The following is a 121,896-nucleotide window of genomic DNA, read 5'->3' on the forward strand; positions in this document are numbered from 1 at the left end:
AGAGTCGACGTATAAACATAATTTCATTGCCTATGTTTGCGTTTTAAGGGTCAGCGAATGCAACTAGATATTGGCAATATTTGGATCATTTACTAACACATTACACGTTTCAGGGAACAACAAGGAAATAATGTCTAATTTGCATAAATTAAAAATGGCTGCCCGTTAAGCAATATTTCACCTATATCTCTGTTTAGTGTTGAATAAGCGCGAACCTCCTAGGACATATTGACCAAGATAGGGAAAGAAATAAAAAAATTAAAAAACGTGCTAAATTCTCGAAATTTTGCAGACCGGGTCTCATACAGAAAACTGAGAAATGCTGGTAACGATGTGATACGAAAGGCAAAAAAGCAGTATATTTCCGAGATCATCTTGAACAAGAAGTTAATTTTGTCCTGCTATGCGGAAGTCTTTACGATGTACGCTTCCTCATAAAAATCACACGAAGTTAATTTAAGGACATTGTCACACGTGCACGCTTAAATGACCAGTTTGTTGACCTGGCAGCTAAACGCAAAGAAAGCTTTACCTTTGACGACAATATGGATCCATACTTAAACAAGTTATCAACCACTTTTAGTTTTAAGCCGATTTCAAGCCGAGATGTTAAAAACAAATCAATGAAATTGCAAGTAATAAAGCCACATGCCTGGATCAAATACCACCATGTGTACGGTATTGACTACATCGTTATGCTATTGACACGTGATGCCAAAAATTCTTCTTGATTACGGTTACGTTATTGGTAAGGTTACCAACTTACGCTGACCTGGCAAAGGCATTTGATTTGATCTCATCTGAATTACTATTAAAGACGTTATCTTACTTTGGATTGACCCAGATGCATTAAAATGGTTCCGCGATTATTTATATGATAGGCAGCAATTAACGGTTGTCAGTGGTAACGTGTCAGGTTTTCGTATTGTAGAAAACGTAGTGCCTAAGGGGAGTAGACTAGGCCCCCTCCTTTTCATATTTGCATAAATTCAAATGGCCGCCATTCGGCCACCATTTGGCATTGCTTTGAGTGTATTTACGAGTCGATGTATAAACATAATTTCATTGCCTATGTTTACGTTTTAAGGGTCAGCGAATGCAACTATATATTGGCAATATTTGGATCATTTACTAACACATTACACGTTTCAGGGAATAACAAGGAATTAAATAATGTCTAATTTGCATAAATTAAAAATGGCTGCCCTTTAAACAATATTTCACCTATATCTCTGTTCAGTGTTGAATAAGGACGCTCCTCTTAGGGAAAAAAAGAGTGCGACATAAAGAAACTCAATGGTTAAAAAGTGACATATTGACCAAGATAGGGAAAGAAAGAAAATTTAAAAAAAAACGTGCTAAATTTTCGAAATTTTACAGACTGGATATCATACAGAAAACTGAGAAATACTGTTAACGATGTGATACGAAAGGCAAAAAAGCAGTATATTTCAGAGATCATCTTGAAAAACAAGTTAATTTTGTTCTGCTATGGCTCGTTCATATAACTATTTTGTTTAAAATAAGCTAAACTTTGAAATGTCATTACTTTCTTATTTTACATCCGATTTTGATGAAATTTTCAGCATTGTGCTTGTCTGATTTTTCTCTATTGATTCAAATGAAAATTTTTCTGAGGTGGATTTGATCTTAAATATCTTGACGTAATAGACATGACAGTTCCTAACCTGGAGCCACAAATTGACAGTCAAGTACGGAAAAAAAGTTTTACAGAGTGCATTTAATTCTTTAATACGCATTCGATATTATACACCAAAAAGCACAGTTTTTATGTTGTATAAGGCTTTGATCAAATCGATATTCGACTATTGTTATACAATCTGGAGAAATGGCAATGAAAGCCAGCTAAATCGTCTCCAAGTTCTACAAAACAGGGCACTGAAATCTGTTTTAGAAGCAAACAGTCGATTTAGCATGTCCAGCCACTGTCATATGCCATTTTGAAGGTTGCTAAACTCAACAAAAGATGGGATAATCAGTCAATAATTACAATTTTTTAAATTAGTCAATAATCTACTGCAAAAACTTCGGTGTTGATTTAACACCAGCCCGGAATTTATAGATGTCCACACCAGAGAAGTGTTAAACAACAGCAGTTTCGTTTGGTCTAACACCGGATAGGTGTTTGTACAATACCAATTAGTATTAAAACAGCATCGGTTTGATTCCAAACTGGTGTTGTTTTCAATTCTTCTCTGGTGTGGACATTTATGAATTCCGGGCTGGTGTTAAATCAACACCGGATTTTTTGCAGTGACTTTGTATTCGAATCACACTAAATTCACGAGAATATCTGCTAGGAAACAGACCAACAAATTCGACTACCAAATCCTAACTCTGATTATCTACAAAAAAGGCCCTGTTTTGCACGTCTAATATCAGTTTATTAAACCAATTACCCCCCACCCACCCACCCTTAGATACGTATTATATTGATTAACTTACCCTCATTTTTGTTTTTATTCATTTTGAATTTGATATGACTTTGTATATTAATTCGTCTCTTTACTTCAATTTTACTTCTGCTAATTGTATTATTTTTATGTTTGTTTTGTTGTATTATGTTTTCGTTGTTATTCTTTTTCGTAAACTCGTTTTCATTGTTGTATTATTTAATTTCAGTTGTTCACAGCCGAGCTGAAAGCAAGTTTTTTAACCGTGATTAAATGAATAAATAAAACAATACAATTCTGGTCATGTTTACAAAATGTGCAAAAAAATTCCAGTTTGATAGTCGGAAAATAAAAAATTTTCAGCTCGCGCTTGCATCAATTGTTTAGATACATTTAGGTCATGGATACAAAAAGATGGATTATAGAAAATTTAAAAAATAGCTCGCGCGTTCAGCTCACATAAATTGTTTAGTTGGATACCTATCCTCTTTATGGTTACGAAAAAAAATTATTTTCAGTTTTCTATTCGCAAATTATAATAATCTAGCTCGCAATATCCTCTTCATGGGTCACTGCAAACCGGCATTATCGGGTCCCTTTTTATATCATTATAAACATTTCAGCTCGCATTATTTGTTTAGGCTGTGCGATATACATGGTGTGTGTTTTTTTTTTGCAGAATAAAACTAATATTTTCAGAAACTTCGGTCTGAAGGATTACCCTCAAAATGAATTTGTCTTGGTGTCCCATACAGTGTTTCCCTTGAAAAACAAATATTGGCCCCGCCGCTGATAAGGAGTCGAGTGCCTTCGGAATTTCATCATTTTCAAGAGATTATCAATAATATTCTTGAAGAATATTATAAAAGGTCTAGTGAATAAAATACAACTCCCGCTCATATTATTTTAGAAGGGCCTACGTCCTCTTCGCTTGCGCTTCGCGCTCGTTACATTATATTTATGGATATTCTTTTCATGAATACATCATAAAAAAGTGGTCTTCAATTGCCTTTTTTCATGTAATATGAAATAAGATGATTCCACATGGCATCTGTGTTGTGTTGCAGGGGAGACAAGGCGCCATCTTTCGAAAAGTACACAGGGGAACTAAAATCATGTCGCCCCCCCCCCCCCCTCCCCTGCGGGGGCAAAATCCTGCATGCCGCTCCTGATTGACTTCATAAAGCAAAATGAGTTAAGCATTAAGATCCAGCATAGTGGCGAAACAAAACTAAAAAAACCAAAACGATTCTTACCTGTTTGGAATGGTTACTTAAAAAAAGGAATGTCGGCTCCAATGTATGTACTGTGGCCCCGCTGAGTAGGCAGTAGCATATGTGTAGGAATCCAATGCGAGGACAAGCTTAAGAAACTCGATCTCTACATGATAAATCTCACTTTACAGATCCTGATCGTTGCCCGAGTAAATTCCAATCATTTTGTTCTACTATTGCAGTCAGAGAATAATATGAGGATTTAACACTGCAGATGTTTTACTGTCTTGTGTACCCACAGTTAACTCATCGCCAGAATTAAGGCATACATATGTTGGTGCCAGATTCTGGTCAGGTCAGGTGCATTTGCCTACCACTACCAGTGGTCAGATCCCAAGATCAGTCACTGAGAAACGTAAGAAATTGTTTAACAGCAATAAGGAAACATTTGAATAGTTTCACCCATAGTCCACAGCTTCGAGAATGGACTGGATAAGGATCGGAGATGTGAACCAGTGAAAGACTAGTTTGACGCTGACACACCCGGTCATCCAGCCTTCCGAAATTCAAAAGAAATTCCCAGATTTTGGATCTGAATTAAGAGGCTTAAGCCTGCATTCTGAAGCATCCATGCATAAATAAGTTTCCATGTAAGTAAGAAAAATTAAAAGACAGTCCAACGTGATCGAGAGTTCGGATCGCTTCTTGAACAATGATTCATTCGAAATTATACCAACGGGCCAGCGAGTCCTCTGGTCAAGTGCTTCCATTGAATGAAGAGTTCACAAACATGAAGGAAATACCCGGGGGGGGGGGGCCACTTACATTGACGAGTGGATACCATGCGCGACCAAAAAAACACGTAAAAAGGATGTCTTTTTCACGACAGGGCACGTTACGTACGTAACGTGAAAAGGGTATCAAAAACACAAAAATAATGAAAAAAAGGGTATCTAATTCGCTAGGAAGATTACGTGTTTAGGGTCGAATTTGCGGGGATGATAAAACAAAATTAAAATGTTTTATAAAGGATGTCCTTTTTGCCCCAAGACTTCGTGTTTAGAGTCCGATTTGCGCGAGGTGTAGAAGGTGGGGTCGTACTAAACCAAATAAGGTAAAGCAGACGAGCGAAGGACCCATAACAATAAAACATTCCTGTACTTGTTTAGGGGTTCATTTCAGGGAATATTTGCCAAGAGTATCGTTTTGTTTCCAATACTTGTTAAGGGTAGGGTTTCACACGGCAATACTTGTTAAGGGGTGCATTTTCAGAATATGGAAATTACGTGTTTAGGGTGCTTTTCGAGACCCCATGGTCGCGCATGGTTTCCACTCGTGAATGGAAGTGCCCCCCCCCCCGGGAGGAAATATCTGTAAATTTCGTGAAACTTCTTTCGTTACGGAGTATATATATATATATATATATACACCCCCTAGAAAAACAGAACTGTGTAATGATGATTTCATATGTCAGGACTGTCTATGATGGGTGGGGGAGGGGGTATCTGAGCTTATACTGCAAGTTCATGCAACTTAACTTTTTTATATCTCTCTATTTTTGTCATAAGTCGTCATAATAATTGTAATGTTAATTTGAATTATTCTTTTCCAGGGACCTCGGGGAAGAACAGATGGGCTATATTAATAGCACATTTGTAATGGGTCATCCCTATGATATGTATAAGTTTTATATGTTGTATTATACTCATTATTTATATTTATGTTTTTTATACTGCTATAATAATTTGATTTTACAATGTATATTTTGTGTATATTTTATATATTTTTATCGTGAATAAACCAAACCCTTCCCCCACACACAAACACACACACACATAATTAATTTACTTCACGTTAATACTTGATATAATAAGGGTGCCTGCATCGCTCGACCGAATCCCATTTATCTTTTTAAACTGACCAGTGATCCATAAACTCCTGGTCGGAACAAATCTTTCATACAATAGGCAACGGAATGAATGCTTAGGTTCTTGCAGCGCCGTTGCAGCGGGTTGGGTTTGTCTGAAAAGCCGGTTTTGGTATGCCGGTCACATGAATGTATCTTTGTAAAGCCTTGTCTCTCTGATATCAGATACACGGACGCTTCTTGAGCGTTTTGTCTGGGTGAACTTTCCCTTTAAAGGGTTTTTCTGCTTCATTCTAAATATTCATATTTCCGGTCATGCTTTACATCCGTTACACATTTATGTCATAAATTGAAGAAATGTATATTATTTGGAATGTCATTAGGTTTGTGTGATATTATTCATTGGTTTGTTTATATCCGGAGGTTCTAATCGCGTCCCGGGGGGAAGGATTGGCAATTATCTCTTGCATCACATGAATACTATTTGAACATGAAGTGTAATATGATAACAAAGATTTTTTATTATGGCTTCATGCACGGCCCCAGCATACAATGTCATCTGTTTCTGTTTTGATTTTTCCTTGTAAACATTAAATTGATTTATCTCTTTTAACTAAAGTCTTTTATTCGCGTATTTTCTCCACATGCTTTTCTCTTCTCCGTTAGTAGTTAGTATTGCACTTTCCTACTTACCTCAATCCAAACGTAACAGTTTGAATTTGACTACAATTAATTCACTGTATTAGAGAGTAGTATAAGAATAACATATCGCTCTTTGTTTTGCATCATTATTTTTCTTGTATGTCGTTTGATTATTGAATTGTATGGTTCAACGTAGACAGGAATAACCGTCGTTTCTGGGGATTTATTCAACAATTTCTGACATTTTACTGTAATCCCCATTTACTGTAATCCCCATTTATGTATGGTGAGTGGAGCCAACGCAGTTCAGCGGAACAACCAAAATACAGAGACTGAAGCTTTTGGTCTAGGTTCAACGATGAAAAAGGAATGACAGCAAATAAATATCTAAATCTAAACCTAGTGCATGATACGTCAGCTTTGTATGTGTTAATTTATTCACTTTAATTGCTGATTGACCGCATTCTTCGATTGCTTATGAATGAATGATTGAATGAATGAATGAATGATGAATGAATGAATGAATAAATGAATGAATGTGTGGGTGAATGAATGAATGAATGAGTGAATGAATGGGTGGATGGACAGATGAATGAATGAATAGATGAATGAATGGATGGATGAATGGATAGATGAATGAATAAATTAATGAATGAATGAAACGAATTAGTAAATAGAGTAATGAATAAATAAATGAATGTATGAAACTCGTGACCCATCCCACGTATAAGGTTTTCCCATTTATATGATCATTGCGCACCTTACAACAATGATGGACGCCGGAGCCAATTTCAGAAAATAACATACCTGCGTTTTATACATTTTTCAATGATAGACATACTGTGTAGAAGGGTCTTATTTAAGATTCAGAAGAGTTGATACAATGCTAAAAACGTATAACTACATTAAGCCCCTTTCACAATTGGTTTAAGACCACTTGGGTCCTAAACTTGGTCGTACGACAGACTTCAACAGGCACCAATCGCTATCCATTAGATCGCAGAAAGTCTTTCACAAATAAAACAGCTGTCGTACAACCAAAGCGATCCAGGATTTATCAGGGGGCATTTTTGTAGAGAAAAAAATAGCAAGCATCCCCCACCACCACCACCATCACCACAAAGAAAGGTCTTCACTCACAATTAATAATGATTTAAGTCATTAAAAATTTGACAAGCGAAAAAATTACTGCAAAATTGATTTTTTTTTTTCAGGAAAATTTTACAAAACACAAAAAAGGTGCTCACTTAAAAGCAAATTCTCCTACTAATTTGTATGCCCCTAAAAGGAGGAGGGGGCAAGGGCCGGATGCGCCCCTACCTGGATCGGCCACTGAGTCGGATTTACTCGCACAGTTCTTGTGCGAGTGGCAATTGGTGGTGCAACTGCTTACAACAGTTGCAATTCTGTGCTACATATATCATGTATATTGTGACCAAATGATCGCAAACGATCGCACGAGTATTGTGAAAGCCCCTTTACGAACGCCACAATAAACCTTTCGTAACTGCATGATCGGGAAAATATTTGAACCATTCCAAAATTTCTGCGATCGATAAGGTTGCCATGACTGATCTGACATGATATGATACGATCTGATAAGATCACTACGAATACTTCACGATTAAGTCCACCGTTTTAATCGCGATAGTGGAAACTAGGTATAAATGTTCATGTGTCGAAATATAACTTATGAACCAGTGTCCTATGTTTTAATGTCCTTATCGAATAACGTTTTAGGCAAATAATCATGTGACCTTCGGAAGTAGGCCTATATCAAACAGTCTACTGAAATAGAAACTAAATAAAGGTAGGCTGTGTGGGATTTAAATCTATCATATTCCCCTAGCTACATATGGAAAATATCTATTTCATATTCTTTGCTTGGACGAATTTCCTGTACCTGTGCTTGTTTTCATGTTTGTGTTCACCTAGTATCTGTTTCGAGAACTATGTATGGATCCATAACACCTAGTTTCCACTGCCGTGGGATCCTTTGCGAACACCACGATAAACCTTTCGTTACTGCATGATCGAGAAAATCTTTGAAACATTCCGAAAAATTGTGCGATCAATAGGGTTGCCAAGACTAATCTGAAATGACCTGATACGATCTGATACGATGACTACGATTAATCCACGAGTATGTCCTCCGTTTTAATTGTAATGCAAATCTTGACGGTCGGAACTTCGGTATAAAGGTTTAAGTGAGGAATCAGAAATCTGCATGGAAACAGTGTCCTATTAGTTTCCACTGTCATGATTTGCGCCACGATTGAAAGAGCGTTCTTAATCGTGGAGAAAACGTAGTGATCTTACCAGATCGTATCAGGTCATATCAGATCAGTCGTGGCAATCGTATTGATCGAATAAGAATTTTGAATAGTTCAAAAACGTTCGCGACCAGTTTATACGAAGAGGGATCGAGGCTTTCGTAAAAAAGATCGTACGACAGTGTGAACGAGGTATTATCGAATAACGTTTTAGACAAATAATTATTTCAAGGTGTGCTGTGGTCTTCATAAGTAGGCATAGTCTGCTGAAATGGAAACTATATAAATGTATGCTGTATGGGATTTAAATGTATCTTATTCCCCCAGCTACATCTGGATGATATTTATTTCATATTCTTTGCTTAGACGAATTTACTGTACCTGTGCTTGTTTTTATGTTTGTGTTCACTTAGTATCTGTTTCGAGAACTTTGTATGGATGTATAACACCTCGTTTCCACTGCCATGGGAACCTTTGCGAACACCACGATAAACCTTTCGTTACTGCATGATCGAGAAAATCTTTGAAGCATAAAAAAAATGTGTGATCAATACGGTTGCCAAGACTAATCTGAAATGATCTGATACGATATGATACGATTACTGCGATTAATCCACGAGTATGTCCTCCGTTTTAATTGTAATTTTTTTTTTTTTTTTTTTTTTTTTAAACAAGTACACACCTAGTTACAAATAATGCGTGAAGCATTTCCATTTATTTTGAATGCAGGATAAAAGAGCACAGGTGTCGTAGCCGGGGATCGAACCCCGGACTTTCCATGTATAGCCAGGCGCCTTAGACCACTCGGCCACGGGGGTCTGTTATAATGCAAATATAATGCAAATCTTGACGGTCGGAACTACGGTATAAAGGTTTAAGTGAGGAATCAGACCTCTGCAGTGTCCTATTAGTTTCTACTGACATGATTTGCGCCACGATTCAATGAGCTTTTTAATCGTGGAGAAAACGTAGTAATCTTATCAGATCGTATCAGATCTTATCAGATCGTATCAGGTCATATCAGATCAGTCGTGGCAATCGTATTGATCGAATGAGGATTTTTTGAATAGTTCAAAAACTTTCGCGATCAGTTTATACGAAAGGCCAATCGTGGCTTTCGTAAAAAAAGATCGTACGACAGTGTGAACAAGGTATTATCGAATAACATTTTAGACAAATAATTATTTTAAGGTGTGCTATGGCCTTCATTAGTAGGTCTGTTAAGAAATAGTCTGCTGAAATAGAAACTAAATAAATGTATGCTTTGGGGGATTTAAAGGGATCATATTCCCCTTGTTGTATATGGTTAAGGAGTAATATTTAGGCCTATTTCATCGTTTTAGCTTGGACAAATTTACTATACCTGTGTTTGCTTTCATAATTGTGTGTTCGCCTGGTATCTGTTTCGAGAACTTTATGTACACATGGACATGCTGGATATGTATTTAGTATTAAACGAACACAACACAATGAATGTAATAATAATAATAATAATAATAGGCATTTATATAGCGCCATCTATCTAGAAATATTCTATTCCGAGGCGCGTTTTTTTTTATTGTTATTACCCCGGCTTTAGCTCGAGCTGCCTCTCAGCGCTCATGCATTCAAGGAATTAATCCTACCGGGTACCCATTCACCTCACCTGGGTCGAGTGCAGCACAGTGTGGATAAATTTCTTGCTGAAGGAAATTACGCCGTGGCTGGGATTCGAACCCACGACCCTCTGTTTCAAAGTCAGAAGACTTATCCACTGGGCCACAGACGTGAGGGCGTCTACGAAGTAAATGCATGCTACGCTCCATCGTTTATACTTATCCATCATGTTTATACATTTATTTGGTCTACAAGAAGTTGGCTTACGTCTTATACCACCTGGGGTCCGCCTTACAAAGAGTTGCGATTGATCGGATCAATCGCTTCTATGGAAAGCCAGCAAAGTCAACATATAAAATACATGTTTGTTCAAAATATTTTCTAGATATGAATGTATATCCATAAATTCATTGATTTCTTGACAATTTGGTGTGTTCTCTTTTGTTTACAGAGGACATTTTCCAAATTTCCTGTAGAAAATAAAATTACACCGATGGATTTGCATAGAGTTACAATTGATTGGATCAATCGTAACTCTTTGTAAGACGGGGCCCCAGAAGTGTTTGTGTGCTTTAAAATCATGCTAAAGGACGCGCGTCCAGTCTTACAAAGAGTTACGATTGATCCAATCAATCCATCCATACCATTTTTTTTCTATAGGAGATTTGCTCAATTTTACTGAATTACACTGAATCTTCAAGAGAATGATGAATGCATAAGTACATTAGACATCATATCTAAAAAATATTTTGAACAAATATGCATGTTAGATGTTGACGTTGCTGGCCGTCCATATAGTTGTGGTTGATTGGATCAATCGCAACTCTTTTAAGACGGGGTCCTGATATTGCCCTTCAAATAATCATGAACACTAATATAACCATTCGTTAAACACTCCCTGGAGCCTGTTGCATAAAATCAACTATTATAATAACTTTGGAATCCAGTGGTAACTTCCAAGGTTACAGTTCTCTCAATAGTCAATCAAAATCAAGAAGGGGTTGAAAAGGGTGGGTTTGTACAGCCCCAGAATCTTAATGGGATGATCCGAGCTGAAAATATTTATATCTTAATACATAGAATTGAATTCACTGAGCAAAATGTCGAAAATTTCATTATTATCGGATAACAAATAATAAAGTTATTGAAGTTAAAAGTTAAGCAATGTTTTGTTAAAACAGTCGTCATGAATATTCACTAGGTGGGCTGATGATGCCATATCTCCATTTTCCGTTTTCTTATGTTACTAGCTAAAATCATATTTTTTTTATCATTTCATACTTGTGTGAATAATATGTCTCCCTTATAATGAAACAAGTTGCAGCAATAAGTATCTGATGCACTAAATCAGTTATCAATTTAATTTTTCTAGTTCTTGGAGGAAAAAAATTGAATAAACCTAATTTCATATAATAAAATACAAAAGAACAAGTGGAGATATGACATCATAAGCCCACCTAATGAATATTCATAACGAATGTTTTCACAAAATATTGCTAAACTTCAAAATTCAATAACTTTGTCATTTGTTATCTGATTTTGATGACATTTTCGGCATTTTGCTCAGTGAATTCTACTCTATGTAATACAACCTAAATATTTTCAGCCCGGACCATCCCTTTAAATCATACTGTTAACATGGGTAACGTGGATAGAGCTTGTTGAGAAGTTGCTATGAAATGAGGGGCTTGCGAACTGAAATGAGAGGCTTCGGAGCGGGAAGGGGGGGTTGTTCAATATTATACGGGAGCCACCACCCCCGGGGGCGGTTGTTTAGACACTTAGAACTGCTGAAATTATTATGGTGAATTTTGCTGAGGAACAACAGTCTTTACCAAACACACACGATCATGTCACAATAACAAATTTCAGGTACCCCTCAAACCTATTTGACAAGTACATTTTATTCACAAAGATAAAATGTCAAGTAGGCGGCCATGACTACATACAAAAACAAAATCCAAACAAACTTTTGTCATTACTATTGTACAATTTTTTTTGGAAATAAGTTATTTGTAGTTGACTTGCAATTATATTTGATTTGTATTTGTTTATGTATATGATGGAAATGGAAAAAAAAGTTCAACTTGAACAAAAAAAAGGTTTGTGTTTATTCCAGTTGTATACAGTAAAATCCATGGTGTCATGAAAGTACCATTGAATATCAGGAAAAGATGAGGCACTAGTGGCGACCAGTCTGCTGCCCTCTTGTGTCGTGGGATTTGTCTGTTAATAACATAAATCCTTTTATAAATCTTGACAGCTTTGCATACCAGTGTTACACAAATAGTTATTTTTAACGAATTTTTACATTTATTGATAAATCAAAATACAAATCAACAATAATGATAAAAACATACAAAAACCGAGATCAAATTACAACGGTGAAATTTAGATAATGATTGTATACAGTGAAATCTATGGCGTCACGAAAGTAGGCACTGGAGGGTCGACCAGTCTGCTGCCCTCTTGTGCTGTGGGATTTGTCTGTTTAAAAAAACAGTTTAATCAGTAAGACCTTCATTCTTAATTCTTGACAATCAAATTTGCATACCAGTGTTACACAAATAGTTATTTCCACATTTTTGTTTCCCCATTTTTAATCTATCAATAAATTCACAATAATGATAAAAATATACAATAAACCGTGGTCAAATTACAACGGTGACATTTAGATACCATAATACATTTATGATGATAAACCTAATAAACAAGTTCAGATAATTATAATACAGGGCAAGCAGCTGTCGATTTGTATTTAATGTTAAAGCTTGGGATTCGTTTTCTTAAATCTCAATGAACATCTCAAAATTAAAGATCAAGTCCACCTCAGAAAAATGTTGATTTGAATCAATAGAAAAAAATCAGACAAGTAAAATTTCATCAAAATCGGATGTAAAATAAGAAGTTTTTGACATTTCAAAGTTTCGCTTATTTTGAACAAAATAGTTATATGAACGAGCCAGTTACATCCAAATGAGAGAGTCAATGATGCCACTCACTCACTATTTCTTTTGTTTTTTACTGTTTGAATTATACAATATTTCAATTTTTACGAATTTGACGATTATGACCTCCTTGCTTGAACCACAAAAAATGTTAAAATAATGGAATTTAATGTGTTCAGAGAGGAATGAAAATTTATTTCACATGACAATGACGAGAAAATAAAAATATTTCATATTTCATATAATAAAATACAAAAGAAATAGTGAGTGATTTCATCTGTTCCATCATTTGCATACCGACCGAGATGTGAATATAACTGTTTGTGAAATGAAGCGAAACTCTAAAATGTCATAACATGAATTTTTCAGTGTTATATGCTTGTTTAATTTTTCTCTTTTTATTTAAATCAAGTTTTTGTTGGGGTGGACTCGTCCTTTAATTTTGGGCGACGTATCGTTGGTATTCATCACTGTAGTAATCACTGTGTAATCTTAGATCTATTTGTGTAAAATTACAGAAAATTGGTGTTTGGTGTATGTAATATTACATATTTATTGTAATAAAGCTGCTTTCCTCCTTCTTGAAACACACCTGTTCTGTAGAATTGTAAAAAAAAAATTGTAAACAATCTTTCCTGTTATAACAATTTACAAAATGATTTTACTAGTTCTTTTTGTAAAATCGTATTTTTTTTTCTTCTTCTGTAAGATCTTCTGTTTTTTTTATAACAGTGCACTGGATGCCCATTAACCATGGATGTTTACAGCCATCCTTACAAAAATCATTATTATCACGATTGCCAATAGTTCATGTGTAAAGGGGAAAAAACAAAAGTTCTTTACTTGACTAATGGAGGTGTTGGAAGAATACATCCAATTACAAACTGAGTAGGTCTACACTCTTTTTTAAATATACATGAATCATCTTTTTTTCTTGTATTTTTTTTTAGGAATTGGTCAAACTTGTCCCGTATTTGAAAAAAAGGTTTCAATACAGGTTCTTTACGTGCTCAAGGACCGTAAATGGTTCTATATTGAACCTAAAATGTTTTTTTTTTCAAAAATGGCTATTTACAGCCCCTCAGGAAACTTTTAAAGGTTCCAAATACGGGACAAGTATAGAACCATCTAAGAAAAATGGTCGTTTACGAAGAGTGTGGGCAATATATAAATGCGAATATTACAAAGAACGTTGTTTTTTAATTGAACACAAATCATCTGCAAATTTGCGTTTAAACAAAAGTACTCGTATTTGATATAGAACGTGAGCGTATTAAGATTTGTAAAATGCACTATGCGCAGATCAGCAAGGCGTTGTACTTAGGACTGCTCCTCAACCTGCGACAGTTACAGCCTTTCTAAAGCGATGATAATTGCTATGAAGTATACCGGATAATCGTCAAATTGTCAATTTTTCCAAAAAACGGACTAGCAATTCAACCATTTGGTTTTACTATCGATTCTTTGTAAATATGGCAGAATAATATATTTGAAGATATCCAGTGACTTTTCTTCGTAAAGATTATTATCTTTATTTTTAGAAAATCCTTTTAACGCTTTTACCTACAAATTTGGTGGCTACAAATTACAGAGTTAAAGGGACAAATATTATATCTCCCAAAATCATTCAACTTTGTCCATGCTTGAAAATCTCGATTTCATTTGTTTTTATTTCAAATAAAAATTAATGCATATTATGCCTATATACACTACAAGTTCGGACTGGGGTAAGTTGAGCCAAATAGCATGGGGCAAGTACGTCACTGAGAACAGCATGCGTGTCTAGAGCAACTGCGGAGTAAAACCCCTATTTACTCAATTTACGTACAAGCTATGAGCTACAAATTCGACCAGAAACGTGCTAGTAATACAAACAAGCAATATCAACTTCGACCGAGGAGCAAGAAGTCTGTAATTGCCCCGAAAACTGTAACCAAAATGGCGTCAGTCTCAACGCCAACACAGAACCAGAAGCTGGATGTACACCACGCCGGAACCACCCCGTCCGTGAAGGTAAAGCATGCCGCTATCAGAACTGAACCAGGAAGTGCCACGCCCGCGAATTCCGACATAGCAGCTCAGGGGGCTATACCGCGCTCGAATGCACGCATGAGCCAGCACGGAGAAGCGGTTTCGGCCAGTATGCTTACTGCGATATCGCAAGCAGTTAAAAGTGCTGTAGCGGAATCAAATTGTGAGATTAACCAGAAATTAGATAAAGTTCTACGGGATATTGCTTATTTTAGATCAGAGTTGGATGCTACTAATAAAGCGGTAGCTGAGCTACAGGTTTCCGTCAATGATACATCGGAAAGGATCTCTGTCGTCGAAACTACCACCATTCCAGATGCCATCGCTGCAAGCAGACAAATGGTTGCAGATCTCGAACAAAAGTTGCTTCAACAGGAAATTCACCTAAGGAAAATGAACCTCCTGTTTTATGGTGTAAGTCAGAAAAAAGATGAAGACGTCTATGTAGAATCTACTAAAGCAATCGCCGACCTACTAAACATATCATATGATGATGCCGAGAAAATTCCAATTTCTAACGCACACCGCCTTCCGACTGCTCGCACTCCTAGAAGCGCCTCTAATTCTCCAGATCCTATAATCATCAGATTTTCCAGGATGGCTGATCGAGATGAAATCCTGAAGGCATTCGAGCACCCTGATTACGCTCGTCGTCGACAACGAGTAAGCGACCAGGAAAGTGCTGGAGCTCGACGACTTATCACCGTACGGTCAGATCTTCCACCATCGATGAAGCGCGAAAGAGGTCGACTGTCCTCCATTGCTTACACTCTCAGGAAAGAGAAGAAACTAATGACAGAAATTAAAGTCGTTAACACATCGGTCACTCTTCAAGTTAAACGAAACAGAGAGGACGCCTGGACATCCTGGGTCGAATAGGTAAATATTTTTGTCAGATTTGATACATAAACCCAATTCATGATTCATTCACTTACATGACCAAGTCATGTAGTTTACCATCATTAATCTCAACTTCGCACAATATGTTAATCACTTGAACTCACCTGATATGTAGCAACCGTTTCCTCATCTGGATAATATATCTTGCTGTGATGCAGTATAGACTTATCAAATCGATATTCTAATATATATACTGGATATTGTTCGCAAAGATGAGCCTGTCGCGAATGGATGCAGGCTATTAACCACAACCATGACAACCATGAGGCAATTTAACTTCTCCATCTTGTACAGTTATGCTTTAGTTTGTTAACAATCCCCTCGTAGTATACTGCGGATTGATAACATCCAAGATCTTCCTGATATATTTAGCAATTACCAAGGCCTTATTGTGATGCAGAACATATCATCCACAAGATTTTATTGAAATATATACTTGATATAATCGTAGATTTCACATTCTGGACCTTGTGGTGAAATAGTATTCACTGCTCGCAAGATCTAGTTAGAATTCCTTTTTACATTGTTAACAGCATATATCTACCTCTTATGCAGTATATATATTGTTCATAAGATTCGAAGTATATACTGTAAATTGTTAACCAATATCATATGTGAAGCTGCATATACGATCACATGATCTGTCTGGAATATTAGGAATACCTTTAAATCGTTGACATCCCAGCCCATAACCTATCGTGATGCAGTATTGTTCACAAAATCTGACAGGAAAAACATGTAAATTACAAACGACCAATAACTTAAAAAATTGTAATTTGCAAATAACCAATAACTTTCTGTGATCACGACGATGCATATATATTGTCCACAAGATCCGGCTGGAACACACTGAAAATTAATAACAACAAATACCTTTTCAGATGCAGTATATAGCTCACAAGATCCTCATGATGATACAGTATATAATGTTACCAAAGTCTGATTAGAATGCACTGCAAATTGTGAACAACCAATATCTTTACTCTGATGCATATATATTATGCACATAATCTATTCCGAATTCTAAATTATCAACAATCAATATCTTAATTTTAGGCAGCATGTATTGCTCACAAAATCTGATTGGAATAAATTGTTATCGCTAACAACCAATAACCTATTGCGATCATGATATTACAGCGTATATTGTTCGCTAGATCTGGTTGGAAAACATTGGAAACTGTTAGCAATCAAAATCATATATGATGCTGTATATTTTGCTCACAAGATCTGATTGGAATAAATTGTAAATTGCCAACATCCAATAACTCATTGAGAACATGATAATGGATTGAACCTTGTTTCACAAGATCTTATTGTAATAGGCTGCCAATTGTCAAAAACCAATACCTTGTTATGATCACAAGATTTGATAGGAATATGTAATTGTAGATTGATCACAATCTGTACCTCATGGTGATATAGTATTTATTGTTCACTTGATTCGAGTGGAATACATTGCTAATGGAATATATATTGTTCACAACATTTGTAAAATATACTGTAGATTGCAAACGACCTGCAGCTTATTGTGATGCAGTATATTTGTTCACATGATGTGATTAGAATATCTTCAACCTGTTGACAACCTAACCTATATCGTATTGTGATACAGTATTTATTGTTCACAAGATCTGATTGGAATAAGTTACAAATTGCAAACAACCAATAACGTATTGTGATTACGAAGATGCAGACCACCTTGTACACATGATCCGAATAGAATCATAAATTGTGAAGAACAAATATCTTATTGTTAGGCAGTATAATGTTGACATGATTTGGTTGAGGCACATAGAAAATTATCAACAACCAATATCTTTTTGTGATGCAGTATACATTGCTCACAAGATCTGTCTGTTAACAATAAAATATTCTATAGTGATCATGATTTTATAGTACATAACGCCAGAAAAAAAAATCTGATTAGAATACACTGCCAATTGTGAACAATAAATATCCTATTGTCATGATTGTGATGCAGTATATATTGCTAACAAGATCTCATTGGATACAAAAATTACAAACAACCAATAACTTATTGTGATCACAATAATGTAGTACACTTTGTTCACAGGATCTGAATGGAATTGTAAATTATCTTTCTGGGCAGTATATGCTGTTGTTCACAGGATCTAGTTGAGATATAATAAAAACATATTAACAACCAATTTCTTTTGTGATACAGTATATATTGCTCACAAGATATGTTTGTTGACAACAAATATTCTATTGTGATCCTGACCATGATACAGTATATAATGTTCTCAAAATCTGACTGGAATGCACTGCAAATTGAGAACAACCTATATATTTTGTGTTGCATTGTATATTTCTCACAAGATTTGTTTGGATTAAATTGTAAACTGTTAACAAGCAATATTTTATTGTGATGCGGTATATATTGTTTACAAGATTTAATAGGAATATAGGGTTAATTATTAAAAGCAAATATCCTATTATGATAACGATGATGTTGAATACGCTGTTGACAAAATCTGATTGGAAATTGATAACAACCAATATTTTATTGCGATACAATATATATTGTTCACACGATGTAACTGTAATATTCTTTAAACTATGACTAGCCTACGTCTTTGTAATGCAAATTATACTCACCATACCAATATCTGGTTAAAATACTTTGCGGATTGATCTCATCTGTAATGTCATGAAACAGACCATTGTAGATTGATCCCAACCAGCTTCCTGTTGTGATGAGATATGCTTTGCTCACAACTAAGATCTTATTGTAAAATAACTATAGATTAATCATTATCAAAATTTCTTGAAAATGCAGTATGATCGATCAAAACTGACACTGCAAATGTGCTACATGTTGTTCGCAACGAGATTCTCGCTGCGAGCATCATGCAGTACATCGTTAATAACAGTATACTAATCACAACCAAGATATGATCAAGATGTAGCTTAAATTATCCATTACCAAGATCTTATTATTAGACTGTTCACAACCAGAATCTTGTTGTGCAGTAATGCTCACAACCAACAATCTAAATCAAATATGCTTCACATTTTTGACAACCAATATCTTGTTTTGATGTATAATTTTGCTCAACAGATCTGATTGGAATATATTGCAAATTAATTGCAACCAAAGTTGTAATGGAGTTTACATCCAAGATCTCACTGAAATACCATCTCGATAGATCACAAAACTAGATGATGCATTGTCGTCTGACCACAAACAAATTATATGGTAATTGTATTCACTAGCAAGAGATTATCAATGAACATTCTTTAATCACAAATATGATCCTATTTCTTTTGCATTGTCAATTAGTCAAAACTAAGACTGTATTGCAAGATTTTGCAAATTGATTAAATTCTAACCTAACTATATTTTATTAAATCATAAACCAGATATTGCCAAACCAATTCGTACTATGATGAATCAAATCACATTCTGTAAAATTTTAGTTTAAATTGCATGTAAAGATATGCTGGGCCAAGTAGGTCCATACACTTGCTTTAGCTATTTTTTTTCTTAAGAAGCAACTTGCTCTCTCTCCCATGGGGTATCCGCAGTTTATATTATTTCAGTTTTACACTTTCTCGTTCTCTGTTGCATTTGTTGCCTTCTTTGTTGACTCATCTTTTTTTCTTGGTTTGTTTTGTTTTGTTTTTTAGTGTGCATTAGTCTGTCTACATCATCATTCTTTTATCTTATTCTTTTACATTCTAAGACCACCCCTGTTCCTCCTCCCCCTCCCCCCCCCCCCCTCTCTCTCTTTCTCTCTCTTGGCTTTGATTTGTTAAGTGTTGCGAGCATCATCTTGTCTTTCAATTTCTTGTGTGACCGTCATTCACCACCGTTGTTTCTGTTTCCACTACATATTTCTTTCCTCTGTCGTCTTCACCGTTCACTACTCCTCTATCAACGAGAGTACGAACAATGTCTCATTTGATTTCAATACTGGCAATTATTCTTTTCTACAGGTTTTAATTCCTAGCACTCAATGGCCAGTGTGGATAACAATTTCGCTTTTAACTCTTTAACAGATGACGAACTATTTGAATTGTTTAGATCTCCTCCCACTATTGTAACCCCCACATATTCTTCAGGTACATATGATAATTTCATTGCTGATGCCATCAGTTCATCGGCTGAAGAGCTGCAATTTGACTTTGATCACAATGACCCGGCACATACTTCCCTTTGTAAATACGTAACCGTTTCCCAATTTAATGATATTGTTAAGAATTTTTATACCAATACATTCTCCCTACTTCATTTAAATATAAGAAGCTTGAGCAAGCACTTCGATGACTTACAATTGATACTGAATAACCCATCACCACAACCTATGTCTATAATAGGTCTTACAGAGACGTGGCTATCCCAGGACACTAACCTTCCATTTTCCTTAAACAACTATAGCTTCATTAACAAAAACAGACAGGGTAGGACAGGTGGAGGCGTTGCTCTGTACGTTCATCATAGTTTTCGCTACTCTATCCATGAAAATATTTCAATTGTCAATGACTTTATTGAATCTCTTTTTATAGAAATTGAAATCACCGGCGCCAGGAATGTAATTGCAGGTGTCGTTTATCGACCTCCAAATTCTAATGCAAATGACTTTACCTCGTATTTATCTGACCTGTTAAATTGTCCCACTTTTACCAACAAGGATTGTTTTATTATGGGGGACTTCAATATAAATATACTGAAATTTACAAACAATAACATTGCACACGAGCTTGTTGAAACTTTCTTAGCGGCCTCTTTCCTACCACTTGTGTCCAAACCAACTCGTGTCGCAAACTTATCTGCTACGCTAATTGACAACATCTTCTCTAATATTATACCTCATCCTGATTCATGCATAATTTTGTCCGATATTACAGATCACTATCCAATTATGACTTCTTACAAATTAGCACAACCGTCCTTTCGACAAGGTGCTTGTTCCTCAAGACGTAGCGTCAATTTAGGCAATTTAAACAGATTAAGTACAAGTCTTGAAAATATGGATTGGTCTTGTATTTATGACATAGAAGAGGTTAACTCTTGTTACGATAAATTTTGCGATTTGCTTTTAGGTCAATTTGACATTCACCTTCCTAAAAGGAGAAATGACAAGATGAATTATAAAAAGTCCCCTAGACTACCTTGGATCTCAAAATCCATACTTCGCTCAATTAATCGAAAAAATAATCTTTATTATAAATATAAAGCAAAAGGAACAGAAAATGCCAAATTGAAATACACATCTTATAAAAACACTTTGACTAAAATCATTCGTGTTGAAAAGAAAAGATACTTCGAAAATAAATTACAACTACATAAACATGATATGCAAAACACTTGGAAAATTCTCAAGCAAGCTATGAATGTCTCAGAAAATAAAGATGTTATTTCAGAAGTTAAATCAAACAACGAGATTATTCAACAGCCCCTCAACATCGCTAATATATTTAATGACCATTTTTCATCGATCGGAAACCGCCTTGCTATGGATATAGCGCCCTCATACAAACAATTTACCGAATTTCTTGGTACACCCAATCCAAATTCAATATTTTTGACCCCGACATCCCCTTATGAAATTATGGATATTGTCTCTAATCTTGATAATAAAAGAAGCTCCGGTTATGATGATATCAATAACGTTATACTTAAAACTATAATTCCATATATTGTTGATCCTCTTGCTTACATTTTCAATTTGTCTTTACTTCATGGACAAGTTCCTGACTCCATGAAAATTGCAAAAGTCATTCCCATTTATAAGAAAGGAGATAGACTGAATATTAACAATTATCGACCTATCTCCCTACTACCATGTCTTTCTAAAATTCTGGAGAAACTCATATATACTCGAACGATTAAATTTTTGAATGATAACAACGTTTTTTCAAATTTCCAGTTTGGTTTTAGAGAAAAGCACAGTACAATTCACGCCTTATTATCCTTTGTTGAAAAAGTTGCTCATGCTGTCGATAAATCTTCACACATGGTCGGTATTTTCCTGGATTTCTCCAAGGCCTTCGACACTATTAATCATGACATCCTACTTCATAAATTATGGCATTATGGCATACGTGGGAAGGCCTTGGAGTGGTTCAGGAATTACCTCTCTAACAGAAAACAATTTGTTTTTCTTAATGACCATTCCTCCAATTTGTGTAATATTAATTGTGGTGTGCCACAAGGAAGTATTCTGGGACCCCTCTTGTTCATTTTATATATAAATGATTTTTGCAGAGCATCTGACATTTTATCTTTCATTATCTTTGCTGATGACACAAATCTATTCTTCTCTCACAGTGATCCGCTTACACTTGTTAACATAATAAACTCCGAATTAACTAATATTTTGAATTGGATCAGAGCTAACAAATTATCAATTAACCTTCAAAAAACTAAATATATTTTATTCAGTAATACCATAGATTCCTTACCTTTTGACATTTTTATTGAAGATTTCCGATTGGAAAGTGTTACCTCAATTAAATTTTTGGGAGTTCATGTAGATAACAAACTCTCCTGGAAATGCCATATTGATAAAATTTGCAAAACAATATCCCGAAATATAGGCATCATAAATAGGTTGAAAACGTTTATTCCTGTTACTTCTCTACTTACATTATATTCTTCTCTTATACTACCATACATCAACTATGGGATCCTTGTTTGGGGCAATACCCATCAAAGTTTACTTAACAAAATATTATTATTACAAAAAAAAGCCCTTCGTATTATTTCATTCTCGCACCCCCGTTCTCACACTGATCCGCTTTTCCTTGATTACAAAATTTTAAAGGTTCAAGACTTATACCAATTTCAGCTTGGGCAGTTTATGTTTATGTATAAAAATAGTATGGTTCCTTTAGCATTTAATCATTTGTTTTCTCAAAATAACAATTTTCATAGGTATCCTACCAGGCAAGCCGATAACTTTCATCTGCCTATCTTAAGAACTCGTTTTGCGCAAAATACTTTTATTTTCACCGCCCCCAAATTTTGGAATTCACTCCATAAAGATGTTCAACAGGCCCCCTCTATCCACTCCTTTAAGAGAAAACTAAAAATAATTCTTTTACTGTCTTACCAAAGTAATTAATTAGTTTGTATATTTTTAGTACTATCTAAGCATTGCTATTTTTGATTTTTTGATTTTATTGTTTACTTCTGCAATTACATCATTCTGCAATTACATCTATTGAGTCACACTCTCGTTGATCCACGTTTGTACTCTCGGTCTTGCCCCCCCCCCTTTATCTCTCTCTTTTTCTGACCCTCTCTCTCCATATTATCTGTGTCTGTCTGTCTGTGTGTGTGTGTGTGTGCATCCATCTCTCTCCCTCCCCCTCCCTACTTATCTTTGCCCTTTCTCTCTCCCTCTCGCTCCCCTTTCAGTACTTTATTCCTTCTCTCTTCCCTCTATTCTTTATCATGTCTGTTTTCTTTTTAGTTTTTAGTATCGTCCTGTATCTCTGTCATCTTTTTATCATTTCTCGCTATCACTCACCATCTTGTTATTATTTCCAATATTCTATTTTAACTTATTGTATTTACTCCTGCGAATGAGCCCCATTTCTCAAATGTTTGATATACTTTCTTAGGGGATCCACGCTCTACAAGCAATGCTTTTTAGTGGATCCCCTCATTTCCATATCAGATTCTGTTAAAACTGTTTTACAAATATTTTGTAACTTGTAATTGATTTGTAATCATTGTTATCACATTTCATTTGTTTCTGTCTATATTTATAATGTATGTTTGATTTGTATTTGCTTGTAATGTTGATAATGGAAATGGAAATAAACTTGAAACTTGTTAGAAAATTTATCTTTAAAATAAAAGAAGTTCCTGCAGTAGAGTATCGAGAACACCTGTAATCTTACCAGATTGCGTAATCTTACATTATCATGTAAAATTACAGGAAATTGGTATTTGGTGTATGGAACCTTACGAATTTCCTTAAATAAAACACCCTTTTCCCCCTTTTTAAACAGACCTGTTCTGTTAAATTGCAGAAAAATTCCTGTTTTATGAATTTACAGAATGATTCTGTTATTGCTTTCTGCAAAATGTTCTTTTTTCTGTAAAATTGTCTTTTTTAACAGTGTACATTTTCCACTTATCAAAACCACAAAGTTCATATCATATTTTCCACACCATAGAAGCTCTAGGACAAATTGTAGTATAGTATTTATTTTCCGTATAAAAAAACACACAAAAATGAAAACGGATGGATAGCCCATATTCAGTTAAGTCGATATAACTATACTGTTCTTCCATGGGGTCCACATACAATAAAAAGTAAACACGTATGAAAGAAGCATACACTGTTAAAAAATTTATCCTTAAACTAAAAGAAGTTCCTGCAGCAGAGTCTCGAGAACACCTGTAATCTTACCAGATTGCGTAATCTTACAGGAAATTGGTATTTGGTGTGTGTAATCTTACAAATTTCCTTAAATAAAACATTCTTTTCCCCTTTTTCTAACAGACCTGTTCTGTTAAATTGCAGAAAAATTCCTGTTTCATGAATTTAAAGAATGATTCTGGTATTGCTCTCTGCAAAATCTTTTATTTTTCTGTAAAATCAGGGTTTTTTAACAGTGTAACATATACGGCAAATCAAACAAACTAACAAAAGTGATATAATATATCATGACACTAATAAGAAAATATCATAAAATCAAATAGTTTGGCAAGAATTTGCACTAAATATTTCATAAAATGAATGAATTGAATGAATTAGGCTGCTATCATATTATTGAAAAAATGAATATGCAATGATTGTAAACTGTCATGTAACACAAGTTTCTGGTCCACATAAATAATTTTAAGAGAACAACAATAAGAGCGTAAAAATTCTGGTGATGAACACAAAGATTTACTAGCATTTACGGGATAATTTACTAAATCTAACGGACTAATGATAGGTCGTATGCCTAATATTTTGAAATAAGGCATTTACCTGTTTAAGCAGACATTATTGCTCAAGCTAATCATCATCGCTATCAGTACCATTCGTGTAATTTTCTGTGCAGATACTTAGAAAAGTGAACACGAAATTTCCTATTATACAACAAAGGGTTACTAAAGCAGCTTTGCGTTCAACGGATAGCGCAATCAGCTTCCAGGGTTCGGCATTTTCCGACCGGGGGATACTGGACAGCCCTGAGGGACTCCTCAGCTCTGTGAGTTCACTTTGTTCTGGGCATTCGTGGTTGCCTTCCGCATGAACGAACGGTTGAGATACACGTCGTAAGTGTTCTCCATTCTCATCAGATCTAACGTCTCGGCGGTGACCGTTTCTCAAAAAGCACATCATCCATTTAGGAATAGGTCTTGTGTTGGCGTAGCTGTGCATTCGCAAAACAAGCGCCTCCGCTACCAGGGACACACCTGCGACTACTACCATGGTACATATGTAATTGGCTGAAAAAGATCCAAAATAGGAGATTTTTTAAATAAATTATAAAAGTCCTAAAATATTTCATTATATATATTTTTAAAGGCAAGGTAATAATACCAAAATAATTGGATAACCACTCAGCTTACTTATATCTTACTTATCTCATATATTTCTCAGTAGAATATTCATAACATTGCGCATTTTATTTAATACATATTTAATATGTTGCGCACGACAGTTCGTTATCTCAAAGGTTTGTTCCGCCTCCCGTGTGACTTTAGGGTTTGGACAGATGTTCGGATCGAAAACTTCCCATTGGGAGAACATGGACTTGCGTTCCAACCAACTGAGCCTACACGCAGGGTAAATTTGGGTATTGGGGTTATAGAGTAAATGAGGATGATTATCAAAAGATTTACCGAACATTGGAGAGCCAGTCGGTGGCATGGCAGATCGGACAGTTTCCTGGAAGAGGACCATCGCTAGGAGATTGGTGATACCAAAAGAGATCTTCTCTCCAGACTCTGGAGGCAGTAGAAATGTTATCATGGTTGATATAGAGAGTAGGACGGAAGGGATGACGATGCCGATGACGTATACCCTTGATTTCCTCCTGAACGTGATGCGATAGTGAATCTCCACAAAGGGTTCGTTGGCAGTACTGTAATTTGCTAGCTTCTTGTCTGCAGTGTCGTCCAGGATCTCCCACACGCCGTTGTCGCAGTACCGGTCTTTCGTGGTCTCGTTACGTTCAAAGAAGTAGTCCACGTCCTCGACGTTCGCCGGACTGGACCAGGGACCGAAGACAAAGTAACAGGTCTGGACGTCGAAAGGAAAGAGTTTGACGTCTAAGAGGCATGAACTGGTAATAATGGCTGGAGAAAGCCATATAACCGTGCCACTGGAAAATACATCGACGCGACGGTGGTTCAATGTCAAGAACTCCTTGCTGTTACTGTATTGTAAATAAAAAATAAGACACATTGGAAGAACATGGTATAGAATCGGTTAGAACACGGTAAATCTTTTGCGAGCACTGCTAGCTGGCTTTTTAGCTGCCCGTCATGAATCCCTCACGCGTTACAGGTCATTGGATGTAAGTTCGACAATGTTTGGAACTTTCTCTTTTCTTCAATACTGTAAAAACACCTTGGAGAACTTTTAAAGTCCACGAGTAGAGATGGACGCCTCAGTAACCAGAATGTTCAATCGAGTGAATACATTCGAAAGGGGGTATGATTGCTCTAGGGGCTGACTTCAATATTTTCCGTCCGACAAGCAATCAGATTGGAAGCATTCTTCCATATTGATTGGCTGAGAAGAACAGTTGTCCGACTGTTACTATGGTAACCTTCGATTGAGACAGACTTTTCGGACAAAAAACATCTGACAAGTAGGCCTATAGATCCTTTCATAAAAGAGGTTAACCTTGCAACCTATATACTTTCATCAGTGTAGATTTCCTCTTCATTGAGCAGTTTTTTACACTTAGTTAATCAGACCTTTTCATTGCCTGTCGGGCCATCGTGCCAACTATCTTATGAATAAACTCTATATTCTCTCAATCAAAGAATGAGCTAAACATTTTCTGCGCCAGGTATATAAAAGGCATCAGCCCATTGGTTAAATCATGCTAAGTGTACGCGCACTACTGGGTATTAACCAATGAGATTGCGCGTTATATACCATGTGCGTGTCAACATTTTTATAAGCAAGACTCCAACTCTCCAAGGCACACCTAACTCTTTGTGAAAAACCGCCAGGGGCCGTTTCATAAAGCTGTTCGTAAGTTAAGGCGGTTTTCCAAGAGGGCGCGGACAAGACCAGGAAGGGTTGCGGAGCTACTTTTGTCATTTCGGCATGCTGTCCGCAACCAAATTCCGTAAAAGATAATGCAAATGATCTTTTCCTAGGACACAACCAGGAGGCCGTTTCATAAAGCTGTTCGTAAGATAAGAGCGACTTTAAGAACGACTGGTGAACCTTACGCGCTAAACCATCGCCAATTCAATATACCACTTACCGCAAGAAGGGATCACCAGTCGTTCTTTAAGTCGCTCTTAATACCCCTTTTCCATTAGGGCCAGGACAGCGTCAGGACAAGGCGCGGAATGTAATAATTACAATCCGCGACCCTTCCGCAACCTGTCCGGACATTCCTGGGAGTGTCCGCACGCTGTCCTAAACCCTTCCTGGTGTTCGGGAAATCAAAATTTGTCCGCATCCAAATTTTGGTCGAGACCAAAATTTGGACGCGGATATTGAATACCTGACACCTTCGGGACCCTGTCCTGACGATGTCCTGATGATGTCTTGCCCTTCCTAAACCCTTCCGCGTCTTCCGGAAACCATCCGCAATCAGGTCAGCTTCAAGAAGGAAAGAAGAAGCCATGCGGAATGTTTCAGGAACATGCAGATTGGAATAAGAAGGCAAGCGGACAGTTTCAGGAACGTGCGGACAGGATTAAGAAGGCAAGCGGACTCTTTCAGGAACGTTCGGACTGGAAAAGGAGGGCAAGCGGAGTGATTCGGGAATGTGTGGATCCAATACCAATATGTATGGAACGAGTACACAAGTAGCAAAAGCCATTTGTAGTCAGTGCACTAGATGGGGGTAATACAACGGGATAATACAAGACAAGAAAATTACAAAAAGTAAAGAAGTATGGGGTCAAGGGGCCTAATTAGTATATCACTAAACAAACCTGAGAACCTAATATTTCAAGCAGTGTTTTAAACATATTACGCGAGCGCGAAGCCCGAGTTGATTTTTTTTAGGGGGGGGGGGGTTAAAGAAGACATGAAGGAGGAATATTTCAAGCATTTTCTACTGATCTGAGAGGTGGACTTTTCAAATACGTCTTGCAATAGTTAAGCTGGCAATGATGCAAGCAAATTATTTTGTTCTGTACTGAACATAAAAAGATGTTTCATGCAACGTTTGATTATGAACTATATTATTTTAATGTACTCGACTGAAAAAAGGACTTATAGGCAGCGCTTGACTTTACAAATAGGACGAATATCATAACAAAATTCATAATACAGGTGTAGATTTCAAAGTGAAACGCAACTTTATATTCCTATTACACTTTAAGCACTTTGTTTGATCATGAATGAGGTGTCATTAATAAGAAATGATAATAATAAATGAGAGCAAGTTTATTAATATCGCTTTTCTCAGAACGGCTCAAAACGATTTACAGCAGGGGCAAAACGATTTACCCCAGGATTCATTTCAATTCCGCATGAAAAGTGCACAATTTCCACACCCTGGGAAGCATTCCTTGCATTCATGCCAGCCTCAAAATGGCGCTGGCAAATTCAAGCATACAATAACTTTCGTTTCCAACCGGGTACCCATTTAGCACCTGGGTGGAGAGAGGCAAGGTATGCAATACGTCTTGCCAAAGGACGGTTTACACCGCGATGAGAATCGAACACACGACTCTCCGTTTACAGGGCGGGAGTCAGAACCACTACACCACAACTCTTTACAAAAAAATAGGTCTTCCTGGAAAAAGTCGTGCACAGTGCATGTTTCTCATCAACATAGAATATGAGCGCGAAGCGCGAACTTACTTCTTTCAAATATCAATGACGAAAAAGAAAAGACGAAAAGGCCTAAGTATTTTTCGTAAAAAAATGAACAGCGTGCACAATCTTCTTATGATTAAACTATTGAAAGTATGAAGCGCGAAATGGACCATTATTTTTTTACAAATTGATCTAGCTGAAACGCTGATATTCTTCCCGTCTGCAGGTCTGTCAATTTCTTCACTCTTCTTCATTTTCCCCCTCTTCTTTGGTTACTCCATTTTTCCTATTTTTACGCAGTCAATAGGGCGTTGCGATCGCATTCGGCCTCCTGGAATTGCCCATTTACATTTTATTTCTTAGTCTAATTCAATTGGTACAAGAGGAGGCAAAGGCGATTAGACATTGGATTCACATTTTCGTCCAAAAATTAAAACTGATATATTTAATCTTATACATTCATAATCTCGACCGATTATTTTCTGTTCATTATCGCGATTTGTTCCCTCCTTGATTCTTTTTTTTTTTTTTCTTTTAAAATAATTTTATTAATAAAAAATCACATGTAATAGTTACATAAAATGTAAACAATGTCATACAAAGCATGAAATATTTTCTTCAACAATACTGTTTTCAAAAATACACAAATGTTTACTTTTACAACGCTTCTCTATTTCTAAACGATTACAAATCAACCTTTTGAATAAACAAAGTATTCCAAAATCATGAATTCGACAATTCCGACTTTCTGTTCGAATAAAAATTGAATAAATAGCATACCTTGCATACATGATTAGAAGATTCAAAACTCTATGCTTTTTGTTTCGTAACTCATATCCTTTTATCAGAGTAGCAACATTAAAATCAAAATTAATGCCTACAACTTTATACACAATGCCACTAAATTGTTTCCAGAATAATTGTGTTTTTTTACAAGTCACAAATAAATGTACGCTGTCTTGAATTTCATTGTCATGTGAACATAAAGGATTATCTATTAACTTCCATTTATACAAATTATATCTATGGGGTAAAATATTGTGTAATAACTTAAAATTAAACTCTGTTATTCTATTTTCGTTGACAGTTTGTAAATTAAATAACCATACAGATTTCCAATCAATCTCTTCTTGTAAAATATTTTCCCATCTTTCTTCAGCTTTAGGTTTAATACTTATCTTATTCAAAATCATGGTGTAAAATAACTTTGAACCTCTTTTCCTGTTTACATTCATCAAAACATTCTGTGTAATATCTTCACTCTTAGGTTGCAGAGTCTCAAAATATAACTCAAACTTATTCCTTTTCCAAACATTGATTCTATTTCACCTTATTTCATTCATTTCCTTTGTTTATTCCTATTTCTTTTGTGTTGTTTGTATATCTCTTTAATATTGGGAGGGGTAAGCCAGCAGCAGGGAGAGGAGGGCAGTATCGGCACCGCATCCCCTTTTTCTTTTCCACCATATCATTTTTTAAGTTTCCCTTTCCATTTCACTTATTTTTCTTTTGTTTGTACTTTTTTAAAGGTGGAGCAAGACCACCTCACCCCTTGATCTGCATATGCCCGTTGAATGCAATTTGCATCCTAACTTCCTGTTTTCTTCCTCTTTTGTAATATATGTATTAATTTGTAGAAAAATTAAGAAAGTATGTTATAAAGAGAGCCCCGACATTGTTATGAACATATGCAGTCTTTTTAAAGTTACCTTAGTTGAAAAAAATCAAGATCCGAGATAAGTTATTGCTATGTATAAAAATGCACAAAATCTGCTTTCAAAAAGTGAATACTACATTACACCGCTAACACACTTTCCTTTATCCTACGTATTTCAACTATCAAATAATGCGAGCGCGAAGCGCGAGCTGAACATTCTTTTACATTCCGACCTTTAAAATTGGGCATTCTAAGCACCTTTTAAAATCATGAACAGGAAAGGGGTATGACTATACACTTGATGTGAGCGCGAGCCGAAATGAAATTCGACATCTCACATTTGTAAATCAGGAAAAGGGTGGATAATTGGATAGATGGATAATATTCCTACATTAATAATAATATTTGGTAATCTGATCTGAAAATGGCACAAGATTCGTATCGGAATAAACATGCGTGCGTGTGTTTAGATCCAGACCTAGAATCTGGACATTCTAATTACATTCTTTATTATAATATCAATAATAAGAGCGCGATGAGCGAGCTAAAGATATTTGATTTTCCGATCTAAAAAAAAGAAATTTAAGCACAGTTACGAATTGGATATGGATCGCGCTTAATAAATGATGCGAGTGCGAAGCTCAAGTTGATATTTTTATCATTACATATATTTTGAGTTGCGACCGGGACATTTTAAGGACATTTTTTGTCTTCATATGACTATGATGACTATCTTCCTAAGCCAGAGATGAAACTTGTCGATATTCCATTCTGAAAAAAATGACAATTATTATTAAACAATCATGAAAATATTATTATATTACTTATTAACCTAATAAGCCCAATGAGGGCGCGAATGAGGGCGTGATATTAAGGTCAGATAACTGGACATTTTTTAATCAAGAATAGGAAGCATGAGTTGATATATTTTTAACAAAAATAATTCGAGCGCAAATTGCGAGCCGAAAATTATGATAAACTGTCATGAAAGAGGAATTTAAAATAATTTGTTACAATTGATACAGGTATACATAACTCCCCAATCAAAATGCAAGTGAGCAGCTTTAGCTGATACTATTCAATCAGACCATCCTAAATAGGGATATTTTTCAAAAAATTATGGAATACACGAAGAGAATAATTATTTGACAAATAATGCTAGCGCGCAGCGCGAGAGGAAAATGTTCATATTTAGACCACAAAATATAGATATTTTACAGAAAACTATAAAATCTATTTGTAAATGAAATAACTTGAAATACAAAAATGTTTTGTAGATTTACTTCAAAACTTAATATTTTAAGCTCAATATATTGAGCAAGTTATGTATCTCATAGATTAGGCAATGCGAGCACAAAGCGTGAGCGAAAATTTAACATAGTGACATGAAATCCCCCCCCCCCTCATCTTATTTAATTCACTCGTCTTTCTCCTCTTGTTTTTCTTCTTCATTTTCTCTTCTCTTTTCCCTTCTGGTTCTTTTCCCTCTCTTTCCATTTTTTCTTCTTTTTGCTCGTTCCAGATATTAAGGAGGGGGGGGGGCATTTGATATCAAATGCCCCCTCCCTTTCCAAAAAGTGAGGGAACGCGTCGCTCCTGTCCCCCTGGGATGTCCACCAATGTATGCAATTTGATTTGAAATAAAAGAAAATCCTATATAGTCTTTGTAGTCGCAGAAAACCCTAATAACACCCCTAAATTTATTTTTAAAAATATATGAACGATAATTTTCATGGAGTATTCGCAAGTTGTCCGATTGTCCTAGTCCTTGAATTTACCACTCGTGACGTTGTCCTAAATGTCTCTGGTTCTGTCCTAATACGATCTGCATGCTGTCCGCAGGCGAACGCCGACAAATTTATTAAGATAATCTTGTCCTAGGACAGTCCCGGGAACGTCCTAAAACAATTCGCAGACAGTCCTGGTCGTGTCCTAGGACAAGATCATTTCCATAATCTTTTACGGAATTTGGTTGCGGACAGGGTGCCTCTTGTCCGCGCCCTAGTGGAAAACCGCATTAACTTACGAGCAGCTTTATGAAACACCCACCAGCAGGGGCGTAGATAGCGGGGGGGATGGGGGGGATGCATCCCCCCCCCCAGAATGTTAGGTGGGGGGATGGTGTGTACAATCATCCCCCCCAGGTTTCTGTGGGGGAAGAAGCAAAACTATACAGTAATAAAGCAATGAATGCTAGTTAAAATCAATCAATAATAATAGCAGTAATAATCATAACGTACAGCAATGACAAACATGATAAAAATTTGACTTTTATTCAGAGTCAATCATCTTATATGCATTTACAACTTGCAAGTTTTAAGTAATAACAACTGTCTTGCGTCGTCATATACATTTAAGGATCGTTATTCAGAGTTTCACCAAGTACATTTCCTTATAATAATTATGTATTTGCAAAGGAGATAAGTTCAAAATATTTCATTACAGATTTAAGAAAGTGTCGCTTAATCACTCCCTTTCAGAGCAATTGCTTTCATAACACATTAACACTGTTCAAACGAATTAATAAGAAATTACCTATACACATATATACACTGACCCTTTTCCCTGCTGGCCATGTCCTCAACCCCTACTTTGCAAAGGAAAGGTGAAAATTTTCAGTCTCTAAGGAGTGAATTAGTAAATGAATGATTTTGGAATGAAAGTGCAAATTTTGGATGGCCTCAGTGATATCCGAGGTTTTTTTCACTCAATATTCACTCTTTCATATATTCACTCCTTAAAGAGTGAACTATTTCACTAATTTTTTCAGAGTACTTTGCGCTTTTCAAAGAAGGTAGAATCATCCAATATATAGACATGCCTTAATTCACGAAGGCAGATTGAATCAATCCATGGATAAGATTAATTTATGGTCTAAGATCACAGAACAAGCCTAACTCGACCCTCAGCGTGTTCATTGTCGGACCTTTGACAAAAAACATAATCATCTCGCGCATTTACGCGATAAAAATTATCTATACAGTTTACTTCCGACAACCCGGTGAGGTTTATTTCATTTCCATACTTAATTCAATCAAGCCTTTGTAATCATGGTAATTTTAAACAGAGTGTGCTTATCATTTTAGTGTCCGCATATCTGCACGTGGATAAGAAATATAATGTTGAGCTTTTTTATTTTACCCCTATTACTATAATTGTAATTGATATTTTTTTAGTTATTTGGCTGTTTATTTGTTTATTCCTTTAGTTGTTGATTCATTCGTTTGATCATTAACAATATCGCTACTTTTAAAAGAGTATACTACTATACTAGTAAAATAAGGAATACTAGTTATTCTAGATCACGTTTAGCAGGACTGTCATGACCAAGATGATAACTAGACATCCTTTCTCTTATGATCATCTTTACTCATTGTCATTAATCAAACAAAAGATTACTGCCATGAAAATTGTGCAAGGAAGTTTGTTTATTACTGGATGCCCTGTTTATTGCTGAAAGCAAAGTGATTAAAAGACACACGAGATAATCCATGAGGCAGATCGTGTTATTTTGTTATCTTTAACTCGTCTGCTTTGGCCCATTTTGTTTTTATCGAGTACGTTATCTCCTTCATTCTTTATATTTATATATTAATTATATATATATATATATATATATGTATGTATATATAAATATATATAATATATATATATAATATATATATATATATATATATATATATATATATATATATATATATATATATATATATATATATATATATATATATATATATATATGACCCAGCTAGGGATCATCCCCCAGGTCTAAGGACCTGTCTACGCCACTGCCCACCAGGACTGTCTGCGTATTGTCGTAGGACACTCCTGGGACTGTCCTAGGTCAAGATTATCCAAATAAATTTGTCGGCGTTCGGTGCGGACAGCATGCAGATCGTATTAGGACAGAACCGGAGACATTTAGGACAACGTCACGAGTGGTAAATTCAAGGACTAGGACAATCGGACAACTTGCGAATACTCCATGAAAATTATCATTCGTATATTTTTTTTGATGAATATAGGGTGTTATTTGGGTTTTCTTCGACTACAAAGACTATATAGGACTTTTTTTTTATTTCTCATCAAAATGCATACATTGGTGGACATCCCAGGGGGACAGGGGCGACGCGTCCCCTCACTTTTTGGAAGGGGGCATTTGATATCAAATGCCCCCCTCCCCAATATTTGGAACGAGCAAAAAAGAAAAAAATGGAAAGAGAGGGAAAAGAACCAGAAGGGAAAAGAGAAGAGAAAACGAAGAGGAAAAACAAGAGGAGAAAGATGAGTGAATTAAATAAGATGAGGGGGTGGGGGAGTTTCATGTCACTATTTATATTTTTTTCTCACGCTTTGTGCTCGCGTTGCCTAATCTATGAGATGTATAACTTGCTCAATAGACTTATATTGAGCTTAAAATATCAAGTTTCGAAGTAAATATACAAAACATTTCTCGGACATTAAGTTTTCAATTTGTTTGATTTACAAATAGATTTTATAGTTTTCTGTAAAATGACTATATTTTATGGTCTAAATATGAACATTTTGCGCTGCGCGCTAGCATTATTTGATTTGTCAAACAACTATTCTCTTCGTGTATTCCATAATTTTTTTTTAAATATCCCTTTTTAGGATGGTCTGATTGTGAATAGTATCAGCTAAAGCTGCTCGCTTGCATTTTGATTGGGGAGTTATGTATACCTGTATCAATTGTAACAAATTATTTTAAATTCCTCTTTTATGACAGTTTATCAAAATTTTCGGCTCACAGTTTGCGCTCGCATTATTTTTGTTAAAAATATATCAACCCATGCATCCTATTCATGATTATAAAATGTCCAGTTATCTGACCTTAATATCAATTTCGCGCCCTCATTTGATTAATAAGTAATGTAACAATATTTTCATGATTTCCTAATAATCATTGTCCGTTTTTTTCAGAATGGAATATCGACAAGTTTCATCTCTCGCTTAGGAAGATAGTCATCATAGTCATATGAAGACAAAAAATGTCCTTAAAATGTCCCGGTCGCAACTCAAAATATATGTAATGATAAAAATATAAACTTGAGCTTCGCACTCGCATCAATTATTAAGCGAGATCAATATCCAATTCGTAACTGTACTTAAATTCTTTTTTTTTAGATCTGAAAATCAAATATCTTTAGCTCGCTCATCGCGCTCTTATTATTGATATTATAATAAAGAATGTAATTGGAAGTTCCTGATTCTAGGTCCGGATCTAAACACACGCACGCATGTTTATTTAGATACGAATCTTGTGCCAGTTTCAGATCAGATTACCAAATATTATTATTAATGTAGGAATATTATCCATCTATCCAATTATCCATCCTTTTCCTGATTTACAAAACATCAAGTGTATAGTCATACTCCTTTCCTGTTCATGCTTTTAAAAGGTGCTTAGAATGCCCAGTATTTAGGTAGGAATGTAAAAATAAATGTTCAGCTCGCGCTTCGCGCTCGCATTATTTGATAGTTGAAATATGTAGGATAAAGGAAAGTGTGTTAGCGGTGTAATGTAGTATTCACTTTTTGAATACATAACAATAAATTATCTCGGATCTTTATTTTTTTCAACTAAGGTAACTTTAAAAAGACTGCATATGTTCATAGCAAAGTCGCGGCTCTCTTTATAACATTACTTTCTTATATTTTTTCTACAATTTAATACATAATCATATATTACAACAGAGGAAGAAAACAGAAAGTTAGGATACCGATTGCATTCGACAGGCACATGTGGATCAAGGGGTGAGGTGGTCTTGCTCCCCCTTTCAAAAAATACAAACAGAAGAAAAATAAGTGAAATGGAAAGGGAAACTTAAAAAATGATATTGTGGAAAAGAAAAAGGGGGTGCCTTGCTGATGCAGCCCTCCTCTCCCTGCTGCTGGCTTACCCCTCCCAGTATTAAAGAGATATACAAACAGCACAAAAGATATAGGAATAAACGAAGGAGATAAATGAAATAACGTGAAATAGAATCGAGGAAAAAATCGCGATAATGAACAGAAAATAATTGGTCGAGATTATGAAAGTGTAAGATTAGAAATATCAGTTTTAATTTTTAGACGAAAATGTGAATCCAGTGTCTAATCGCCTTTGCCTCCTCTTGTACCAATTGAAATAGACTAAGAAAGAAAATGTAAATGGGCAATTCCAGGAGGCCGAATGCGATCGCTACGCCCTATTGACTGCGTAAAAATAGGAAAAATGGAGTAACCAAAGAAGAGGGGGGAGGGAGAAGAGTGAAGAAATTGACAGACCTGCAGACGGGGAGAATATCAGCGTTTCAGCTAGGTCAATTTGTAAAAATTAATGGTCCATTTCACGCTTCATACTTTCAATAGTTTAATTATAAGAAGATTGTGCACGCTGATTTTATACGAAAAATACTTAGGTCTTTTCGTCCTTGATGTTTGAAAGAAGTAAGTTCGCGCTTCGCACTCATTTTCTATGTTTATGAGAAACATGTTCTGTGCACGACTTTTTTCAGGAAGGCCTACTTTTTAAAGAGTTGCGGTGTAGTGGTTCTGGCTCCAGCCTTGGAAACGGAGAGTCGTGTGTTCGATTCCCACCGCGGTCTATAAACCGTCCTTTTGCAAGACGTTTTGCACACCTTGCCACCCAGTGGCGTACCGTGGGTCATGGCATTGGGGGGGGGGGCACCAGCAAAAATGTTGAGTCACTTAGTGTGCGCGCGAAGCGCGCTCATTTGCCAGGTATACTGACCTAATAGAGACATTTAAAGGACGGTACCATTAAACGGATATGTATCTCAATGAAAATTTTTGATATTCAGACCTAAGAAAGGATATAAGCAAAGTTTTGTAATAATGATACGTACCTCTCTCACAAAACAAACAATGCGAGCGCGAAGCGCGAGCTGAATTTTTTTGTATATATTAACCCGAAAAAAGGGACATTTTAAGGACTGTTTTAGGGAATTCATAAAGAGCATACATATCTTACCATAGTCATTTAATGCGAGCGCCATGCAAGCGCTTGCTGATTTTGTTAGAATTACACCTAACCCATGCATAAAACACCTTTCGTAGTCATTGTAATCATGAACATGATACATATCTGACTAATCAAATATTGCGAGCGCGAAGCGCGAGCTGAAAATTTTTGAAATTCAGACCTAAAGAGGGGCATTCTAAGGCTTGTTTGTAGGAATTCACTAAGACCATACACATTTCACTAACCAAAATGATGCGAGCGCGAAGCGCGAGCTGATTTTTTTTATATGAAGAACAGACATCTCGCCAGTCCACTAATGCGAACGCAAACACGGACAGGAAATGTTTGATATTCAGACCTTGAAATAAAAGGGGGCAATCATGAAATAGTCATTAAAAAGCATGTAACTACATAAAAAAATCATTTTATACTCGAAATGCGAGGAAATATATTTGGTGTAAATTGACTTGAAAATGGGATGTTTTAGTACAATAGGATTATCTCATTACTCAGACAATGCAAGCACCAGAAATGATGAACACATTAGCCCTCTATATACGCCCTAAGCCAATTATGTTTCATAAAGTTATGAAAAATATTTCTTATGTAATATAATATAATATAACATGATATATAAAATACAATAATTCCTTCTTCCCCACTACGTTTCTCTTTCTTTCTCCTTCTTTTTCTCCTTTTCCATCGTTTTTTTTTTGGCCAGCCGATTGGGGGGGGCACGTGCTTGAAATATTCCTCATTCAAGTCTGTAACCCCCCCCCCCAAAAAAAAAATCAACTCGTGCTTCGCGCTCGCGTAATTTGTATAAAACACTGCTTGAAATATTAAGTTATCAGATTTGTTTAGCGATATACTAATTAGGCCCCTTGACCATGTTGACACCTTACTTCGTTATCTTTAATAATTTTCTTGTCTTGTATTATCCCGTTGCCCCATCTCGTGTACTGACCACAAATGGCTTTTGCTACTTGTGTACTCGTTCCATACATATTAGCATCGGATCCACACATTCCTGAATCACTCCGCTTGCCTTCCTATTCCAGTCCGAACGTTCCTGAAACTGTCCGCTTGCCTTCTTATTCCAATCTGCACGTTCCTGAAACATTCCGCATGGCTTCTTCTTTCCTTCTAGAAGCTGACCTGATTGCGGATGGTTTCCGGAAGACGCGGAAGGGTTTAGGAAGGGCAAGACATCATCAGGACATCGTCAGGACAGGGTCCCGAAGGTGTCAGGAATTAAATATCCGCGTCCAAATTTTGGTCTCGACCAAAATTTGGATGCGGACAAATTTTGATTTCCCGAACACCAGGAAGGGTTTAGGACAGCGTGCGGACACTCCCAGGAATGTCCGGACAGGTTGCGGAAGGGTCGCGGATTGCAATTATTACATTCCGCGCCTTGTCCTGACGCTGTCCTGGCCCTAGTGGAAAAGGGGTTTAACTTACGAACAGCTTTATGACACACCCACCTGGTCTCAATCCAACGGACCATCTCCTGCAAAACAAAGATTTTGTAACAACCTCTTTATCAACATCACGTGACAATGATACCGACCTTGTCAGGAGCGTTAGATCAGGATTCCAAATCTGTTCAACGTTTACTTGAAGTGACGTTATTCCTCCATAATCGCTCTCATTCCAACGAAGAGAGTCGTCTGTCCAAATCTGAAAAGAATTTTGACAATCAAAGCGGAATGATGATGATGATGATAATAATGATAATGGTAATTATAACGCACATCCGATATGAAGACTCTCGCCTTGTAATCAGAGGGTCGTGTGTTCGAATCCCACCATGGCCTAGCGTCCTTTGGCAAGGCATCAGTCCACAATTTGCCACTCTCCATCCAGGTGTTAAATGGGTGCCCGGTAGGATGTGAAAGCCTATGTAAGTATGCCTAGCAACTGAGTTGGAACTCTTATTGGAATGCTCCCCAGGGAGTGGAGAACGTGCATGTATTCTATGCGGGCGTGCAAGGATCCGATGACCGGGTAATATTATATATGTAAAGCACTTAGAGACGTCGTTCTGATGTGTTAAGCGCTATATAAATGCGGATTATTATAATTATTATTGTTATTATTATCATTATCATCATTATTATTATCATTGTTAATATTATTATTATTATTATTATTATAGCTGTCCTTTGCCATTTTCAAACATTTACAGTGTTCTTGAATCCTCCGTACGTCGCAGAGCGAGAACTCCTTAATATCAAATATAGCAGTCATAATATGATCAAAGAAACCCTGTCGTTCTTAGTCCATCTTCAGTAGTGTCCACGATTAACTGCGAGTTGCCGTATCTTTCATTGATCATATTGACCTATAAAAATTATTCAATTTCGGTAACATATCATTCTTATTACTTTGGATTGACATTTAGTTTCATGTCCATAATATCAACTTACCAATTTCATCGAACAGAATAGCGTCACCTGTTGTTTCGGCTCATCCTATGTTAGAACAAATATAGAAAGATGAAAAAATAAATTTTCAATCTTTTGTGTTTAAAATTCAGATTTACAATCCTCGTAGTGTCTATTCATATTACATGGGTCCTCAATGCAGATTCAATTCTGTAAAGATATTATACGTATGACGTCATAGTCTAATAGCGCCTTCCCTCAGAGGATATAGAAATGCATGTAAACTGGGTTGTCAGAGGTGCACCAGCTGCAGATTACCAATGCCTTCAAGTTTGTGACGATTTGTGACTTTTTGAAAAAAAATTATATACCAATTAACAATGTCAATTTCCTTCTGCAAATCTGTCTTCATTCCCGGTCTTAATTACATAGCAATAAAATGGAGGTGGAGGCACATTGAAATACTCATATTTTATAATAAATCTGTCAATATCAATTCAATTTAATGTTTAATGATGCATGTTCTGTTCTTCAAAATGATTGTTTAATGTTTGTCTTAGTTCTCACTACACCCTTTAAGAGCGCTTAGAGACCTAATTGTTATTGGCGCTATACAGAATTTTTTATTATTACTATTATCATTATTATTATTAATATTATTATTATTATTATCATCATTGTTATAATTATTTTCATTAACATTAACATTAACGATGTTATTATCATCACCATCATCATTATTGTTATCATTTTTATCATTGTTATTATATCTACAATATGAGAAAAAGACTTACAAAGTCAACAATGTGGTCTAGTAACATTCTCATGCGAACGCTGACAGCAGTGGAATCGTTTTTGACAGGGCGGATGGTCGGAGGTCCGTATGAGTCAATGACGTCAATATAAAGCTTCTTCTTCATATTTCGTGTCCCATCATCATAAAACTCAGTTCCTGCATGGGGGGTGATAAGGGGGTTGGGAAGGGTGCAGAAAAAGGGAGAGGGTGTTAGGTTACTTCCAACTGGTCGAATGCCAAATCGTCTATTTAGTCTACCATCAGTTCGTCCACTGTCCGCATGGTGTAATTGCCATTTCGCCCACTGAACATTGCGTCTAATAATCAGTTGTCCAATAGCCATTTGTAACCGTCTGTATTCATTTATGTTTCAATGATGTGTTTTTAATTTTTATTGTCTATTTTTTGTACATGATCAACTTGTATTTTGATGAATTGGAAATAAATGCTGAATTGAAAAAAAAAATAGTCCATGTACTATTTGGTCTTATTGGATTAAAAGTGTTGATTAGGCGAAATGATACAAAAGAAAATGCGTATTAGACCAACTGGTTATGAGTCAGACGACAGACGAACTGGTGACGAAGTGATTATTGGACCAAAAGGTTATTGGACCAAATGGCTTTAGACGAAATGTTTATGGACGGAATGGCATTCGACTAAATGAACGTAGACCATGTAGACCATGTGATGAGTGGACGAGTTGGCGGTAGATAAATTGACAATTTACCTTGTAGACCTTGAGAGTGTGAAAATGGTCAGATGTTTTATTCGATGAAGCCCATCCTGCATAGTAAAAACACTGTCTATTTATTTATTTTTTTTTATATGAAACGGGGGGGGGGTGCAGTAAAATGTATTGCTGTACAAACGCGTGGCCAAATTATTTCCAGAGAAAAACTCGTTTAGGGTGTCTAAACGAGTTTTTCTTTGTGTGCAAAAGACACCCGAACATGTTTTTCGGCGGGCTTTATTTACATATTTTGGGCCCGAAACAAGTTATCGCCAGAATATGACCCCGGGGAAAAGGCTTGGGGAAAAAACATACCACAAACACGTTTGGCTGGTCTTAAAAAAATCCTTTGGTTAAAAAACATACCTTAAATACGTTTCCTGCGATTGACCAGTCTTTCAAAACTACGACTTTTTTTTAAAAAAATCGGTGTTTTTGATACCCTTAACGAGTGCACGCACGCGCGGCCCGCGTCCAAAACTGAAGAAAAGAAAACCTCCCTTTAAACGCGTTTTTTTTTTTTGGGGGGGGGGTGGGGTCACGCGAGTGTACAGCAATATATTTGACTGGCCCTGCCCGGGATCTAAAGAAGCGAACGTATCTTTACTGTAGAGAAAGGCACATACATAGTCGTATAGAAAATCGAACATCTATTAACAGAGGCCGATTATTAATATTTTGTAATTTTCATAAATATTTTAGAAGGTTACTGGTATGCTTGATAGAATCGATGAGTAATTTCATAGTGCATAAGAGCAAAATAATCATCTCGGCTCATAATGTATTCATGGGGGGTAAATGCAATTATGGTAATAAATCATTCTTTATGCGGGGATTCACCTGTACAATATCCCCATTGGAAGTAATGATGGAAGCCGTGCTCACATGCGGAAACCATGTTAGCGCGCAATTAATACATGATAATTAACATTAGTAATGACAGTGACGTTGCCTCCAAGTTGATCAAGCAAGCCATGCGGCCTGCTTCCGATGAAGATCACCCTGACACGACTTGATTCGCCACCATCATACATGCTGTAAACACTAAACATGATAAAAGACATTAATGATGTAATTAGCTTCATCTAAATCGCTTGGAAATCGGGCAATCAACCAAGTTAACTTGTCCACCGTTTATAAGTGGCGCAATGAGCCAGATATTTTGAGGGGGCTAGATATTACATTCCACGTGTTGGACACAGATGAGATAAAAGAGACAAAGAGGTAACGTATTGCAGTTCCGACAAAGATTATTTCTAAGTATTCTAAAAATTTTCGACGCAAACCTCACGTCTTTGTCAGCATGGTCAGGGATACAAAGCTCATGCAGTGACAAGATAGATGCATTCATGATTATGGTAGTCATGGAAACCGCAGGTTAAACTAGCATCACCATCAAATGAAAGCAATCTTTTTTTTATTAAAATGAAAATCCTATAATACAAGCAGCACCCTACCCCCCCCCCCCCCCCCCGGAAAACCCCCCAGCACCCTCGCTTCCCAGGCCAGTGAGTGCTTACTGTAAACACTTTTTATATTTTGCATTTCCAAATTGTATACGATGCATATTAATTTGTCTGGTTATCATATAATATATGTGTTGTGAGGTTGAGTTGAATTGAAATGAAATGAACCAAACTCGAATTTGAACCATCTCACTGTAAGTAGTAAAGATACAGGTTTCGAGTGTTTCACCTTTGCGATATTTCAAGATATTCGCAGTGTGTTAATGGTCGATAATAATAATTAAAAAAAAATTGCATCGCGACCTGAATTTCAGTTTCCCTCATGTATTATTTAATCAAGCTACCCTCAAATGAATATCATTTTGGGATCAATGTCAGGATCGACCTTGAAAAGGTGTTTTTATTTAGGTTATTATGTCTTCAACTTCATCATTTTGCGGCCTATTTTACACTTACAGAATCGTGATTCTAGCACAGACGGGTATTAAGTGTCTCAACTTCAGATTGTGAAGCACCATATAAAATGGACAACTTGCACTTTTCTTTGAGGATATGAAGATACCTAATATCATAAGGAAAATACAGACCGGGCCCAGGGCTCAGGGAACATTTTTTATGTTAAGTTGGGTGCCTGGTTTTTAAGAATGAAGGGGTTTGGTCTAAAAAAAAACATACCACATGATTTCCATGGGATAGACCTACTGTCTATGGTAACATATATGCAGCACCCCCCCCCCAAAAAAAAAAAAAAAATGGGGGTGTCCCCTTTATTTATTTATCCCTTTATTTTTTGTTCTTGTGGCTCATATCTATCTCAGTTGAATTTTAGAAATTATTTTGGAATTCACATTCAACAATTTTTTTATCCTTAACAAAGAAAATTGAAAATATTTGCACAAAAATGCCCCCGCCACGCCCCCAGTACTTGGACTGGCGCGGATCCAGGAAACGGGGAGGGTGAGCGGGGTTTTTCCCCACAGACCATTTTCGCCATTTTTGTATGAGGAAACCACTCTCCGTGAGTGGCTTTCAACTTTTTCTTTGTTTCTGGTGGTAAGGATCGACTGACTAACAAGATAATAATCAACAATTCTATGAGGCGAATATTTTTAACACTTCCACAGGTTTCCTTTATTGAAAATCAATATAATAATAATAATAATAGGCATTTATATAGCGCCATCTATCTAGAAATATTCTATTCCGAGGCACGTTGTTATTATTATTATTACCCCGGCTTTAGCTCGAGCTGCCTCTCAGCGCTCATGCATTTAAGGAATTAATCCTAGAGGGTACCCATTCACCTCACCTGGGTCGAGTGCAGCACAATGTGGATAAATTTCTTGCTGAAGGAAATTACGCCATGGCTGGGATTCGAACCCACGACCCTCTGCTTCAAAGTCAGAAGACTTATCCACTGGGCCACAACGCTCCACAATATAATCAATAATACATAATTGATTAATTAACACAGTATATGACACCAAATATAAATATATACAATATTTCATGAGATTGTCATAAAATTTGTAACTAAAAAAAGAAAAATTTAAGTGAAAAGGAAAGAAAAATATTTGATACAAGTACCGTATCAAAATATCAAGGCTGTTCAACAAATGAGCCGAAACTGATTATTAGCAATTTTAAACGCTAAAAAAAGTCAAACAACAAGTCTTTAAAGTACAATTCTTCTTAATTCATGCAGAAATTCTAACATTATTGAAAATTATTGACCTTAACACGACATTACGCATTTTGCTTTCCAAATCCCAGTACCTAACACAGACACGTTTGTTTTTCTCATTTTCAGTTATCAGACATAATATTGAAGAAGTTGGAGGAGGAGGAGGAGAAGAAAAAGAATGATAAAATGAAATTATCATTAATAACAAAAACAACAACAATGTTAATAATAGTAATAGAAATAATAATAATGATAAAAATCAATGCTAAATTAGATTTGTTTCGCGCTTAATCCACTCAGTAGAGTGCTAATGACGATTCTCAAGAAATGTTAAAGGAAATGTAAATCTGGGACTAAAATATCAATTTTTCAAATTTATCAAATTTCTTACCATTGACATCATTAGAGACGAGCCATTGTATCCACCAGCAAATGAACATCAAACGACGAGCGTTCATTTCTAATCTTTAATAATTAGAATAGATCAAGCGGAAGCGGTGTGTCACCTCGTCGATCTATGAAGCTATAAATGAGCTCCATGGTATACCCAGTGTAGAGGATTCTAAAACCTACTTCTACTGTTCTGCTTTCTCCACAGCTGTGAACATTGCTGATTCAGCATCTACTGGATAAAGACAAACGGTACAGGAACCCATTTATGTTCACAGCTTTTGTGTTCAAGCCTGCCTAGCTACCACCATGCCTATCGTATCCTGCCCAATTCCAGGCTGCGACTATGCCACGCCGGATCTGGATGCCTCTATTGTTGCTGCCCTGCTCACGACCCACTCCACAATTCATGCCTCTGCTGGGACAGGGTCTGCTGCCAAGATAGAGAAGGTCAAGAGGCCCACCATAGTTGCAGCCGGTACTAGCGAGGACTGGGCCTATTTCACCTCTCGATGGTCCGATTATGTGGAGGCTACCAAGATTTCAGGCAAAGACAAAGTCGTGCAACTCCTTGAATGCTGCGATGAACCTCTTCGCAAGGACCTTACAAGATCCTCTGGTGTCAGCCTCACCACCAAGTCTGAAGCTGAGGTACTGGCGGCCATCAAGAGGCTTGCTGTGCGTGAGGAAAACACCATGGTGGCTCGCGTGGCGCTACATAACATGCGTCAGGACCGGGATGAGACAGTCCGCAGCTTCGGGGCCCGGTTGCGTGGTCAGGCAGGGATCTGTAAGTTCAACATTAAGTGCCCTGGTTGCTCTATGGATGTCAACTACACTGATGAGATACTGCGGGATGCCCTTACCAGGGGAATCGCTGACCCCGAGATTCAGCTCGACCTCTTGGGGGACAAGAACCAGACCATGGACTTAGAGGACGTCTTCCAGTTCATCGAGGCGAAGGAGGCCGGCAAGCGTTCTGCTTCATCCCTCCTGGACTCTCACGTTGTGAACTCCGCTAGCAGCTCATATCGGAAAACAAAGCAAATGCACCTCAAGGAAGGCCAAGACTTGTGTAACTACTGTGGCAAGAAGGGACATGGACGGGGTGCCCCTGCTCGCGTCCGTAAGACACAATGCGATGCATATGGACACAAATGCAGGCACTGTGATAGGTTCCACCACATGGAGAACGTATGCCGAAGCAGGACAAACCTAAACGTCTCCCTCCGGTGACCCCTGAGGACAGGAGAATGCTCTATTTGACTCCTTTTGCTCTGTTCATGGCTATGATCACTCCTGCGGAGGCCATGGCATTCCCCTTGATCATCATGTTTATGATAGCCTTAACCAAGCATGGATCAGAAGGAAGTCTTCCCCGCAACCCTTTGTAGATGTGACTGCTCTGGTTGTCCCTGATGACTACGAAGCTCTTGGATTTCGGCTCTCCTCCCCTACGATGCCTCAATCTACCCCTGCTATGGCTGACACCGGATGCCAGAGCTGCTTGGCCGGCATGAAGATAATTCGCCGCCTTGGATTATGTCAACGGGACCTCATCCCCGTCAGTATGAAGATGCGAACTGCCACTAAAGGGGGCGTCAGGATTCTTGGGGCCATTCCTTTGCGTCTGTCTGGCACGGGTGCCCGAGGCCGTACCGTCCGTACGAGACAGCTTACCTACGTCACGGACAGTTGTGATCAGCTCTTCCTCAGCCGAGAAGCTTGTGTTGGCCTTGGAATCATCTCAGATAGTTTCCCACAACTTGGTGCGACACGAGACCCGCCCCTGCAGGACATGGCTGCGGTCCTTGAGGGTCCTCATACAGGACGTGCCTGTCACTGCCCTCAACGTCAATTGCCCCCACCGCCTCCCACCTCACTACCTTTTCCGGCAACTGAGGACAACCGTGCCAAGCTCCAGCAATTCCTCCTTGATTATTACAAGAGTAGTACGTTCAACACTTGCGAACACCAACCACTGCCCCTGATGGATGGCCCTCCCCTTAAACTGATGGTGGACCCTGATGCGGCGCCTATCGCACATCACACACCTGTGCCTGTACCACTCCACTGGCGGGATGCAGTCAAGGCTGGGTTGGATCACGATGTTCAGCTGGGTGTGATTGAACCTGTACCTGTTGGAGAGCCTGTCACTTGGTGCCATAGGATGGTTGTGTGTGCCAAGAAGAATGGCAAACCAAGAAGGACTGTTGACTTCCAGGCCCTCAATGCTCATGCAACCCGCGAGACACACCACACTCAATCCCCTTTTCTCCAAGCGAGGTCAGTTCCACATGGCAAGAAGAAGACTGTCTGTGATGCTTGGAATGGCTACCACAGTGTACCCATCTGCCAGGAAGATCGCCATCTCACAACATTCATCACACCCTGGGGTAGATACCGCTACAAAACTGCACCTCAGGGTTACATCGCTTCTGGTGATGGCTACACCAGGCGATACGACGAAATTGTATCGGCCATCCCGTGCAAGACAAAGTGTGTTGATGACGTCTTACTCTGGGCAGACACATTAGCTGACAGCTTTTTCCAAGCAGCCAAGTGGCTAGACATCTGTGGTAGGAAAGGAATCATCCTCAACCCTACCAAATTCACACTTGGCGCGGATGTTGTTGAATTCGCAGGATTCGAAATCACTACCGACAGTGTGCGGCCATGCCAGAAATACCTGCAGGCGATCCTTGATTTCCCAGCACCTTCTAATATCACTGATGTGCGATCATGGTTGGGCTTGTCAACCAAGTATCATATGCCTTCAGCATGACAGAAAAGATGTTACCGTTTCGTCAGCTCCTGAAGCCCAGTACGCCATTCGTGTGGACTACTGCCCTCCAGCGTGCCTTCGACGAATCCAAGCTGTTATTGCCGGCGAGATTGAAGATGGCGTGAGGATATTCGACCCCAGCAAGCCGACCTGCCTGGCAACGGACTGGTCTAAGGATGGCATAGGCTTTTGGCTTCTGCAGAAACACTGCACCTGCGATGGCACTATCCCCTTCTGCTGTGTCACGGGTTGGAAGGTAACACTTGTCGGGAGTCGGTTTACACATGCTGCTGAATCCCGCTACGCCCCAGTGGAAGGCGAAGCACTAGCGTAGCGGACGCCCTCGATAAGGCCCAATACTTTGTCTTGGGATGCGAGGATCTCATCATTGCCGTGGACCACAAGCCACTCCTCAAGATTTTCGGTGACAGGGCTTTGGAGGGGATCCCTAACCCCCGCCTGCGTAATCTAAAGGAGAAGACACTGCGGTACAAGTTCAGAATGTTCCATGTCCCTGGCGTCCGTCACAGAGCTACAGATTGCCTCTCTCGCCACCCTACAGGCAAGGCAGAGAAGTTGCACCTCCCAGATGACGTAGCCATGGTTGATGTCGTGCCCCTGTCATTCCTGCACTCACCATCGCTCATGGGGGGCCTTCGGACCTCGGACCCTTCCACTGATTCTGTTGAAGTCTGCACACTATCCTCTGCTATGTGTGCCTTGGACTCTATTCACCTCAAATCAGTTACGTGGGATAGAATGCGTTCTGCGACAGCGAGTGATGACAACATGCAGACCCTCCTTGACCTCATCGAGTCTGGCTTGCCTGAACATCGCCATGCATTTCCTCATCCACTGCGTGAATATTTCCAGTTTCGTGAGGGACTTTCTTCGGTTGATGGAGTTATCCTCTTCAATGATCGTGTGCTCATTCCTCCTTCCCTCCGGGATGAGATCTTGACCCACCTGCATGCTGCTCACCAAGGGGTTACCTCGATGACTGCTCGTGCTGAAGCTTCTGTCTTCTGGCCTGGCATTACCCCCGCGATCAGAGCCCTACGTGCAGGATGCACTCAGTGTAACCGGATAGCCCCATCCAATCCCAGTGCACCGCCGGCTCCCCTGATCTCGCCGGCCTTCCCCTTTCAATGTATCTGTGCAGACTATTTTCATTACAAAGGATGCAACTATTTGGTCATAGTGGACAGGAACTCGAACTGGCTAATCGTCGAGCGATCTGCACTGGGGGCGAGTGGACTCATCACATGTCTCCGTCGTGTCTTCGCCACCTTTGGCATCCCCGATGAGCTGGCTTCTGATGGAGGCCCTGAGTTCACAGCGGTAGCTTCACGTCGTTTCCTTTCGGATTGGGGCATCCATCATCGTCTTGCCTCTGTTGCATTTCCCCACAGCAACTGTCGAGCTGAGGTTGCTGTGAAGACCATCAAGCGCCTCATCATGAGCAACACGGGCACTACTGGTTCCCTTGATACGGATCACTTTCAACGGGCAATACTTCAGTATCGCAACACCCCAGACAGGGACACGAAGCTCTCCCCAGCCATGTGTGTCTTTGGCCACCCAATCCAGGACTTTATTCCTATTGCCCCTGGTAGGTACAAGCCACACAACACCTGGTCTGAGACCCTACAGGCCAGGGAAGAGGCCCTTCGCAACCGTCACATGAAGGGAGCAGAACGCTGGAAGGAAACACAAGCGGCTTCTTCCACTTGTTGTTGGCCACCACGTCCGCGTTCAAAACCAAACAGGGCCGCATCCTCTGAAATGGGACAAGACCGGCGTGGTGATTGAAGTACGGCAGCATGACCAATATCTAGTCCGTGTTGATGGATCCGGCCGTATCACCCTACGGAATCGCAAGTTTCTACGGCATTACACTCCGGTCCATCGGCCCTTGCCACCGAGGACGGTGGAAGATGACCTTCGTACCCGCAGTTACCCGGACACCTCATCTGCCCCGTCGACCTTGCCGCCTGCTGATGTGCCAAGCAAACTACAATCACCATCACCGTGTCCGGTTGCGCCCACCCCATCCCCTGGACAGCAACCTGGGCCCATCACCGACGCCTGTCCATCACCAGTGACGGATCAACCCGATGGCTCCCGCCGACCAGACCCTGTTGATGTCTTGTCATCCCCGGCCCGCCGTGCTGCCCCGGCTGCGGTTCCTCATGAAGCTTCCCCTTCAGTGGCTTCTAGACCACCTTCCCCTGCTCCATCGCCTGCGGATGACGGCATCGCTCCTGCTGCCACGCCAGCTTCTTCGCCCAGGCGTTCTCTCCGTCGGGCCAGTAGACCTGCATGGCACTCGGACTACGAGATGTCCCTCTAACGTGCTATGACGTCCCTTTTGTGTTCTTGGAGTTTCTGTTTTACGCGTTTCTGTTCCTGCTGGTGTTCGTGTTTCCGGTTATTTTGACGTTACGTTTTGTTTTTCTTCTACTTTTTGGAGTTAACTATTTGGAGGAGCTTTTTGATATGGACATTGCTTTTTGGACAGGGATTTCATCTTTGCCACTGACTCGTTTTTCATCGCTTCTCGTCGTGCCAAAGGCTTGGGGGGAGATAGAGGATTCTAAAACCTACTTCTACTGTTCTGCTTTCTCCACAGCTGTGAACATTGCTGATTCAGCTATCTACTGGATAAAGACAAACGGTACAGGAACCCATTTACAGTGAAGTATTAATGAATCACATCTCAACGCACGACATCGCCCGAGTTCGATATTTCCCAGATTGTTCGGAACATCGCGGATACCATATCCACACATTAGGCGGTGTTTGCTCCGCGACATACGACGGATCCAAGAACACATGTATTGAAAGTACCCGTCAAGTGACAATGATCAGCTTGAAGGTCTTTGTCGAAAATTGGTGAACCCAGTTTCATCACCCAGTGATGAACCCAGTGAACAGCAGTTTCGTCCCAAGTTTCGGAGCTGATTAAAACTGGTATTTTGATTCGCCAGTATTTTCGACAAAGACGTATGGGTTATTCATTGTCATGAAGGGCCATTTGACAATACATTTTCTACGTTCTTAAAGCTGTCGTGCGTCGTGAAAGTGAAAATTACCTAATTACTTTGAATCGCAAACGGTACACCACACCAACAATGGTTGGTCATGCTCTGTTTCCATTTTGTTTGAAAGTCAATTTCATAATGGTCGTACGCAGCGGGTGGGAGTAGAAGGCAGTTCCACCACCCCCCCCCCCTAAAAGAAAATAAAAACTTACAATTTTGTAACTGAAAATTTTGACACAAATCACCAAATATTTGCAAGGGACCCGACAAGAAATACTCCCCCCCCCCTGAGAACATCGAATACTCCGCTTCCTTTCGAGTTTCTTTTAAAAAAATACACCTCCCCCTCCCCTCCGGAAAAAAAGTTCTGCATAAAGCCATACTTTTTAAGGTTCTTTGAGGGAGGGGCGTGTTATAAGGAAAATTACCTCTGTGTGTACTTAATATAGCGACAAAGTTGATCAAAAATTTTCGTATGAAAAAATAATATTACTACAAAAAAGATATTGATTTTTTAGGGCCCCTTATTTGTAGCCCATGTGATCAATGTGTACTGTTTTGGGTACTTACCCCCCCCCCCTCCCCGACGACCCCATCCACCCATTTTCCTTCCCATTATCGAAAAATCCTAGCTATCGGTGTGTAGAATAAGATAATAATGTGCACATGATGATGGGAATGGCTTATTATCGCGTGACAGTTTGACTCTATTCAGACCTTTTAATTCTTCCCCTCGCTGTGAATAATATATCATAGTACAGCCCTGGATTGCACAACTGAAATAATTACTAAAATATTAATAAGTAATTAGGGGTGCAGGGGGCAACGCTGCTGTAAATAAAAAAAAATAAAAAAGCAAAAAAAATACCTTGCATTAATTCGGTCTACGTATGCGTATGGTGTCGTGAAGTACCTCTCTGTTTCCACTGAATGGAAAGATGTTCGACATGGTTTACCTACTTAACATGCTTAAAAGGTGTACCGTATGGGCACTAGCATTCAACCCGGCATGATTAAAAGATTTTGACATATTCCTGAAAAATATTTAGAAATAGTGAATTTATCTTAATTTCATACCTTTGTTATTTCCAGGGTAATCTGTTAGACAAGACCAATATGGGGAGAATTCGAATTCAAGGAGCATTTTGGGGTAAAAGTTGGGAACCGGTCTATTTCACCTAATTTGAATGTGCTGAATCTGATAAGACCGGTTCCCAAGCCAATTTTTCATGTCTTGACCACCTAATTTGCATAAACAAAATGGCTGCCAAATTGACCATTTATAATCTTATTTCTACAATATTCTTTTATAATACTCGTTTTCGGCTAATTAATTATGCAAATTTATGCATATTTTGCAATATTATGCTATAACTTGATAATTACATCTAAAACGTTTATTATTTTGGGTACAAATAGCATTTGTATCATTATGATAATTGTTTGGCCCTTAAATATAATATTTAGGTCAATTTTTCTATGTATTTTATCGTTCTTTGATATTTCTCTATGTTCCTGTATTTTCTACCATTTGCTTTGGATGCGTTTGATATGAGATCTTTAAAAAACTAATACCAATGGCAGACAAATATTAAGCTTCAATGATTGAATCATTTGATAAAATTCTTTTGCCACAACTGTTAATTGTACTCAGGAACAAATACACACACATGCTCCCATACCCACGCTCCCACACCCACACCTGTTATATAAAGTATATGCTTGCAAGGTATAGTAGACATGCCCAATATAAAAACACTTTGATGCCAATCCTATAATCATCCTTCTTACCAAATTCAATGAACCCGTACGAAAAGAAAAGTTAAGAAGTTGGAAAACCTGTAATCATGCTGAAATTAAATTTCTTGAAATAGAAATATTATGTTTTATAACAGATCTAATGATCAAATAAATGTATGACTTAGGCAGTGTAGTTTATCAATCTGATATAAGTATCAAATATTACATTGTTAACATCCTTGTAGCAAAGTAGCAATATTATATACTTTTATTCAACTCCATCAGAACTGCAATCATAGCAGTTAACCAAAGAACAATTTGTAATTAAATGCAAAGGGTCTGTATTACTGGATCACTTAATTACTAATTGTTTGGTCATTACCGATTTATTTATTTATTTGGCAACGATACATTTTCCCCAAGTCAACCATCAAAGCGATAACTGAAAACCAAAACTTCTATCCAATCCTTGCCTTGGAAGATTCCTTGACGAACGATACTGAATACAGAAGAGCAAATTTAAAACATGGGGCTAAACACAGATTAGCTCCAAAGTAAAAACATGGGCAAAACGGGGAGGTTTCCAGCCCAGTCACTGCCCAATGCAGAACAGATTTTCACACTGCGTCTTATAGTTAAAAAGTTCTTGGGATGCCTGATGGAGGTAAACCAGCATGTAGACAGTTGCAGAAGTCCAGTCTAGAGGTTAATCAACTCATGTAAAACAATGTCTATTCTCAGCAATTCTGTGGAGCTGGTAATGTGCAGATTGACAGACATCTGATGTGCATTTCTTCATGCTCATTGTTCTATCAAAGACTACGCCAAGAGTTCTAGCCTTGCATACTGGAGATATATAGCTTCCTCACCTATTAAGACTAGAGTTGTAGTCATAATAATTACGCATATATGGAGATGACAGAACAAGATACTTCGTTTTTCATCGTTAAGCTCCAGGAAGTTGACCTTCATCATGTTCATCCAACATCGAATCCCCAATGGCAGCACCAACAACAGCAGCTGCACGAACCTCTGTATCTTTAACTTTTGGATCAAAAGTGAGGTATACACCTGGATGTCATCAGCATAGAAGTGTATACCAAGACCATGAAGCCACGTTATAGAGCCAAGAGGAGTGATGTACAGTTTGAAGAATAAGGGACCAGGGACAGACTCCCAAGGAACTCCATAGCAAATGGTAGTCACAGGACACTGCATGCCAGTGATGAATACAGCTTCATATAGCTCTGTTAACAAGGTAGGAGGAAAGCCATTGGAGTGCAGAATCATCATTCCAAAACAGACAGTCAGTCTTCCAAAAAGAATGACATGTTCAGTGGTATCAAAACCGGTTGTCAAGTCAAACATAACTTAGGCAACTGTTTTCCTCATAGAAAGAGATATCCTGGCTCTACAATCGAAGAAATTCTCGACCCAGACTTTGATGGTGATATATCAGACTCGCATGCCTATCAGAGCTGGGTAAGCTCTTGGATGCTGTTCGGTTTAATACCGATCAAGTGGATTAATAATCACCTACAGGAACGCCAAACATGTCAGGAACCCACCATCCTCTGAAAGATATCTTCGTTATCAATTAGAAATCTTATGAAGATATGAAGATGTGTGAATATTAGAAGTTTGATAAATGGCCAAAGGGGCATTACAAGATTCACCTTGTATTAAAAAGGTGCACTCCGAGCATTTTAACACCTGAAACAAGATCTGGTCAGACAGCAGATTCTCTCTCAAGACAAAAGTTCAGGTTTTCTCCGATCTGTGACATGATAATCGGACATATCTCAAGAACACAAACATGATGACTTCGATACGAACTGCCTCCGCAGAATACTTGTACTAAATTAGTTTGATTTCAACAATTAGAGATGACTTTTATAATATGAGGCTGCCCTATCAATCAAGCCATCCAATGGAACACCAAATCGAGCTGACATTGATCATTCAACACCACGAAGGTAAAGGTGTATATCAAGCAGGGGGTGGCTGGATGCCTCCAAGTTGGATGAAGCTGCAAACCTTGATAGGACAGGTGCAGTACTGCATTGGAAAAGATATATTATGGAGATGCACATGTAATCTCTTAATGAAGTCCAATGATCAAAATTTGTTATTAAAAGGATATGCAGTGACTTATTCGTTGTGGAACTTTAGAACATCACAGCCTGGCTTTTAAAACAGGGAAAACGGTCTAATTGAGAGGTAAAATGAGAAATTGGTTTATAAGCGGGTTCAGTTCTGAGAATTTTTTTTTCAAAATTGGGAATATTTTACAAGCATAATGGGGAAACACACAGGACATCTCATTTCAGCAGACTATTTTCACTTAATTTTGCTAAATAAAAACACATTTAATATATATATATCCATGTATGTGTGATCAGATTCTGTTGGTCGGGGAATATAACTACTCCAAAGGATATTACTATGCAACTGATTGACTATTGGGAGTTGAGAATTACAGTACTCTCATGATTCGAATTTGATAATTCATCATCTAAAATTGTAAATATGAATAAATTGATATCATACCATTTATAATAAAAATTCAAGCAATTAATAGTGACACTCGCTTGAATACAGATAGGTTCCTGAATTTCGTTGGATCTCCACCAGTGTGGTTTTAAATGGGAAGGTACTCCCTGCACGAATTTACCTTTGCAGATGTGGGTGCATCTGTTTATGCAAATGGAGATATACGAATAACAAATGTAAAAAAAGTGATTACATAATTAAATCATTGAAGCTGATTATGTTCTGCCAGTGATAATCAATACCTTGACAGATCCCATAACAAACATGTACAAAACAAAAGGTACAAGATAAAAAGAAATACATAAGAAATTAAAAAACAATAAAATACATTATTATTCACTGTGATATTATATTCTAAGGGCCGTACAATTATTTGTAATGATGCAAATGCTATTTGTACCAAAAATATGAACATTTGAGCTGAAATTAACAAATTATAGCATAATGATCCAAAATATGCATAAATTTGCATAATTAATTAGCCGCAAGCAAAAATAACAAATTTTCCAGAAAGGTACACGTGTGTATGCAGGATTTTGCAGTACTTATGTCTGTGAAAACAAATATAATTAAAGAACATTGTCGAAATAACATTCTGAATTGTCAATTTGGCAGCCATTTTGTTTATGCAAATTAGGTGGTCAAAACATGAGAAATTAGCTTGGGAACCGATCTTATCAGATTCAGCATATTTGAATTGTGTGAAATAGTCCGGTTCCCAGCTTTTACCCCAATATGCTTCTTAAAGTTTATATAGGCCTCTTTTTCCAGAATGGGTCTTGTCTGTTGTTGGTATTTTCTTTATCAATCTGTTGACTGTATGCGTGGAGGATCGAATTTTGAGGCGAGGGCCTTTTGCACTGAATGGCACTAGTATTCAACCTAGTGAGGATAGATAGCAAATCTCAAAAGGGTTTAGATTGCTAAATTAGATCTAGATCTATGTAAGTCTCTGGCTTAGATTAATTCCCTGTTTGGTCTCATCTCAAATGGTCTAGTCCATAGTCGGATGGGACAAGGGCAGATTGAGAGACAGGGCCATCTTTCATTGCTAGGTTGAATACTAGTGCCGACGGATTGAATACTAGTGCCAAAAACAATCGCCGTATAATTCGATCGCCCGTGCACACAGTCGACTGGAGGAAGAAAAAAAATAACGGAAAAAGAATAACCAGCATTTGCTTTTGGAAATAAGACGGGTCTGAAATCCAGGTAAATTCTATATTTCTAAATATTTGAGGGAACTCTCCAAACGGGTTGAATACTAGTGCCCTTACGGTACTCCGGGCTGAAAATGTTTATATCTACAAAAAAAAGAGAATAGGCTTCACCAAGCAAAATGCCAAAAATGTCATCAAAATCTGATAACACATAACGAATTTATTACATCATAATTTTGGCAAGATTAAAAAAACAATTATATACTCTTCGTCATGCATATATCAATTACATGAGCTGATTACGTCGCATCCCCGTATTTATTTTTTCTTATGTCATTACAAGTCATGACAAATATTTCATATATTCATACGGGTGTGGATGATATTTCCCCCTTATAAAAAAAGTTGCAAAATAGAAAGGATCCCTAGGGAATATCCGTTCACATACCAATATACGCATCATGTAGTCTGATTGCTTAAATGGCTTATATTCTAAATCTAATTAAATTTTTAATTTGGAAATGTATTTTTTTTATTCTTGAATTCCAGAGTTCCTTGTTTAATACTTGAATACTTACAAGACGTGTGTAGTGAGAGCTCCCTCAACGCCAGACATTCGTGCATTGCATCCGCATTCTATTGGTACGACTTGTATTTTCTGAATGAACTGACCTACTTATCGTTTGCACTTGAACAATAAAAATATAAATGCCAAGAATGCAAATTATTTACCTTTTAACGGCTACCGGTGTGATGACTAGTTATTCTTCACTTTATAGATTTTACTTGAGAACCGTGAAAATACAGAACGGTTTGCATATAAGCCAGTTCGTAGTTCCATTCTGCGCATGATCAAAAGATTCTACGCATGATCAGAAGAAGGTCATTTGTACTAAAGTGTCATGGTGCTTTAAAATCTAATGAGATAAGCACCAACTTTGATGTCCTGATTATTCATACATTTTTTTGAATTGTCGTTTTCATTTACATCCACAAAAAAAAACAATGCTTCCACGAACGACTGGTATTTCACAGTTTGTCGAGTACATTGTGCAACATGCTAAGATATGCATTCAAAGTAGGAATGCAACAAATACCTTCATTAAGTGTTCATTGGTGTGCTATTCTAGTCACCTGGTCTATTCAATTTCGTCATCCTGCTATGTAAGGCAAGCTTACGTAATATCTTGCTTTGAAACCCGCCTATCATGATGAAAGAAATGAAAGGTCATTTGACCAAAATTGCCCATGAAGTAACTACGAACTGGTCTATTACACAGACATATATAAAAATACAGTATATATTTAAATTCGATATGGGCGCTGATTTCTTTTTTCTTGAAAAGCGTGAAATTACAGAAGGGTCAGCCTATCACAATGTACAGGACTATACCTGAAGTATATATTCATGTACAAATTTAATAGGTGCTGGGTTTTTTATGTTGTTTTCTAAGTTCAATTCAATACAATTCTTTATCCATTTCCATTCAAAACATAATACAAAGTAATATAAAGTAATACAAATCAAGTACAATTTTACAGACGAGTATTCTTACTTCGTAAAAAAAACAGTATAATATTGAGCATAAATGAAAATGAGGGGGTCCATTAAAAAGCAAAGGTTGTTAAGTGTGGATCCCCCTTGGAAATGAAGAAAATATAATCGACTTATTCATATATGCGTTTTTATACAGAAAAGAAAAAAGAGAAGGAACAAAAAGGTCGAAATCATATTGATATAAACATAATTACAGAACAAGTCCAAAGCTATTCACACAAAGAGGTCACAAAGTTGGGACTGTTTTCAATGAAAATCTCTATGCTTCGAGAATGTCTAAATAACATGGGCGGTGGAGCAGATGGTCATCTGATGTGTTGGGGGCCTCAACAATATAGCCCCCCCCCCCCCCCCGGCACCTCAACCCCAAGCTGTTATAGCCACCATAGGATACCCGCATCTGAAGTCTGATTCAACTATCAACATGATGGCAAGGAGCTTTCCTGAATTACATATAGGCCCTCATTCCACAGAAGGAAGACCTTTGAAAGAGCGCAGGATTCAAGAAGTCTTGAAGATCATCGAAACTGTTGGTCTCTGTGGAATTAGGCCCTCATTCCACAGAAGGAAGACCTTTGAAAGAGCGCAGGATTCAAGAAGTCTTGATGATCATCGAAACTCTTGGTCTCTGTGGAATAACTTTGAAAACCTACAAAATAACCCTTGAAGACTGGCTGACACTTCTTGTTTCAATAATAATTGGCTATTATATAGCTCGATATCAATCTCCAACTGTTCAAAATGCTTCACAATTATTGCTTCCCGGTTAGGCGCACACTTGCTGAACCTTTCCTCCAGGTACCCAATTAGCGCCTGGCTGATCGAGCGTGGCAAAGTGAGGAATCTTGCCCAACTCTCTAACTATAGCTTTGCAAGGAATTTGAGGTGCTATTCATTGCAAATCAACTGTGACTTTTCAGTTGATCCCAATCGACCGCATGTAGCAATCAATCGTCAATCTGCGTTGCTCGAAACAGACTAACCCGACCAAACGCAAGTTTGTTGCAAGTCCTCATAATTTAGAACATTCTTCCCAGTGGTCTTTCAATGATATCTCATGCAACAAATGATCTTTCGTACGGAGCCTTTAAAGTTTCATCGACTTCAGGACTTGGCGAGATACTTTATCTTTTCTTGTCGACACAATACCCTTATTATGTCGACATGACGAGATATATTATCTCGCCAAGTCGATTTATAAAAAGTTATATGTCGACATGGCGAGATACGTTTTTCCGCCGAGTTGACTTATAAAAAGTTATATGTCAACTTGGCTAGATATTTAGACTCTCCCCGGGCCTTCAACACTTCATATCTTGCCATGTCGACATATTAAAGTCGAGTTGGCATGATAAAGTTTCTCGCCAAGTCGTCAAGTCGATGGCACTTCAAAGGCTCCGTACTCTCGGCAATCTTTCCATGGACTTTTAATGGTCTTTTAAGGATCCTTGTAGGATCTCTCAGGAGCCTTTCGGTGATCTCTACACTGTAAAAATTGTGGTGTTAAAACTGACACCAATTGGTGTTAATAGAGGACCACACCCTGAGGTGTTAAAATAACACCCTAGGGATTGAACATTACACCAAAGAGTGGAAATGTAACAACCATAGGTGGTGTAATAACACCTTTAGGTGTAAAACTAACACCACCAATTTAACACCGGTGTAAAATAACTGGTGTGGTCCTCTATGTACACAGGTTAACACCACAGTTTTTGCTGTGCACCAAAGCTAAGGAGACTCTCGAAATAACATGGAAAGACAAATCATGTGACCTTTGATGGAAACCGCCGAAAGGCCACTGAAATAACATTTTCTTGAAAGACCGCCGAAATATCATATTTTCATCGTTTCAAAAAGTTGTGGAGCACATGGAGACCACATAGACCATTGTAAGATGAGTTAGGAGTTGTAAAAGACCTCCGAGATCATTGAAAGTTTATAAAAAAAAATTACAAAAAAAATCAAGCAAGTTACATAATCTTTCATGGCTCTTTTATGTTCAACGATCTTACTCCAAATGGAATGGTATTGGTTTAAAGGGATGATCCAGGCTGAAAATATCTATATCTAAATGGAGTAAAATTCACAATGCTGAAAATCCATCGAAATCGGATAACAAATAACGAAGTTATTGAATTTTAAAGTTAAGCAATATTTTCTGAAAACAGTCATATGCACATCATCATGAATATTTATTAGGTGGGCTGATGATGTCACATCCCCACTTTCCCTTTTCTTATGCTATTACATGAAATCATAATTCTTTCATTTTTTTCATACATGTGTAAATTAATGATGTGTCTCCATTGTGATGAAATAACTAATGCACCTAATCAGTTGTAAATCATATTTTTTCAGTTTTGGGGGGTAATTTTTTTTAATAAACCTTATTTCATATAAAAAAAAACTACAAAAGAATAAGAGGGGATATGGCATCATCAGCCCACCTGATGAATATTCATGTTAGGAATCTTTCACCGGAATAATCTTTAAAATTCAATAACTTTGTTATTTGTTATCCGAATTTGATGATTTTTTTTTGCATTTTACTCTGTGAATTTTACTCTATTTACCTATAAGTACTTTGAGCCCGGACCATCCTTTTAAGAGATTAAAGATCCAGTCTTATAAGTTAAGATGAGACACTTTCCCAAGATGAACCAACTTATAATCATGATCTAAAAATAAACGAGATTGAATTGAAATTAATGTAAGGGCCTACTGATAGGATGAGCTTGTAGACAGTTTTGCCATGTTCAAGCTAAACAAAATTATCAAAATTGGAGAAAAAATATCGCCAGTCCCCAATTATCCCCTAGCCGCATTAAAAAAAAAATCAAATTTGTGTGCCTTAAAATGCTGTTTTTGAAGGCTCTTAACCCGTTCCCAGTGGTGCATGTAATAAGCTACGATAAACGGAAGCAGAAGATGGCACATGAAAAATACAAGTCGCGCCAATGCGAGCGAGTAATGCAAACGACAAAGTATTTTTCATAATAATAATTTGTATTTGCGTATGCCATATTTTCATAGATTAGGAAACCAAAGAAAAAATGGCATGGATCCAAAGCTTCTCGTACCAACAGTCCCCCCCCCCAAAAAAAAAAAATAAATAAAAACAAATAAAAAAAATAAATAAATAAAAAATAGTAATGATAATTTTTGTAAATGAAAATAAAAATACCCAAATTCGCTTATGTCACCCAATGGTCTTTTTCACCACTGAGGCTTATTCAAAAATCAACAAGTTTCCATTATTTGGTTCCAAGACCAAAAGATGGCGACACTGGTAAATCAATTCTAGCATACTCATGACATCATCCCCCAACGACGATCCATTTTCCTTTCTTTTTATTCAAAATATCTGATACTGACAGCCGCGCTCACTGTACAAAGGAAAACGCTCATATATCGCGACGCCCATATTCATAATTACAATGAGAATGTTAGTTCATGTTCAATTGGTCTCGCCGCGTCATAGAACGTTGGATATATACGAAGCCTTTCCGCCTATAATTCTGCAGATTTACTTCCCATAATATTGGTCACGGACAAGGATTACCATGACAAGTGTCACAACGATGCTCTTCCACTAAAGGGCTAATCGCATCTATTTTGATACACCATGTCAAAGGAAGGAACTATATACTTGGAACTGTTCAGAGAGGAGAATAAGCAGAGGAACTATGGATTCTGATATATCAGGAGATGTTGTAGAAGACGAAATTCGGTAAGTAATCCGAGGAATTGATTCCCCGTTCCAAGGGAAGTTGGGCGGGCTTTTCTTTTCCTCGACTCATTAAGCATACGTGCCAATTTTTGCTTTTTATTCCTCAATTCCAACGTTGGATAGTGAAATGTCCACTTTACACACTGGATCAGATGCATAAAAAATGCAATTGCTTCAAGGAAAAGATCATTCCTCAGCAATTATTTCGTATGCATGAACTTTTCTTGTACTCATACCCGGTTGACTAGACTAGGGTAGTCGAAATACGAGATACTTTGAGTTCATACCAATGGCGTGATGAACAAACGGGGGAGAGAGTTAAAAAATGTATAAACCGAAAGCGAAAGAGCAAAAATTTTGTTTGTTTTTTGTAGAGAAAAACAATAACTCTGACACAATATTCAGAAAATTATATTATATTTCACCCCGTTTTCTTGTTTCCTTTTTCTTAGTGTTGAAAATAATTGGAGTCTATGTTCCAAGCCTTCCCTAATCTGTACGTCAGTTGGAAATTAAATTTCAAACAGATATGGAAGAAATTTCACTTTAAATAAATGATTACAATCTTCTCTGTATAGCATAAAAAGAATTAATTAATATAAACTATTTTATACTAATGATTTGTATATAAAAGAAGCACATTGAGTGATATTCTAATAATCATGGTTTATTTCAGCCTTGGTTCACTTAGACCGCGCTCTTATGGAGGGCCATTTGTCAACTCATTCACCAATTAAAAATGATTCTTTTTCTGCTGCAAAAAGTTTTTAAAAATCAAATGTGTCTTGAAATGCAAAAGACAGGAAAATACACAAATATTTGTGAATTTCAAGGAATTAACTTATACATTATAATAGCCACTAATTGGAAGAAATATTGTGAAGCTCAGCATTCCATAGCAAGATGGTTTAAAATGTTAGTTTCGACTAGGCTAAAACCTAAGTTTAATTTCAAGAATACCACCCATTTTGTTTGAATATGAACTTCCTGTCAGGTGTATTAATCGAAAAGTTTCGGAATGTCCATGTTTGTACTTTTGTGTATTTAGTGTTATACTGTTACTGTGCTTATATTTGATTTGTTAAAGATGTAATACAAGTACTTTCATGGCATTTATCAATTAACTATCTGCCTGTTTGAAAAGAATGCAAAGTAAAAATATAATAGTCTTCCAGATCATGAAGTCTTTGTACACAAGCCCCCGAGTATTCAGATAACCTTTTTACGTTGTGTACATCCATCTGGAGAACTCCTACATCAGCCGGTGGTAGAACTCTTACTGTGTCAGCTTCAAAATACTGGAATGTTTGCCACTTATAATAAGACAGTCTCCATTGATAGAAATTTTCAGAAAGGTATTGAAACCCAATGCATTTCGTAGTTTAATAGATTTCTCATAATTGACCTTAAGTAGGCCTATTTTCATTGTAAGCGCGTTGGGCCTTATGGGAAAAGTGCGATATAAGTAATAAGTATCATCTTTATTATTATCAATAAAGACTGATTTACAAGTAAGCAAAACTACATATATTCTATATTCATTATCAGGAAGGGGATATGGAAAGACATACAATTTATGGTATGAAATTAAGGCAATTGTGTATAACTGTTTGTTATATTATCTATTCCATGATAATTTCCATGGGCTAAGTTAAAGTTTTACTTTAGATACAAACTTGGTTCTGGGTGCTTTTACAAAAGGAATGAAAATACAAACATTTCCTGTTTTCTGTTTTCATCGAGGCTAAATTAAACTTTTACTTTAGTTACAAACTTGGTTCTGTTTGGTTTACAAAAGAAATAAAAAAAAATAACATTTCCTCTTTCATCGGTGATGCTCGCTTCACTTAATCCACTTTAAGGACGTTCCACAATTAAAATGAAATCAATGTAATTTTCACCAAGTTTTCCACAGAATTACTTTAGCACCTAAATATTCCAAATATCCAAAAATTAACATTGGTTCATGTGCTTGATATTTTTGCAATCGAGTTTTGAAGTACATCCACTTTAAAAGTCTCGAAAATATGTAATGAAAATTAAAAAAGATACAATTTGAGTCATATTTAATTTCATCGTTATTTTATGGAGCGTCATAAATAACGCTCTAAAGAGGGTAGTTTTACAGCGAAAATATTCATGATTTTAAGGATCATATTCATGAGTAGGGAATTTCCCTAATTTGTTAATTGTTTTGTGGGGGGGGGTAAATAGGAGATAATCACGTTCAACAATGTGTCTATGTTGCATCTAATATTTGCTATTTACATAGAGTGAATTTGAAAAGGTTTTCCTCTTCGTGATACTTTTTTTAAATATTAATTCTGGATAATTTCTTTTGTCTTAATAGAGTGTAGTCCTATAGGCTTATGCCTGTATGCATAAACCACGTTCAAAGTGTTTATCAGTATTTTAGATTCAATTCAATACAATTTAATGGGGGAGGGTCAGTATAATAACCGCAATATAAAATAGTACAAACGTAAAAAAGGTGAAACCGTTTAGACATAAATAAAGAATTGTAGTGAAAAGGCAGAAGCTAAAAAGAAATTAACCTTATCTACGGCCGACCCAAATTAAAACATTTAACAAAAAAAATAATAAAGCAGAATAGGGAAGAGTTTTACCTGACAACCGATACAAACAATCAAAATAGTAATAATCAAGTCGAAAATGAGTAAGTAGTGGTGATATCGGATTGAAAATTCCTCCTACACTCTAAAAAATATTGGGTAAAAGTGCTCCATGAGGGTACATATATGTCCCGGCAACCAACATTGGGTATTTCTTTAAGGGAATTTTTATTCATCCAGTGTGATGAAAATTTTACCAATTCTAAAATAATTGCCGCTTATTTTTTAACCTTACGGGACAACATGCTTCCCGCGTTGGGTAAAATACTGCCCCCAAATTGGTTGAACACATAATTAACCTCGTGGTGGTAAAAAAATTACCCAATATATTTACATTGTAAACACGTTAATTCTGACCCAAAAATTGTTTCTTACTTTAGGTTTAAGTCCAGAAAAGGGTAATTAGACTAGTTTCTGTAGTAAGTTTACGATCTCATACTAATATATTGTTTTATGAATACAAATTACTTAGTCTACACGACATATTTGATATCAACCTCGGCTGTATTATGTATCGATTAAATAAAAGAGAACTTCCACTTTCCCTTGCTTCATCATGTGTTAGAAATGACCAAATACATTCTTACTATACAAGAAAAGTTTCTTTTCTCCACTTGCCTTTAGCATGTTTGGTCAAAACTAGTTTTCGGTTGAACACATTTATTTATACATGGCCAAAATTATGGATCTCCCTTCTACTTCTTAGTTTTCTTTTTTGAAGTAAGTTGAAGACATATTTACTGAAGAAATATTTAAATCAGTAAAATAATGCCTTCTGGCTATAAATTGTCTAATTTTATGAATTGTATATTTTTTTCCATTTTATTACTTTTCATATATTTCTCGCTTTTTCCTCTTCTACTCTGAATTCTTTTTGAATTTCAGATTCTTATACTTTAGGTCTAATACATTAGCATTCTGCATTTCCCTTTTTCCCCTTTTTAGTGTATCTTTTAAAATATGTTTGTACTTTGGTTATTTACTCTAATTTGTTTCATATTTTTGTTTGCTTGTTCTTTTAGCATGTTTAGGTTTTAAACGATTGATTCAATATGTAAGTTTATAACATTCTGGTGGCCTATGGCCCACTAGCATAGCTTCTTATTAGGTCGCCATGTTTCTTTTCCATCTTATCTCATCCATGTAGTATGCATTGTTCTGTAATTGTTTACTTGTAATGCAATGATTTACTGTTGCTGTTGGCAGAATGGAAATGAAATATAGATTCATTCATTTATCCATTCAGTCACTGATTGATTGATTCATTCATTCATTCATGAAAATGACCATCGCCATTGGTTGTATGATTATGTATGTACACTACGATATAAAAACAATAATTACTAATCGACTCTGCTAAAAAATATCTATAATAGTTGCAGTTTCGTATAAATTTATGAAATTTTAAAATCCTACACTCTGCGATCCGGTACGTCGCATTTTTCAATGAATCGCACTTTGCATTAGATATGAAAGTTCCAAGAAGTAATTTTTATTTGAAGTACTTTGCGGCAAGCAATGTGGTCGGAGTAAAGTCCAAAAACGGCTTCATCAAGTCGCAGCCGATGGTGACGTCATTGCGATTTGGAATTGAATTTCTTTTTATTCCTACACGGAGGCTCGAACTTAACTAAATTTCGATTTCAGTTATTCCTACTACTATTCTGAACTCTGATCGCTAGGATTTCATTGTTTGAACTTTCATATTACAATTTCTTTGAAATTTGGATCGCATAGAGTTAGCCCATTGCAGAGTGTGCAATGGACTTTAAATGATGATTCAAATTTACCAACAAATATGACTTGTATTCGGCGTGAAATAGGTGGGTATAGAACCAAAGTTCATTGGATGAAATATTGCGATTAAAGTAATCATGTGTATTCTTTACATAATATGAAGTAAAGTTTACCATATTTTACGTTATCATTCCCAATCATGCAAAAGTGTTTCTTCTTTGTTCAATATGTCATAATCATTTTTTAGTACATTTGCCTCTATTCCAGTTGAAGCGCAATACACCAGTCATTCTCCATTTTTCATTCTGTTACGTGTATGATGGAAAAAGGAAAGGTTAACAATAATCTTTGTCATCAAAATAATGAAAAGTTCACAATACAACTTTTACTACTACTGCTGCTGCTGCTGCTACTACTATACTACTACTGCTACTACTACTACTACTTCTAATATTACTACTACTACTACTATCTACTACTACTGCTACTAATACTATTACTACTATATGACTACTACTTCTACTACTACAATTACTACCACTCCTACTACTATTAGCACTAATACTATCATTACTACTTTTACTACTACTCCTCCTACTATTACTACTACTACTACTATTACCACTACTACTACTTCTACTCCTACTACGATTAGCACTACTACTACTTCTACTCCTACTACGATTACTACTACTACTACTACCACCACCACCACCACTACTACTACCACCACTCCCACTACTATTAGCACTAATACTATTATTACTACTTTTACTACTACTCCTCCTCCTCCTACTACTACTACTACTGCTACTACTGCTACTACTACTACTACTACTACTACTACTTCTACTACTATTACTTCTACTATATATACTATTACTACTACTACTACTACTGCCACTTCTACTACTACTACTACTACTACTCTTACTACTTCTACCACCACCACCAGTACACAAACTTGGGTTATTTTACTACTACTACTACTACTGCTACTACTTCTACTACGTATATTATTATTACTAGTATTACTACTACGACCATTCAAAAGAAATTTAAGAAAGTAGTTAAAGTTCAGATAGTGATTTTACCTGACAATAATGTGAAGTGTTATTTTTTTTCAAGATTAGCCGCGTAAATAATGTGTGTCAATATTTGACTCCAATTAGTCATGAGATGTGTAAACACGTTAAATATAAGCACATGTAATCTGTTTCCATTGCTTTTTATTTTTGGTTCACACAGTGAACCTGAAAAGAGCACCCCCACAAAATAAAAGAAAATAAATGAATAAATAATAATAATAATAATGATAATAAAAAATAAATGAATGAATGAAAATGAAATAAGATTATAAATAAATTGGATTACAAAAGTTGTCAGCTCATTTTACTTAAACAAAAGTATTGAATAGGTCGAAGCATGAAAATTGACGACATGTGTGCTTTGTGCACATAAGAAATGATTACTAATTTTCAATACACAAACCAAAGTAATTTTACACAAGTCATGAAAATTTTGTGTTTAATAAATGTAGTTTTTCATTTGCAACGCCATAAGAGAGCTATGGAAGCCTGAAAAAACTTGCCATCCAAATTTTCTAACGTTCATACACGAAAAATATTGTGATTTAAATCGCAAGATTAAAAAAAAACCGCTCTAAACCTGCATGACCGAAGACTGGTCCTGATAAAAAAAAACGAGTTGCAAATTGTAAATTATCCCGTCCAAACCCACCAATTTAAATTTGAAAAAAATATTTCAATCGCGATTTAAAAAAAAATCAATTTTAAACTTCAATTGATAAATTTTAATCAGTTATTTATTCCAGGGGACTCACATAAACAAGCGATTCTTTCCAGTAAGTTGCTCTTTTTCATTTCTGTTATTCATATTCTGATTTGTTCCTACTTTGTAAATTTGTTTGAAAGGAAGAAGAATAAATAAAATCAGTCAATCAATCAATCATTCTATCAATCTATCAATGAATCTATCTATCTATCAATCAATTTATCCCTGTATGCGAACACCACTGATGTTAGTTGTTTGTTAGTTGTCAGACATACATCTGTTGCATAAAGGTTATTATGATGGTAACTGTGGGATCCAACGGTTCTTTTCTTGATTTTGATTTGAGCGTTGTTACCATAGGCGAAAATCCCAGGGGAAGGGGGGACGTGTCCCCCCTACCAAAAATAATAGGGGGACACAATCAAAATAATACATGTATTTTGGACTAAATGACCTGACATTTTGGGTGAAAACCTTCCTCTTTTTTTTTGCTTGCTTGTCAAATTTTGTTTGGGTTAAAAAATGACCTTACATTTTTTGAGTGGTAACCTTTTCTTTCTGCTTGTCAAATTTCAAATTTTCCAGGCCATAGTCCCCCTACCTTTGGGGACAGATTTCCCCCCATGGTTGTTACCATGGTAGTTATTGAAAGGCAAAGTCATTAATATATCATTATCATAATCTTATTCGGCATAATCAAACATATAAACAACATATACAAACAATAGGATACAGAGAGTCACATGGATGCCGGGAAAGGAAAACTATAACCCGAAGGTCTTCCTTTCCAATCCATGTGACTTTACAAGAATAACATACATGTAATACACAATAGTAAAATACAACTATATAGTTGTTGAAGATTACAACACACTAGAATCAAACATAGAATCAAGACTCAAGAAGAGGGGAAAAGAAAAAAGAAGGGGGAGGCAAAGACAAAAAGTGGTGCCGAAATGACTACGAGTCGCAATTCTTATTGAATTCAAGTTCAAATGTCAAGTTTTTTTGTCTTTCCAATATTTTGTAATGCATGGTAGCCCATTCATCATATATTTCCAAAAGCATAGATTATTTATCCACCATGTTTTAAAATAAACGTCCATTATATGAAAATACCAGTTAAATTGCGATCACGTGATGAGCCTGACCTTTCTAATTTATTCACAAATCAAACATTTCTTCAGACAATCTCTTTCATTCCTATAATCATTTCATCCCTATAATTGTGTTATATTTACGTGTTACATTCGTATCCTGCCACAAGCTTTTGCTTTCGGCATGTGGGAAAACTTACACATTCTTCTGCAGTTCTATGACATTAGCTCCGGCGACAATTACTCCGATATAAATTCCACACACAAAAGGAATGTTCAACATCAACCCTGGATTTAACACTATACCCTATCTTAAACCTAACCTTAAAGGTGACATAAAGCCCCACTGTAACCCTAACCCTATATCTTAGACAAAATAAACCCCGGAGCATTGTCGCCAGAGAAAATGTCGTGCCACCTCTTCGGTGTGCACTTTATTTATATTTGTTATGGCAACTTGGTTTTCTATGAATTTACGTCGATGTTAAACCCTTCATAATAAAACGGCTCCTTAAAAATGGTGTTTGTATGTATGGTCTCTCGCTTAGATATACTTGAAATCCATCATATTTTAAAGGGGAAGTTCACCCTTAAGGAAAGTTTGTTGTAAAAATAGCAGAAAATAATAAATAAACATTTGAGGAAAAAGGTTTGAGGAAAATCCATTACAGATTAAGAAAGTTATTAGTAATCTAAATTCTGGATTTGTGACGTCATAAACAAGCAGCTGCCCCATACATTATGTTATATAATATGCATAAATTTCACTTTTTTAATGGTTCATGATGACTTACATTTGTTTTCTTTTTAAGAACAGGTGCGAAATGATTTGTCTACTGTCGTACTGAAAGTACAATAAAAGCCATTTTCATTTTTTTTGAGAAAATGACATTTCATTGAGTTGTTTACCATGTAAGAAAGCTGCTCGCATATGACGTCACAAATCAAACAATTAAAATTCTAATAACTTTTTTTGTTCCTTGATGGATTTTCTCAAACCTTCGGCAATATTCATTATTTTTTAAAACTATTTTACCATGAAATTTTTTGTCAAGGTGAACATCCCCTTTAAGTTATCAGATGCATTTTATTTTCTCATAAATTTTACTTCGGAGTCAACATTCCCCTTTGCCCCCTATTGTTCGTGACCTTTGCCTTGTGTGCTGCACGTCGTAAAACATCAGCTACTTCAGCGGGAATAGGGCACACATGAGTATTACAGACCCCCATTCACTCACGTGTTATCATAGCTCATCAAAAAATCATTAAAAATCAATCCCTCGATAGTTTTGCTTTAATTCACTGACATTAGTCACAAATAACAGTACATTAAGATTTGATATGTTAATCAGGTACTGCCCAGCTCAATCAAAAGTAAAATGGCCTGAAATAAGACTAAACATAATTTCGGCCAGTTCATTGCCAGAAAAACAAGAACTGCATTGTGGGTAATAATAATTAAAATGAAATACAAAAATGCAGTCTAGCCTCCCCAATCGCCCTTATTATGAAAGAGTATGAACATAGCATTATCTCTATCGTTTTTCTTTTGATATACAAACATTTGATATATTTTTAATGAATTATTTTAATCAATAAAGTCATGTGATCTTACGCCTGTCCGGCATGCTTTGCGCGCAGATGAATTACTCTCGTGTGCCCAATAGCTCGGAAAGGTTATGTCTTTGGAAAACCTGTCAAAATTACGCTTCTGCGTATGGAGAGACATTAATACGTAGAGAGATACTCTAAGGCATTTTTTTTTATTAATGGGGCTTTGGGGGCATGGTCCCCTAAAGTTCCCCACCTGGAAAAAATGAGAAAAACAAACAAGAAATTGAATCGAAAACTATTTTCTACTTAAGTACACTGTTAGAAAATCTATTCTTAAAACAAATGAAGTTCCTGCAGCAGAGTCTCGAGAACACCTGTAATCTTACCAGATTGCGTAATTTTACACTATATCATGTAAAATTACAGGATATTGGTATTTGGTGTATAGAACCTTGCAATTGTTCTTTAATAAAACACCCCTTTTTAAAAAAGACCTGTTCTGTTAAATTGCAGAAAATTCCTCTTTTATGAATTTACAAAATGATTATGTTACTGCTTTTGCAAAATCGTCTCTCTTTTTTCTGTAAAATCAGGGTTTTTTTTACAGTGCATGCTGTATATTGACCAAATGTATCAATGAATTCCCTTCTCGTATCAAGGGGTCACAAAAACTTTACAAAAAACATGACAATCTGTTTGTTATTCATGCATGTGCATGGCCAGCCCCTCACCCCCCCCCCCCCCTCCCCTTCTACTCTGTTCCCCTCCCCCGCCCCTCAGTTTTCAAAACCGTTTCCAAAACCTAACAAGACTTTATGACAATTGAATACACGATCCCAATAATAAAAGTATGCAAAGAGCAATTCGTTTCATTAAGAATTTGTTATTCAGACCGCGACATGCTGTCATGCTGAAAATGTCCTAGATTTTAGTCCCAAGGCTATTTGTGACACTTCTGACAAAAATGTGTAAGTGTCCATTCAAGCACGAATGAATACGACGTTATTTTGATGCAATCTGATAACGGAGACCCGAGAACATCAATCAAAATTAATTTGAAAAAGATCTCTCATATTATTGAGAGTAATATTGCGTTTTGCGCTGTAGAGCTTTGTATTCTTGTGTACTTAGCTATACACAGTAAACAAAAATAGCACATTATTAAAGTCTGTCACTCTAACAACAAGTTGTTAAAAAATGAATTGTTTAAACTTTTTTTAAACAACCTGTTTAAAACTTTAAACAATAGTTGTTAGATTAATGGGCTTAAACAACATGCTTACAAATTTCAAACGGCATTTTTAAAGTGTACTGGGTGTATCCGAAAAAGAGGGGATTCAATGTCTCTTTCTGAGGAAAATGTAAGGTCAGTAAGATAAATATTAAACATTTATAAGTATATATATATATATATATATATAATATATATATATATATATATATATATATATATATATATATATATATATGTATATACACATATGCACAGATCTCTCATATTATTGAGGTATATATAAATTTGGCAGATGTGTCTATGAGAGTAATATTGCGTTATGAGCTGTAGAGCTTTGTATTCTTGTGTACTTAGCTATACACAGGAAACAAAAATAGCACATTATTAAAGTCTGTCACTCTAACAACAAGTTGTTAAAAAATGAATTGTTTAAACTTTTTTAAACAACCTGTTTAAAACTTTAAACAATGTTTGTTAGATTAATGGGCTTAAACAACATGCTTACAAATTTCAAACAGCATTTTTAAAGTGTACTGGGTGTATCCGAAAAAGAGGGGATTCAATGTCTCTTTCTGAGAAAAATAAATATTAAATATATATATATATATGTATATAATATATATATATATATATATATATATATATATATATATATATATATATATATATTTATATATATATATATATGTATGTATATACACATATGCCCCCCCCGGCTACGAGATCCATAATCAATTCAAATATGCCGCATTTACACAATATCCCCATGAAAGTCACAACTTATATCTTAGATGTAAATATATCGTTCATACACAAGTGAGGACCTTCCTTTTTTTTTTGCTTTTCAAATTTTGTATGGACGAAATAACCTTCATTTTTTGGTGAAATTTCTTAATTTTTGGCTTGTCAAATTTTATTCGGAAAAAATGTGCACCCCCCCCCTTTTGAAAATCTGGACATAGGCCCTATTGTCACATTTTATCTCGTCATCATCTTTGAATTCTTAAACTATTTTTTTTTCTTTATTGAAGCTTCAAACATGAAAAAACAATTAAATTTGAACGCATAAAATACTCCTTTAGGAAATAATATAATTCCATTCTTGAACTTGTACACATAACTTGCCCATCAATGCGCATTGTAATTGAAACATATGTACCATCTTTTAGGGGCACAATAGTGCAATAGTGCTTGATTAGTGAAACTATGTCATAGAAATCTAATATGGAATGCTGGTGAGTTATATTTAGAAGCAATATGTTTTATGATTATTGATTTGATAATTTTTCTCACAAACGATCACGAAATTCGTGGTTCCTTTTCAATAATCCCCCCTTCAAAGTAATCTTATTCATACTTAAATGCGCTGGCATAGGCTGATGTGTCGTTTGTCCAAAATCCAGGACGAAAGTGCTGTTTTGATTCACAAAGACTTATTGGTTCACCCCCCCCCCCTGTCATGAAGGACATTTGACAATGAATTTGTATTTGCTCTTGAATTCGTCATGCGGCGCGTGGGGGGGGGGCGAAACGCATTTAAGTATATCACAGAATTCCACACCATGCCACAATTTCATCACACGTAACATTTGAATTTAAATTTATTGATTTATTTCATTTCTACATCCATTTTCTTCCATAATACAGAAGGGAAAAAATAAATACAAAATTAATACAAATACAATCATAGGAAAGCGCTTACACTTGCGAATTGACAATGACAAATAATATACAATAAAGAAACATCATACATAAATCAAACCTTTTCAAAAGAATATGAATAGTTGTACGCGTATGCATAAGAAAAGAAAAGAAATGAAAAAAAAAGGATTGCATGACGCTATCTCTCAAACAGTACGGAAGTATTAAAGTAAATAGGAGATTATGGAGGGTAAGCAGACATTTGATTTCACGGATGATTACAGACATAATTGATTACTACAATTTGGGGTGATGTCTAGGGGGTGTCCCGGGCGCATCTTTTGAAATCGTTGTTAAGATACACGTTGGCCACGATGGCTGTATTATTTCATTTGACGCGCCAGCGTGGGAAATAACCCATTGTCATTCAGTGACGTTCAATTCACACAGTGGTAAATATGATGAATAAAATGTCGCCCTTCGATGACTTCATTGTATCATATTTTGCGATTTTGTTGATATAATTTAAACAATTGACATCAACATTACGGGTCTTTGGTGACCACGATTGGAATGTAAATTAACAAACATTTCACATAATTATATACATATATATATATATATAGATAGATATATATATATATATATAGATATATATATATACATATATATATATATATATATATATATATATATATATATATATATATATATATATATATATATATTTATTCATATTTATATACATATATAATTATGTACCATGGGCCATAATAATTGTCACCTTCTGTGCCAGGTTGTTTTAGCCTCCCCCTTATTGGAGTAGTGGTATGAAGCATATCCAGGATTTTCCAAAGGGGTGGGCACATTTTCCTGAGGAAAAAAAATGACAAGCAAAAAAAAGGGGTCTTCACTTTGAAGGGGGGCACACTTGTGTTTTAACGGCAATTATACATTACAAAATTCAATTGTGCCTCTCAAAATTGAGAGGGGGCACGGCCGGGCTGCCTGTGCTTCCTCCCTCTGGAAACGCTGGTGGTATGAAGTCCAACACACAATCACATGGATTCCCGGGTCAATAAACTTTCTTACAATGTATGTAACCATGGACCTACCTAAGCACGATGTGTGTGGGCGGAGCCACACATTGTCACGTGGAGTACAGGCACAAATTCCAATGTGTGGAACCTCAGAACCCCGTACAAGTCATAGCGACATCGTGTGGGAGGAGAATGAGTGGCTGTGACAGTATCTGAACTTGAATCCTATTGAAAATCTGTGTCCCATTCTTGAAGAGGTTTTTTTAACCACCCTACTGAAAAAGCAACTATTCAACAACTTGAGACAAGAGTCAACAAAACGTGAGAAGACATCTTAAAGGACCCACTTGCTGGCATCAAAATTGCCCGTATCCATATTTCTTTACAATTTTAGTAAATGGGACATAATGGGACTCCAGCCCAGTTTTCATTAGCATGATTAGAAGAGCGCTGTCAGTCGTATATTAGTGAATTAATTATGTAGAAATATGAAATATCATAGAAAGGAAATACTGGCAATTCTCTTTTTAAAAATTAAATTCAGGAGACGGGTGATAAACGATGAAGTTTCTTCTGCGTCACGGGTGAAAATATATATGGCACACGGTGTGTGTGTATATATATATATATATATATATATATAAAAGAGGATGCTTATAAAGTAAGAAAGCTGGAGACGTGTAGGCTCGCCTTGGTTTCAGCAGATCTTATTACAAGCTTTCGGCCATCGGGCATTCTTCAAGTATCTGAAGATATATAAGAGAACAAAATTTAATGGCTATAACGCTCAAACAAATTCATCATTTGAGGATATAACCAAATACATAAGTTCATAAAAAGATAGGTTACTGCATTAGTGATTCTAGATTAAGACTTAATTAGAGTTATCGAAGTCAATTACATTTTGGCAGGCGTCCTATAAAAACATTTTAAGAGACGTCTTTAGAAAATATATAAACATAATCATGAAGGATGTATGCTATAATATACAACAAAACAAATAGATATATTAGCAAGGATATTTTCGTTTTTAATTATGTACCGTTTACATTAACATTAAAATATAAGCACGCACACTTTTGTATGTACATAGGCAAGCTTGCGATGGCCCAGTGGGGAGGGTAGTTACTGCCATTGAAGAGTGGACGACATCCGCCAAAATCGGTCTGGCAAAAGCACCCTAAACGATGATTCAAGGGCTCTCAGCTAGGCCATTCTAAACGCGAATGGCCTAGAATTTCTCAGAATATATGATACTCTAAACCAGGAAATTCCTTTTTCCATAAGTTGAGAAAGAGAATGGTGTCAAATCACGATCATCGTCTCAGATTCATTTACTTTCACTTATACACTTATATATGTATATATATTTTCCCACACATCACCTGAATGGTCAAGCATTTACTCTGAGATTGTGACGATTGAAGGTAAAAAATCTCCAATTTATTGTTTATATACCATTCATCATACATTAAGGAAGACTACATATATTTCCATTGTTATAGCTTTTCGAAATACATTGTATAATTATAAGCCCTATTAAGTGATAGCTAAGATTGATACTTTGAGTGTGAGGGTGTGTGTGTGTGTGAATCGATGTGTGGGGGTGCGTCTGTGTGTAGGAGAGTGCCATTGGGAGAGTACTTACGTCCAAATATAAGTGTGCGTGCTAAGCACACACACCTTTGTATGCACCTAAGTACTCTCGCTATGACACACACACCCTCACGCACCACCACCCGCACACATCGACTCATGCACATACACACACACGAACAAGACCTTCCACACACACAGAAAGTATCTATCCTAGATATCACCTAATTGACCAAATATTACACAATGTATTTCGAAAAGCTGTGTAAAGCTGTGGAACCCCCTCCCCCGGGGGAGGGGCTTCACAAGATCGTTTAGATGCATACAAAAGTTTGCGTGTTTATATGTGAATCTTAACATTATATTTTACTAATGACGCTATTTTTGATGTTGTGTATTATGATAGCATACATCCTTCATAATTATTATTCCGCATAATTATGTTTACATATTTTCATAAGACGTCTGTTAAAACATTTTCAGAAGACGCCTGCCAAAACGTAATTGACTTCGATAACTTTAATTTAGTCTTAATCAAGAATCACTATTGTAGTCACCAACTTTTGATGAAAATATAATTTGTATATTAAGATAATAACCTGAGAAATTTGTTTGTAGATCATAGTCATTTTTTCTCTAATATATCTGCAGATGCCAGAAGAAGGCCCAATGACCGAAAGCTTGTAATAAAATCTTATGATACCCAGGTCAGGCTACGTCTCCAGCTTTTTTGCTTTATTAACATCCTCTCAAATATATTCGTCACAAAAGAACCCACGCAATGTTTAGGTATATGTTATTCACATTCATATACTTAAATTTATATATTTACATACTGTATATATATACATATATATATATATATATATATATATATATATATATATATATTGTGTAAAGAAATGGATGAAGAGAACAATGGTAGGCGTAGCTTAAATCAAGGTTCCCCAGAGCTATCTACCCTTTGGAAAAATTGGTGATGCCGAAAAAATGTCTCTGCCGGGAATCGAACCCGGGCCCCCAGCTTTGAACGCCGGTGCCTTAACCACTAGATTCGATTCCCGGCAGAGACATTTTTTCGGCATCACCAATTTTTCCAAAGAGTAGATAGCTCTGGGGAACCTTGATTTAAGCTACGCCTACCATTGTTCTCTTCATCCATTTCTTTACACAATATTTAAAATAAAAGAGTTGCCAAAGCTGTTGTACATGTATAGCTTCACACACAGACACACACACACACATATATATATATATATATATATATATATATATGTGTGTGTGTGTGTGTGCGTGTGAGGGTGTGTGCGTAAAGTTATACATGTACATGTTCTCTTCATCCATTTCTTTACAATATATATATACATCTTAAAGTTTCACGTATTGGCTTCAGTAATGCAATAAAATAATGCTGAAGGTAATGCTTTGATTGCCAATAAAGTTTTTATCATTCACTCGAATTTACGACGGTCCTCCATCTTCTTAAGGAGTTTAGAATGTGGTATCAGATTAATCAGAGAGCGCATCCTCAGACAGATGTTGCTATAATTACTGGCTGAGGATGCGCGCCCTTCACAGAAACAACAATTGTTTCTTTGCTTCATCATTCAAATTACGATTTATTTTTACCTTGTGAACGGGCGGTAAGACTACCATGAGGGATACGATTTGTGACAATCATGCAATCTACCCGCCCTTTCACACGGTAAAAAAAATCGTAGTTTGAATGATGATTCCAGTGAAAAATAAGGCTAATGACGAATATTTAATTACCACTTGTGAAACCAAACTAGAACATGATTAGAATGACGAACGCAAATTACAGTCACGATTATAATAGCAATCATCATTATAATGATGTTCTAAGTTTCACGTTTGAAAAAAGCCCTAAGCTTTGTTTAGGACAAAATTACAATTCGTCCATTTGAAGTCATATACAAAACACTGATACGGTGTCCCTCAGGGTTTGGAACTCGATCCACTTTTGCTTTGTTATGAATTAGCGTCTCCATCATCTGTCGCGTGCATGTACATTTATTATACCTATAACGACTCCATAATAACATTGATTTTACTAGCTAGCTAACATCATTTTGTATCTGACATGAAGGATAGATTCCATGAGTTGATGAATTACTGTTGAATTGTAATCATGTTATTTATCAATTTTACATACATAAATTCTTACATACAGGGCCGTGCTCTTCGACACTCCCTTATAATCATGATAACTGTTGTATATTGCATTGGTACCTCGCGCTTTACTTACATCTTTGGTGGTTTCTTCGCCTTTATTGGAATATTTTCATAAATTAAACCATAACAGGAATAGACAAAGAAACAACATGGGAAATTTTCAAACTGTACTCCCCCTTACCCCTCTAAATCCGGTTTCAGTAAAGTTTTCCGTACAGCCTACTTACCTTTCAATTATTTTAGCGATTAAGCCCAAACAATTTATCAATAATAATCATGATAATAGGGTATTTCTAAAGCGCCAAGTCCACATTGATTATGTGCTCATGGTGCTGAGAAAAGGGATGAAGAACCCGGGGGGCCACTTACATTGACGAGTGGATACCATGCGCGACCAAAAAACACGTAAAAAGGATGTCTTTTTCACGATAGGGCACGTTACGTACGTAACGTGATAAGGGTGTCAAAAACACAAAAATAATGAAAAAAGGGTATCTATTTCGCTAGGAAAATTACGTGTTAAGGGTCGAATTTGCGGGGATGATAAAACAAAATTAAAATGTTTTATAAAGGATGTCCTTTTTGTCCCAACACTTCGTGTTTAGAGTCCGATTTGCGCGAGGTGTAGAAGGTGGGGTCGTACTAAACCAAATAAGGTAAAGCCGACGACTGAAGGACCCGTAACAATAAAACATTCCTGTACTTGTTTAGGGGTTCATTTCAGGGAATATTTGCCAAGAGTATCGTTTTGTTTCCAATACTTGTTAAGGGTATTGTTTTACACGCCAATACTTGTTAAGGGGTGCATTTTCAGAATATGGGAATTACGTGTTTAGGGTGCTTTTTGAGACCCCATGGTCGCGCATGGTATCCACTCGTGAATGGAAGTGGCCCCCCGGGATGAAGAAAGATGCATGGAGTGGGGAAAGACAATGGATAACACAATCTGAGAAGAAACTATACTGGAAGGCAATTTCAAACAAATGGGGTTTTTTAGGCGAATTCGATAAATAATACTGTGCGAAAAAACCCTGTCTCTCCCAAATAAAAACGACGACAGTGTCTTGTTAATTGTGGCCAGTAAAGGTTGGTTATGTTTACTTTCTTCTCCGATGGTGGTGCAGTGTCAATAACTGACTGGGTCGTTGATTGGTGGGCCGTTTAAACCGCCCTCTATAGATATAGATATATGAAATTTTGTACACGCCGGCCCACTTCCCTGTACTCTGCATTTCCAGCACATAATCTGTTGGTCTGACGTGACGGTCTTTCTGTCTCAATCTCTTTCTCTCATTCTCTCTCCATCTATACGAGAATGTATGCCAATTGGTAATTATTTGAATGAACTTTCCCCGCTTCCCAGACTAGACCAGCGTCCACAGTTGCTTAGCAACAATAAAAACCACCTGCCATTTTCTTCCTACCAACGACCACCCCCCTTCTCCACCACCCCACCCACCCCCACAAAGAGACACACGCGAATATATTCTAATAAGAGTGTGAATATCGCTTAGCAGCAAATATCTATTCGATTTGCCCATCCATATATGCGGTTCTCTCCTTTTCAACAATGCAAATATGGAGCATGCGATGCTTGTCTAGCTACTACAACGCGTCTGATATTATCACAATACATTGTCATGTCTGTTGTTGCGTGAAGTTCGTGGATCGATTCAAAATATGAGCTGTACGTTTTCGTATTATATGACATTCATATTATATGCCTCGTTATGCGTGGGGTGTATTCAGTGCATGTTGGAATCATTCGTTTTCGAAATGTACAGTTCCATGAAGCGCGCTAATGCTATTGCAGCGCTTTTTGATACTCAATAAATATGCAATTTATTAGGCGACTTAATCATCTCGTTAGGGATGAGCAAGGCATACAAGTGAAGGAGGAGCAACAGTAACATAGGAACACAGAAATCACTGATGAAAAGAATTATGGAGGTAAGTAGTTTTAGCATGGTATTAAATGTTTCGACACATTTGCTATTACGGATCTCCCGTGGGACAGAATTCCATAGCGAGGCGGGGCTAGGACTCTGCATAACTGAATACATTTTGGAACTGCGTTATATATATCCCTGTATATCCCTATATTTTATTCTTTCATTTTCTAATGGCTGTCGTATTAAAAATAGCAAAGTAGTCCCAGTATACAAAAGAAAATACCCGACTAAAGTTACGAATTATCGTCCTATATCAACTTTACCATGTATATCAAATATATTGGGAAAAAATTGTGTACAAATGAATGGAATCTTTTATGTCATTAATTAAATAAAATTCTTAAACCGGCCTAATTCGGCTTTATAATAAATTCTCTTCCGACTTTGTAATAAATAAATTACTTAATAATATTGTTTACACTTTCAAAAAGAAATCATATGATTTCTTTATTAATGGACGTAAGTAAGGCCTTCGACACTATTGACCATAATATTTTTAAAATAAATTATATAACTACGGAATTTTGGGCGTTGCCTGGTCATGGATTAAAAGTTATCTTTCAAATCGATAAAAAAATCGTTGTTATTAAAGATATCAAATCTCCGTTGTCCTTTCTTAATTGTGGAGTCCCACAGGGTTTGATTTTGGGACCATTTCTTTTTGACATATATCAATGATATAGTAAATTCTTCTACAATTCTTTATTTCATTTGCTGATGACACCAACATTTTGCTATCCCACAGAAATTTAGATGGCATTAATCAATAGAATGAGTTTGGAATTCAAAAATGTTTCCTCATGGTGTAAATGTAACAAGCTATCTCTAAACATAAGTAAACTGATTTGATTCATTTTCAAACAACTCATAGGAATGACATTTTCCCCATGATATTTCAATTGATGATGAGCCCATAGATAAAAAAAAAGAGTATGTAAAATTCCTTGATATTACAATAGACAAACATTTATCATAAGCATAACACGTAAGCAATATATCCTCATCAATTGCTAAAGGAATTGGAATATCATACAATTGAAATATATTTTTGGCAAGAGCATTCACTTTTCATGATATACAATGCATTGGTTTTACCATATATGAATTATTATAACATCATCTGGAGAAACTGTAGGAAAACCTCGACCACTACTTGCTGTTAGGATCTGCACGAAATTGACATATCTTTCACACACTGATCCTCTTTTTTATCGTCTAAAACGTTTAGGATATATGGTATACATGTAAACACGATACGTTCAATTCAATTCTTTATTCCATTTCCATTCAAACCAAAATACAAAGTAATATACAGTAATACAAATCAAGTACAATGTTACAGACGTCGAGCATTCTTACTTCGTAAAACAACAAAAAACAGTATATATTGAACATAAATGGAAATGAGGGGGGACCACTAAAAAGCAAAGCTTGTAAAGCGTGGATCCCCTTCGAAATGAAGAAAATATAGTCGACTTATTCATATATGCGTGTATATGCAGGAAAGAAAATTTAGAAGGAACTAAAAGGTCTAAATCATATTAATGTAAACATGATTACTGCAAAGCTATTCACACAAAGAGGTCTTCGCTGGGAAGGATACGTTGCGCAATAAATTCAATCACAAAATGCTTCTTCCTGTACTTTCCGATTTCTTTTCAAATAATAACAATTTGCATTCATATCCAACACGGACCTGTCAAAATATATACCTAGACAATCCTAGAACACTATCAGCACATAAAACACTCAGACATCATGGGCCTGACATATGGTATACATTAACAGATTCACTCAAACATTTCTCCCTTTATAATAAGTATGCCACTATAATATAAGCTTGACTGCGTGGCGGCCCCAGAAAACAATTCCAAGTTATTTATCATACTATCTTAACGTAATGATCGCCAGGAAATGGCAAGGGGCCAACACAATAAAAAAAAGAATCAAATCAAAACATAAATTGTAAGGGCCAGGCGTCCCCCCCCCTTGCCATTATGCACCTGCACCCTTACTTTAAGATAGTATGATAAATAATTTGTAATTGTTTTGGGGGCTGTCATACAGTCAAGCTTAGCAACCTTCTAACTAAATCGATATGTAATAGAAAATGCAATTTTGTTTCAATGATTTGCTTGTTACTTTATTACCTGTATTTTTCTTTGTTAATGTGTTTTTTTTAATGTTGTTGAAACCAATAAATGGAAATGAAAAAAGAACGGAGTCACTGAAGAGCAGAAGCGACATTACACATGGAATTCTGATTTTTAAAATCTATTTAGTATGATTTTATCCGAATATTGGTAATGATGGGCCTGTGAATTAAAAATATGATCAAAACATTTGATACACCCTTTAAAAAGTGAACGTTTCCCAATATTGTGCTGTCATGTTTGTTAGCTAGGTAACAAATAGAGCACGTTTCATGGGGAATTTAACACAATATGTATGCGAACATTTAATTTAAATGTTCACAAATTTATTTCTTCATACTCACATATATTTGAGTATGTCTTTGTATGTATGGTTGTTTTTATGAAAATGAATTCTTCGTCTTTGTTTATTTGTTTACTGTTTGTATCTCTTATTTGTATGTATGTATATATATATATATTGCAGTGCCTAGTCCACTGACGGGGTTACCAATGGGTAAACAAATAGATAAATAAATAAATCGATAAATAGATTTTGCGTAATTCACATATAATTGGGCGTTATTACCGAACCAACTTTTGTTTCCTTTTAAGCCAGCATGGGTTTAACCTTTTTAGCCTTTTTTGCTTTAATTACTTTAAATAAAAGTACATATAATTAACACGATTCGTTGAGATGTGTATTCATATAAGCTTCTTTCTCTCTTTCTATTTTATCCATGCATTTTTTATTTTATTTTTTTTTTTTGGGGGGGGGTGCTTAAACCGAAATGAAGTCAGGGTATATTTGGCATTTCAAGGTCATCGACTATATAGTTTATCAGTTACCATGAAATCAATAATTATCATTAAATTCTCTAGAGCACAAAATATATTAATAAGAGAGTATAATTAAGTGTACTCAATGTACCAAAATTACGTGCATGATTTGAAAGGGGAAAAAAGCACTGCTAGACGGATGAGGAATTAATCTTCTCGCGATGGTAAAATTAACATATGTTTAGTGCACGGCTGGGGTGCGGCATTCTAGCCTTTATTTACCTAGAGGCCAAGTTACACCGGAACCGCATTCTGTACACCCTCCGCCAATACGAGAAAATTCAGGAAGAATTTGGGAACATTCGAATCCACAGAAAGCATCCGAATTAGGACGAATTCGGTACGAATCGGTCCGAATTTATTCGGGAGAATTCGGTTTTGGTGTAACCTTGGCTTTACCAAGGAGTTTTAATAAGTGGAGAAGCATCCAACACATTCCCTTTTCATCAGCAACTTTGATGCCGCTAGGATATAATGTGTTATGTAACCTTGGCTTTACCAAGGAGTTTTAATAAGTGGAGAAGCATCCAACACATTCCCTTTTCATCAGCAACTTTGATGCCGCTAGGATATAATGTGTTAGACGTTCAGCCCTTTCACACGGTGAAAAAAAATTGTAATTTGAATGATGATTCCAGTGAGAAGGCTAATGACGAATATTTAGCACGTGTGAAACCAAACTAGAACATAATTAGAATCACTAACGCCAATCACAAACACGATTACAATAGCAATCGTCATTACAATGATGATTCAAGATTCACGTGTGAAAAGGCCCATGATTATTTTCCATAAGATTTTTCTTGCAGATAGACACAAGATTCCAACCTGACTACAGACTTGCTGGCCACTACAATAGAAAATATGTTTTTTGTAATGATACTTACTTTTCGCTACCTGCATGTAGTAGGGTATTATGAGTAGCCACATTGCTAACTTTTACGGGGGAGCAAATATAAATGTTGCAATGTCTATTGAAATATGATTTGAAATTACTCTATTGGTCGCATGTGGCCCAACTGTGTCACAAATGTATATATTCCCTCAAGCTAATCTTTATTTTTTGCAATGTGGGAGTGTGAGAAATTTTGTAAAAATTCAGTGTTGATTTAAAAATTGTCAAAGTGTAAGGGTTACACATTTTGAAACAATTATTATCATACAATATTTTGCCCGATTTCAGATTATCATGAAATAAAAATGGGAATATTTCCAATTCTTTTTGTCAACACAATTGTCACTGTCTAGGGGTTTTCATATTTTGAAATAATTTTTGTACAATATTTCGCCCAATTTCAGACCATAATAAGGCTTTAACATATATTTGGTCATGTACTCAAAATCCTCATTTTGTAATGTAATAAAACTGGGAATATTTCCAATTATCTATTTTCAACAAATCACTTTTCATTTTTCCGATGAAATGGCCACAAAAGGATAAACCTACACCTGTGTATTCTTTTCTATTTCTTTAGAAATTCGAAGCTACATGAATTAATTTCCATGATTTCTTAGCCCTAAATAGACTGCCTAAGAAGAAAGGCCCCCTTGTGATCTCGGCTGTCGATCGCGCGATCGCGACGAAACTTGGCACGCGCGTTACCCATGGCATAACCTACAAAACTACAAAATCATTTTTTGTGTTAATTATGCTAATTTATGCGTAAAATCAATGTTTTGCTTTAATTAACTAAATAATGCCCCTAAAATACTAATTTTTGGTACACAGACACTTTATATGAATCTGATCAAATGTACTAAAAAATTCAAAATCACATTTATTTTCTTATGTATTTTATTGTTTTCTAAATTTCTGATGTATTTCTCTGTTTTTCGACTTTCTGTCTTTTATTGTTTTTTCAATGGAATTGTCGGAGACTTTTTTAGACCATAACTAAGATGGAATTAATTGATTTTAATCAGTAAAAGGAAAAATAATGATACATTTATGAATTTTGGTTAAAAACACTATTTGCATTGTATTTGTACACAAATTCACGTTTTTGAGTAATTTTGGGTCTGCATGCACTAACAAAATGTTGCATAATTTCGGAACCCCGTACCCGGGGGTCGCATATTTGGTTTCAAAAGTTGCGCGGGACTTGAATGCAAAAAGTCAGCGAACGACGCGGTCACAAAATTTCGCGCAGCGGATTAATCACGAAAAATGTCGAGGGGGGGCTGAATCAGCCCCCAATCTTTTTATGTTAAAACTCCTTGATTTTACTGACTAAACTGCCACTAAATGAGAGCAATGGAGACAGAGATAAGCTTTTTAGTGAAGATTACGCCAACGTATTTTTTTTTTCAATTTCAATTCAATTTTTTTTATATTCATATTCAGACATAAAACATATCAACAAACACAAACATACATAATACACAGAGCAAAATAAAAGTCAAAATAGATACTTCAGCTACAAATAATAAACAAAAGTGATCGGTAAATAAATAAGCCGTAGATTCAAAACACATTTTGATATTTAAATTATTGAAAATTACAGGTCATAGTTTATGACAAAGAAAATAAGGGGCTTACTAAAATGCAAAGCTTGTAAGCCCATCTGGAAATAAAGTGTGATTTCAACCATTGACAACTAAAAGTAGAGTTGGGTAAAAAGAAAATCAAGTATAACGAAATGCATTATGGGTTTTTGATATTTAGAGAGAGAGAGGGAGAAGAGGAAGAAAAATAAGCATGTCAAGATAAAAACAGAAAATCACAGATTAAAAAAGAAAGGAAGAAAGTGGTTAGATAAAGAAAACGGAAAACGAGTCTCGTGTTCATTTAGAAAGAGAAATAGAAAAAGGATCGAAAGTCAAAATATCGTGCCAAATGCCACAATCGATGGGACATGGAAAATGAATCATGATGACTCGAGACACAACTATAAATTATGATCTAGCAGAGCCTCTCATGACGTTAGGTGTTATAATATTTACACTACGAGCTACATGTACAGAACATACATTTCATTAAATGGTCGCTTCGTGAATTTGACACTGACAATGCGAGTCATTTTAAGATTCACAGGAAATTGGCATCCGCAGATACGTAACCAAGTACTTAAAAATTATGAATTATTAAAGATTATTCATTTATTGACGTTAATATTTCTTTTTCTTTTCACATCAGTTTAGGTTGTATATATCTGCCGATTCTATAAATTACATGTATAGTTTTTTTTTACGGCAGGAGTATCTAATTTGATTTTATTATAGTTTAGGATTTTCACTTTTATTAATTTTGTAATCGTTTCATCTAACCATATTATATTTCGTTAAGTTTGTATTATAAAGACCTGTTATAAGTAATGTGATTTCTATTCCTTTGGATTTGTTATTTGTAATTTATTCATGTTTTATTCTAATAGCATCGGTTTTCTTGGGTTCTCCGATCTATCTTGGCACTATTTGTGAATCCTTTATCTTGTTTTTTCTTTTAGTTTTGATAATTAAATAAATGAAATGAATAGAATTTGATTGGAATGTGTTGAAACAATCAATGCAGAATGATAAAGTTTCAATGTGGTTCATGTGGGAAAAGTTATCATTAAATGTAACAAAGTCATATAAAAGCCTACGCTCTAACTCATTTTTTTTTCATTGGCAGGTTCGCAAATTGATAATCGTAAGTTATCAGACCTTGGTCTCCTTTTACATTAGAATAGATCAAACCATTCACAAGCCGAACTACATTAAAGGTCAAGTCCAGCCCAGAAGAATGTTGCTTTGAATAAAAAAAGAAGTCAAACTTGCCTAACGCTGAAAAATCAAAAATACAAAATCCCTTTCAAGTTGTTCCACAGGGCTGTATTCTGTCGCCTCTGCTCTTTAAATGCAGCTTTTCTGAACAAACTTTGCAAATACATGATAAAAAATGCCTATGTAGCAGTAGTAAAGAAATGTTTTAGAAAATTATCATGGTTTTGATCCTGAAATCACTGAAATAGTATGATCTTCTCTGGCACATATACTCTTTCCCCATTTTTTCACAATATATATTAATATGTGTGTGTCATTAAGGTAATGGAGAATGTGTACACGTATTGTAGAGGCCTTTTTATCACCAGTCCATTTCATAAAACTTCTTAAGTTCGAATCATTGTCATTTCTTTTAGCTTGATATGAGGAAACAAGTTTTCATTATTAAGTAAACTACTCTATTACATATTAATGCTTGGAAAGAAAGAAATGATCTACAAAAAACGGTTTTACGTAAACACGAACTCGTTTATGTTATTTTCAATTTGATATTCTAATTATAGACATGTATTTGAACGAGGCAAATAACACAATTAAAGCTGTTAACGATCATTGCTATATTCAGTCATACACGCAGTAAAACGTTGTGTATTTTTATACACTACGCTGTTTACTACACGAGCTATACAGTAGTTGTTAAACAGTTTAAACAAGTGAATCTGGTTTTAAACAACCATGTTTAATTCATTGAAGATTAAACATCAATTATGCTTAATATTGACTGTTTCAAACACTTGTTTCAGCAATAGATAATACCAAATAGCGTTGTGTACAAAATCTAAGCTGCATTTTTACTCTGTGATAAAACACGTGTTTTTTGGTCATACATGTATTGCCATTGATCAAGGAAATTGTCCTTGGAACTGATTAATGTTGAAGGTGTGTGTGTGTGTGTGTATGGTGTATGCGTGATCATGCAGTGTGTGTATTTATTCGTATGTATCTCCAATGGGTTAGCATTGTACTATACACAATGTATCGTATTTCAGAACCATTATTGGCTTGAAGTGAAAGAAGTGTTCCTGCTTTTCATTTCATGGAATCATTGGGTCATCTTAAATTAAGTGTCATTAGGGAAATCTGGTAATATTATATCATCAAACTTCCTCATAACAGGTTTAGCATTATACCTATAGTACGGTGTATTGTATTTCAGAACATTTACAAGACCCTTATTGGCTTGAAATGCAAGAAGTGTTCCTGCATTTCATTTCATGGAATCATTAATGAGTCATCTTAAATTAAGTGCGAACAGGAATATCATCATCAAACTTCCCATGAAATGTGTGCTTCATTGTAAAATGTAGTATAACATTTCAATTCCATTCAATACAAACTGACAATATCAGTTACTTTTCCTTTTCAGTCTTTTCATATTCACAAAGCTCATGATGATATCATAGCGCAATTTACATACGACACTTAAATCAATATACACCAGGAAACTGAAATTCGATGCAAAGTAGTATATGCCGAGCAGAACGCAGGGCTTATACACAGAAAAAAAAAATACTGCTAGCTGTTTACTAAACATGCTATATGACCATGGGAGCATTTCTTTAACCGATATAAACAACCATGCTCAATTAATTGAGAATTAGATATTAAAACTCAAACTTTTTTGTTTAAGATTTTACACACCTGTTTAAAATGTTTAAACACAATGTAAGGTTCATACAGTATATAGTAGCCAGCGTTGTATAAAAAATTAAATAATGTTTTAACTGTGTAGGATGAGGACTCCCATTTGTAAGTTCAAAAGTTGAAAATGACTCACACGAGAAGCTCCAAACCTCCATCTAATTTTCAGCCTGAGTGCAAACGATTCAACATTATTAAACATTTAAAGGACAAGTGCACCCAACAAAAGTTTTATTCAAATAAAAGAGAAAAATGCAACAAGCATAGCACTGAATATTTCATCAAAATCGGATGTAAAATAAGAAAGTTATGACATTTTAAAATTTTGCTTAATTTCACGAAAGAGTTCTATTCACATCCTGGTCGGCATGCAAACGAGGAGACTGATGACGTCATCCACTCACTGTTTCTTTTGTATTTTATTACATGAAATATGAAATATTCTAATTTTCTCCTCTTTATCATGAAACAATGATTAATTCCTTGTTGAATTAGCCTTGCTTAATACAATATGGTTCATTCGAGTTGGTCCTTGTTGTCAAATCTGTGAAAAAAAATAAATATTGTATAATTCAAACAATAAGAAACAAAAGAAATAGTAAGTGGGGGACATCGTCGAGTGTCTCATTCGCATGACACTGACCTGTGCATATCACTGTTTTGTGAAAAATAAGCGAAACTTTAAAATGTCATAACTTTCTTATTTTACATCCGATTTAGATAAAAAAAATTCTGCGTTATGATAGCTTGATTTTTCTCTATTTATTCGAATCAATGTTTTTTGGGGGGTGGACTTGACCTTTAACATTATTTTGTTTGATCATCCCCAACCGATGCAAGCTTTCTGTAATCACGATAGGAATATGGTTTTATGGAGGTTAGGTTTAAAGTTTGGCTTAACTTGCACATTTTCCATCGTGGAAGCGCGGTGGTGTAGCGGTTCTGACTCTCGCCTTGCAATCAGATGGTCGTGTGTTTCGAATCCCACCATGGCCTCAGCGTCCTTTGGCAAGGCGTCAATCCACACTTTGCTTTGCAACTCTAATCCAGGTGCTAATTGGGTACCTGTACGACATTGTGGTTGGTTTAGCAAATGCGCGCCTAACAGGCAGCCAAAAATCTATGAATCCAGCGACCGGGTAATAATAATTGTGAAGCGCTTTGAGCAGTTTATTGATAAAGCCTAATATAGAAGCCAATTATTATCATTATCGGAGAAATTGTCATGGAAACCCTATTTTCTGTGATCTAGATTCGTGGCGTTTAAACAGTGCTTCGTCATGCAAGCCGTGTCGACGCTGCTCTTTATGGTCCTCTCGAATCGCAAGTTTCCACCAACGAAATAACACATCAATATAACGCTGATCTATTTCTGTGGTTTCTTTCAGCCATTGTGGTTCGACAATCAACACGTCCATTTCTCATTCACAAACACACATTCTATTCAAGCTCATGATTGTACTCTCATATACTCAACCTGATTCTGCTTTAGATCCGAGGGGCTTTGATAAACTCGTTTTTAATCTAAATTAGAATGGTGCATGGATGGAAAGACTGGGGGTGTAGAGATCCCCCTCCCCCTGCATCTAATTGATGTTATAGCATGTTTGCGATGAATTTGTAAATATTGTCATGCTCTTTCCTCTACAATAAAAAGACAATTTTCATTATTGTTAATCTTATTTAACTACTTGTTTTATTATGTATTGACACCTTCATTTAATGATTCCTTGGTATTGATTGATTGATTGGTTGGTTGATTGATTGATTGATTGATTGATTAATTGATTGATTTAATTATTTCTTTCTTGTCTTGTTAATGTCCATTTCCGAAACAAATTTGATTTAATTTTCATTCCTATTCATATGTACATTGAAATAAGAATTCAGAACCAAAGTTCAAATTTAAGTTGAAACTTCATATTCTTAAAGACAGACGCAGTAAACTCAAGGGCGGACTCTCATATATTTCATGTTCCTCTCTACAATTGAAAACGCATTAATTATTCATCTCTATTCATTTATTCATTCATTCATTTATGTATCTATTTATTTATTCATCCATTTTATTCATTACAAATTATTCATAATAAGATCAGTTAAATTACCTTTTTTGCATCAATGTCATCGATTCATTTTGCTCGATGATAAATTCCTTCATTCCATTCATTTCTCAATATGCCAGATTTAGATCCAGATGCAAATTTCACATTCATATTCAAATTAATCAAAATCATGTTAGACTTAATATTTTCTTGACTTAGTCTTTGACTTCGATTCAAAATACAATCATTTACACTCAAATTAAAATCAAAATCTAAATCCAACCCAGATCAATTTGAATGTAAACCTGAATTCGAATTCGGATCCAAAGCAAACATAGGCCAATTGGATTCAAGTCAATATTCAAGTTCAAATCTGACTTCGAATCCAAATCCAAACCCAAATTCAAATCAAAATTCAAAATTTAAATTCCGATGGAATTGAGATCAAGCTGCAAATTCAAATTTCATTTTAAATTTATATTCAAAGACCGTGAAAACAACAAATCTTGATTTGAAATTAGATCCAAAATTCAAATCCAAAGTAAGATTAAAATTCAAATTCAAAAATGAATACGAATTCGGATAAAAGTTTTATTCAAAGACTTATTTGAAAATTCAAATTCATTTGATGTTTTTTTTTTATATTACAGTAGTGAAAATCGAGAAGCGAGTGAAAGATCGGCTTATAGTAGTATGAAGTCAAGGAACATTCGGGTTATCTACCTCATAATATTATGCACCACAACCTTTACCACCATATGGCTACAAAGTGTATCACTATCACCAGGTACAGATTCAAATGCTGAATTTGGTAAGTGAGATTTTAATCATTTTAATTCAGTTAACATGATAATTGTTCGATATTTATTTTTGATTCTATTAATTCCTATTTATTTGTTTATCTATTCATTATTACTTTATTACTTGATTCATTTATGTATTAATTTATCTATTTATTTATTTCCATTTTTATTTCAATAGGGTATCATTTTCTGTTGACAATTAATCCAAGCTGGATAAAGTTTATGTCTCATACTTAGCTGATAAATGGGGAGGCATCGAGGGGCACCCTCCAAAAGAAAAATAAAAAAGGACTCACTTTTTTAAAGAGGTTTGACACAGTGTTGGAGGGGGGGCTAAGATCGGCGAGAATCAACATGGAGGCTACATACCATGGGCGTTTGAGTATATACATATGTATGGATGTTTATATTATGTATGCATGTATTAATGTATGTGTGTATATATATATATATATATATATATATATATATATATATATATATATATATATATATATATATATATATATATATATATATATATATATGTACATACATATATATATATTTATTTATATATATAAACATATATATACACATACATACATTGTACATATATAGATATATTCTTGCACGGGTTTGGGACTTTAAGGTCTCATCTTTCAAATAAAAATGTTAAATTTTAGTGAGCTTTGTCCATTTTTGTAAAGCTCGCAGAAATAGGTTCCCTCAGAAATGCTCTTATTCACGCTGGGTCAGGGAAAAATGCGAAAACAGACTTACCGTGGAGTACATTTCTTAATATTTCTTTTGATTTTTTTTGCGAATTTAAATAAAACGGATACATTGAAGTGTTTTGTAACAGCTTTGCCACCAGAATTAAGAATTATTAGAAATACTAATTAATCAGAATTAAGTTTAACCCTAGGTTAACACAACCTTTACCGTCTTTTGAGAGTTTTTGTGTGGTATCTTGTCTTCAAATTGTTTTTGCTCACTGGTGCTGCACTCAACCCAGGTGAGGAAGAAATTCCTTGAATGCTTGAGCGCCTAGGCAGCTCAGCTAAATCCGGGGTAATAATAATAGCAGGGCCAGCTGGTAGAACAGTTTTCGAAACTAAAAGTGGCTACCCTGGATAACTATGCCTAAATTAATATCATTATTAATATTATTATCATATAATATATTATCATTTGTGCCAGCTGGATCTGTTGACACAACTGAATGTATTAAAATAAAAGTTAATTTCAGACATCTCCTGCATTCTTTCACTAAGTTTTTTAATCATTTAAAGTGGGACCACATTCCATATTCATGTTATCCTTGTTTTGCCACACTTTTCCTAAGCTTGACAATGATTAAGAAACCAAAATCAAGCCTAAGCTATTTCATGTGAATCACAGCCCGTGTAAAGCCGATGTCATCATGATGGCATCGGTGTGTGGGGAAGGGGCACAATGACGCTCTATGAAGTGTTTTGGGACAAGGGAACAAGCTAAAGGATATCTTCAAGTCAATCTTTCTAGCCAAAGTCTATGTGCTCTTCATGATTAATGTATACTTTTATCATGTTTTTTGACATAACTATTTCCAAGCTCTGCACAAATCATTTTTCTCGAACTTTTCAAAAGTACATGGTGCTTTCTCAAGCAGACATAATTAAATGGCAATTATATCGGCATTTGCTTGAAGACATCTGCTTAAATGTGGAAAAAACTTCGGGATATTACAATTCGGGATATTACAAATAATTTTATAGCATAATTCATAGGTTTAAACTTTGTTATACGCACTGTATATACATGTGTGTAAGTGGTCTCGACTCCGTTCAGTTAAATCATATATTTTCTAGGATCCAAGATTTTGATGTTTCGATATGATGACCCCATCTTGAAAACGTGCAAACTTTTTTTTTAATCACTTTATTTGCAATTCTGCACATACATATACATATATTTCATTTCTCATTTCATTTAGAACAAAAATACAAATCAAGAAAATACTTTTGGTCAAAAGAGTGAATTCAATGTAATAACAAAATACGTGTCATCATTACATCTAAGATAACTTAATGGTATTGTTTAACTTTGTGAGCAGCCGATTTAAAAGATTCTCGAACCAAGATGAAACATGTGTACAAGTGCATGTATTAGAACTAATAAACCCTGAAAACAACCATTACTGAGAATAAAAAGCTAAAACTACCAGGCAAACCCCGATTTTGTAAATAGGCGTCTTATAGACACCTAAATAGTACACATAAGTTTATGGGATGAAATTAAAATGGTGTTTCCGGTCACTTTATATATCAATTTCAATTTTTGAAGCACTAAATAATCATTTTCGAACGCAATTTTTTCTGGGCTTCATTTTTGGAACATATCACAGACACAGGTGACAAGTGTGACCTTCTAGCTCAGATTTTTTAAAAGTCAAACCAATGTTGACCAATCACTTTAATGGAATTGTATACCTAGTTACAATCAAAATATAATATAGATTTGTGAAAATGGAGAGGCCCACTTAAAAGCAAAGGTTTGTATTTTGTGGACCCCTCAAGGAAATGCAACATAAAAGGTTATGATGACATTTATGGGCACATGCATGGCATAGGAGCATGATATATATACCACTATAATTTATATAACATAGTGGTGACATTTGATCATGCTAAAACCTTTAAAATGCACGTATCCTCTCCATGGAATGCAGGATAATGTTAATATTATTTTCCCAGCTTTACCCGTGCTGCCTACAGGCGCTCAAGCATTCGAGGAATTTCTTCCTACCGGGTACCCATTCACCTCACCTGGGTCGAGTGCAGCAAAAATGCGGGTAAATTTCTTCCTGAAGGAAAAACGTCATGGGGAATCGAACCCACGTCTCTCAGACCGAAAGACGAGAGTCGAAACCACTAGACCACGACGCCCCCACTTAATGCGTTTTTATGCAAAGAGTTTATTTGGCATCATCTTTATATTTTCAACAGCAGCACCATTCGAAATGAAACGCGAGAGTGGAGTTGTTGATGTAGAAGCTACCGAATTACAGCCGGAACGAACCCCTTTAAATGTGGCGAGAAACAGGAAGAGATTAGGTAAGTGTTCTCGACTCCTTTCAGTTAAATTAGATTTTTTCTAGGATCCATGATTTTGATTTATGATGACGCCATCTTGAAAACGTGCATATATTTTTTTATATCACTTTATTTGCAAATCTGCACATCAAAGGAATACAATATACGCCAATGTCACTTCCCTTTAATGAGGAAATGCAGGGCAATGAAATTCAATACAGAACTTCTGAAGAAAAAAATGACAAATCTTAGAATATAATACAATAATCAAAATAATTATTCAGGAAAAAAAATATTATTCGGGTACTGACACCTACAATTGAGGCGTTGATGTGCATAGAGGAGCACACCAATCATTTTACTCCGTGTTAAATGTTTGGTGTTAGTTTAACACCCACAAACTACAAGTCGGACGTCGTTTTGTGTCCAAGAAAATTGGCAAGCCCAAAAAAAGTTTTCACAAATTAATGAAGGTCGTTTTGGTTCCAATGATCTAAAAGCAGAAAAAAGAGGGGCGGGGTCAACACGAAATATTGGTCAATTTCCATACATTTCTCCTATTTGACATACCTACCAGATTTCAAGGGGGTGCTGACTATGGTAAATAATACTCGCAGCACCCCGTGGGAAATCTTCATGGTGCTTCAGCACCTCCGCTTCCTGCTTCAGTGGAGGAGCCGTGTTGGAGTGGTTCTGACTCTCGCCTTGTAAACAGAGGGTCGTGTGTTCGAATCCCACCGCGGTCTGGCGTCCTTTGGCAAGGCGTTAATCCACACTTTGCCACTCTTGACCCAGGTGCTAAATGGGTACCCGGTAGGATGTGAAAGTCATTGTAGCTTGTCCAGTACTGTGTGCGCCTCACAGGCGACTGACTGGAATACTCCCCAGGGAGTGGAGGATGTGCACACATTGTGTGCGGGAATGACTGATTGAATCCGATGACTGGGGTAATAATATATCTGTAAAGCGCTAAGACACGTCGTTCCGATGGATTAAACGCTATATAAAAGCGGATCATTATTATTCCCAGGGCGGGTGTTATTACAACACCTTCACTCTTTGAGTAAATGAATGTGAATGAAGTACATTCATTTCCAACAAATAAAAGCAACAATACATTTTATGAATTTGAAAAAAAAAACAATGGGTGTAGCCACTCAGAAAGCACAGCTTGTGATGAGTGCACCGTGACATAAACAATAAATCACCTAGTACATGAAAGAAACTTATCTAAACAGAGTACAATACAAAACAAGGGGAAGGGGGGGGGGTGTTGCACCCACAAATGTAATAACGCCCACAAATGTAATAATTTTTGATCGCCCAAAAATGTAATAATGACTTTACCCACAAATGTAATAAATTTAAAGGGATTTTTGGCGAATCCGTTCTAAACTAAAATCCTATAGTAATGCGTTCATATAGCACAAAAGTGCAAAATCTTTTTTTAGACCGGGTGAATAAAACATCAAAGTACAAGTCCAAAGTCTTTCTTCCAGACCCAGTTGTTTCAAAAATTATAATATAAATCCAAAGTCTTTTTTCCAGACCCAGTTGTTTAAAAAAATATAACAAAAGTCCAGTCTTTTTTTCCAGACCCGGTTGTTTAAAAAATTGTGATATAAGTCCAAAGTCTTTTTTCCAGACCCGGTTGTTTCAAGAATTTTAATAAGTCCAAAGTCTTTTTCCTGACCCAGTTATTTCAAAAATAATGATATTCCTGTGGAAAAAATGGGAATCGAGCTTAGTCTTTTCTCCAGACCCAGTTAATTAAAACTGGTGGAATTAATGTCTTTGTTGTCTTTATACGGTGTATATTGTGAATATATGCACTAAGAGTAAATTGAGAATCAAGCGTAGTCTTTTCTCCAGACCCGGTTACCTGTTATTTAAACATTATGAATAACAGTTTAAAAACAGTATAAAGACCCCATAATCTTATTAAGGCTGGATATAGCGTAGTCTTTCAGCCCGACCATTTTTTTCTTAAAAAAACGCTAATAGTAAGAATTTAAAAAAATCAAAGTCTAAGACCAAACAAACCTTCAACCTAAGAACCTGTTTTAAAAGAGGTTTAGAGTGTTGTCTTTATTCCAGACCTAAAACAGTTACGAAAAAAAATTCTAACATAAGACCTTATATTCTTATTCTCGTGGAATAACACGAGTTTTAAAACGTACTCTTTCATCCAGACCCGGCTATTAAAAAAAAGTAACTGAAAAACTTCGAATCTAAGACCAAATTTCCAAAGTTTCACCCAGTAAAAATATGTCTTTTTTAAAATAATACTACTACCAGGCGCGGATCCATGGGGGGGCCGAGGGGGCCTCGGCCCCCCCCCCTTCGGCTAAAAAAAAGAGAGAAGGAAAGAAAGAGAAAAAGAGGGGAAGAGGGGAAAGAAAAGAAGAAAAAGAAGAAAGGAAGAAGGGAAGAAAAAAAGAGAGGAAAGAAAAAGGAAAGGAGAGAGAGGAGAGTTGAAAAGAAGAGGGGAAAAGAGAGAGGAAAGGGGGAAGAAAAGAAGAAAAAGGAAAGAGGGGGAAGGAAGGGAAGGAGAGAAAAAGGGGAAAGAAAGAGAAGGAAAAAGAGAGGGAAAGGAAAAGGAGAAAAAAAAGAGAGAGAGGAAAAAGAGGAAAGAAAAGGAGGAAGAGAAGAAAAGAAAGGGAGAGGGAGGAAAGAAGAGAAGAAAAAAGAGAGGGAAAAGAAGAAGGGAAAGAAAAAAGGAGAAGAGGGGAAAGAAAGAGAAAAAAGAGGAAGAGGGGGAAGGAAGAGAAGGAAAAGGGAGGGGAGGGAGAAGAAAAAAGAGGAAGAGGGGAAAAGGAAAAGGAGAAAAAAGGAAAGAGAGGAAGAGGGAAGAAAAAAGGAAAAAAGAGAGAGAAGGGGAAAAAAGGGGGAAAGGAAGAGAAGAAAAGGGGAAAGGAAGAGAAGAAAAGGGGAAAGAAAGAGAAGAAAAGGGAGGGGGAGAGGGGGAAGAAAAAAGAGGAAGAGGGGAAAGAAAAGGAGAAAGGGGAAGAGGGAGGAAAGAAAAAAAAGAGAGGGGAAAGAAAAGAAGAAAAAAGGGAAAAAGAAGAGGGGAAAGAAAGAGGAAGAGGGGAAGGAAGAGAAGAAAAGGGAGGGGAGGGGGAGAAAAAAAGAGGAAGAGGGGGAAAAAGAGAGAGAAGAGGGGAAAAGGAGAAAAAAGAAGAGGAAGAGGGATGAAAAAAGAAAGAGAGAAAGGGGAAAAGAAGAGAAAAAAAGGGGAGAGGAAGACGGGGAAAGAAAATGATGTTCGAACCAAAAGGGCGCTGAAATAATGTTCGAAGAAATGTCAAAATGCTGTTCGAACTGGGGGCAGAATTGATGTTTGAACGGGGGGGGGGGGGGGCGAATTGATGTTCGACGTAGGGGCGCCAAATTGATGTTGGAACTAGGGGCGCCAGATTGATACTCGAGCTAGGGGGGGGGGGTGGCGAAATGGTATTCGAACTAGGGGCGCCAAATTGATGTTGGACCTACATGTAGGGGCGCCGAATCGATATTCGAACTAGAAGGGCGCCAAAATGATGTTCGAAGGGATGCCAAAATGATGTTCGAACTGGGGGCCAAATTGATGTTCGAACGGGGGGGGGGCCGAAGTGATGATCGACCTACATGTAGGGGCGCCGAATTGATATTCGAACTAGGGGCGCCAAATTGATATTAGACCTACATGTAGGGGCGCCGACTTGATATTCGAACTAGGATGGCGCCGAAATAAAGTTCGAAGGGATGTTAAAATAATGTTCGAAGTGGGGACGCAAAATTAATACTCGAACTGGGGAGGGGGGCCGAATCGATGTTCGAGCTAGGGGAGCGCCAATTGATACTCAAACTAGGGGGTCGCCGAATTGATGTTCGAACTAGGGGGGCGCAAAATTGATACTCGAGCTAGGGGGGAATGATATTCGAACTAGGGAAGGCAAATTGAGTTCGAAGGGATGCCAAAATGATGTTCGAACTGGGCGCCGAATTAATGTTCGAACGGGGGGGCACATTGATGATCGACTTACATGTAGGGGCGCCGCGCCGTACTGATATTTGAACTGCCGCCTTGTTGTTGGCTCATTGTTCCATATATTGAAAGTTTTTAAATGCCTTGGCCTTGAGGTTTTTAGGCCTTGGGGTTCCATGCCTTGGCCTTGGGGATTGAAGCCTTGGTCTTGGGTATTAAAGCCTTGGCCTTGGAGGTTTGAGCCTTGTCTACAACACTGATGGATATATTGATAGATATTATTTACAGAAATTTTGAAGTTTACTTGCACACACTAAGAAATAAAGGTTTAGAATTGAACCCCAAAAGGCTGATGCAAAATCAGCACCCTATGGGTTCAAAAATTGAACCCCTGATTTGGGGTTCAAAAATTAAACCCTGCGGTTGGGGTTCATTTTTGCACCCTGCGGGTTCAAAACTGCAACCCTAGGGTTTCAATTTGAAATTTAGGGGTGCAGTTTTGAACCCGCAGGGTGCAAAAATGAACCCCAACCGCAGGGTTCAATTTTTGAACCCCAAATCAGGGGTTCAAATTTTTAACCCATAGGGTGCTGATTTTGCATCAACCTTTCGGGGTTCAATTTTGAACCTTTATTTCTTGGTGTGCAATATGTAAAAGAATAAATGAAACATTCATTGTAAAGGTAAAAGTTTCGGATGCGTGTTTTATTTTTTGACGAATCGTCAAATACTCAAATAACTGAAATAACTGTATGGTTTTTATCGTTCCTATATTGTTGTTTCATGTAGTAATGCGTAAAAGACAGCTATATACAGTTCATGATACGACACCTTTTCGTTTCCAACCTACAGTGGGAAATCACGTTTTATTATTTTTTAACGAATTCCACTGAAACTATACACAACAAAAAAGTAAGTCCCCCCTTAAACAAACATCAATAATTTCCGAACCAATGCGAGTTTTTAATATATTTTTACATGAGCGTGTAAGTAATTTTATAAGCTTTCCTCTGAGTAAATGTTATGGACGTATTTTACGTCATGCTTTAGTGAGCACCGTCAGAAGGCAAAAATGTCACTTTTCAAAAGTCACAAGCCAAATTGATTACTTTGATTCCATTTTATTGGAGCTAATTCCACATTCTCATCATGAAAAATGGTCAGAAGGCTTGTAAAAGGTACTTTCTAAAAGATGATACAACTTTTTTGACTAAATTTTACGGTTGAATAAACACAAGTCCAAAATTACTATAATTGAATTTTGTACACATTTCTATCAATAAAAATGATAGAATATGATGACAGTTATTTTGGGGGAGAGCATCTTCAACAATAACCATCGTTTCACGGTTCAATGAATATTTATTGAAAACAAAAATACGATTTTATAAATATCATAGGCATGTATTGTTTCATTTTGGTAACTGAAAATTATCTTTTCTCAACTTTTTCGTTTATGTTCATGACCAATTAACATGCTTCAATGATTCAAAGGCGTTTAATTACACATTCACGCTTGAATGAACATGTGGAATGTGATCAGCTCGTTTTTACGTTATTAGAAAAATGCAATTTGTAACTATGTATATCTTTCACAAACCTCCTTGCATAGTTCATTTGATTTGATTCTTATGAAAATCCCGATGTTTAATGCATCAGTGAGCACACAATATTCGAAAATTATGCAAATGAGAAGAAAGTTCTAGGCCTTAGCCCCACTCTGTGCCGTATCGAATGATTCTTTTGGTGTGCGCGGCTTTTAGATAGTGTTACCTTGAAGCCATGTGCGAAGTTTCATGAAATATTTGTTGGCAGAAGTAACAAAAACCGTCCATGACACAAACCCTCATTTCATATTTGTTAAAATTTTGACTTCCTCTCTCATAGACTTGTGTACATTAAAGGTGCATATATTTAAGAATAAGTAAGCCCTTATTCAATATGTTGGAACTTTTTTCACGGCTGTCTTTAGCAATGTCACTTGGCAGTAATGTTTATCAACCTATGGGCAGTCTTTCTGTGCAAAAATGAAATCGATTTGTATATTCATGGATGAGCGAGCACGCATCAAAGTGGGAAAATTTGTATTTTCAATGTCAAAAACTCATTTTAAAGGGTAATAAAGTGAATATTGGGGGCAAATTCGGTTTCAAATTTGACTTTAATTGCTGTTGTCTTATCATCCATCATTTCTATCACTACACACGTTCCGAACTTTAAATATTTTCATGGTTGAGCGAGCACATTCGAAAACTTAGGTATGAATACTCTTTATACTGCATAAATGCATACTTCCCTAACAATTTCTCATGATCAGTTTAATTTATGGACAAATCAGTCTGTCAGTGGTGGATCCAGAATTTCGAAATGGGGGAGGGGCCTATAATCGGGGAAGACATCAACATTTCCAAATTTTAACATGATCTAACAAGTTTTAGAGGATACTACCATAAACCCCTATGATGATACGTCACAATACAGGGGCCGCGGAACGGTTTTGAAAGTGGGAAGGGGGCTGACCATCCAGAAAATCACAATCGTATGATCATTTTTACATTTGTGTACATGCTTTTGGAAAAAAGTGAGGGGCTGAAGCCCCCAGCACCCCCCCCCCCGCGGCCCCTGCAATACACTGTGTCCACTCAACCATGAACATACAATATCAAAATTGTGTGTGGAGTGGCTAAATGGATAGTAAAACAGCATAACACCATGAAATTCACCTAAAAACAATTTTTGCCCAACTTTGCATATGCACAATCTGAAAATCGATTCTTGTGACTTTCAAAAATAGTCATTTTCAATTCAATCTTTAATCACTCATGCATGACACAACCGATCAATCTCATTTTCACCAGGAGTTGCTTAATGAGTGTAGAATGAGTGTAGAGGTAATGAGTGTAGAAAACCACCTACGAAATATCATATCTCAAAATAATTCTGTTCAAAAGTTACAGCAATTTGATTTAGGGGGGACTTAATTTTTTGTTGTGTATTTACTCAGGCCTAAACTGCATTGCTATCATTTACATTTATTGTTACATCTTGAACTAGTTGATGTATACAAGATACATGGGACCTTGGAATTCATGTTTCGCTAGTATCGTATGAAAGAGAGAGATTAGAACTTATCGTCCAAAATGATGCGAACTTAAGAGCATTGTTTTCATATTTATAAAGACACTGATAATAAAGAATATTTTTACAGTATATTTATCTTTAGTATCTTATTTTCTATTTATATACACCGTTTACACGCATTCTGTTTCTTTTGAAAATCTATTTGGAGTATAAAGTATAAAATTTGAGCAAGATTATAAGATACATAACCTTTTGATACTTTATATGATTTTTGCAAGAGCGGAAGAGCCAATGTTTGTTGATTAGGATTGACAAGACAACTCACTGTTTTGAATGGATTTCAAGCGAATAACAAACGATTATATAATAAATCCAAACACAGATCTAAGTAGGCAGTGCACTCCCAATTAGTAAATGCTGAGTGCTGACTACGGAGTCTACCTCAACTATATAATAAAAAGCATGTTAATTTATATCTTTTGAAGAATATCTTACCCAAAATAAAATATTGATTTTCTTTCATGCAGAATATGCAATTTAGTTATTGCACAACCAGTTTTCATACGTGGCGATACAGAGGTGTCATCCCCCTAAGATTTTTCAACCCTGAAACAAAAAGTAGAAAAAAATGGGAGTACCCACAGGAACGAAGAATGCCTACAATGCAAGAGAGGTTTCTGTGAGAATTAACTGAACTAGACATTACCCATTCGGCAATGGGAGTCAATATTTCGGCACGATTATTACTTGACTTGAAATTAGGGCCCCCTAAGAAATCCTGGATCCGCGCCTTGCTCCCGCTCACATAATTCTAGCAGGGCCTACTCTGATGAGAAATTTAACGAAATTGAAAGCATCAAATGGTTAAAATACAAATCGCTCGAGTTTCCCGCTCGCATTGATTATTTTTATAAGTGATATTACATTTATTCATGAACACATCATTATAAATCCATTATTCATTTGCCTCTTCTTCATGCATAGGCGGATCCAGGTGGGGGCCCGAGGCGCCCCCCTATTGGTAGAGCAAAAAAAAGGGGAAGGAAAGAAAAAGGAAGGAAAAGAAAAGAGAGAAAAAAAAGGAGGAAGACGAATGAATAAAATAAGATGAGAGGAAGGCTTGGAAAAAATATTTCATGTCACTATATAAAATTTTCGCTCGCGCTTCGCGCTCGCATTGCCTGTTAAATGATCCACATATCTTGTTCAACGTGGAGCTTAAATATCAAGTTTGGAAGTCAGTATACAAAACATATTTCTCCTTGGAAATCGAACTTTCATTAATTTTTGTGATTTACATATTGAATTTTAAAACGTGCTCTGTAAAAATGTCAGTTTTATGGTCTGAATATTAACATTTTCCAATTGCGCTGTGCGTTCGCGAATTTGATTTATCAGGTACCTATTATTTTCAAGTATTCCATAAAGTTTTCAAAATATCCCTTTTCAGGTCTGATTATCAAAACGCATCAGCTAGCGCCGCTATGCTTGCATTTTTAATTGGCGGGTTATGTATGTCTCAATATTGATTGTATAACAAACTACCTAAAATCCCCTTTTCATGACAGTTTGTCAAAAATTTCGGCTCGCGATTTGCGCTCGCATTAATGGTTAAAAATATATCAACTAATTAATGATGCATCCTATTCATAATAAAAAGGTGCTTGAATGTACAGTGTTCAGGCCATAATATCATCAGATTCCGCGCCCTCATTATGCATGTATAATAAGATATCAATTTAATAATTAAATTGTCCCTTTTTTTTAATCTCGCGCTTAGCAAGATGAATAGGAAGATATATAGTCATCATATTCATATGATAACATGTCCTAAGGATGGCAAGGTCCTATGTCTCAAAATTAAAGTAATAATGAAACATATCCGCTCTTTATCAAGTGCGATTTATATCCACCTTACAAGTTTCCTATAAAGTGTTTGAAATATCAGATCGGAATATCAAATATTTTAAGCTCGCGCTTCGCGCTCGCTTTTATTTTCATGATAAAAGATTATGTAGAATGCCTAGATTATAGGTCTAAATCTGAAACACGCGCGCGCATTTTCATTCACTTATCCAGTTTCAGATCACAATATAAAAAAATTCCGCTCGCCCTTTGTGCTCGAATTATTAATGTAGGAAGATCCCCTTTCTCATCCCTTTCATGATTTAAACATGAATAGAGTATCCCGTTCAAGGTCGAAATCACGATTTTTTTTACGCTCGCACTTTGCGCTCGCATTATTAATATAGGAAGATTCCATTTTATTCATCTTTTTCATGATTTAGGAAACAAATCTAGAATTTTTCCGCTCGCACTTCGCGCTCGCATCAATTGATTTGATTTGATTTATTGTTTTCTTCTGCATCCATAACATTCGTATAATACATTTTTCATAACATAATAAACATAATATTAGCATTTTTGGCATGAATCATAAATAAAGAGTACTAAAAAAATAATTCCAGACAAAATTATTAACTATATGATATTCACAATTTGCAGGAGAAGGATTGTCATCATAAGCAGATTGCTTGAAAAAATGACAATCCCAAACTTATACTAATTGAATTAATACATTTATAAAGCAGAATGGGCATATATTTTCAAATACGAAACATGAATTCATGCAATATCATAGTGTGAAGATGAAGATGATAAAGCTGAGGGTGACGGTGATATGATGATGTTGTTGTTGTTGATGATGATGATGATGATTATGATGGTGGTCATGATGAAGATATTGGTGATGACTAAATCGAAGGAGGAATAAATTCACGATAAAAAGGATACGACACAGAAATTTTACTTCAAATATTCTGATAATAACATAGATTTAACGTTAGCCTTAAATGAGTGAAGAGACGAAGATTGTTTTACAGACTCTGCTGGTAGAGAGTTCCACAAATCTGGACCATGGTGTCTTATGGATCTCTGCGCAATAAGCAGTTTGGGGTTGATTAAATGGAAATTTGAAGAGTAACGGGTAGGGTATTGTGGAATGAAGGTGGGAGCATGTTATTTACGTACTTAAACATAAGTAGTAAACTCTGAAGTGTATTATGTCAAATACTGTTAGAGTCTTTAGTTTATGGGATAATGGATTTGTGTGTGATAAATATTGGGAATCAGTACAGATTCGAATTGCTTTTTTCTGTAATAAGTATATTGTATTAAAGTTTTCCATTCTTTATGTAGAAATGTCAAAAATTTTCAGCTCGCGCTTCGCGCTCGCATTATTTGATTGATGAAATATGTAATGTCTTCATGGCTAAATGCAAGCAGTCCTTAAAAGGCACCTTTCGATCAGTTCAAAACGTATTCAAACATTTTCTGCTCGCGCTTTGCGCTCGCATTCTAGAATTCTCGCAAATCTAGAATTTTTCCGCCCGGACTTCGCTCTCGCATCAATTGTTAAGTAATACTGTATAGCTATCCTGTTCATGATTACAAAAAAATAATTAAAATTTTTTATGTAGAAATGTCAAAAATTTTCAGCTCGCGTTTCGCGCTCGCATTATTTGATTGTTGAAATATATCACGTTTTCGTGGCTAACTGTATGCAGTCTTTAACAGGACTGGTAGGCCTACCTTTCCGATCAGTTCAAAACGTTTATCACAAATTTCTACTCGCGCTTCGCGTTCGCAGTAATTATTGTAGGCACATATTTTTTTCAGAAAGTTCAAATTTTAGGAAAAAATTCATGCAATTTAAAAAAAAATTGCTCGCCCTTCGCACAGGCATTATAAAATAAGGATTATGATATTATACATTTATGTTGATTTAAAGAATAAAGCTAAGATGTGACTTGTAAGACTACCCCCTTCAAAGAAACAAACCCAAAAAAAAATCTTCGAGCGGCCGATCAGGGAAAATATGGCTGAAAAAAAAAAATTGGGCCCCTTTATTGGCGAAAGCTGGATCCGCCCCTGATTCATGTGCCTATGAAATAAGATAATTTAACATGCATTTAAGGCACTTATGATTGCCTGGGGAGGGGCCGCCATTTTTCCGAAAAGTACACAGGGGCGCCAAAATCAGGTCGAATTTGGGCCCCCCTCCCTACGAAATCCTGGATCCGCGCCTGACTACTACCCCTACAAAACATTGTAATAACGCGTGGGTAAAGCAGACATCCTTTCTCCAGACTTGGTTACTATTTGAAAAATAAAATAGTTTTTACAAATATTCTAAAATGAATACCCAATAATCTAATTACTGTGGAACAACATGAAGACCGATTGTCGAAGATCGACTTTCCTCCAGACACAATTATTTCAGGAATAAAAAATCAATAAAACTCAACCCCCAACAACGAATCTAAGAACCAACAATCCTCCAAATTAAGACCATGTATGTAGAAAAGCACATGTTTAGAGCGTTGTCTTTATTCCAGACCCGGTGATTTAAAAATGATTTAAACAATCCTAAAAAAAAAAGACTCATATTCTTATTCTTGTGGAATAACACGAGTATTATGCTTAGTCTTTCGTCTGGACCCGGTTATTTAAAAGATAAAGAAATATTGAAAAAAAATTACAGCTGAGACCAATCTTCAAAATTAAACCCACTTAAAATGCTTGGGCTGACCCCTGACCGACGTATATTATAACTTTTGAAACGACTGGGTCTGAAAAAAAGACTTTGTACTTGCATTATAATTTTTGAATTAACCGGGTCTGGAAAAAAGACTTGGACTTGTACTGTAATATTTCATTAACCGGGTCTGGAAAAAAGACTTTGAACTTTTGTGCTATATGAACGCATTACTATAGGATATTAGTTTAGAACGAATTCGCCAAAAATCACTTCAAATTTATTACTTTTGTAGGTAAAGTCATTGTTACATTTGTGGGTAAAGTGCATTATTACATTTGTGGGTAAAGTGTTATTACATTTGTGGGCGTTATTACATTTGTGGGTAAAGTGTTATTATATTTGTGGGCGATCAAAAATTATTACATTTGTGGGTAAAGTGTTATTACATTTGTGGGCGTTATTACATTTGTGGGTAAAGTGTTATTACATTTGTGGGCGTTATTACATTTGTGGGCGATTATTACATTTGTGGGTGTAACAGGGGGCAGGGCAACTTTATATAAAATACTAGTATGTCATTTGAAACAGAAAATAAATCGTCAAACCAATCATCCCACAACTAAATATATAAAGCAAATCACAAAATTTAGGGACCAGACGTAAGCTTTTCTTAGATTTTGTCTTAAAGTTATTTAAAGTTGGTGTTGTGTTCAATCTATAAGGTCTAATTTAACACCTCAGATTGCGGTCCTCGATGGACGCCAATTGATGCCAGCCTGGTCTTATAATGAACATCACCATCATTCACTGGTGTGCGGATGGGGGAGGGGCGGGGCTGGGGGGCATGGTCCCAAAACTTTGTCAGGGCCAAGGGAGAAAAAAAGAGAGGGAAACAAATAGCGTCATTTATGATTTTTTTTCTCATTTTGTCAAAATAATACAAAACTAGATCTCTTACATTAATTATATGGGTAAAACATGTTGCCCAACTCGTTATGTTTTGTCATTTGATATTCATATCAAATCTTCTTCTTTTTTTGCCTCATAACGCTAGTGCCATCATCGATATTCTTTACAATTAACAAGGACGCTTCTAACATAATCTTTTTTTTTGGCCTCGTAGCGCTAGTGCCATCATCGATGTTCTTTACAACTAACAAGGAAGCTTCTACCTTAATATGTCAAGAAGATTGTTGCCACGATAATTAAAAACGTTAAAGCATACATAAAAACGTATATGATACTACACTAAAAATCTTTCTTTAAAATACAGGTGCTTTAGAACTGAAGGAGCAGAAAGGTGATTTAAAACCTTGTATTCGTCCCTCCCTGATTCCAGGTAAGATATATAGACATTCATTCTGCATTCATCTTCACCATAACCCGATACGTCCGTCACACCACAACTATGGAAATTAAAGCCAGCGATGTCAACATCTAAAAATGCATGTTCAAAATATTTTATACATATGATGCATATTTATATATTGTTTTCTTGAAAATTCAGTGTGCTTCTCTTAATTTACAAAGGACACTGTGCAAAATTCTTGTAGTAGAAATTATGACATTGATGGATTTCCATATAGCTGCGATTGATCGGATCAGTCATAACTCTTTGTAAGACAGGGCCCAGCACTCGGTCTGACGAAGAGTTACGATTGATCAAGAGGTCGAGAATTGACATACGTATTGGGGTCCGCCTCATTTTAGTGTGACAGTGTGGCGGTTTCATGACATTTGCTCTGGCGACAATTGCTCCACTCTAAATTCCACACACTAATCGAATGACCAGCTTCATAACTGTGTTTAACATTACACCCTACCCTTAACCTAAGCCTAAACATAACACACAAAAAATATATTTAAAACTGCTAAATCCATATTCTATTGTTTTAAATAGACATCTGCAAAAAATATACATTCCGAAACTTATTTTGCCTTATTGACCGTGGGCCCGGCAACCACTGTGCAGCGCCAGATCGACGAGGCTCTATCCCTTAATGTTTAACGCCAAACAGGGTAGCAGCAACTCCCATCTCACGTCTTTTGGTCTGACGCGGCCGGGGTTTGATCCACCGACCTCCCGGTTATGAGACGGACCAACTGAGCCCGTCCTAACCCTTCTTCTCGGACGTAATTAATCCCTGAGCAATTTTCGCAGGAGGAAAAGTCGTGTCACCGACGGTGGGACTAACACAATCACCAGGGTCCGAGTTAATATAGTCATTACTAACATCATCGTAATTATTCTTAATAGCAGCATGACCATTACTCTCTTGATGATTTGACCTTCACTGTGTATCTGTCGTTTGAGAGTAAACATATGCAGTAACGTGCAGATGGGGGGGGGGCTTGGGGCATGAACCCCAATGATTTTTTTAAGAAAAAGGGGGTTAAGAAAGAAAAGGGAAAACATCAATCACAAAATTAGCTTTTGAAAAGGTAAATCTTTTGCTCTCTCAGTACTTTTAACTCGTGTAACACACGATATGTTTTCCCCTCCCCCTAAACGCCACTGAACAAATGTAAGACCCCAAAAATCCTGATTGGTCATTTTAATTGCGATCCACTTCGACATCTATCATAATTACCATTCATTTACAGATCACATGGAACCTGCCCGAAAGGCTCAAACAACCACCGATATTGTTAACACCGAGGTTCTAGGTGCCATGACGCAGGAAGTAAACCGTGCAACCAAACTTGCCAATCGAACCCTGTCGAGCATCATCGCGAAGAGACGGAACGCGAACAAGGGGATAGCGAGCCCCATCGACCACATGATGGCGGAGCTGGACCTCGCCGTCGACGTCGGTGACTACCAGCTGCTTCCGGGCGGTCACTGGGTCCCCCTGAAATGTCGACCTTTGTGGAAGGTAAGTTCAAAAGAAAAGGGTGATGCAACGAGGGGGGAGCTGCACCCCCCCCCCCCCCCCCCGATATTTCTTTTAATACTGAAGCAAAAAGAAAAAAGGGGGAAATGAGAAGGAAATGGGAAGCAAAAAGGTAGGTGTCTTGGCCGTGCAGCTTCGTAATGCCCCTTTTATTTACTTAGAAATAACATTTTATGTGACGTCATGGTTAAGACCCCCACTTGCCTACCCCCCCCCCCCTCCTATTCCCCCAAAATATCCAATATATCAAAGAAATAAATAACTAAATAAATAAATAAATATCAAAATATGATATATATATATAGTCACACCATATATTTATATGTATGTACGTTTCTTATATACCCAGAATGCAACGTTCATATGAAGTCTTATCATACAGACCCAATATGATGCCATGCGATTTTCAGCTTCTCTATACCAAATTATCTGTAGATAAAATACAATGTTTTGTTATACTTATAATGATAATGATAATTGTGAATCCCTTTGTACAATCCGTCTTGGGCATCTTTGATTCAATTCAAAGAATTAAAGTATGAGAGCTGTTTTTAATTGTTATCTTTTATTGTTGTTCCTTTTAGGTAGCAGTCGTCGTGCCATTTCGAAATCGAGCGCAGCATTTACCCATATTCCTCCGGCATACTATTCGTCGAATGAAGAAGCAACAATTGGAATTTTCCATCTTTGTCGCAGAACAGGTGAATCTAGTTTGATTTCCCGTTCAATCGTCAAATATTGACAATCCATGGTTCCCATTTCCAAAGATTCCAGTTGGCCTATAGAATCTAGTTTTTTTATGTTCAGTCGTCAAATATTGACTTTCCACGGTTCCCATTTCCAAACTTTTCAATATAGAAATCGCAATTTGTATATGTATATAACTATATGTATGTGTGTAATAATGTACAGTATGTACGGTTGTATGTATGTGTGTAAGGGTGTGTGTATGTATGTGTGTATGGGTGTATGTATGTATGTATATGTCTGTATAGCCATAGGCCTATGCAACGCAATGATGTACCTTTTACAACATTTATCAAATATCTTTCATGATATTTGATAAATGTATGATATTTCATCTTTACTGCTACTGGAATATTATAATAAATTTGGTATGGTAAAATGCTGCCTGAAAACAAATAATTCTATATAAAGATTTTGTAAATAATTAAGATATTTTTTCTTGTAAATAGTATATATATTTTCACTAAAGATGATCGAAATTTTCTGCAACAGTAATAAGTCGAATTAGTACTGATTTTGATGTACGATATTGAGATTTAGTTAAAATTATTGTTTAAACTATGATAATGACATTATTTGGGGCTAACCTCGATTAGCATCTTGCTATTATGTTAGCTCCAATTACCAAATATATATGTGATGTACTATTCCTTGTAATTGTACCTGACAGTGATATTTGGTAATAAATAAAGGAATCATTTTCACGTTAATACAACTCACTTTTTCCTATTGGTCACCCCCCCCCCCCTCCTTCCACTCCTCGATGGCAGAATAATGACTTACTTTTCAACAAAGCCATGATGATGAACATTGGGTTCGTGGAGGCCCAGGAGTTCAATGACTTCGACTGCGTGATCTTCCATGATGTCGACCACCTCGCTCTGAATGTCAGGAACTACTACGGATGTGACAACATGCCGAGACATTTCGAAACCGGTGAACCGAAATATGATTGGACGTAAGTCTATTTTTGAAACAGTTCCGTGTCATTTCTGGAGGTGTCGTGGTGGAGTGGTTCAGTTACTAAACACTTATACCAAGGGTCGAGGGTTTGAATCACACCTGGCGCTAATGTCCTTTAGCAAGGCACTTATCCCCGTTTGTCTCTCTCTATGCCAAGGGGTGTTAAATGGATACCAGCTATAAGCCAGTTCGTAGTTCCACTCTGCGCATGATGAGAAGATTGTGCGCATGATCAGAAGAAGGTTATTGGTACTAAAGTGACATGGTGGTTTAAAATTTAATGAGATAAGCACTAGCTTCGATGTATTGATTATTCATATATTCTTTTGAATTATGTTTTCATTTACATTATAAAAAAAACAATACGTCCATGAACGACTGGTATTTGAGTTTGCCAAGTACATTGCACAAAATGCTCTGATATGCATTCAAAGTAGAAATGCAACAAATACATTCATAGAGTGTTGATCATTGGTGTGCTATTCTAGTCACCTGGTCTATTCAATTTCTTCATCCTGTTATGTAAGGCATGTTTACGTAATATCTTGCTTTGAAATCTGCATATCACACTGAAAGAAATGAAAGGTCATTTGACCAAAGTTGTCCATGAAGCAACTACGAACTGGTCTATTGGCTTGGCATATGCATGTTTACCGGCAAAAATGGTTGCCTGGCCGTGGATGCTCCTCAGGGAGTGGAGATGGTGGGCTTTTCGTGTAGAACAGTGATAGATCCAATGACCGCGGTGAAGCCCATAGGAACACACAAAGTATGAAGCGCTAAATATTAAAGGACAAGTCCACCCCAACAAAAACTTGACTTGAGTAAAAAGAGAAACATTCAACAAGCATAACAGTGAAAATTTCATCAAAATCTGATCTAAAATAAGAAAGTTATGGCATTTTAAAGTTTCGCTTATATTCAACAAAATAGTTATATGAACGAGCCAGTTACATCCAAATGAGAAGTTGATGACATCACTCACTCACTATTTCTTTTGTAATTTATTATATGAAATATTTTCATTTTCTCGTCATTGTCATGTGGAATGAAGTTTCATTCCTCCCTGAACACATGGAATTCCATTATTTTAACATTTTGTGCTTCAGGCAAGGAGGTCCTAATCGTCAAATTCGTAAAAATTGAAATATTGTATAATTCAAAAAAAAAAAAAAAAATAGTGAGTGCGTGACATCATCGACTCTCTCATTTGGATGTAACTGGCTCGTTCATATAACTATTTTGTTGAAAATAAGTGAAACTTTGAAATGTCATAACTTTCTTATTTTACATCCGATTTTGATGAAATTTTCAGCATTGTGCTTGTCTGATTTTTCTCTATTGATTCAAATCAACATTTTTCTGGGGTGGACTTGACCTTTAATGTAGGCCGCCCTATCTATTATTATTAGCTCCTGTGACAAAAACACCCATCGTAAATCTATACACATTAAGCCAAACATTATTCATGTTATTATACCCGAACTTGAAAACTTCCTAACCTATTCTGAATCTTCACATCATTCTGTTTTCCCAAACCATATCCCTCCGCTGTTATTCCTTTAAGAGATACTTATCCTGCTTTTTGAATGTATACATTACCTTGATTAAATGGGTTCACATCTGGCGTTGACAATTTTTAAAGCAATCTGCTTGGGATGACAACCCTTCTCCAGGATACTGTGAATTATACTTCTGTTTTGAGAAGACATTTCATAACGTCATTACCTATGGCCACGACGATCAATCATCATCATAACTACCATAATCATCATTTTTATCATCTTTATTGTCATTATCACCTGTTCAGTGTTTTATAATTATCATCATCATCATTGTGCCAACATCATCGTCATCTGTGATGATTTTCATTTTCATCATATTCAGCATCATTATAATCATCATCATCATCCATATCATCTTTATCGTCATCAATTACGTCAGTTCCATCTTTATCATTATCTTAATTACAATCATCTTCTCATCATCAACTTCCTATCATCCTCATCCTTATCCTCATCCTCATCATGATCATCATCGTCATCATTCATATTCGTAATGATTACATCCTTCGTTCAACATCATTTAGAAATATTTAAGATTACAAAATTATTATAAAAACAAAAAATAATCCCATCTTTCTTGTCTTTTCCTATTATTTTTTTTCTTAGGGTTATGTACGACGAACTCTTCGGCGGGGCAGTTGGCGTGACAACCACGCAGTTCTACCAAATTAATGGATTTTCCAACGTTTACTGGGGTTGGGGCGGTGAAGACGATGATTTCTACCACCGAGTTGTTGCTAGCGGATTCGTCCCCTCCCGACCGGAAGGGCCAATCGGTTTCTTCGATGCGTTAGACCATCCTGAGGAGGGCATCAGGAATATAAACTTTGCAAAGTAAATCCTAACTACATGTGTATTTTTTCTAACAAGTATGGTAATCAAACTGATATGAGTATTAGGTGTGATGCGGCTCCGAGGATAGTTCTCCGGACTTTGTTCTACAAAGTCCGGTGTTCGAATCCCCCATTGCACTCGCTTCCTATGGCAAGATGTTAATTATATACATTTGCCACTCTCCAACCAGGTGAAGTATATTGGTAACTGGTAGGAATTCAGTCTTGAATGCTCGAACACCAGATCAGGGTAGCCGTGATAAAGCCGGGGTAACAGTATGCAACACCTAGAAACATTGTATTAAGTGCTGTCTATGTTGCATATTATTAGTAGTAGTATAGTAGCAGCAGCAGTAGTAGTAGTAGTAGTAGTAGTAGTAGTAGCACAATTATTATCATCATCGTTACTATTAATATTATTATGGAATATTTCATCCAGTGGCCCCGTTTCACAAAGTGCTACAACTGTATTGTAACCTTGCGATTATGACAACTACGTCTCTAACTAGTGCTCAGCAGCCAATCACAATCAAGCTAATAATGGAAGTAACAAGATTGGCATATTCACAATTTATGAAACGTGCCCTACAGTTCAACACTGACTCTATTTCTTTAGTTCAGACATTTCTGTGCAAAATATAAATACTTTATGCAAGTACTTACCATTATATAGCATAACACTTGATAGAGTATTCACGTTATGTTTTACACTTCTACAAACTTAAGCGATAAACATAAACGGCCCTAACATAGACCCTTGGGGGAATCTGTAATCTTTGACAAGGGTGACCTATTGGCCTATCATAATGAATAAGATATCATTTGATTTTATTGTTAATCCAGTGTTCGACTGGCCACTACCGTTGATCACAATCATAGACACTATCATTGGAGCGTATTATCATCATGTTGGCGGTAAAGATGATGTAAAGATAATGATCTATTATTGATATTAGTATAAGTGAGTATGACGTGTGATCTTCTACTTGGTAATCTAATAATCATGATGATAATGATCGATTGCATTGCATTGTACTGCAGGTTCTGTCTTCGTTCTTATTTCGCCGAACGGATGGCAACTGACGGTCTATCGAATCTGAAGTACGATCAACCGACGATCGAGCTCCATCCTCTTTATACCAACATTGCAGTCGATATCCGGAAGTTGCCGTGGAATCCCAAATGGACGAGGTGCGGTCTCTCCACGATGTTAGTAATCGTGGTAACAACGGCGGTGATGGTGATATCGATAGCACTGATCGCAAGGACGATTTACAGGTATCAGAGAGAGCGGCATCGCAAAAGAAACTTGTATTTGAAAGTCATGTCTGACCAGAATGGAACATACAAACCGCTAAACAAGGGATGGGACGTGAAGGTGGCGGTGTGAACACGTGATTCATTACCACGCGTTTCAGTGGATGCGACACAGCGTAGAGATAACAATTTCCTGTTAAGACCGATGAGGGCGTGACGAAAAATACTGAAAGATGGAGCTATAGGAAACAGCCAACATTGCAACTTGAATACCTCTCCGTGTCTTTCTGATAAGTACAGAGCTTTGAAGTGCCATCGACTTGACAACATGGCGAGATAATTTATATTTCCATGTCGACATGTCGGGACCCGTTATCTTACAAGATAACATAATTATCCCGCCATGTAAACATGTAACTTGAGTCTTGAGTCGACTGAAGTCGTCGCAGCGAAATAACGTATCTCGTCATGTGGGCAATTTTTCAAAATTCGACATGGTAAGATAAATTATCTCCCCATTCCGACATTCATGTAAAACTGTTTTTTAAGTTGACTTGGCTAGATAAATCATGTCGACATAAAAGGTCATTAAGTTGACCTAACGAAAACAACGTATCTCGTCATGATTACCAATAGCTTTTTATAAGTTAATTTGGCAAGATAATGGATCTCGGCAAGTCAACATTCAATTTTTCAAAAGTCAAATTGGCAAGATAAATTATCTCGTCATGTCGACATAATAAGGCTACCAAATCGAATAGGCAAGGTAGAATATATCATCATGTCTACATAAAAAGCCTTTTAAGTCGACTTGGTAAGAAAAAGTAAATCGCCTCGTCGGCCTAAGTAGGCTATTAAGTCGATATGGCAAGATCAAAAAGCCCACCATGTCGATATAATTAGGCTATGAAGTCGACATGGCATGATAAAGTTTCTCGCCATCTCGCCAAGTTGATGGCACTTAAAAGACTCTACACATATTAAGACCAGGGGGGCGTTTCATGAAAGGACTTGTCAGACATTTTATCCGACAAGTACCAGTTTATCCGACAGTTACCATAGGAACAGTGCCTCTCAGCCAATCAGAATCAAGGAAAGATGTCAGATCTGACAACTTGTCGGATGAAAATATTGATGAAACGCTCCCCTGGTCCCGTCTCACGAAGAGTTGCGATTGATCCGATCAGCCTCAACTTTATGGAAATCCATCATTGTCATAATTTCTCATACAGAAATTTTGCGAATTTTCTTTTGTGAAAAAAGAGGGAACACACAAAATTAACAAGAAAACAATGAATGTAAGAGTAATTACATGTATACATCATAATCTGAAATCATTTTGAACAAACATGCATTTTAGATGTTGGTGTTGCTGGCTTTCCATAGTTGTGATTGATCGGATCAATCGCATCTCTTTGTGGGACGGGCCCCAGACCACTTCAGCCAATAGTGCAAGGTTCACATTGATATTATGATATTATGTTTGTTTTCACTATTGACGAACAAATCAAGAGCAATTTAAATGAAGCTTAAAGTAGGTTCTACTTTGAGCAAATGCTGCATTTGAATAGCTCACTTGCAAAAGGGGTTAGGTCCATCTTTCATCAAATTTGATTTTTTTTTTGTCTCAATGTATAGATTTTTAGTAGCTCTATAAGATGATCCCAAAGAAAAGTTAAAATTCCCATTAAAAAGTTATCAAAAATGGCAACGAAAAAACTTTTTTTTTCCAAAATGAGTTAGGTTCATTTCAGTTTAGTTGCAAAAGGGGTTAGGTCTATTTCAGTTTTGTTGCAAAAGGGGTTAGGTTTATTTCAGTTTTGTTGCAAAACGGGTTAGGTCCTTACAAATTTTTTTTGGAAAAGAATATAAAAAAAAATATGAAGACAGGTAGATTTCTTTTGTACTTTCACATGATAGGGTAGTACATCATGACAATTTAGTTTTTCATACGAATACTGCAGTAAGTGAGAATAAAAAACATGGTTCATCTCGGAATGGTCCAAAGTGGACCAAACCCCTTTTGCAACTAAACTCTTCATTTTCAGTTCTCAAACATGCTCAATAAACACTAAGTACAAGTGCCGCGCAGTATGTAACATTATTATGTGTCATATTTTGAGTGGATTCTTCCATTCTGAATGAGGGGTGGAAATGTGAATAGAAATCGTTGATTATCAAGAAACATTTTAATTAAAGATGTATTTTATTTAATCGACATTCGATAATAGTATGATAATGCCTTCTTTAAGAAAATGCTACTTTTTTATTTGATGCGCTAATGAGCAAAAACAAATATCTCTTAATATCATTTAATGGGTAAGTAAATATTCTAAACACGCGCGCACAAAGCTTTTGTTGAAGATTTTTCTATTCGCTTAACGCAAATTATGACGTTCACTTTGCAAGATTTTCTGCATTTATTGGATTGCATTGTACAAAATAAAGTTACAATGCATGAAACATAATTATAATATGGCCTAAAGTACTTAAAACCAAGTGACAATTTTATAATGACAAGCGTTAGACATGTTAGACTTGAATACAATGTAGAAGTACAATTGACAAAAAGGGGGGAAATGCAGGGGAAACTATATAAGCAAATAAATGCTTGAAACTTAGAAGCCACTTAATAGCTAGTATGGAAGCTGACACCGAAAAATAAGATAATAATAGCAATAATATGGGGTAAGTTAACACATAGTTAATAATAAATTTCAGGCATATTTCGCATTTTAATTATTTTCAAGATCGTATACATTTCTCGATGCTAAATATGCCTCATTTGTATTCCTTTTATCGCTCGATCGCCGTTTCCGTTTGTATTGAATTGAGTGATGTCATACGTCCAGTATGTACATTCTTAGAAAAATAGGTGCCTTAGATGGATTTATGCTTGTCCAATATTTGAACTTTTGCAGGTTTCGGGAAAGGTTTTAAATTACCTTAAACGTCCACTTTTGAAACTTGTTAGGTTCTTAATAAACACTTTAAGGTTCCTGAGCGGTTCTATGACATTTGCTCCGGCGACAATTACTCCGCTGTAAATTCCTCACTGGAATGACCAACTTCAACCATTAGGTTCTTAATAAACACTTTAAGGTTCCTGAGCGGTTCTATGACATTTGCTCCGGCGACAATTAATCCGCTGTAAATTCCACACTGGAATGACCAACTTCAACCATTGATTTACTACACAGTTACTGATTGTACAGAAAAAAAAGAAGATTTTGCAAAAAGCAACAACAGAATCATTCTGTAAATTCATAAAACATATTTTTTTTGCAATTTAACAGAACAGGTCTATTTAAAAAAAGGGAAAAGGGTGTTTTATTAAAGGAAATGTGTCAGGTTCCACACACCAAATACCAATTTCATGTAAGATTACGCAATGTGGTTAGATTACAGGTGTTCGAGATTCTGCTGCAGGAACTCTTTTATTTTAAGGATACATTTCCTAACGGTGCACCCTTTCCTAAACCTAACACCAAGCCTAACATAAAACCATGGAGCTATTATATTTTTATGCTATACCCTATGGCCCGTATTCTGAAGTCAGGTTTAACTTAGACCATAGTCTAACTCTGTACTAAAATTATGGGAAGCCAAAAGTGTCAATATTTTTATTAAGTTGTGTGTTTCTTATGTTCACCGTGTTCTTTCCTGATTCATCGATGGTGAAGACAATCATCTATTTATACTTCCTACACAATTATGAATAATTTTGAGAGCCAACTTAGCTGAAATATGATATCTCTATTGTTGGCGATTTATGTAACAATTGGCCATCCATACTTAAACCACAACTTTAAACCTGAGTTTAAGTTAAACCCGACTTCAGAATACGGGCCTATATCTTAGATGAAACAAAACCCGGAGCAAATGTCAGGCCACCTCTTGGGCACGCAAAGAACCTTTTTGGAACCTTTTTTTCTCAAGGGTTCCAAATACGGGACAAAAGAGTTCCAATTCGCATCTTTCTTTCTTAGAGTGTTTAATTGAACTTTGTTAGCTTAAACACGGTCTTACCGTCGAAAAAGCATTCAAGTTTATATCACTTGTTACTAAATTTAGTATGTTTTATAACCTATAAGAGCGTTACCATTCGATCAGATACACCGTGTGTGTGTCTATATATATAAAGTATCTTTAGTATTTCAAAGGCGTATTATATAGGCCTATGCTTTCAAGTGTAAATGGATCGTACGGTCTAGTGTTTAGAACACTGGACTCGTGATCACGAGGTTTTGAGCTCGAACCCTCTCTCGGTCATTATTTCCACTTTAAAAGGCCCGAAACATTCCCAACTACAAGGTCAGCCTTTATTATAGCCTATACACAAATTGTTTCATATTATGTACATTAATTGGTCATTACCAGCTGTCGTTATCCGGCGGAAAGTTGCATGTGCTATCGAGTTCCTGCGGGTTTGCCGTTGGAAATGAAATTGAAGTTAATGACTTAACCAACTCGCTTTTGAGTTTCTGTGCCAATATCTGCCATTCACGCCAATCACGCAAAAATCAATAATACGCACTAACATTACTTTGCAAAGTTATAATTTTTCTTCAGTTCTATGCCTATTTGTCCACATGAACCGTTTATATTTTTTTTACGGTGATGGATTATAATGGGGAGCGGTGCCGGCGCCTGGACACATAAAACTAGGGGGGCAAATTGTCCTAGAGACGTCGCAACAAATTTTATAATCTCGATTGATGGCGTATCACTGAGTTAGATGAACTATACTTCTCTTTTTGATACCGTTCTTTCTTCTTTTTCCGACTTTCTTCCTCTTTCCCATTCTATTCCCTCTTCAATGTTTGACCAAATGAGGGGGTTCATCCCTGCCCCCCCCCTTCCCTGTGGCGCTGCCCCTTAGGCCCGTTTCAAAAAGAATTACAACTGTTGTAACTTTGCCAATATGACAACTACCATGGCAACCTTGATTCTGATTGGCTGCTGAGCCCTGTCACCATCGTAATTGCCATAATGGTAAAGTTGCAACAGTTGTAAGTCGTTGTAAGTCCTTTATGAAACGGGCCCCTGCTTTGAGGTGAGATATGTTGTAAATGTTTTAAGTAGGGTAATGTTATAATAAGACAATTCCATGTTTGAGCATAGCTTGCCACCAGTATGACTATAAGGTTTCATGGTAAAGGTATGTTGAATCATGGAGCTACTATAGTAGCTCCATGATTGAATGCAGTATTACATGATCATTGTGAATGATACAATACATAAGATAAATAATGTGCTGTTGCAGTTACTGCAAAATGTATAGCTTTCTTTTAAAGCAAATTATTGCTGCTTTTTCTAGTAAAACATAATTATTTAGTCTTTTATGAGTATTTGGAAGCGTTCGTACATGCATTACGAAATAAATGTTAATAATAATGTATTTCATGAATTGTGTGTGGGTGGGTGGGTGCGCGGATGCGTTAGGATATGTTAGGGTGTGTGAGATTTCTTATTTATTGTTACTTTATGTAAATGAGGATGTAAGTGTTTTTTTATGAGGTTGAAGAGAATCGGTCGAAGTGGTGATCCTTGTGGAACACCAATATTATGAAACTTCGCTCTGTATTTTGCAGAATTCGGGTTCTTTATAAGCATTGCTGTTTGATGTGAAGCAATAATCAAGATGTTTAAAAGTCTTTTAAGTATTAATTCGTTTTTAAACAGATAATGTTCACAATATTGACGTTAAATATTTATATTGTCAAGATGACCCGTTCCAAGAACGGCGATAGGCAATTATTTTATACCTCAATGAAAAATTCATATGTGTTACTTTGTGTGAGACCGCGCGGAGAATATAATGAGTGCAGTTCACAAAATATTTATATGTATGTAGGCCTATATCATTGATTCCTAGGACAATCATGGCGTGTAGGTGAATATGGAAATTTATCAGTACAGTAAAGAAAATGTGAAAAATAAACATTGATCTATAGCTTTAGGGGTGCTCCATGCTGAAAAAAGTAATATCCTAATGTTTAGAGAAAAAAAATCAACATTTTATAAAATCTGTCCCCTTTAACAAAAAAAATCAGCAAAATACTTTATACAGTTCATTATCGATCCTTTTTTTTTGGAAGACGAAGTTTGAATAAACGTAATTCCATTTGATAAAATACAAAAGAATAAGTGGGATGTAATGTCTGCTCGCTCTATGCAAATTCATTGAGACATGCTTAAGACTGTTTCACTAAAATAATGTCAAATTCGAAATTAGAATGACTTGGTCCTTTCTTGTCTATTTTTGATATTGTCAGTGTTTTTTTTTGTCTGATTTTCTTGTATCTGTTCAAATAACGTAATTTTCAGCATGGAATACCCCTTTAAGTTTATTAATGTAGTAGGCACTAGGCCTATTGATATCGATAGATTGCAGAAACATGAAATGTTTGTATTTGAGTTAAAGACATCTTGCCTCTTTAAAAAAAAAACGGTTGTTAAGCCAAAAAAAAATGCGTGGGAAAATATAACGTGATGTTGCATTGATGTTATTTATGCTATAATTGAGGAATTTCAAACATTCTAGCCATGTCTTCTTATCAAATTTGGTCCGTATGAGCCGAAAAATAATTTCGGTGATGGACGTTTGATCTATGACGTGTGTGCGGGTATTTATTTTCATGGGCATTAGCGGTGGTTTCGTGAGATTTTTGCTCCCCCATAGGGGCGCGGAGGGGAGGGGGACGACCTCTTCTCATTAGCTACTTTACAAAATTCAAAGTTTCGAGGTGGAACGCCCCCTCCTTCTCCCGCGGAATTGCCACCTACGCATGCTCTTGTTTATTATCAAGAACGGGGGAAATGATTTATGATTGTTCATTTTAAAATGATTTCCATATATGAGCCCCCTGCCACAATCCAGAATAATTACCCTTGTTTTCTATGCATAATTTTCATTTCATACTTGTGTGATTTATTTATTTACTAGGCCCCAAATTGACTGTATTGTGGAAACGAAATCTTGGAGATGAAACAGAAATGGGCTTTCATTTAGGAGAATTCCAAGCCCCTTTCACAATTGGTGGTAAGAGGGCTTACAACCGGTACCGTTCTGTGCAACATATATAGACCGGTTTACTAATGTAGTCAAATTTATGGATGTTTCTTCCCTCGGGACCGAGTATTTAACGAGTTATTCCATTAACCTGAACCTCACAATGGTATTTCAATACTTGGAATCCACTTTGCATACATTAGTTGTTGCTATGTCGGGCAAACCTCGGGCAAGCTTTCCGGTTGTCAGAGGCAACCTTTGTTAAACTGGTATGCATAAAATTTGCAGAGTTTTGAACAGTCTACCTTTCTTGGTTGCAATTCATGATATCCAATGTCATCACATTCGACGTTTTTACCAGTCTGATTTTCTGATTTTACTACTTTTTTTTTCTTGATTTCATCAAGTGTACAAGTGTACTGTGTAAGGGGATTTTTTAATTCTCTACATAACTCATCTAAATGAACTTATGGTGTTTAACTAAAAGGCTTCATCCCACCCCCTCCTCATTTTTTACTTAACATGTACAAGCACGTTTAAAAAAATTAGCATTTTATCTTATATTTGGCAGGATCAATACCCCTCCCTCCCCCTCCCCCAGAAAAAAATAAAATTCTGCGGTCCCTGAATTCTAGAAGGAAAAAAATGTATCGAAAGACATTTATTAAGAAACCTGCCAAAGTTGCCTTTAGAATAATGCCACAAATGTTTGATTAGTATGAAGAATGTCAATAAAAGATGTAAGTTCATGAAGTTAGTTATCTTATATGTTTGTCCATAA

At 36.4% G+C, this 121,896-nt stretch overlaps 4 protein-coding genes and 1 long non-coding RNA gene across 7 annotated transcripts; 3 read left to right on the forward strand and 2 right to left on the reverse strand.

Moving 5' to 3' along the window:
* Positions 1-24,733: 24,733 nt before the first annotated feature.
* LOC121421816 (neuronal acetylcholine receptor subunit alpha-7-like) lies at positions 24,734-26,811 on the reverse strand. The gene is made up of 3 exons (XM_041616615.1): positions 26,789-26,811; positions 25,706-26,241; positions 24,734-25,309 (listed from the first exon to the last, which is right to left on the reverse strand). The coding sequence occupies exons 1-3, from the start codon at positions 26,809-26,811 to the stop codon at positions 24,873-24,875; spliced, it is 996 nt and encodes a 331-aa protein (XP_041472549.1). The 3' UTR covers positions 24,734-24,872.
* Positions 26,812-45,233: 18,422 nt separating this feature from the next.
* Positions 45,234-46,160, forward strand: LOC121421817. The gene has a single exon (XM_041616617.1). The coding sequence runs from the start codon at positions 45,234-45,236 to the stop codon at positions 46,158-46,160; it is 927 nt and encodes a 308-aa protein (XP_041472551.1).
* A 2,050-nt stretch (positions 46,161-48,210) lies between these two features.
* Positions 48,211-50,062, forward strand: LOC121421818. The gene is made up of 2 exons (XM_041616618.1): positions 48,211-49,444; positions 49,479-50,062. Exons 1-2 carry the CDS (start codon positions 48,211-48,213, stop codon positions 50,060-50,062), a joined length of 1,818 nt encoding a protein of 605 aa, XP_041472552.1.
* Positions 50,063-79,530: 29,468 nt separating this feature from the next.
* Positions 79,531-114,519, forward strand: LOC121421980 (beta-1,4-galactosyltransferase 5-like). 3 transcript variants are annotated; one of them, XM_041616782.1, is made up of 9 exons: positions 79,531-79,969; positions 91,045-91,205; positions 94,170-94,274; positions 107,115-107,180; positions 108,446-108,717; positions 109,320-109,436; positions 110,253-110,440; positions 112,617-112,844; positions 113,885-114,519. In XM_041616782.1, the coding sequence occupies exons 2-9, from the start codon at positions 91,088-91,090 to the stop codon at positions 114,231-114,233; spliced, it is 1,443 nt and encodes a 480-aa protein (XP_041472716.1). In that variant the 5' UTR covers positions 79,531-79,969; positions 91,045-91,087; the 3' UTR covers positions 114,234-114,519. The 3 variants fall into 3 exon arrangements, with proteins under 3 accessions (XP_041472716.1, XP_041472714.1, XP_041472715.1); XM_041616780.1 differs by having other exon boundaries at positions 79,533-79,969; positions 94,167-94,274; XM_041616781.1 differs by lacking the exon at positions 79,531-79,969 and adding an exon at positions 86,557-86,574 and having other exon boundaries at positions 94,167-94,274.
* Positions 114,520-120,784: 6,265 nt separating this feature from the next.
* Positions 120,785-121,516, reverse strand: LOC121420975. The gene is made up of 2 exons (XR_005970913.1): positions 121,414-121,516; positions 120,785-121,371 (listed from the first exon to the last, which is right to left on the reverse strand). It is a non-coding gene; the product is annotated as an uncharacterized LOC121420975 (long non-coding RNA).
* Positions 121,517-121,896: the final 380 nt, after the last annotated feature.

The sequence above is a fragment of the Lytechinus variegatus genome, chromosome 9 (genome assembly GCF_018143015.1).
Source record: "Lytechinus variegatus isolate NC3 chromosome 9, Lvar_3.0, whole genome shotgun sequence".
NCBI classification, from domain to species: domain Eukaryota; kingdom Metazoa; phylum Echinodermata; class Echinoidea; order Temnopleuroida; family Toxopneustidae; genus Lytechinus; species Lytechinus variegatus.

Bases quoted from the DNA above. Each gene is read 5' to 3' on its own strand.
- LOC121421980 (XM_041616780.1), top strand. From the start codon at position 91,088: ATGAAGTCAAGGAACATTCGGGTTATCTACCTCATAATATTATGCACC. The intron at 94,275-107,114 runs GTAAGTGTTCTC...TTTAAAATACAG, and splicing joins GAGAAACAGGAAGAGATTAG to GTGCTTTAGAACTGAAGGAG. The intron at 108,718-109,319 runs GTAAGTTCAAAA...TGTTCCTTTTAG, and splicing joins AATGTCGACCTTTGTGGAAG to GTAGCAGTCGTCGTGCCATT.
- LOC121421816 (XM_041616615.1), bottom strand. From the start codon at position 26,811: ATGGCCCGACAGGCAATGAAAAG. The intron at 26,242-26,788 runs GTCTGATTAACT...TTTACAATACAG, and splicing joins GCCCGACAGGCAATGAAAAG to TAACAGCAAGGAGTTCTTGA. The intron at 25,310-25,705 runs GTAAATCTTTTG...GATCTTTTTCAG, and splicing joins GACTGGCTCTCCAATGTTCG to CCAATTACATATGTACCATG.
- LOC121421817 (XM_041616617.1), top strand. From the start codon at position 45,234: ATGCCTATCGTATCCTGCCCAATTCCAGGCTGCGACTATGCCACGCCG.
- LOC121421818 (XM_041616618.1), top strand. From the start codon at position 48,211: ATGTTCCATGTCCCTGGCGTCCGTCACAGAGCTACAGATTGCCTCTCT. The intron at 49,445-49,478 runs GTTGGCCACCAC...AAAACCAAACAG, and splicing joins AGCGGCTTCTTCCACTTGTT to GGCCGCATCCTCTGAAATGG.